At 43.9% G+C, this 142,960-nt stretch overlaps 7 protein-coding genes, 2 long non-coding RNA genes and 1 other non-coding gene across 15 annotated transcripts; 4 read left to right on the top strand and 6 right to left on the bottom strand.

Moving 5' to 3' along the window:
* The first annotated feature begins 25,293 nt into the window (after window positions 1–25,293).
* LOC100144352 (nanos homolog 1) lies at window positions 25,294–26,335 on the top strand. The gene is made up of 2 exons (NM_001122908.1): window positions 25,294–25,937; window positions 26,187–26,335. Exon 1 carries the CDS (start codon window positions 25,383–25,385, stop codon window positions 25,935–25,937), a length of 555 nt encoding a protein of 184 aa, NP_001116380.1. The 5' UTR covers window positions 25,294–25,382; the 3' UTR covers window positions 26,187–26,335.
* A 6,891-nt stretch (window positions 26,336–33,226) lies between these two features.
* Window positions 33,227–37,550, top strand: neff2 (neuronal intermediate filament family member 2). Its single transcript, XM_004082789.5, has 3 exons — window positions 33,227–34,363; window positions 36,673–36,797; window positions 36,868–37,550. The coding sequence occupies exons 1-3, from the start codon at window positions 33,359–33,361 to the stop codon at window positions 36,926–36,928; spliced, it is 1,191 nt and encodes a 396-aa protein (XP_004082837.3). The 5' UTR covers window positions 33,227–33,358; the 3' UTR covers window positions 36,929–37,550.
* Window positions 37,551–39,472: 1,922 nt separating this feature from the next.
* mrps26 (mitochondrial ribosomal protein S26) lies at window positions 39,473–42,432 on the top strand. Its single transcript, XM_004082791.4, has 4 exons — window positions 39,473–39,868; window positions 41,332–41,478; window positions 41,557–41,680; window positions 41,760–42,432. Exons 1-4 carry the CDS (start codon window positions 39,645–39,647, stop codon window positions 41,889–41,891), a joined length of 627 nt encoding a protein of 208 aa, XP_004082839.1. The 5' UTR covers window positions 39,473–39,644; the 3' UTR covers window positions 41,892–42,432.
* Window positions 42,433–42,650: 218 nt separating this feature from the next.
* On the bottom strand, window positions 42,651–72,079 carry loxl3b (lysyl oxidase-like 3b). 4 transcript variants are annotated; one of them, XM_011490790.4, is made up of 16 exons: window positions 71,703–72,079; window positions 66,250–66,578; window positions 64,373–64,536; window positions 60,051–60,268; window positions 57,892–57,957; window positions 55,216–55,266; window positions 52,726–52,933; window positions 52,463–52,643; window positions 51,372–51,526; window positions 50,848–51,018; window positions 48,531–48,690; window positions 46,867–47,110; window positions 46,579–46,694; window positions 46,368–46,504; window positions 43,208–43,319; window positions 42,651–43,139 (listed from the first exon to the last, which is right to left on the bottom strand). In XM_011490790.4, exons 2-16 carry the CDS (start codon window positions 66,569–66,571, stop codon window positions 43,066–43,068), a joined length of 2,379 nt encoding a protein of 792 aa, XP_011489092.1. In that variant the 5' UTR covers window positions 66,572–66,578; window positions 71,703–72,079; the 3' UTR covers window positions 42,651–43,065. The 4 variants fall into 4 exon arrangements, with proteins under 4 accessions (XP_011489092.1, XP_011489093.1, XP_011489094.1 ...); XM_011490791.4 differs by lacking the exon at window positions 50,848–51,018 and adding an exon at window positions 50,215–50,370; XM_011490792.4 differs by lacking the exon at window positions 57,892–57,957.
* A 303-nt stretch (window positions 72,080–72,382) lies between these two features.
* Window positions 72,383–79,356, bottom strand: pank2 (pantothenate kinase 2). Of its 2 annotated transcripts, none has more exons than XM_004082792.5 (7): window positions 79,035–79,356; window positions 78,264–78,616; window positions 76,510–76,763; window positions 75,004–75,180; window positions 74,713–74,836; window positions 73,143–73,268; window positions 72,383–73,062 (listed from the first exon to the last, which is right to left on the bottom strand). In XM_004082792.5, exons 1-7 carry the CDS (start codon window positions 79,231–79,233, stop codon window positions 73,012–73,014), a joined length of 1,284 nt encoding a protein of 427 aa, XP_004082840.1. In that variant the 5' UTR covers window positions 79,234–79,356; the 3' UTR covers window positions 72,383–73,011. The 2 variants fall into 2 exon arrangements, with proteins under 2 accessions (XP_004082840.1, XP_011489091.1); XM_011490789.4 differs by having other exon boundaries at window positions 75,037–75,180.
* On the bottom strand, window positions 74,546–74,646 carry mir103-2 (microRNA mir-103-2). Its single transcript, NR_107208.1, has one exon. It is a non-coding gene; the product is annotated as a microRNA mir-103-2 (primary transcript).
* Window positions 79,357–79,567: 211 nt separating the features above from the next.
* mavs (mitochondrial antiviral signaling protein) lies at window positions 79,568–89,005 on the bottom strand. The gene is made up of 5 exons (XM_004082817.4): window positions 88,903–89,005; window positions 87,840–87,962; window positions 86,871–87,051; window positions 82,774–83,345; window positions 79,568–81,702 (listed from the first exon to the last, which is right to left on the bottom strand). Exons 2-5 carry the CDS (start codon window positions 87,960–87,962, stop codon window positions 81,067–81,069), a joined length of 1,512 nt encoding a protein of 503 aa, XP_004082865.1. The 5' UTR covers window positions 88,903–89,005; the 3' UTR covers window positions 79,568–81,066.
* On the top strand, window positions 81,591–86,734 carry LOC144988996 (uncharacterized). The gene is made up of 4 exons (XR_013653116.1): window positions 81,591–81,725; window positions 83,718–83,811; window positions 85,522–85,641; window positions 86,599–86,734. It is a non-coding gene; the product is annotated as an uncharacterized LOC144988996 (long non-coding RNA).
* A 20,909-nt stretch (window positions 89,006–109,914) lies between the features above and the next one.
* Window positions 109,915–110,952, bottom strand: LOC110017553 (G-protein coupled receptor 151). The gene has a single exon (XM_020713857.1). It carries the CDS (start codon window positions 110,950–110,952, stop codon window positions 109,915–109,917), a length of 1,038 nt encoding a protein of 345 aa, XP_020569516.1.
* Window positions 110,953–113,240: 2,288 nt separating this feature from the next.
* On the bottom strand, window positions 113,241–114,797 carry LOC144989062 (uncharacterized). Of its 2 annotated transcripts, XR_013653210.1 has the most exons (4): window positions 114,567–114,797; window positions 113,913–114,011; window positions 113,687–113,783; window positions 113,241–113,559 (listed from the first exon to the last, which is right to left on the bottom strand). It is a non-coding gene; the product is annotated as an uncharacterized LOC144989062 (long non-coding RNA). The 2 variants fall into 2 exon arrangements; XR_013653209.1 differs by having other exon boundaries at window positions 113,913–114,797.
* Window positions 114,798–142,960: the final 28,163 nt, after the last annotated feature.

Genomic DNA, 142,960 nt, shown 5'->3' with positions numbered 1-142,960 from the left:
GGCTAACTAGAAGCAAAATGAGGTTTACAGAGGACAAAAGTGTATTGAAATCACTTCTGTGAAAGAAGAATTTCTTATCCTGGTTTATCATCTGCTTTCCTGGTTTTCCTCTGTAGTCGGGTTGCCAAAGCTACCAAAGCCTAGGCACTAGTTTGGCAGTCTTCACGGCATCGAGTACAGGGACAGTTGGTGGTATCGTAGTGATCGCCTCAGCTCGGTTAGGTGTGAGGAGAGATGTTTTCAACATGCTTCCTAATATTAGTCCAAACCCATTGTCTGTATTGGGGAAACTTCCATTGATTTGGATTTTTTGTGACCTCATCTTGTGCAGAACTCATGTTGTGCTTGTGAAACAGACAAATGTTCCCCCATCAGCTATACAGCCTTGTTGCCTTTATAGGATTATAGCGGGATAAACTGTGTACTTCCTGCACCTTTACCAATGAAGACGATCCCACCCCAACGCATTTACCTATACCCTCTACCACCACAGTGGCGCCTCCAGAAATTTTTCATGGGGGTGGCCACTTTAAATGTTGGGGTGGCTCACAAAAATCATGAGCTGTATTTATAAAATTCATTCTACTAAACATAGTAAAACAGCCTTTAGAAAACGAACTGAAAGTTGAATGCCTGCTGATATATTTTGATTTATTGTGTTTATATTTCATGCTTAGGTGTATCTGCTTGGGGTTTTCAGTTCTTGACTGGGAGAAATCTACAATGAACAAAAAGTCCCTTGTTCTGAAATAAAAATACCCTTCCATGGTAATTATTAATTATTTCTGTGGACATTTCTATTCAGGCTAATAAACATGAAACAGTTTTATTATTAGCGCAACATAATTCTAACTTCACCTGTTGGTCCAGGAACAGGTCGAGCCGCTTGCTTCTCTGACCAATGATGCTGACTGTCCCTCGTCTGATGCCGTCTCATCTTTGTCTTCCTCATTCTCTTCTGTCATTCGTGCTGGCTGTGGATCATGCTGCTCTGTCTATTCCCCCCCCCCCCCCCCCCCACTACTCCTCCATTACATATTCATAAAGAAGACTCAACAAGTTGCTTCTGCAGGTATTTCTGGGGTTTATGTCTGTTTCTGCTGCTCATCCAGGTGGCTACCTTTCCTTCCATGCTGCTTTGATCTTCCAGTGTCCTTTTCCATGTGGGATGATGCGTCTTTCTGCTCATCACGCTGCATCATTTTTCTACCAAGTCTCCCTAGAATCACATCTGCTTTGGTTTACATCAGTATATTGGTCTCTGTGATGTCCTAACAGGAATAACATTTCACTTTTTATACCTAAGATAACAAATATTTTTACATATATTTTTACAGCTAAAAAGTTGGGGTGTGTATGGTAACCCAGTGAATCAGATTATCCCATACCTGCCCCTACTGGTTGAGGACAGGTCTTTCCAGGGTTTTGACTGACAGGAGGACAGAGCTGCATTCACACTGGATGCGATTCGGGTTTCAATACTAAGTCAATGTACAGACGAGATCTGAGGTCCTGCGGCACGATTTGGGCATCTGGTGAGGTCGACGTGGCGCATCACCCAGTCAAATACACAGCTTTCGGCACGTGACGTTTTCTGTGACTGGATCAGCAGGTATTTCTAGTGAACTTCCATCCATTTCCTTAACCCACTGAGGCCACAAGGTTGCCGGAGGCTGTCCAGGCCACTGTTGGGTGAAGGCGGGGTCCACCCTGGACAGGTCGTCAGCCTGTCACAGACCCAATGGAGCTGGAACAATCGCACCTGCAATCGATGGAGGTAAACAGCGGCCACAGCGGCTGAGCTAACTTTGCCGGAGCCCGGCGGCAGAGCTCACTACCCTGGGGGACTGGTTGGCCAGCAGACACAGGAGCCAATGTGGGATAGGGAGCCCGTCTGCTCGGGCCTCCTGAACCTTATATTTTTCTCATGTTCATCGAGACAGTAATAAAGGGATCCTCCAGTTTGATTCTTGTTTTTATTTTTGACCTCTCAAACTAATGTAGAACAGAAAATCATCAAACTGATTTTGGATGAAAGTAGTGGCAGACAGCTGCCGTCATTCAGACCCAGCTCCAGCCGATGGAGTGAAGCTCACCATTTTGGGAGAGACTGAATGATGCCGTGAACCCCGACATGGAAACAAGATTACCGATGGTTTTGCAGAGCTTTTTAAAATAAACAAATCCGTCTTCCAAATGTCTTCCATAGATATACACGGAGCAAGTAGCAAAAATATTTGGTGGTAGCTCCTCCCACAGGCGTCTGGGGCATCGAGGACACAAGCACATTTTTGGACAAACGTTGATCAGCAAATTTGACATGCGTGAAAAGAGAGGCAATTTAGCTTTTTGGGATTGCATTATACAACTGAGATAGTTCAACTGTCATGTAGTAAACAACATTGACCTAGAAGAGTGTGTTGATTTTGCTTGTGGAGGAGAAGGTTGGACAGGCTCGTTGGGCCCAACAGAATGGCCCACCTATTTCTGTTGCGTCACAAAAGAGAGAATTTTTAAATGTGCTCCTTATTCACCATGATTTAATGAAAAGAAACACTAAAAAATGCAGTTTTAAGCCAAAATTAATTTACATATGTCCTCCATCATAAGAAAAATGCTAATAGAACATGTTAAAAAGTCTAAAATGACAATTGTCATTGGAGTGGGTCTTCAAGGGAGACCATGGAAAGGGACAATTGTTGAACCTCAAAGAAATTCTTTTTCTAGTGCCAGTCCCAGGATGGTGGTCACTCTTTTCAACAAGGGGGACCACAAGATGTGCTCCTGCTGAAGAAAGACCACAGTCCTCAGCCTGGTAAAGACCACTAGACTACAGGGAGGAGAATAGTGCCAACAGTTGATCCTCTGTTCAGAACGGTTTTCATCCCAATTATAAAACAACATAATGGCTTAAAACATAAGGTCTTCAATGCTGCCGTAGTAAACAAGCAGACCTTGTGATCACAGCCCTGGGCCCCGCCCACTTTAGGCGTTACCCATGTGGTAGGTGAAGCTCCGCCCACACTGCTTTTAATTTGCACAGAAGCATGTTCCAGTCCTCCCTGAGTGATCCAGGCCTCTTTCATTCATGTGACCCTGGAAAGACCTGTCTCCACCCCCCACCCCCCCTCAAGAGTAAGGTGGCCGTTAATTTACTGGTTAGATCTGAGACTGTGATTTACAACAGGAGACACAAGTAATAAAATTGAGCCTGCAGGTTTTAACAAACTGAAGAGCTGCTTCCTTTAATGCAGATATATGGGGTCAGCTCCATAAGGAGTTATATTAATAGGACCATAATTCAGCGCTGAGTTTTATTGTTATTTTTGTTCATTCTTCCTCTAAAACACCTATTTTCTATGTTTGAATGCTCCGTATTGAAGAAGTGTTGAAGACCCCCCCACACAGAAGCAGGCTCCTTATCTCTGTTCTGGACATGAAACAGGAACCACGATGTCTGTGAGGATTTAAGACTTCTTCCTGCTCGCCTCACAATGCCGCTATGACCCCCCCCCCCCCTCCCTCGGGGGCCCTGCTCTCCCGGAGAAGGCTTTGTGACAGAGCAGTTCATTACCTGGGAAATTGGAGCTTTCTTCCCTTTTCAGTCTCGTTAATCTTGGCTGCCTCTTGACATGATTACAGTTAATCATCTTTCAAACGACCCCTACCAACGTCAGTGCTGGAATCCCCCCCCCCCCACACTGTTTTTGTAGCACCCCTTATCGACTCTGTCCCCACTTACTGACACGTCTAATGGTTTTCAGAGCTGCTGTTTTTACCTGTTCAGGTCAAAAAACAAAACAGAAAGTGAGGGACGAGCTCATCAGCCATCAGAGAGGCGCTTATCCAGCAAAAAGATGAAGAAATGCTGAGAAAACAGAAAACCCTGCAAATATGTTTACACAAACACTGAATGCCACGGATGGAGAGATTTGATGGGAACATAGAAGATCATGGAGAAACTCCACCAATGACTACAAAGGCTCTGAAATGTCTAGCAGCTCCATCAGAGAGCAGGGCAGTACCTGCTCTTCAAATGCTAAAACCTTTAGCCTTAAATTACAACCAAGATAAATGTGGACCACTTCTGGCCAAATTGCAGCGGAGCTGGGATGGACCGGGTCAGATAAAGTAGAGGTCAACCTCAAGTGCCCCAAACTCATTATGAAATACGTGGGCCAGTTACCTGAAAGATGATCTGGGCCAGTTTTAGCAAATCTGGGGCAAAGCTTCTTGAAAAACATAGAAAGCAAACAGGAGTGGCCAACTAGGTTAAAAAAAAGTCTAGGTCACAATCATTATTCAAATGTAGGCTACTTTTGGCAAAAATGCGGTCTTTATATTCTGTGATATGGAAATGACCCATCCAAAAACATGCTTCATAGGTCAATTGGCAACTCTAAATTGTCCCTAGGTGTGACAGTGAATGGATGTGTGATTGTGGCCCTGCGACAGGCTGGCGAACAGCCCAGGGTGTACCCTGCCTTCGCCCACAGGTGGCCAGGACAGGCTCTGGCAGTCCCAAGACCCCAAATGGGAAAAAACGATAGAAAATGAATGAATGAATGGAAATGACCCTAAGGCAAAGATGTCAGAATCCCGGCCTCGAGGGCCAGTGTCCTTATTGGCTAAACACTTCTGATCCAGGTATCAGCAACAGATAAGACATGATTTCTAGGAAATCAGCAGGAGGCCGGCCCTCAAGGTCTGGAATTGAAAACCCCTGCCTTAAGGTAGTTCACTAGGTAAAAAAAACAGGAATAGGCCACAGTCATCAATCAAATTTGCTCACTAACGGGTGAGTAACCTATAAGTGGCCCACTTGTTAAAATAAAAGTATGGGCCACAGTACTGTTTCAAATGTGGGCAAACATCCCACTTTTCAAACTTCCCAGCATGCCTTCATCTCCAACATCAGAAGATCAGACCTTTATGTTCTTCCTGCTCAGACTCTTGTCCTCTCTGTGATTCCTGCTGTTAATTTCTAACCGGTTCTAAACTGATGTTCAGTGACTTAGTAACTTCATCACTAAGATCCTTAACTGTTGCAAAGACTAACATCTGTCCTTTGTCCCACAATGGATGTTCAAATTTTTTTGTGTTTGTTCGTTTGGTTCCTCTTTTCTCATCACGACAGTTACTGAACTTCTTGTTTGTCTCATTACAGATGTTCCAGTCTTTTTTTATCTGTGTCTTTTTTGTCCCGTCAAATTCCAGCCAGATGCCCCCTCCTTACCAATTCAGGTTCTACTTGAGGTTTTCTCACTTCTTCCATTTAAATGGAATCTTCTTCTCCACTGTCGCCTTTTGCTGACTCAGCAGCACACTGAAAATCCTACATTCAATCCCTTGTTCACTTATTTGATCGTCATCACATAAATATGATAATCTGTCCTTTTTGGATATATCTAGACTGAATTGGATTATACGATGTTTGTTAATAGCTAAAGATCGATGTTGGTGGATTCTTTGTGTAGCGCTTTGGGACCAAAACATAATTGACCACCAGCTGCAGAATAAAGTATTTGTAGATGAGCCATTGTGTCTACACAGATGATTTCCTATGAACTCTCAAGGTCCTTGGTTAGAGAGCTGGTCTACGACCAGACTGAAAATCTTTTCTCCTGGATCTGACATCTGTCTATCAGCTGGATAGGAACAGGAACCATTACCACCGACTGTTTGGTCATAAATACGTATCAGCCATGACAAACCCCGCAGTGGCGTGGTGAAGTCTGACCTCATTGTTCCAACTCCCCAAACATACTTTACCACTGAGTTGCTTGTAGAGAAAATCTTCAGCTTGGGTAAAGAAACGGTCCACCTGTGAATCCTCAGATTGTTTTTCCTCAACAGTAGGTGTGGCAGTACAATTTAGGATGTTCTTGTTTCTTCTTCCTATCAACAACATCCTCAGTCCCAGTCAACAGTTCTTCCTTTTGGCAAAGCTTTCGTAAAGACACCAGAGGTCTTGGCAGTATTTCTTCACAGCTGATTGATGGACTTCTTGTGGAGAAACGGTCTCTGGACTCCAAGAGGCCTCAGTCGGCTCAACATAGAAAGCCTGAATCTGTTTTAAATGTGTCTAAACTTTCCTAATCTAGTTTGAAACAGGCTCAACCCGTCTTGATGTTTAAACTGCTCTAAACCTGTTACTTGTACAAACCTGTCTAAACTTCTTCAAAATCATTTAAGTCTCTCCAATCCAGTTTCTCCTGTTCGAATCTTGTTTTATACCTGTTTTACAATAGTTCAAATCAGCTTAGTCCTGCTCCAGATGGTCAGGACCTGTTAGAGCTTTTTTTAAATCTACCCAAACCTGTCTAAATATATTTAAAATTATTTTAACTTCCTGATCTGTTGTAAGCATGTTCAAACTTCTTTAAGCTTGTTTCATCCCTGTGGAAACCTGTCCATATTAGTCCTGGCCTGTTCAAGATGATCAAGATCTGGCTATGCTTTAGGGTGTCTTCAAACTGGAACGTTTGATGGTCATTCAACTCAGAGCGAACAGAAGCTCAGTCCGATTGGAAACCAAACAAGACCACCTGGAAAGATGGGTCAGAGAGCGGTTCCTGGTCCCGGACCGCTTGGATGTATTCAGAATGAAGATTTGTTCCGAATCATCAGGGAAAACGAACTCTGGTTCACTAAGAGTTCAACCATTAGACTTTCCAAACCAGTTTGTCCTCCTGTTTGGTTTGTTTCTAAGGAACAGCATTGATGTTTGTTTCTATTTAACTTACAAATAGAGTAACTGAGCATTTCCCATCTAATTTAAATCTGTCCAAACCCATCGTCAACCTATTTAGTCAGATCAGATTCTGATGCAGACAGAATTACGCTAATTGTGCAAACAGTTTGAGAGTTATGGAAACTTTAGCACATTATGGTAGGTAGAAATAATTTAAACACTGGAGTTAAAACTCTGACATTAAAGGGTTAACCTGAGTCCACACAAACCTGAAACCTTCAAAGCTTTTAAACTTGGCTAAATTTTAATGTGGAAATAAACAAGATCAACTTAGGTGACTGAAGCGAGGGGCAGGGGGGTGGGGAAGGGGCAGTGGAAGAACTCTAAGCTCCACCCCCCACAGAGAGAGGCCTCATTGTAGACCATTTTTCTCCAAAGACCATACCACCCAGATCCACCCCTTTGAACCCCCCCGATACTTCCCCTCTCAAGTCCAGCCAGATATTCTCTGAGAGCTAGAATGTGCCTGCTGTTGTTCTGAATGAACGGGGGGGGGTGGGGGGGGCGGTTGCTGAGAAAGCAGCGCCTTCAGTAGGAAATACAGGATTCTGTGGGGCGGCTGATGGGTTCTGTAAAAAAGGGAGGGGGCAGCAGATTAAACATTTTTCTTTTAGCTCTGCTCCTGAAGCAGCTTTATGTTTAGTGGACCCGTTGGTGGCAAAAGGACTTCTGGCTCTAGAAGGACCACTCCAGAACTGTAGTTTAAAATGGACACACAGAAGCTAGCCCCCACCAGGAAAAATAAAGGGGTGAGGGGGTTCATCTGATTTTGATGTGGGTGAAGCCTGCCAGCCATCCCTGCTGGCCCTCTTGTTCTTCATCACACTGCCTCACTTTCATCTGTCTATCAACTCGGAGAGCAATAAATGTTAAGCGCCCCCCGAGCTGGGTGATGCAAGGGAGGGGGTGGGTGTTATCAACTGCTTTAGCATGGGCCAATCGGGAAGGACTTTTATTGGAGGGATCCTGAGCCTGACCTACCCTGTAGTAAAGATAACCTGGTGACCTTTCCCCACTCGGGTACAGTCCCTTTACTCTGGAGACCCCCCCCACCCCCAGCCCCCACACCCTTTTACTACTCTGATTCGGCCCCAGGTCTTGGCTGTTATGGGGTGTGTGGGGGGAGTTCCATTTACGTAATTTCATACATTATTCAGAGCTTTCTGATTCATTTGCTGCCCCCCCCCCCCCCCCCCCCTCACAGGGGGCTCAGGGGATAACTGTCCCAACTGAACCCCCTCCTCCAAAACTGTTTCAAGGTGTTCAGGATATTGAGCGAAGAAACAAGATGATAAAGATGTTTTTCTGCTCTGGGCAGTTTTTCAAAAAGGAGGTTAACTAGTCCCCACCCCCACCCCCACCCCCCCGAAAAAGAGGGGACTGTAGAAGCACACAGAGACGGGACTTGTTCCTGCCAACAGTATCCGTGAATGTGCTGTAGACAGTTGGGGGGGTTTCATTAAGCATTCCATTTCCATGGGTAATGAGGGATATTTAGATGAGAATGTCGTCATGGTAACCTGGATCACAGCAAACGAAAGAGTTGGAGGCGTAAACGTCCGCTAAAGGTGGAACGAAAAGGAAAAGGGGCGGAGCTGGCAGTGCAGACCTTTCCTGAAAGGGGCGGTTCTCACTTATCTGCGTCACATTGTGAGAAGCCGCTTGTTTTTGTGGGTTGGGAGGGGCTGGTGCTCAGAGTGCAGGTTTTAGAGGAATACTGAGAAATGGATCAAAATACGGCTTTAGGGTTGTTTTTGTGAGTGATTAACATTCTAATGCACTTAAAAGCTCCAAAAGTGGATTTTTCATGACATAAGCCCTTTTAAATATTCATCTAAAACAACAGTAGAGATAGGGGTGGTATCAGGGGTGATACCAGTTCTTGCAGAGATTCGTGTATTGCTAGAGCAGAGCGTGCATGTTTGACTGACCTGGACAATTTGCTGTCACAGATACCAATCATGGTCTGGAAATCTGGGAAAGGGTTGTCTTGTTGCACACCAGAGAAATGTGTTTTTCATGCAGCAGTTGTTGCAGCTAAACTGGCTTCTTCTGGACTCCAGTTCAGAAGTCACAGGGTTGCTGGAGCCAACCCAGCTACTGTTGGGTGAACGCAGGGTCCTCTCTGAATAGGTCACCAGTCTGTTGGAGGACCACTCACGTTCCGTTCACACCTGGGGGTAATTAATTTAGACATTAATTAACCGATGAAGGTTAATTAACCTATAAAGCTTTAATGAACCCATAAAACCTATAAAGGACACGCACCAGGAGAAAAAAAGGACCCAGATGGGATTTGAACCAGGATCTTCTTGTGAGGTAAGAGTTTTACCACCACACCTCCGTGCAGCCGGAGGACTTTTGCTGAGTACCAGTAAATATCTTTGCTCGGATCAAAGATCGGATTTAAATTAAACTGTGTACATGGGCCCAGAAAAACCTTGTCTGATTATAACAAAGGTTTCCATACGCCACACTTTCAGCATATGAAATCATTTGGACATGCGCAGAACTTTGAAAATACCGCAAACGACCCTTGAAGAACAATTTTTTTTCTGTTGTACACAAACAAACCTGCAGCATAGAGCGAGAGGATCTTCTAAACGTGATTTTATTATTGTTAGGATTATTAGGAAGTGCTTGTTCGCTCATATTTTTTTCAAATCAGTGCTTTTTTCCTTGGTGGAACAGAGCCAGAAGAAGGATTGAGGTTAGGCTAATACGTGGCAACAGCAACATTAAGTCGTGGATGCAGTAAAATCCATGTGGGCAATGCCGCAATGTGCATCTTGCCTGAACGTAAATATGTGGGAATAACATCAGCCTTTATTTTGTCTGGACACAAATGGAAACATTCATTCACGTGATTGTTTACACGGGTTCTCAGGACTGCATAGCATTCCCCCAACAGTCGCCTCCGCCAGCTCACACGCCGTCTTAAAGCCGCTCCACTGCTCGGAGACACGGTTCTTCTGAGTTTGGCAGCTCACTCACGCAGAGCTGCGGGACGGACTGCGGTCCGAAGCATCCTTTGGAGCACACACCATAACAAAGCACCCTCCCCTGCCCGCAAACACACTCTGCTCAGACACATGCTTCGCATGGGTGGAGCAGGCGACCCGCAGTGTTTGCGCTCCAAAGCCACACAGACTATGCATGACGCAAGACCAGAGCAGTAGTGACCCACGATCGGAATGAACCGTTTACATGCAACACGATCGGATCAACAATCGGTATAACCCACCTATCTCGATCGGAAAGAAATTTTGATCCGAATGATTCTGATCGGGGTAGAGTATTCCGAACGCTGTGTTAACACATTTGTATTCTGATCAGTCGTTCATTCCGATTACTTTTGTCCATGTGAACGCAGCTAATGACCTGAACCACCAGTTCATCCGTTCACTCTCAGGTTTGGCAGCAAACACGAGCTTTGGAAATATATGTTTTTGCTCTCCCAGGACCAGATTTGGGCCGTTTAAATCTGTTCTTCACAAGAGCCCCCACCACACGGTGCAGTTTTTTTTTTTTTTTTTTTTGCATATCCTGCAAATAAACGCTTTCTCCAACATTGTAATAGGCAAGCAGCAATTTTGAGAGTTGTATGCATGAAGTTTTAGCTTTTAAGAGTGTGTTTTTAGAGGGGAGCTCAAGCAGCATCACTGTCCTTTGGGGTTGTGGGGGCTGCACTAATGCACCAACATCCCCAACCCCACCTCGCTTAAATACAATCTGCTGAGATGTTATTAGTTGAATTTGTTTATCCATATTATCAAAAAACACTAGCTATTTCAATGTGTAGTTTGATTCATATTATTTTAGTTTATATTGAATAGAAATGCTAAACTGTGTGTGGTCCGTTTTTTTAAGCTCTTTTTCTGCACTCAAGCTGCACACAGTTTCTCACAGAATGGATCTGAACGCAGCTCCACACCCACACAAGGAGTTGAAACTACAGATAACGCTCAAGGACATGACTGTACACAAACCTGAAGAAAAAGAATGAGTCTTGTGTAACTATTGTAGTATTTGAACGTGTGGGTGTGCCGCCAAATCTGTATTTATATTTGCAGGATTGCAGCTGCAGCTCAGCGTGCAGATGCAAATGTAGCATCTCTCCCCGCTTGCAAATAAACTCTTTGAGTCTCACTGAAATCTATTTTGGGTCTGAAACTGGGAATGAACTAACAGCAATTCTCTTGGTTCTCTTTTCAGGAAAAGGTTCCTGACACGATCACAATTTGTTACATCTTCGATCCAAAAGGGCAAATTACAACAACTCAGCAGTTCAGGCAGTGCTTTGCTGGAGCCCAGGATGCCCTTACACACTGTTTTTTAAACAGATGGGGGTGGTGGGACGTGTGACAGACAGTTTGAACCTCTCCATGGACATCGTGCTTTCTGTCAGGTTTAGTGCTTTGCCAGGAACAACCCCTGATTAACTAGTGAGGTCAGAGCTGATATCAAAAAGAGCAAGTGAGAATGTAGATGGCTGCTGTGATGACAGACGTGCAGAGAGAACTCTGCCCCCCAAGAAGGAATACAGCAGGAATTTGGAGAGGAAACTTGGGGTTTGAGGGGGTCTGGAACGGTCTGGGAACCCCAACTGGCTGCACCACAAGTGTCAGTGGTGTGGCTGATGGGGATCAAGTTGAATACTTTACAAACATCCTCTGCCTATCTTCTTGTTTTTTCATCAGTCTCTCCCCCGCTCCTGGACTTTCTGCATTTATCTCACTCCCATCCTTTTCATCACACGTGACATAAACGCCACAGCTGGTCAGAATCTGGCATCTGCTGAGCTTCAGAGGGCTAGTACAGCCAAACTGGGTGACCCTCTGCTGCACAGAGATGAGCTCGTCACCTGGTTACAGACCCACTCCAGTGAAAACAATGTTTTTGGTGTTTTAACTTGTTCTTGTCGCATTTTTCTGATTATAGAGGACATATATTAAGAAAACGAAACTTAAAATGTAATTTCTGAGTATTTCTTCATTCAATGTTTCTGTATTTGTGCTGAATGGAGGAGGGGGAGGGGGGGTCAAGCTGAAAAAGCAGCGCCTTATACAGGATTCTGTGGGACGGCTGATGGGGAGGGGGCAACAAATTAAACCTGATTCTTTCATCCCTTCCATATAACCAAATGGAAGAGACGAAAGAATAATCTCCAAATCACTGGGAATCAGGAGCAGATGAAAAAAATGCTGTTTTTAAAATGATTGTATTTGTGATACAGATACTACGCTGGGCGGCTCACAAGCTCCCGCTCTGCTCCATTCTGATGCATCCACTTGCAGACAATTAGATCTATGTTGGTCTTTGTTTTCCTCGTCTTAGCTGGCATCAAACTGTACGGCTGGATAGCTCTGATATTGCTCGAGCATGTACACAGAAGGATGTTGAGAAGCAGAGGCGGGCTCACTCAGTGCCAACGGTCCCATCCAGATGTGAGTTTTTTAATGAAATCCTGCTGCTCTGCTGAAACTCTTTAGAAAACCATAAAGCTCTTCTTGATTTAGGCTAAAAACAGCCTAATCATAATACAGTTTTTCTCAGTGGCTTTAGTACAAATTCTCAGATCAGAATTGAAGTTTGCAAATATGTGTGTGCATTTCTCAAAACAATTTGTACAAACAGCAAAACACTATGGATTTCTTGCAAAAGCCTGTAACTTACTCAAAATCTTTAGTTCATCTCTCAAAACTAAGTCTTTATATCATTGAACATGTCAGTGCCATCAGAATGTCAAGTCCTTGTGTCATTGTCTACGAACAAGACAGTCAAATTACTTAGTCATGTTGTCAATTTAACTGTGTACTTTAGAGAGGTTCTGATGTAAACTATGGCTAAAGTTTGGATGACAATTATTGTAAAATGTTAGTTACACCTTTTCTGTTTGATTGCAAGAGACTGGACAAGATTCACATTTACACTTTTATTGTTCATATTGTAATTTGTTGACAGACCATGTCATACCAACATTGAAAAAACACACTGCAAACAGTAACACAAAGGGAAAAAAAACATAGGACAATATTCTGTCCAACAGTACAGGCAGTGCAGTAGGAATTGGTGTGGTCTTCCTACACCTCTAGTCGTTCCTGTATGTTAGGCCACAAATTCTCATCCACATCACAGCGAATATCCTCTCTTGCAATGCAGCGAAATATGTTTGTCACATTATGACAACTTGTTCAACCATTTTGCAGTTAGTGACTTATACGATGAACTAATGACTAGGTGTTTTGAGGAGTAAGACTATTGCACAGTGAACTATATGATACATTTTGATCAACATGACATAAACAATTGATAATGTAGCAAAGAGCAGAGAATTGTACATAATCATTTGCATGGATGTACCAAAGCAATTGCAACTTGTTCAAAGAAGTGAGAAACTGCTTATATGATGTGCACAAGTGACATCATGATGTGAAGATTGAACAAATAGTTTTGGGAATTTCATTCTGATCTGAGAATTGTACTTAAGCGACTGAGAAAAACTGTAAATGGATCTCTGGGAACGCTTCTACAATCGGATAATGGGAGTGAGACTTTAAGGTCCTTTTACTGTAGAAAACATCCTGATTGTTGCTTTATGGGGTCATCCCAGTCGGCTTAATGAGTTAAGGCTTCCTATTTTTACTATTCATTTAATGAAAACCTCATTAAAAAACTAGCCTTTTTTCTAGTCTAGATGTACCTCATGTAAAACGTGGAGAAATGCTGCGTTCATGTTGTGTTTGAATGATCGGAAAAATGAAAAACAACAAATCTTCCAACACCACATGGATGCTAGAGCAGGGGCCCCAAACTTTTCTTGAGGGCCACAATAACACTTTTTCTTTAAAACTTTCAATGTCTTCTTTCTTTCTTTTATTGTGAAGCCTTTTGGTACCTTAAAGGAGTTGTAAAGTGCTGTATGAATAAAGTTATATTCATTCACGATTCTTTTAAAAAAAAAAGAAAACTATTTATCAAATAAGAGGATGACCGGAAAACACTACCCATGATTTTCAAAGACAAAAAATCAGGAAAAACATACTGATATATTAAAAAAATAACAATAAATAGTCGATCCTCGAGACTTTGAGGGCTGCAGCTCCTCACACGTCTCACAGTTTGAGCTCAAACTGAGCAGCTGTGTTTCACGTCTGTTTCTCATCCAGTAAAAAGCAAGTTTCCATGTCTTCTGCTTCAGCTACGCATATACTGCGTTACCCTTTCACGAGTACAGCCTTCCTCGTTTATTGAGTTACGTTCTAAAAATAACCGTGATCGGTGAAATCCATGGAGTCTGATTGCAGACGTTCATGGCAGTAAAACTCCTCACTGTTCACTTCCTACACTTTTCTCACACAGACATTAATATTTTCACACTTTTCTCTCTTGTTTAAATTCTCGAACCTTCATAGAAATTAGGTCCAGGATCTTTGAATGAAAACAAAGATCTGATCATCGATCACAGATTTCTGTAGATCTGAAGAGCTCTGCGTTTCTCTACAGGAGACACACCTGTAGTTTGCCCATGGGTTAGGGTTTCTCTGCATCCCCCTCTGTACTTGAAGACCCACTCTGATCATCTTTTGATCTGTTGTAAAGCGTTCCCAGTGGTCTTTTACTTATGATCACACTGTTTTTAGCCCAAATCAAAGAACCTGTGTCGTTCTCTAGAACAGAGTTTCTGCAGAGCGGCAGGAGTTCATTAGAAATTCCCCAGAACTGCTGGCATGGAGTAAACTTGTGCTCATTTCCCATCATCCCTTTGTTTAGACTCCCTCACACCCCCAACCTACAGTAGCAGCTGTACAGCTGCTACTGTAAGTAAGCTTTCCTGTGAAATGTCTTAGCTCAGGCTCAAATGACTGATTTAAACAAATGGAGCCCTCCATGTTGTTGTTTCTCTTTCGGCTTTTCCCATCAGGGGTCGCCACAGCAAACGAGCCGCATGGTAAACTTGGCAATGTTTTGTGCCGGATGCCCTTCCTGACGCAACCCTCTCAAAGCAAACAGGCTTGGGACCGGCACAGAAGTAGAGAAGGGAACAGGGAGCAGCCCGGAGTCGAACCCTGGTTTCACGGACGGAAGGCGCCGCGAACCAGCACGAGCTAAACCGGCTCCCAAAGAGAGCCCTCCATGTTTGTAATAATTAGAGAATCAAGCGATACATGCCAAAAATGCGACACTCTGTTCTCTCACTGTATCGCGGTTCATCTTTTGTGCACTCACTGTTTCATGTTTTTTTTTAGTGCAGTTTTGCACGTTTTGTTGTTGTTGTTTTGTTTTACAGCGCACTGGGTTCTGTGTCCTGGTTGGCTGTTGACCTTGTCAATCAATCTCCTCTGTGCAGTGCCTCCTGTACAGAATGTGTTCTGTTTACCAATGATCAGATATTTGTTTTCATTCATGATTCATTTTTCTATGAAGGTTTGAACTTTGAGAGTTTAAACAAGAGAGAAAATGGTGAAAATGTTCATGTCTGTCTGAGTGTGTAAAGTGTGTAGTGAGGACTTTTACAGCCTTTAAACGTCTTCAATCCTACTTTGCTGATTCACCCTTTTGTAGGTTATTTTTAGAACGCAACTTCTGCCATAAACAAGGGAACACTATCTACTTTGAAGTCCGGCTGTAAACAGTTTAGCTTTTGTTGTACAATCTAACTTTTTACTAATTTTTATTGCTTTTGACGCAGACTCTGCTCTGCTGATGTGTTTTAATGTTTTGCTTTGTTTTTATTAGCTGTTTTTACATTTTTATGTCACTTATTTATACTTTTTATCTTTGTTGTTTTGCCATTTTAAATGTCTTTTGTGCTTTCAATGTACGGCTCCTTGTTTGACTCAGGTAGTTTTAAGGCGTCATATGAATTGATAAACTAAAACTGAAATAAACCATTTTTACCCAACATTCAGCGGGAAATGGATCATTCCAGAAACCTCCAGTGGCCGTTTTAGGAACTGCAATGCTTGGTATTTCAGATTTAAGTCAGATTCAGGTGCAGTAGGGGGGACTTTGCACCAAACAGAACTCTTCAAACTTGTCCTCTGGATTTTTTCTGCCTTATATTTCTGGTACAAGAACTCTGGGAATGTGTAATTCAAAGTTTCTGCTGTTTCCTCATGGATGCTGAGTATCAGCCTGAACCAAATCCAACGTGCCGAGCTGCCGGCGTGACTGGAGCACCACAGGAGGTGGTGCAGAACATGAAACCGCAGGACCCTCATGTAGCCGAGCCATTATGTGAAAACAGATAGGACTCCATCTGGACTGAAACATGCCAGGACAGGAATGCAAGCACTGCAGTGACACACTGGATTAAAAACAGGACCGCCTCTCTGAACCTGCAGAACTCAGCCATGTTTATTCAATAACAGGATAAACATGGAGGTTTTATTCAGCAGCAGGTTCTTCACTTCTGCTGCCAGACACCAAAACTGTCCTGTAAGGCAGGCTCCACGCCTCCTCAATGATCCAGAAGAAGATGAACCAGGACAAAAATACAGCTGTTTGTAATCCTTAATGACTGTGGAATAAATCTGACACAGCACGGGCTTGATAACAGACTCCTGTCTTCATCCCAAGTAATAAGATCAGCTTGACTTTGAAGAACTGAACCTCTCACAGGGTGGCCCATCTGGCCTGAACCAGCAGCAGCTCCTGGCTTCATGGACCCATCTGCGGTGTCCTCTAGCATTATCCAGCCCCCCTCCATCAGGACCATCTTCATCTGGGTCCAAAGATGCTTTGCTAGTTTGTTGATCCGACCTGCAAGACATGACTTTGACAAATATTACGTAAGATGTGTGATTTTTCTGCAGATAACCTTGATAGTGATCTGGATGCATCAGAATGGAATTGGAGCTTGTGGCCAGCCGGCTGCAGCACCTATGCATTATCTCTATAGGCTTTTTACAGGCCTTACTGATTCACGACAATTGAAATAGTCACAAACACCGTTTTGATCTGAATTTTCTTTATATATGTCCTCCATCATCAGAAGAATGCAACAACATGTTAAAATCCCCCAAAACACCATCTACATCAGAGTGGGGATCTCTGAATAAAAGTTTAAAAGCTCCGGTGTTGCGTTGCTTCACCCTCAGGATTTTTCTGTCAAACTTGTGTAGCCGTTGTCTCACACCCGCACACACACACACTGTTTGTAAGTTCAGTCCACTTTGAGAATAGGAACCAAATTAAATGGAGAAAAAAACCCCACCTGAGCCTAATATAGACCAAAGAAGAGGACCGACAGACCTTCCTGCAGTGAGTATGACCTGAGATCATGCTGAGGCTCACACTTGTGCCACCACACCATCCATCCATCCTCAGAATCTCTTTTGGGGTCACTGCAGCTAACCCAGCTACTGGGAAGGTGGGGTACACACTGAACGGGGTGCAGACATTTGCACCTCAAGGCCTTTTATAATCAACTATTAACCTATGCAGCATGTTTTTGGACATTGGACAGAAGAAAACCCACACATGCACTAGGAGGACATCAAAACTCCACACAGAACGGTCCCAGCTGGAATTTGAACCAGGACCTTCTCACTGTGAAGCGAGAGCGCTAACCACCGTGCAGCCTATGCAGCCACACAACAAGCTGAATTCTACATTACTGCATTTATTTTAGGCATGGGTGGCTTTGAAGGTAGCTAAAGCCCTGTGAGGGCTCCTGTTAGCTTTACCCTCAGCTTTATCCTCAAACCCCACTCTCTTTAAGTCCAGAGTGTTTCTGTCAGGACAAAACACTTCAAGCGCTCAGATTTCTTGCCCGACTGCACACTGGAAAAACCTGACATGGTGTTTGGGACAAAGCGGCTCTCAAAGGACCGTGGTAAATTATCAGGGCCAAAGGAATTCTCCCTGCATCATTAAAAAGGGATTGGTGTGTTCGCCGCGCTCACGGGAAGTGCCGTTAGCCGACCCAACAAGGGTGCCCCAGCTGTGGCCCCCCAGAGATGAAGAGCACGACAGGAGTTCACTGAATCAGCCGCTAATCCTCTCGGGCCCTTTGTGGCCGAACACTTTGAGCCTCCTGAAGACTTCCAGCGCTAATCTCAGCAGAGTTAAACAAGTTTCTGATCTGGGGGCCAATGAGGGCCCCCCTCCTTTCTCTGCTCTTTTTTACGAAAAGGTTGAGCTCCTAAATTGCCCTCAGATGAACTTTTTGCTCAAACCAACAATACAAACATTCACTAAAGCTGGTCATTCCACTTCTTTGTGTTCTCAAGCAAAGATGTTTGTTTTTGCTCAAATACAAAATGCATAAAAATGTAAAAAAGCTGGAAAAAAAGAGAGCAACGAATCAAGTTTCATCAAGCTCAAGTGGTTTGTGTTTTCTGCTCTGGTTTATTATTTTATATTTTTATTTACATAACTGACATCAGCACTTGAGCTGAAAAAGTCTATTGTTCCTAAAAATGAACGATTTAACCAACAAAGACAAGAAGAAGTTCCGTTTAGACCAAATCTGATTTGAGATCTTTTACACTTTTGTTTCAGTTCATCCATCTTCATCTTTCCCTTCAGCTTCATTTTGTTCTTCCTCAGCTTTATCTGAAGCTTCGCTTTCATGCGCATCTTCAGAATCTTGTTCGCTTTCTGCTTTGGGTTCACCTTTGGCTCTGAGTTCATGCAAATGTGCGGCTTCCTGTCCATTTGCATCTTTAGCTTCAGGTTTGTTCTCACCTTGTGGTTTCTCTTCAGCTCCATGTTTACTCCTAGCTTCAGGTTTATCCATTTAGATTCATGTTCATGTGCATCTTTGGCTTTAGATTCATTCAGCTTCAGCTTCATCCTCAACTTCATCTGTAGTTTTAGAATAATCTAGCTCTATTTGCCATCCTTAACTTCATTATCTGCTTTCTGTTCACCTTCATGTTCGTCTCTGTCTTCAGTTTCAGATTGATTTGATTTTTCAAGCATTGTAGTCAAAGCAATAAAGAATGTTCACAGATTTATCAAATTTATAACAGAAATGGGCTGCACGGTGGCGCAGTGTTTAGTGCTCTTGCCTCACAGCAAGTAGGCCCCTGGTTCAAGTCCCAGCTTGGGGACCTGAACAAGAACATCAACGGGGGACCTTTCTGTGTGGAGTTTGCATGTTCTCCCTGTGCATGTGTGGGTTTTCTCCAGGATCTCCAGCTTCCTCCCAGGTCAATTGGTTAATCTGAATTGTCCATAGGTGTGAATGTGAATGGGTGTGTGATTGTGTCCCTGCAACAGACGGGCGAAATGTCCACTGCCTTCACCCGCAAGTGGCCGGGATAGGCTCAGAGCTAACAGCCGAAGATGAATGAATAACAGAAATGATAAAATGCATAGATTAAAAAAAGCATAAAACAAAAAAGTAATTTAAACCACATTTGCTTAATTAAATATAGTAATCATTTACTAAAGTCATACAGAGTTTGATTTATTGCTTGAAAAGGAGCGGGAAGAAGCGAGTTTGCATAATCCCACCCCTTCTAAGTTAATTAATTAGATAGTTTTACATAGTTTTTGTAATCCTCACAATTAGTTTTTGCTTTACGTCTCTTTGTTTTACTCTTTTTCTTCAGCTTCCTCTTTGTTTTCAGTGCTACTATCTTCCTCTTCCTCACAGCAGGGCCGTGCTGTGCCAGTCCACAACAGAAACCCTTCAGCAGTCTGACTGTCACTCTTCCCACCTTGACCTTGTCAATATGACATTGAGTGCATGTTTTGTGAGTGTGTGGCCCCTCAGTGTAGGGGGTTGGGGTGGCTGCATTCATCAGGCCGGGGGTCGGGACAAAGCTCTCGACCTGCAGAAGGACCTCCCCCTGTTTACCATCGACCTTGGCTTGTTTGGCGTCTCCATTGTTGTTGGTGACGGTGACACGTGTCTGGGATTGGGTTGATTCCTGGGTCGGGAGGGAGCTGAAGGGGTGTGCAGATGGACGACCGTTAGGAAACATTCATTTATTCTTAAGGGAGGGAACAGAGGTCATGGGTCACCCCCCACCCCCAACCCATAGAGCTGTAAGGTGATCCAGAATGAGTTGAAGCTTATTATGCAGCAGCCTGTTCATGCAGTCAGGAGTGGGATGGAGGGGAGGTCTGTTTGTTTGTCGTCTTAGCTCTTTGCGTGTGGTGCATCTGTGTCGTGTAACACAAACAGACACCATGTTCACGTGTGTGTTGGTGGGGTGGTTTCATTTTGTTATCAATTATTCTTTTGTGTGTGTTTCACAAGAAAATATTTAAAAAAATGAATACAATAAAATATAATCATGAAGATGCAACTACTACTAATAATAAATAGTAATTATAAAAATAAATAAAAATTAAAATAATAATAAATAAAAAATCAATGAAAACAAATATGAAAAAATAATAAATACAAAAACTCTATCATGACTTTTTAGAGCCATGTGAGGAGAATGTGAAAAAGTTTTGGGGTGGGAGGAGTGGTTTGCATTGTCAGTCTAATCTTGTTAATCTATCCATTCATCCATCCATCCATTCATCCATTCATCCATCCATTTATCCATCCATTCATCCATACATACATTCATCCATCCATCCATCCATTTATCCGTCCATTCATCCATCCATCTATCCATCCATCCATTGATCCATCCATCCATCCATCCATCCATCCATCCATCCATTCATCCATCCATCCATCCATTTATCCGTCCATTCATCCATCCATCTATCCATCCATTCATCCATCCATTTATCCATCCATTCATCCATACATACATTCATCCATCCATCCATCCATTCATCCATCCATCCATCCATTTATCCGTCCATTCATCCATCCATCTATCCATTCATCCATTGATCCATCCATCCATCCATCCATCCATCCATCCATCCATCCATCCATCCATCCATTGATCCATCCATTCATCCATCCATACATTCATCCATCCATCCATCCATTCATCCATCCATCCATCCATTTATCCGTCCATTCATCCATCCATCTATCCATCCATCCATTGATCCATCCATCCATCCATCCATCCATCCATCCATCCATTCATCCATCCATCCATCCATTTATCCGTCCATTCATCCATCCATCTATCCATCCATTCATCCATCCATTTATCCATCCATTCATCCATACATACATTCATCCATCCATCCATCCATTCATCCATCCATCCATCCATTTATCCGTCCATTCATCCATCCATCTATCCATCCATCCATTGATCCATCCATCCATCCATCCATCCATCCATCCATCCATCCATCCATCCATCTATCCATCCATCCATTGATCCATCCATTCATCCATCCATACATTCATCCATCCATCCATCCATCCATTTATCCATCCATTCATCCATCCATACATTCATCCATTCATCCATCCATCCATCCATTTATCCATCCATTCATCCATCCATCCATCCATTTATCCATCCATCTATCCATCCATCCATTGATCCATCCATCCGTCCATCCATCCATCCATCCATCCATCCATCCATCCATCCATCCATCCATCCATCCATCCATCTATCCATCCATCCATTGATCCATCCATTTATCCATCCATCGATCCATCCATCCATTTATCCGTCCATCCATCCATCCATCCATCCATCCATCCATCCATCCATCCATCCATCCGTCCATCCATCAATCCGTCCATCCATACATTCATCCATTCATCCATCCATCCATCTATCCATCCATCCATTAATCCATCCATCCATCTATCCATCCATCCATCCATCCATCCATTGATCCATCCATCCGTCCATCCATCCATCCATCCATCCATCCATCCATCTATCCATCCATCCATTGATCCATCCATTTATCCATCCATCGATCCATCCATCCATTTATCCATCCATCCATTCATCCATCTGTCCATCCATCCATCCATCCATCCATCCATCCGTCCATCCATCAATCCGTCCATCCATACATTCATCCATTCATCCATCCATCCATCTGTCCATCCATCCATTTATCCATCCGTCCATCCATCCATCCATTTATCCATCCATCCATCCATTTATCCATCCATCCATCCATTTATCCATCCATCCATCCATCCATCCATCCATCCATCCATCCATCTATCCATCCATCCATTGATCCATCCATTTATCCATCCATCGATCCATCCATCCATTTATCCGTCCATCCATCCATCCATCCATCCATCCATCCATCCATCCGTCCATCCATCAATCCGTCCATCCATACATTCATCCATTCATCCATCCATCCATCTATCCATCCATCCATTAATCCATCCATCCATCTATCCATCCATCCATCCATCCATCCATTGATCCATCCATCCGTCCATCCATCCATCCATCCATCCATCCATCCATCTATCCATCCATCCATTGATCCATCCATTTATCCATCCATCGATCCATCCATCCATTTATCCATCCATCCATTCATCCATCTGTCCATCCATCCATCCATCCATCCATCCATCCGTCCATCCATCAATCCGTCCATCCATACATTCATCCATTCATCCATCCATCCATCTGTCCATCCATCCATTTATCCATCCGTCCATCCATCCATCCATTTATCCATCCATCCATCCATTTATCCATCCATCCATCCATTTATCCATCCATCCATCCAAATCATCCATCCATCCATCCATCTATCCATCCATCCATTTATCCATCCATCCATCTGTCCATCCATCCATTTATCCATCCGTCCATCCATCCATCCATTTATCCATCCATCCATCCATTTATCCATCCATCCATCCATTTATCCATCCATCCACCCATCCATCCATTCATCCATCCGTCCATCAATCCATCCATCCATCCATCCATCCATCTGTCCATCCATCTGTCCATCCATCCATTTATCCATCCGTCCATCCATCCATTTATCCATCCGTCCATCCATCCATCCATCCATCCGTCCATCAATCCATCCATCCATCCATTTATCCATCCGTCCATCCATCCATTTATCCATCCGTCCATCCATCCATCTGTCCATCCATCCATTTATCCATCCATTCATCCTTTTGGGGTTAATGGCTGCTGGAGCCTATCCCAGCTACTGCTGGGCGAAGGCAGGGACCCTGAACAGCTCACCAGTCTGTCACACAACCAAACTCACATTCATATGATCTAGGGACAATTTTGATGTGTTAATGAACCTATGAAGTCATTGGACTGTGGGACAAAGTTGGAGTGCCCAGAGAAAACCCCTGAACCCACAATAAGAACATGCAAACTCCACACAGAGAGATCCCAGGTGGGATTTAAAGCAGTGCCTTGTCATTGAGAAACTGGGTTTAAAAAAAGAATGAACTGATGTTGAACCAATCTTTACTCAGGGATCAATATCCATGCATGAATGAGTTAGTGTTTTATAGTTTTTCTCAGTCGCTTTAGTACAATTCTCAGATCAGAATGAAATTCCCAGAACTATTTGTTCAATCTTCACATCATGATGTCACTTGTGCACATCATATAAGCAGTTTCTCACTTCTTTGAACAAGTTGCAATTGCTTTGGTACATCCATGCAAATGATTATGTACAATTCCAAGCCCCTGCCTTATGGAATAAACTCCCAGCTCATGTAAGAGAGGCCGACTCAGTTTCTACATTCAAAGTTAGACTGAAAACATTCCTCTTTGGACAGGCTTATTGTCAGACTAGTTAGTATTCAGAGATTATTTAACTTAATGTTAGTTTGTTTAAATTAAACTTAATAATAACTATTTCTTTTAAAAGGCTGCTAGAAGTTGAAGCTGGGGTAACTATGGTACACTGGGGTTCTGTCCTCTTTCCTTTTTTACTTCTACCCTTCCTCTCCTCTATTCTTGATCATCATTTATCATTTAGTTCTCCATGCCTCTGTTTGGTGCAGTGATTCATGTATTGTCCCTCTTTTCCTCTCCCCTCCTGGGGAGTGGGAGTGCTTCCAGACTCCAGTTGGCTCATCCGTGCTCCAGTTCCTGACTGTTTACCTCGCCTTTGCTCCTGCTCCTACACCTGGCTGTGGATCCTGCCTCTGGCTCATCTCTGCTCTGTACCTGACCGAGTACCTCGTCTCTGCTCCTGCTCCTACACCTGGCTGTGGTTCCTGTCTCCGGCTTGACTCGCGCCTTTGACTGTCCCCACAACCACGGCTGGATGAAGCTCGTCTGCTGGACTTTTATATATGTAGTTGTAGATTTAGATAAGTTAATTCTTCTCTAAGAGTTCTGGTAAATCGCCTGTCCGTCCTGGGGGAGGATCCCTCCTTCATGTGGGCACCCCTGAGGTTTCTTCGTTTTTTCCGGAATCCGTTTTTTTTGGGAGTTTTTCCTTACTGCGAAGGGGGGTCTAAGGGCAGGGATGCCAGTATAGCTTAGTCTGTTTGTTAGTTCATTTTAGTATTTTTCTATTGAACTCTTTGTATTCGTGATCCTTTTGATTTCATGTTTTACTTCGAAGCCCATCGAGACGACTGTTGTTGTGATTTTGGGCTATACAAATAAAATTGAATTGAATTGAATTCTCTGCTCTTTGCTACATTATCAATTGTTTATGTCATGTTGATCAAAATGTATCATATAGTTCACTGTGTAATAGTCTTACTCCTCAAAACTCCTAGTCATTAGTTCATCGTATGAGTCATTAACTGCAAAATGGTTGAACAAGTTGTCATAATGTGACAAACATATTTCGCTGCATTGCAGGAGAGGATATTCACTGTGATGTGGATGAGAATTTGTGGCCTAACATACAGGAACGACAAGAGGTGTAGGAAGACCACACCAATTCCTACTGCACTGCCTGTACTGTTGTACAGAATGTTGTCCTATCTTTTTTTCCCTTTGTGTTACTCTTTGCAGTGGGTTTTTTCTATGTTGGTATGACATGGTCTGTCAACAAATTACAATATGAACAATAAAAGTGTAAATGTGAATCTTGTCCAGTCTCTTGCAATCAAACAAAAAAGGTGTAACTTACATTTTACAATAATTGTCATCAAAACTTTAGCCATAGTTTACATCAGAACCTCTCTAAAGTACACAGTTAAATTGACAACATGACTGAGTAATTTGACTGTCTTGTTCGTAAACAATGACACAAGGACTTGACATTCTGATGGCACTGACATGTTCAATGATATAAAGACTTAGTTTTGAGAGATGAACTAAAGATTTTGAGCAAGTTACAGGCTTTTGCAAGAAATCCATAGTGTTTTGCTGTTTGTACAAATTGTTTTGAGAAATGTACACACGTATTTGCAAACTTCAATTCTGATCTGAGAATTTGTACTAAAGCCACTGAGAAAAACTGTAAATCCTCCAGGTGCAGGTGGATCCTTTCAGGTAGATCCTCTGTGTGCCAGACGCAAATGCAAACCCTCAAAGGAACTTTCTTTCTTTCTTCCTTTTCATCCATTTTTTTTCTTTTCATTTTTCCTCCTGTAGAGCCGTTCTGACACGGTGCCACGCCCCTAAACCCGCCCAGCATTAGAAAACAAACCACTCCCACATCTGTCGCTCAGGGGAGTTTATATGCCCTCCCCTCTTGATGGAGGCTGTGCAAACAGGACAGCAGAGAGGAGCAGTGCGTATGTCCCCCACTCACCCCATGCTGACAGACCCGCAGCCCTGACAACCCTGCGCGCATCATGGATCTGTGGGCGCGTGTGCAAGCTCCTTGCGATTACACCTTTGACTTTTGGAACGACTACCTGGGTCTGTCCTCTTTGGTGTCCAGGAACAGACTCCACATCCCGGCCTCCGGTCCCAACTCCATCACGGAGTCCATCAAAGCGAGCCTGGGCCTGCAGGACGGGCCCCCCGACTGCTGCTGCGCGGCTCCCGGCATCTCCCACCTCTCTGACGATCTGCTTCTGGGGAGCAGGGACTCTCACCTTTACGGGGGGAGCACGGGGGGGCAGCAGGACCTCCTGTCCACGGAGGGCCGGCGCAAGCAGAGGGACAAGCCGGAGCCGCGGGTGTGCGTGTTCTGCAGGAACAACGGCGCGCCAGAGGAGGTCTACGGGACGCACATCCTGAAGACGGGGGAGGGCAGGGTGCTGTGCCCCATCCTGCGCGCGTACACGTGCCCTTTGTGCAGCGCTAACGGGGACAACGCGCACACCATCAAGTACTGCCCGCTGTCCAGGGACCAGAGACCGAGGGGGGGCAGAGTGACGGGCAAGCGGCTGAAGATCTTTTGAGGAGGCAAAAAGACCCCCCCCCCAACCCGCGTGCGTGCTTCCACGAACTCACTGACAGAAAACCAAAGTAGTCCAGACCGACCCATGAACCCCCCCCCCACCCCCCCTACACCTGTGCGCCCTTATAGGGTCGATTAGCTGCCCCTCCCTGAGTGAAACTCAGGCTTCCTACCAAAGGACTGTAGTGCATGAAGGTAATCCTGTTTACTTGTTGGTCTAATTTCTTAAGATGAATGTAAACAATGGGGGGGGGGGTCTGCTGCTCTTGTAAATATTTGGAGGGTTTACAGCAGAGCGTTTCCATGACAACATAAAGGTTCTTATTATGGTCTATTTTTTACTGGAAAATATTTTCACTGTAAACGGTTTGTGAAATAAATGCTTTTTGTGATCATCTGCAGTGAGGAGGACTCTCTGCATCTTTGTTGTCATGACAAAAAGCTTTATTTACGAAGGGCGCCACCTTGTGGTCAACGTGCTCCGTTGCAGTTTCTGATTGTGATGAATTTCATCAGAAAAATGGTCTAAAGGTCATGAAATCAGAATTTCCCACTTTTGGAAGCCCAGGAACAGAAGAACCCTTTTTGAAGCTGAAACAAATATGATCATCCTGAATCTCCCTTTCATCAGAGCAGAGGACGGCAGGGTGAATATCTGATGAAGCCCCCCATACCCCTTGTGCTATCCTAGGAACTTTAACGTTGGGAGTTGGGTCATCTAGACCCACTGGACAGTGCTCTGAACCTTTTTTCTTCAATGATTTGTGATCTTCACTGGTGTCCATGGATTACATGAAATCTTTCCACCTTTATCCACCTTTGTCATGGTAGGGAGAACACGTCAATGGAAGGGGGGGTCATCTAAGATAGCACAAGGGTTACACAGCCAATTTCATGCATGCAAACCACCCCCAACGTCTCTGTTTAATTCAGTTTTATTAACTGTGTGCACAAAAAATTAATCATGTTTATTGTCTGTTTATCAGCAGAGTTTGCATATTTCTACACTGAAATCAGTTTAATTGAGCCCAACTCCAGATTTTTGCAGTTGGTGGGCTTTTCTGTGCGTCATAATTCTTTATTTCAGTATCACATTTTTGGAAAGGATTGAGGCAGCTAACACAGTTGGCTGTGTGTAGGACTACTAGCCCAAGGTTGGCTCAACCGAGGTCTGATCTGGATCATCAAGTATAGGGTTTGGGAAGGTCGGGAGGGGAAGGGAATCTGGCATGCCAAACCACCTGTGGTGACCCTTGACCCTATGCATAATGTGAGCAAAAACGTATTGGACAAGGTTTTCTGTTTCTGCTTCCATAAATGTTCCAGTAAATGATGGTGCCTTGAAAGGGGAGGGGGGAGGGGGGGCAGAGTGACAGGCAAGGCAAAAAGCACCCCCCCACCCACGTGCTCCCACTAACTCACTGACAGAAAACCAAAGTAGTCCAGACTGACCCATGAATGCCCCCACACCTGTACATACCTGTAGGGTCCATTTTTAGAGTGATCTGGATTCAGACTTCACCCCACTTCTGGTGACAGGAATTCAGTGATGTGCTGTCAGGTGAGGCAAGTGAGCCACGGCCTCACCTCTCATTGTGATAACATAGAGAAAAGATACATTTTCAGTTGACTCGACACGTTTTCCAAAGTTTCTGAGGTCAAAATCGCTGAATTTGAGTGTTGCACGATCACAGACGGAGCGGAAACTCCCGGTGAGGCTCCGGAGCGCTTTGCCTCATGTCTAATGGCAGGACTCAATTTACAGTGACGTGCAGTCAGAGCGCTGCTGTAAGTGCAGAGAAAAGGCTGCTGGTTAGGCGAGCCTCACCAAGGGGCAGATGTGAGCTGACAGCTGCTTTGTAGCAATACTGGTGCATTACCAGAAGTAGTTCAAGCTCCTGGAAGCTTCCAGAGGCAACAAAGGTACCCCAGCCGGCTCTCACTCTACCACCTACAACAGCATCAGTGGAGAGGTCATTCTCTGCATCAAACAGACTAAAACCATAAAGTAGAAACAGAACAGACCAAGGACGTCTTTCTTCATTGGCCATAATCTCCATTGAGAGGGAGAGACTCATTTAACTAATGAAAACTTTTTCAACAGGGTCATAGAGCTTTTCGTGGAGAAGGATCGGCGCATGGACTTCATCTACAAGTAAAAATAAGGTCAAACATGGTTTACAATTTTAAAAAATAACATCGGGGTAAGTGGGAAAAAAATGTAAGTGTTTGAAAAATACATTTTAGGCCCAAAAGAATTATATTCATGATCATTTTCACAGACAACATTTGATAACACTGATTAAAGATCCAGAAGTTGAAGTTGGAAAAACTTCCTAAGGGTCAAAATGAAAAGTGTGCTGAACACATCTGTATACTTTCATTTGTTTACAGTACATATGAATAATCTATACACAAGAAGAGTGTTCTATCCATGTCTATAAAAGAAATATTCTCTGTAGGACAAATATTTTCTTGTGTGTATTTTATAAGCTGCTTGGTGCTGTTGGATGAATGGTGAAATATTTAGTTCTTGCAATTGTAAAACTGAATCCAGAAGAGTCACTTGTCAAAGTTTGACAGGTGACGTCACACACCACCACCTGATGACGACCCTGATGAAGGTGGAAGGCATTCCACCGAAACATGTCGGTACGTTTTACATTACAAAACAAACCAGTGTCTGATAAAAAATAATTTAAATTAAAGCCGCAAGCGGCGTTGTATGGCCCGCAGACGCAACCCGCCTTCCACGCCTTCCACGCCCAACTCTACGCACCACCGCCCTCACCGCCTTCACCGCCCTCACCGCCCACTTTTGATGAAGGCTAGTCAAAACTGCATATGCTAATTATGCTAACTATGTTAGCTATGCTAATGTGGCTAATAGTGCTAGCATAGCGATCAGCATCATCAACTGACTCAGAAAAACACATTACCTAAAATGCTAATTATGTTAACTATGCTAGCTATGCTTATGTAGCTAAAAGTGCTAACATTGTGTTCAGCATCATCAACTGACTCAGGAAAAAACATTTTCTAAAATGCTTATTATGCTAACTATGCTAGCTATGCTAATGTGGCTAAAATTGCTAGCATACCGATCAGCATCATCAACTGACTCAGAAAAACACATTTCCTAAAATGCTAATTATGCTAACTATGCTAGCTATGCTAATGTGGCTAAAATTGCTAGCATAGCGATCAGCATGCCAGCCGCTCATACTGCATGACTCAGAAAAACACATTCCTCCATTGGTGAGAGCTATATGTCATAAGTTGATAAAAAAATAACTTTTTCCAAAATGGCGGCTTTTCTGTTGATTTTATCTCCATAGTAACCATTTTATGTTTTGGTCCCCTCGGGAGGACGAACATATTGACGTCAGTTTCGGACAAATCGGTAAAAGTAAATTTTTTGTTGTCCTTAGCAACAGGGGTTTATGTGAACCACGCCCACATTCCTTATATGTCCATATCCAGTGTTTTTCAATGTATTCAGTTTCAGGCATTAATGCATGCATTCAATGTTCACTGTATTGTATTGAAATGCATGGGAGTTATAACAGTGCGCCACTTTGCTAGCTTGCCACGCGCACGCCGTTCAAAATCTACAAAACGACACTTTTAAACAAAAGTGTCGTTTTCCCATATTGTCAAAAAACACGAAAATCGCCATTTCTCTGAGTTCGCCACAAAATGGCCGCCAAGCCGTAGGTCGTGTGGCCATCCCATAATGATTTCAAAACTTCTTTGGGATATCTCCAACACGCGTGTTTTGGTTTCGTTGCTCTATTTCGAAATATTTTTTTTTGGCCCCATAAAGAGATTTCGGCCCATTCATTTTTTTTACGGGAACGCTCGCTGTGATGTCATCGATTTCGGGGGGGTGACGTTCTCTTTGCCGAAAATTCATTTTCAATTTATCCCAGGTGTGTGCCAATTTTGGTGAGTTTTCGGGTATGTGGCGGGGGTCAAATTTGAGCTCAACGGATCCGTTAGAAACGGGAATAATAATAATAATAAACATTCGAAAAACAATATAGAAGTTTTTGCGGTTAGGATTTCCTATGTATTTCAATGCCGCCTGTCTTTTACTATAGGCTGGGCATGTCTTTTTGGCTTTAAACCTGTCTTTTGAGGGCTTTTTGGGGATTTTTTGTGTTTTTGTCGTCATTTTTGCGACTACAATTTTTACGTTTTTGCGTTGGTGTTGTGCGCGTGTGTGTGTATTTTTGTTGCGTTACACAATTGTCGTGTTGTTTTGTGCTTTGGGCGACTTTTGACCCCATTTTTTGGCGTTTTGACGCGTTTTTTTGACGTTTTGGACCTTTTTGAGTGTTCGACCCTCGTACCAGTTACAATATGGTCCTTGCACTCTGTGAGTGCTGCGGGCCATAATAATAAACATTCGAAAAACAATATAGAAGTTTTTGCAGTCAGGTGGCCTATGTATTTCAATGCGGCTTGTCTTTTACTATAGGCTGGGCATGTCTTTTTGGCTTTAAACCCGTCGTTTGAGGGCTTTTTGAGGCGTTTTCGTGTTTTTGTCGTCATTTTTGCGACTACAATTTTGTCATTTGTGCGGTGGTGTTGTGCGTGTGTGTGTGTATTTTTGTTGCGTTACACAATTGTCGTGTCGTTTTGTGCTTTGGGCGACTTTTGACCCCATTTTTTGGCGTTTTGACGCGTTTTTTTGACGTTTTGGACTTTTTGAGTGTTCGACCCTCGTAACAGTTACAATATGGTCCTTGCACTCTGTGAGTGCTGCGGGCCATAATAATAATAATAATAATGAAACGAAGCAGAAACAATATAGAAGTTTTTGCAGTCAGGTGGCCTATGTATTTCAATGCGGCCTGTCTTTTACTATAGGCTGGGCATGTCTTTTTGGCTTTAAACCCGTTCTTTGAGGGCCTTTTGGGGCTTTTTTGGTTTTTTGTCGTCATTTTTGCGACTACAATTTTGACGTTTGTGCGTTGGTGTTGTGCGTGTGTGTGTGTATTTTTGTTGTGTTACACAATTGTCGTGTCGTTTTGTGCTTTGGGCGACTTTTGACCCCATTTTTTGGCGTTTTGACGCGTTTTTTTGACGTTTTGGACTTTTTGAGTGTTCGACCCTCGTACCAGTTACAATATGGTCCTTGCAGTCTATGACTGCTGCGGGCCATAATAATGAAACGAAGCAGAAACAATATAGAAGTTTTTGCAGTCAGGTGGCCTATGTATTTCAATGCGGCCTGTCTTTTACTATAGGCTGGGCATTTCTTTTTGGCTTTAAACCCGTCTTTTAAGGGCTTTTTGGGCATTTTTGTGTTTTTGTCGTCATTTTTGCGACTACAATTTTTACGTTTTTGCGTTGGTGTTGTGCGTGTGTGTGTGTATTTTTGTTGCGTTACACAATTGTCGTGTTGTTTTGTGCTTTGGGCGACTTTTGACCCCATTTTTTGGCGTTTTGACGCGTTTTTTGACGTTTTGGACTTTTTGAGTGTTCGACCCTCGTACCAGTTACAATATGGTCCTTGCAGTCTATGACTGCTGCGGGCCATAATAATAATGAAACGAAGCAGAAACAATATAGAAGTTTTTGCGGTTAGGATTTCCCATGTATTTCAATGCGGCCTGTCTTTTACTATAGGCTGGGCATGTCTTTTTGGCTTTAAACCCGTCTTTTGAGGGCTTTTTTGGGCATTTTTGTGTTTTTGTCGTCATTTTTGCGACTACAATTTTTACGTTTTTGCGTTGGTGTTGTGCGTGTGTGTGTGTATTTTTGTTGCGTTACACAATTGTCGTGTCGTTGTGTGCTTTGGGCGACTTTTGACCCCATTTTTTGGCGTTTTGACGCGTTTTTTTGACGTTTTGGACCTTTTTGAGTGTTCGACCCTCGTACCAGTTACAATATGGTCCTTGCACTCTGTGAGTGCTGCGGGCCATAATAAGCTGACTCCGGAAGAGTCTGTGCCTCACCAGCCATCAACCTCACTGCAAGTCACTGCAGGAATCGTTCACAGTCTGCAGAAATGTCACTCTTGCTTTTGGACAGAAGATTCATTTGAATTCAATCAGTTTATTTATAAAGCAGCAGTTCCCAACCCAGGCTGTCTGAATCCCAGAGAGCTTTATTAGTTATGATTGTTACAATCAAGAATAAACTCAGATTATCTAAGGGCAGGGATGCCCAGTTTAGTTTAGTCTGTTTAGTTAGTTCAGTTTAGAATTTTCATTATTGAATTCTTTATATTTATGATCCTTTTGAATTTATGTTTACTTTGCAATTACCAGAAGGGAGCCCATTGAGACGGCTGTTCTTATGATTTTGGGCAATATAAATAACATGGAATAGAATTGAATTATCCTTAACTGTATTACAAACAGTCAGTATAAGTGACCAACAGGTTACAAGGAAAAAAAATTCAGTGTCATCCTCGAACTGAGAAAACAAAAGGCAACAGTGGAGATAAACTCTCTGTTATAATAGAAAATTAGAAACCTCCAGTAGAACAAGATTCATTCAATGGAGGGGATTCAGTAAGGGGGGTGGGACTAGATAAAGGCTAAGAGGACATGGTAGCAGTTTGCAGAAAAATCAAATCTGGATGTTAAGTCCAGTAACCTTAAGTAGTTTTTCCACAAGAAATAAATAAATAAATAAATAACGTCCACAGTGCAGTGTGATTGTGTCATGGTGAGTCATACGTGTTTGTAATATTGAATTATGCTTGTTTGTCATTTTAAGTAATGCATAAATGAAAGGATGGGTCATTCATGTATTAAACACCAAATCATGCTTGTTTGGGATGCTGAGTCATGATTGTTTGGGGTCCTTTTCATGCATGTGGGCTGCATGGTAAAAACATCTCTGTGTCTTTGTTACTGAGTCATACATGAATGAAGCACTTACTCCTGCACTTTTGGGATGCTGAGTCATGCATGTTTGGGATGCTGAGTCATGCATGTTTGCGATGCTAAATCACAGTTTTTTGGGATGCTGAGTCATGCATGTTTCTGATACTAAATGATGCTTGTTTAGGATGCACATATGTACTACTGAGTCATGCATGTATGTGGTTGTGGATTTGCCCCAGAGTCTGCAGGTGTATACATTACATTCCTCTCAGAGTCATTTGATGGATGCTGTGCTGCACTGCACTGACTGTGGCAGCTGAGAGAGTCTTAGCACCCCACCCCCTCCTCCCTGAATCAGCGCTGCAGAGGTTTGCTATTGGCCAGACAAATGCTGACAGACTCAATGTCCCTGTGAAGGGGAGCAGCCTGCTCTATAAAAGCTGCAGATCTGCAGCATTGCTGAACTGGTGCAGTGCAAAAGCACTCGTCATCCTCACCGATGGTGTGCAGAACAAGGGGGACATAAAAAAAAATACAACATTCTTTCTTGAAAATCATCCACCACAAAAAATTCATCATGAGCTTCGATTCCTTTTACTCCTACCGACGCCCCTGGAATGGCTACAAGAGCTCATGGACATCAAAGACCTCCATATCTTCACCTCTGCTCTCCTCATATCGAGCTCCTCCAGCTGGGAAGAAGATCTTGAGGTTGGTCTCCTCCCCCCTCCCAGATGCCTCCCAGAGGATAGACCTGGCTCAGGCCAGCTCTCTTAACACAGAGCTGCTGGGCTTGCGCTCCCAGGAGAGAGAGCAGCTGGTGGACCTAAATGACCGCTTTGCCTCCTACATTGAAAAGGTTAGGAACCTGGAGCTGCAGAACCGAGCCCTGCTGGCAGAACTGGAGGCTCTGAGGAAGCAGAAGAACGACCCATCCCGCCTGCAGCTGCTTTACGAAGGGGAGGTACGAAGTCTGAGAGCCATGATTGACTCAGAGAACGGGGAGAAAATGAGGATGGAGGAGGAGAGGGACTACCTGCAGAATGTGTACGAGCAGATGAAAGAGCGACACGAGGAGGAGGTGCAACGCCGGCTGGAGGCGGAGGAGGCCCTGGAGAGGGCCAAGGAAGAGGCGGGCCGGGTTGCTGTCTCTGCCTGTGACACAGAGGCCACTGTGGCCTCTCTATGCAACGAGGTGGTTTTTCTGAAGAGGGTCTTTGCTGAGGAGCAGGCGGAGCTGGAGGCCCAGGTGCAGGTTGCCAGTATCAGCGTGGACGTGGAGGTGTCCAGGCCAGACCTCTCCTCCGCCCTGCGAGACATACGGGTGCAGTATGAGCGGCTGGCAAACAAGAACATGCAGGCTGCTGAAGAGTGGTACCACAGCAAATTTGCAAGCGTGGCAGAGATGGCCAGCAAAAACAACGAGGCAGTGCACGCCATCCGGGAGGAGACCATGGAGTACCGGAAACAGCTGCAGTCCCGTTCCTGTGAGATCCAGGCTCTCCGCAATGTCATCCACTCCTTGAATAAGCAGCTGGAGGATCTGGGGGAGATGCAAGCCAAAGAAGTGGATAAGTATCAGGTGAGAGGTGGAGAAGAACTTGTTTACGGGTGAAGAGGTAAAAAACACAAGATGGAGATTTTTAAAGTTGAGAAGTGAAAGTTGTAAAAATTCCAGGTTAAAAGTGCAAAGGTTTCAGACAAGAAGGGAAAAGAGGAGAAGTACACGGTGACGGGAAGAAAAATGCAGAAGCAGATGAACTGTCCATTTGTCTTTGTCACAAGAACAGGCAGATGGCTGGATCCAAAGGCAGCAGGTTTATTAGCTCAGCTAAAAGTCCACAAAGCTAAATCAGGGTCAGGCATCAGATTATCCGAGGAGTGACAGGGATCCAGGCGAGAGTCAGGGCAGGCGGCAGTCAAACTGAGACAGAAACAGGGTCAGGAGACAGAAGATCAGGTCCAAATATAAGGCTCAGTAATGAAGGCAGAGTGACACAAACAATACTTCACACTAAGCTTCACTCAGTGCAGTGTTTAAGTAAGCTGTAGTTGAGTGAATGAATGAGTCAGGTGTGCGGCATCCAGGAAGTGTGCGCTGGGGGTGGTGGGAGTTGTAGTTTGGCTAGAATTCTGGGGACGGCTCCCACCGGTGACCAGAGGGGGAGACAGAGCTCTGACTTCTGACAGTCTCTCTTTTTGCCTTAGTCACAACTGCCCTTACGGGTGGATACGGTCTGTCTCCAGATAACAATGGGTAAACCTGTACAGGGCACGCAGGTGGACCAAATGAAATATTAAGGTTGTAGACCACTCAGTGAGCCTGCAGAGCGAAAATGTTCATGCACGTATGAGTCCTTGTAGTGAACACTTATACGACATGCACGAATAAGTGAGGTGGAAGCAGGTGAGAGGTGTGAATCGAGCAGTTCACATGATAAGTGTGTGAGCCTCGCGTGCAGCCTGACTGTTAGAATTTAGACGATCAGAGTGTAGTTTGTGTGGGTATACTACATGCGTCTTGCTGACACCTACGCATCACCTGTACACCTTGTGCGTGCAGCATTTGTCAGTAAGGAGGCACATCACCAACGACTAGATTGTGGCGTAAGGGCAGCGCATGACAACATCACCCGTTGGTCACAAGTGCGTGTAACTTCCATTACCTTATAAATACTTCACGATGCATTCTCATGCATGACAATTGTACATTCTATTTTAATGCTGTCCCTTAAGGTGACCACACAAACCTCAAGGAAACTGGAAGACACATCTGTGCTCCCCTTAAGATGCAGCCGTTCTTTTCTACGAACCACAACAGGCCTGGACAACCCAAAAACCTCCAGCACCCATATGGGACCAACCCCCAATAGGAGTGCATGTGACTAGTGCTTTACAACAAACTGTCAGAGTATAACACAATGGGAAAAGAGAGGTGAAAAGACATCACATCACAAGACATGCCCTTTGGTCAGGTGTGTTCATATGTGTTTAAGTGCTGTGGCGTGAGTGGGTTGGGGGTCCTTGAATGACAGACGGGGCTATTTTTACCACTTCAGGGAAATATTCTGGAATTTCAGGTGTACTCAGGGGTGTTCAGGTGGATTCAAATACATTTGTTGCATTAAAGCGAGATCAGACGTGTTCAGGTGGTTCTTGTGTGTTCAGGTGCATTCAAATGTTTTAGGTGAGTTGAAGTGTGTTCAGGGGCTTTCAGTTACATTCACATGTGGGTAAATACATTCAGATAAATGTTCAGGTCCCAAAGATGGGTACTTGGACTTGAGACAAGGACTTGAGTTACACCCAAGTATCACATGCAGAGACCTGACCTCAAAGACTTGGGACTACAGGTTTGGGATTTGGGAAGAATCCCAATATTTTTGACTATTGGTTGCAGAAGCACCATCTGCCTGTTTCTGTGTCCCTATAAGCTAAAGTACCTTAACGATTTTTGACAGTAAAATGTTATGTTTGTCTGTACATTTTTAAAACTTGAGACTTGACTCTGGCTGGCTGTCAGACAGGTTCAGGAGTGTTTAGGTCCCTTAAGATGGATTCAGATGCGTTTAGTTGTATTGACTTTCCCACCAATGTGCATTCAGGAGTGTTCAGGTGTTTTCAGTAGCCTTCAGGTGCATCTAGGTTTGTCATGGTGTAGAAACCTTTATCTGGGTTTAGATGTGTTCGGTTGTGTTTAAATGTGCACTCGGGTTGGTTTATCTGTGTCTTGGGGCATCCAAGGGTGTTTAGGTTTGTTCTGCTCCTCTTAGATGTGTTCAGGTCTCATCAGAAAGTGACTGAGGGATCAGAGTTTTGTGAAATCTGCAGGTTTTCAGCATAAGAGAAGACAAATGTATTTTGTACCAATACAGATATTTTTATTTTCAGATTAGGATTGGTGAGCTGGAGCGGGACATCACCAAAGCGAAACAGGAGATGGCCTCCTATCTAAAGGAGTACCAGGACCTGCTGAACGTGAAGATGGCCCTGGACATAGAAATCACTGCATATAGGTAGGCAGAAATAAAGAATTTCTATGAACTGCCTAGAAGGTCTGACCGATTCATTTGCCCTTCTTCTCAGGAAACTTCTGGAGGGGGAAGAGATTCGGCTGACCTACCCCTCCATTCCTGCTCTGGCCTAAAACTTGCTGGAATAAACCTGTATTTTTCATAAACGCTCATCCCCCTCCCATTCACCCCTAAGGAGAATCAGATTAAACATGAACTCATCTTCAACAAGACACCAGCGCCCTTGTTCCCAACAAGAGGTCCACCAGAAGTCCCCCTTATTCTACACACGCTCCCGTCACTCAGAAATCTGCGGCCTGCACTGCATTAGTTACCCAGAGGAGTGGCGGGGAACGCTGTGGTTTGCCTGTGGTGCAGGTTAAGGTCCATGCAGCAGAGGAGGCCGTCCCACGCAAACATTTAAGCAAGTGTTTGTGAAGGACTGAAACGATTTGCTTTCTCTCAGTATGTGGACTTCATCTGCACCACCTTAGAATCTCTTTCTTATGTAACCTCTCCTTTCTTGCTTCTGCAGAGCAGTTAAGTGAACCAGCAACCCTAAACTTTCAGTTTTTCTTCTCTTAAACTTCCTCTTCCACAGAATTTCACGTCCAAAACACAGAGCTGTGATTCAAAAGAGTCTCAGATCTGCGTGAATGTGCGCATCCTAAACCTGCTCATCTCCTAGCTGTGGAAGATTTACTGTTGCTGGTTCCTCTTCTGTCTCCAGTCCTAATAAAGATAAACCTGAAACTATTTCTGCTGTTGGTTTTTCTGTTGAAGAAGCTTCAAAGACAAACTGTTCCAAACTCAAGTGAGATGCTGAGCCGTGATGACCTGAACCTGCCGAGGATTGATCTGTTTAATTATCTGATTCATGCTTTTTAGATGTTTCTGAGAAAAGTACAATTCTCCAGATAAAATAGTCATGTGATATAATACCAAACATATAAAACAAATCACATAACACATAGTTACAGAAAATGTGTCTATCGTTTAAGGGGAGAAAACAACAACAGAGTGAAAGTCATCCATTTTTATAAAATCCCTGTACCCCTCTAGGGAAAAACCGCGTCCTGGCTACTGTTGGGCCACACAAGCACACTTTAGATCAGGGGGTCTTCAGCTGAATATGGTCCAGTTAGAAAAAATGTCTTTAAGTTAAAAAATGATGTCTAAATATTTAGTGTAATATATTTTTAAGTCTTTGGTGTTGGTGGCACATCTGCATGTAATTAATATCTAACTCTCACTTCAAATGAATTCAGCACATTTTAAAACTTTTTGACAGTATTTAATGTCGCATAACATAAAACACAAGGAACTGTGCGCCACACACAGACACGCACACACACACAGACACGCACACACACACATACACACACACGCACACACACACACACACACACACCCCCACACACACACACACACATACACACACACACACACAACAGGAGCACTACCAGGACAACTGCCAACATCACCAAGTAAACTAGATAAAGGAGGATCCACTAGCCCTCATTGGTTTCTTCCACAAACCAAACACCTCCTTGGAAGAATATACATTTGAACAAATGTTTGAAGGTTTTCGGTCTATCAGGGCTGCATTTCAAAACTGGAAAGTTCCTGCTTAATTCTGCCTTTCTGCACGGAAAATTCATAAATGTCCCTTTTACAAGTTTCCTCAGTTCAGAAATATCTTCAGCAGGTCGGCAACTTTATTTGACTGAATCTTCATTCTCTGTAAAATGTTTGCGCCTGGTTTAAACTTAGACTTTGTGATGAAGATTTTCCCTTAATGAGACTAATAGGACGCTAACTTCAGCCGCGTCCAACTTTTAAGGTGTGACAGATAAATAAAACGACACAACCATCAGAAAACCGGTCTTTTCTAAATATAATATAAACATGAATTCATAGTGTCTGCATCTTTATTATTGTGAGATTATGTGAAACATTCGAGAGTCTGTCGCCACATTTTATGCAGGGTGACTTGGTACGTGGAAACAACTGTGTCCATCCATCCATACGTTGAGTAAAACTCCTGGTTTAGTCTGTAAATAGTAGCTTTATGTTTCTTTGAAGTTAAAGATTTTTCTTCAGTTTCCTCACTCTGCCTAAAAACTGGTAACTGCCTAAAACACAGCAGCACTCCCTGTGCTGGTTCCCAGCCCAGATAAAATACAGGGTTGTATCAGGATGGGTATCCGAAGTAAGACTCCACCTGATTTGCCATGGCGATCCCATGAGGGGAGAACTAAATGCATGGATTTAAATCTTTCATTTAAAGAAGCTGGCTTCTCCAAAATCCCAGTATGTAAGTAAATAGTGTAACACTTTTCTGAAGCAGAAGACAGGAAAGAGTGGTGAGAGGAAATGACTGTCAGGAAGAAGATTCTGGAAAAACTTCAGGAGTTCATTCACTCCTATTATCACCTCAATGACCATGAGAGACAGGACTGCAGACAGAATGAGATGAGGGACAGATTCTGCAGACTCTAGGGAGGAGCCTGAACTGGGTTCGGAGTTTTGGCAGGCAACCCTCATTTGCATCACTAGGTTACCATGACAACAAACTCCTGCTAACAACTATTGAGCATTGTGAATTTGGCCAGGATTCACGCTCAGCCGGGTTCTTCAAACTGACCCCAGTTCACCTGTGAATTCAATTTTTTACCGACAGGGGGCGGTGACAATTCCTGACTGTCGTACGTCACTTCCGCAGGTCAGAGGTCACCCATGTTACAGATGGTGAAACGGTGAGCGCGTAAGGGTTCACTACGTCCTGACCAGTCGTTTACTGGACTTTCTGATACCCCATAAGCTTCAACCGATTCATCTGGACCGGAAATGTTCCACGTCATCGCCCGCAGGAGCGCGCCGGTGACTCGGCTGCTCCTCGCGCCGCGCGGCGCCGTGCTCGTGGAGAGTGTCCGCGGCCGGAAGTCCCGCGGTGACCCGGTGGCCAAATCCAAAGAGGGGCGAATAAAGGTGCCTCCTCCGGTTGACCCGAAGGAGATGGTGGTCCTGAAGGAGAGATTCACGGAGTACCAGCTGATCCTGAGGGCGTTACGGTATGTGCAGGACCGGTTCTGGGAGTCCTGTGGTCCAGATCCTGGGTCAACAATGTTCTCTGTTGTTGATTGAAGTTTTAATCCGGCTGTTATGAAAACGGGCTTTTATTGTGAAAACAAGACAAGAGGCTTGTGTGGACTTCCGCTTTTTTATTCTGATGGAAAGACACAAGTTTAATTGATCCAACCACTTGGAAATGATTACGTCAATTGGTGTGATTGTTCACGTTAGGCTCACTAAACACTAAATTTATTTAAAAAAAACTGATATAGAGGAGCTGATGGGGACTATAATCAGAGAAAACGTGATTTTTCAGGAATTTTCTCTTTGAACCATTACTTTCCACTAAAGATCATTATGACCAAACACAATGTAAGCCTCATCTGTGATTGTAAATGTATACGATACATTAAATATCATTTATAGATACATTTATACAATTCTTAGATGCATAAGCAGATGAGCCCATTTGGTTTCCACGGTAACATGTTCTTCTGGTCCACAGCAGGTTTATGTTGGTGAATCCTGCTGCACGGTTTAAATGCTTGATTCCTGCACCACTGATTGAGCCTTCAGAAATTTTAGACTGAGTCATGTAAACCCTTGTGCTATCCTAGGCACTTTAACGTTGGGAGTTGGGTCATCTAGACCCACTAGACAGTGCTCTGAACCTTTTTCTTCAATGATTTGTGATCTTCACTGGTGTCCATGGATTACAGGAAATCTTTCCACCTTTATCCACCTTTGTCATGGTAGGGAGAACACGTCAATGCAAGGGGGGGGGGGGGGGGGGGTCATCTGGACCCCATAGGATAGCACAAGGGTTACATGTATGTAACTTTACTGTTTCTGCAGACTCATCCTCAGCAGAACCCCCCCCCCTCCCCATTTGAAAACTGTATATTTGTGTACTTTAATACACAGTTATTACGACAAGCAGGCTTTAAAGTGAATCAGAGGATTATTTTGAATTAAATGCCTACATTTAGAGGAGATGTGAAGTTACGTTAGTTCCTCTGTCATTTTTCCTTGAACAGGTTCTTGAATTGGGCCCGTTTGTTGGTAGTTGTCATGCCAACGGTGCCGCAGCGTACAGTGGACCATCAACAGAAACGTTCTGTGTGCGTTTTGTTCAAGGTTCTTTGTGAGTGACTGACCTCAGGCCAGTCCAGAAAAATAAGGTACATTAGACACTGAACAGTCCCACATTTTTAAAAAGTATATAGATTTTAACTGCCTGGGATCGACCCAATCCATGTGTTGGGCCACCCCTGCTCTAGATTGAACATTGATCATCTGGATCCTATATGAAGCAGTGTTACAGCAGCAAGACTTTTTGATTGACAAACTACAAGCTCCTGGACCTTCTGACTGAAAGGTCTTCATAGGGTTGTGATGACAACAGGAGTGACAGACAGGCTGCAGGTGAGGATGTGTGACTGAACCTGAATGTCTCCATCAGGCTGGAGTTTAAGGAGGAGGTTCTGCGGAAGAAGTTTGAGGAGGAAACGGGCTCGCTGGCAGAGGAGAGGGCAAGGCAGGACGCAGAGGAGCACCGCACTCTGATGCTCTGGAACCAGGAGGAGAATCTGCGCCTCCTGAAGGCCAGGTGAGTCCAAACGTTTCCCCTAGGAGGGACAACCGCCTCCCAGGCCTCCGTTTCAAACCCTGGCCTCCCTGCTTCCAGGGTGCTGAGGATCCAGAAAGAGGAGGAGGAGGCTCAGCGCACCAAGATGGAGGCTGTGATGAAGCTGGAACTGCAGCAGGATGAGTTCATCAAACAGAAGGAGCAGCAGGTTTTACAGCTGCAGGTATGAAGCTCTCCAAGGTCTTTGTTGTGTGGGGAAAATCTGCGATTTTCACGCTGACCGTTGGTTTCATGTCTACCAGGAGGAGGCGAAAAACTTCATCACCATGGAGAACCTGGACCAGCGGATCGAGGAGGCCCTGGACCATCCGAAGAACTACAACTTTGCCGTGGACAGAGAAGGACGGGTGGTCCGGCAAACTGTGGTGCAGTGATGCGTCCCCAAGGAGGAGCAGGACTTCACACCTGAGGGGGGCGGGGCTTCTGAAAGTTTTACTCTGATCCCCTGAGGGACCCGATGGATGATCTGTGAGGGGGGGGGGACCTGCCCCCAAGGACGCCCCCGCCCTTCTTCAGAGCTGTCTTCACCAGTTTGACAGAAAAGACTGCAAAGATTAGATCAATAAAGTTTTGACTTTTTGTAAAACCCGGATGTGTGTTGAGAGACCGGATCGGCCCAAAGCTTTGGAGCTGAGCTTGTTGTGGGGTGGGGGTCACAGTGACCCACTCCTGTCCTGCAGGTTCCTCCTCTGATGGGGTGGGAAGGTGCAACAAGTTGTTGGGATTAAGAGGATTGCTTTCATTTCATGGAGAGCTGGGATTATCATCAGATTATCCCGCCTCTGCAGGATTCAAACCCATCATAACCCTGCTTGGGGACGGCCTTGTGGACACACCGTCCAGCAGAACCTGGTCCGGCTCAGGGCCCGCTGTGATCACATGATCAACCATTAAAAACCTATTTATAACCAAAAAGTGTGGATTTAAGACTTTTTTTTTAACACAGGACTTGGTTTGGAATTAAACTTGAAATCTTTTCCTCAGAAATCCTCTTAAAGCGTGATTGTCGTGAGGAGAAATGCAGACAGGCGTGAGCTTGGATCTGCAGCGGTTAAGGTGGGGGGGTTCAGGTCAGGGAGGGGGTAAAAGCAGCTTCTTGAGGATCTGGAAAAACAAACTCTGAGACACAAAGAGAGAGTTCAGCCTCTCCGATGCTGAGTCGTCCCCCCACCCTCAGAGGTTTATTTGTGATTACATCCGCACACACAAGCTTCATGAGTGAGCTGCAGCCCCCCCCCCCATGCCCCTCGACATGGAAAATAAATACTTCAGAAAAATGCTGCTGTTTGTTCATCCAACATTTTCAGAAACTCTGAGGAGCAGATGATGAGGGGGGGTTTCCATGATGGGGGGGGGTTCCTGTGCAGATCTGCCCCAGACCTGCTCAGCACCGGAGTGCAGTTCTACAGAAAAGCGAGCCAGGCTTCCTCTGACGGTTACTGAAAGCAGATGTGGTTATAAAAGCTGGATAGGGAAGCGAGGCTTTTAACCGGAAAGACCAGCGCTCGGCGTGGAGCGGCACGTTCGGGCAAATGCGCCGTCAGATGGTTAGGAAACCTTGTTGTTGAGCTGTCCGGGGTATTTCTCAAATAACCTCTCTGCCTCCTCGCTGAGAGCCCCACCTGCAGAAAAGGACAGACGTCAGAGCAGGCTCCTCCCCTTCCCACAGACACCCCAGACTACTGCTCACCCAGGTGGCAGTTATGGAGCCAGATCCGGTGGCCGTCGTACTTGCAGTTGCATTTCATGGCGTTGTTGGAGAAGTCGCTCTCGGCCACCTCGTAGTTGGGATTAATGACCACCTGAGGGGCACAGAGGTTCAGTTCAGGAGCAGAAACCCAGAGTTGGGAGAAGGAGCTGGTCGAAAAGCAACTGCTGAGGCGCGATTCAAACAGTCCCATCGACACGACTGAAGGTCAGAGCCCAGAGGAGTCAGACCTGAACACCCCCACACCACCACCTTTCCACCCAACACAAATCGCCTTAGGTTCAGTTCTTTTCAGTGATAGGGGGGCGGCCTTCCAACAAGCTTACTCCTGATTAACCCTTGTGCTATCTCAGATGACCCCCCCCCCCCCTTACATTGACGTGTTCTCCCTACCATGACAAAGGTGGATAAAGGTGGAAAGATTTCATGTAATCCATGGACACCAGTGAAGATCACAAATCATTGAAGAAAAAAGGTTCAGAGCACTGTCTAGTGGGTCTAGATGACCCAACTCCCAACGTTAAAGTGCCTAAGATAGCACAAGGGTTAAAAAGCAAGGGGTTACCATAGAAACAGTGACTCAGACGGCCTTGCACCAATCACTGCTCATTAACGTTGCCCGGATCCAACATGGCGGCCTCTGTGTTGCAGGAAATGGCGACTGAATTGATTTCATTGTGTTGGTGCTGGACGCTGGTCATTTTCTATGGATGACATCACACTCGCTCGGTCCAGTTCTCACATACAGTCAATGTTCTGCTTGGATTTGACTGACTCTTATTATCAAGACCAGAAAACAATGGCTTATGACCCAAATGTCCTAAAATTTCAGAGGAAACCCCCAGTGACAGAAACCAGAGAAGAATTAAACAAAAGAGAATTAGAGGATCGATTTCCTTTAAGGAAATGTCTGTTTTTTAAGAGAAAATTTTGTTTCTGTTCTGTTTAAAATTAAAATTAAAATGTAAAAAACAACATTCAGTTTTAGTCTGTCATATTTGGTGATAAAAAAAAACGTTTTTCATCACCAAACAAATCTGATTGAAATGTGAGAAATCAATGAGAAATCTGATCCTTTGGCAGTGATACTCCGTCCTGACAGGAACGGCTCTTCTCAAAGTAGTAGAAAAAAAAAGAAAAGAAAAAAACAATGTGGTTACTATGGAAACATGAAACTATGCTTTGATATACAGGCGGCAATGAGCATGTAAACATTCAACTGAATTCAGAGTTCATGCAACCTCCAATGCCCCCACCTGTCCTAAAAATAATACAGGAAGCATTCAGAAAAGAGATTTGAAGGCAAAAGTGTGCACTTCACCATGTCACCACCAGGGGGTCCGATTCACTGAAGCGTAGAAAGGTCTACCTTTCCTCAAAAATAATATTAATAAACACAAATGCACTGTGGCTCAACGTCTTTTCTCATTTCTTTGGGTAGACTTCGAAGAATTGGGGAGATTTTTCGTTCATTTAAGGCATAGATTTAAACTGTGGGTGTTTGTTTGTTCCATCTGTTTCTCCTCAAGAAACAAAAGGAGAACCGTTGGGGTTTCAATTCGCCTGCGTGTGGATAAACAGCATTAACCCTTGTGCTATCCTAGGAACTTTAACATTGGGAGTTGGGTCATCTAGACCCACTAGACAGTGCTCTGAACCTTTTTTCTTCAATGATTTGTGATCTTCACAGGTGTCCATGGATTACATGAAATCTTTCCACCTTTATCCACCTTTGTCATGGTAGGGAGAACACGTCAATGTAAGGGGGGGTCATCTAAGATAGCACAAGGGTTATCCATTCACTGCAGACAGACGTGAGAGTGGACCAGCATACATCTACAGCCCACAGTCTCAGCACCGTTTACCCACAGGGCTGCGTGCTGAGCCCCCTGCTTAACACTCTCAACCCCCACACCTTTGGGCAGTGTTTCTGGACCCTGGTCCTCGAGGCACACTGTCCTGCATGTTTTCCATGTTGCTCTGCTTGTGCACACCCGATTCATCTCATCATCAGGCCTCCTCTTCAGAAGCCTGACAATGACAGTCATCAAAGGCAGCTGTGTTTGAGCAGGACCCGGCCTGGGGGGGGCTTGGGTGATGGTCCCTGGCTTCACATCTCTGGGGTTGGGATAAAGGAGGACCTGACCTGAAGCATAAGGTGATGAAGAATAAGTTATCTTCTACCGGTTCTCCATAGAGGTGGGGTGGTGGTGGGGCGGTCGACCTCTGATGGGAAGATTGCAGGTTCGGTTCCCAACTTTCCCCCCCATATGTCAAAGTGCCCTTTGACAGCACTTTGCTGCTGTTTGCATTGAGCAGATGATGGTGGCTGTAAGACATTCAACCCACCGTGCCTCTGATGGAAGGTTGGCGCCAGTGTTCGGCAGTGTGTCTGAATGGGACTGTGACTATAAAGCTTTGGGCCGTCGAGGAAGGTAGAAGAGCACTATCTGTGTATACGCCATCAGGAGAGCCTCCTAACACGCTGCATTAGTGTGTGGTTCACCAGCTGCACAGGGGCACAGAGGAACGAGCTCTATAGAGACAAAAACGACCCAGAGAGTTGTATTCCAATGTATCTCCCTACACTGGAAGAGTTACAGTTACAACTGCATCAAAAAGCCCCAAAAACATCATTTAGAAGTGCTGCTGTCAGGTTGACACTACAAACAAATCAAATCACAGACTAACAGACTTAAAAACAAACCTCTTATTTTAGCTTAGTTTTAATTTACTTAAATTTTTGTATTTTTTTTTTTTATCGTATAAAGACTGCACTGGCAGATTGACACTTGAAGTGTTTTGTTGTACATGTAACGTGTTCCAGTGAGAATAAAGGTCTTCTCCTATCCTATGGGGCCATGGCCACAGATTGATCATGAGCTCAGTTAGGATGTCCCAACAACTGGATGATGTATTTGTTGCGTCTCCTCATCTATTCTTGGAAGGAGGTGGTAACAATGAACCAAGAACTGAGGAGGAAATCGTCACTTTCCGGGCTCTCTTTGTGGGTTTAGCTGAACCCAGCCAGCTTTCAGGGCTGTTCTGTAGAGTCTGCCTTTATGAGCCCTCAGTCCTTTAAGAGGTTTGTGGGCGATGCATAAGAAAATCTGAAGTCCTGACAATAACTCCCCCACCTCACCTGAAAGATGTAGTTTCCAGGCTTGACGTCTGTGATGTCAATCCACTGGCAGTCGATGTCGTGACGATACAAATCCCAGCAGCCCACAGTGATGCCCTGTTCTCCAAAGTTGGCACACTCATACCGTTTGGAGACGCCTGGACCAACGAGACCGTCATGAAAATAAGGCACCCCCCACCCCCCCGCCTCACTGAACTGAAGCGTCACTCACCCTCCTGACAGTCAGTGTCCTCCAGGCAGAAACTTGCCTTGTGGCCCTCGGCCACTTTGGTGCCGTTTGCGTTGAGCAGGTCGTAGTGCGTGAAGATGTCCATGCTGTGGTAGTGTCTGCAGAAACAGAAACTGCACATGATTCTTCTCCACCAGCAAGGTCAAATAAGTGAACTGCAGCTCTGATGTTTCTTTGGCGTGAGCCATTTGGTCAGAAACAGGTTGGAAACCTGTTTGGGTTACGGTCATTTTGAGGACGTATTCTGTAAGGCAGCAGGCTCCAGCGTACCCGTGACAGGCGTGCCACACCCACGAGTGCCGGCCAGCCTTTGGCTTGAAGTCTGCCCGGCCGATGTTACGGATCTCTGAGGAGAAGCGCAGCAGGCGCCGGTGTCCATACGGCCAGTTGGCCTTGGCAGCAGATTTGGACAGGCAGTCCTCCTCAGCGGCGCAGTAGAGCATGTGTAGAGGACGGTCCTCAATGTAGACCGTCTGCTGGACCAGGGGTGCGTTCAGGACCAGGTCAGAGGCCGCTGCACAGAGGAGAAGAGAGTTCTTGCTGGCATTCGAACGTGGTTTAAGCCCCACTCCGATCATATTTTAATCTATTTTATAACCATTTTTAGTGATCTTCCAATTATGATTAGCCATTTTAAGTCAAATAAAAAAAAAACTGTGTAGTTTTCTAGGACATAGATTCTGCAGAGCAGCAGTAGTTCATCAGAATTATGGGCGGGACCATTGAGGCATAGCAACTTTGCCCCACCTTTCCCTCCATGTTGCGAAGAGCTCAGAGCAGGTAGCTTGTGGCTCCGCCCAGAATGTTTTCTATATCACAAATAAGGTCTGTTTCAAATGGCCTTTTTCACTTGCGCCTGATTCAAAAGGATTTGAATAAAGATAAACTTAGAAATGCAAATTTGAACTTATTTTTCTTTGTATATGTCCGTCATCCTCAAACAAAATGCCGGAAGACTATGTTAAAAACATCAAACACACCGCTTTCTTCATCATGGGTCTTTAAGCTGCAAAGGAATGAATGACTCATTTGTCAGACTGCTCTGCTCCAAGTGTGGTTTTTATCTTATTATGATTCCAGAAATTTTGAAAAGCTCGTTAGAGCGGAGAAATTCCTCTGTTTGACTTATTGTTTTCACAGAATATTCTGATCATAACTGTCTATAGCTTAACCCTTGTGCTATCTTAGATGACCCCACCCTTACATTGACGTGTTCTCCCTACCCTGACAAAGGTGGAAAGATTTCATGTAATCCATGGACACCAGTGAAGATCACAAATCATTGAAGAAAAAAGGTTCAGAGCACTGTCTAGTGGGTCTAGATGACCCAACTCCCAACGTTAAAGTGCCTAGGATAGAACAAGGGTTACACAAAAACCTACACTGATGGAAAATTGACTTTCTTATCTTGTATCGGCGCCTGTGTTTGGCGGCGGCCACCAGTGTGTGAATGTGTGTGTGACTGGGTGAATGGGTCTGTGACTGTAAAGCGCTTTGTCCTTGTAGGAAGAAAGGCGCTATATAAGTATACGCCATTTACCATTTAGAACGTTTGTAAAATATTCTATATCAAACACCTCTGTTTACTTGAAAACAAACTGTTTCATGTTGGTGGTTTTGTTGAAAACTTGCTGGTTTTTTTTTGGACGTATGTTTTATGCCTGAACCCTGGAGGAGCTGGAAGTGTCTGGAACATCATATTGGAGCTACAGCGGCACCATGACCCCCTTTAGGATTTAAAAAAAGAATTCAACAGTAATGTGATAAAGTAAAGGCAGGCATCCTCTGTCTGTGTTCCTGCTGTGGACCGGTGCACTGTCAGCTGTGCCTGACCCACGTCAGGTGTACTGTGTGTGGGAGGATTTATGAGACGGGCTGGTCCGACATTGCGGAGACAGCCTGTGCATCCTCTGGTTTCCATGGTGATGACTCACTCTCAGAGCAGATGACTCCGGCTGCAAACTTTGCCGCAGATTTCTGGCAGCTGACAGTTTTGTGGTGCTGGCAGTGGCTCAGAGACATCTCCTCCCCTGTGCACCTCACCCCGCTCAGCACCATCTGGGTCACATTGCTGCTGTCCCAGTACCAGGTTTCCTTGGAGAGGCGGGACAGAACCAGAAGAGAGAAGCAAACGTGGGTCAGGCGCTATCTCAGTTGCAGTTCACACAAATCTAACTCTCAGATCCTGCATCATCAGCCCCCAGGCACTGCAGGATAAACAGTCAAAACACTCACTGGCCAATCTATTAGGCACACCTATCCGAGTGCTTGTTAATATATTTTTCTTATCAGCCACTCCCATGGCACCAACTGAATGCATTTAAGGATGTAGACTTGGAGAAGACGACCTGCTGCAGTTCAAACCGAGCATCAGAATGAGGAAGAAAGGTGATTGAAGTGACTTTGAGCGTGGCATAGTGGTTGGTGGCAGACCACAACCATCTCTAGGGATTACAGAGAATGGTCCAAAATAGAGAAAATATCCAGTGAGCAGCAGTTCTGTGGGCAGAAATGCTTTGTTGATGTCAGAGGTCAGAGGAGAATGACCAGACAACAGGAACTGAAAGAAGGTCTGCAGAAGAGCATCTCTGAAAGCATAATACATCCAACCTTAAGGCAGACGGACTACAGCAGCAGAAGACCACACTGGGGCCACTCCTGTCAGCTGAGAACAGGAAACTGAGGCTCCAGTTCACACAGACTCACCAAAACTGGACAGTAGAAGATGGAAAAACTTTGTCTGGTCTGATGAGTCTCCATTTCTGCTGCTACATTCGGATGGTCGGGTCAGAATTTGGAGTCAACAACATGAAAGCATGGATCCATCCTGCCTTGTATCAATGGTTCAGGCTGGTGGTGGTTTAATGCCGTTGGGGACATTTTCTGGACACACTTCAGTACCAACCGAGCATAGTTACAACACCAAAGCCTACCTGGGTATTGTTGCTGACCATGTCCACCCCTTTATGACCACAGTGTCCATCTTCTGATGGTACACTTCTTCTTTCTTGAACATGACGATGAGTTCTCTGGACTCAAACGACCTCCAGTCACCAGATATAGACTCATTAGATCACCTTTGGGATTTTGCAGAACGGGAAATTGGCATCATGGATGTACAGCCGACAAACCTGCAGCAACTGTGATGCTGTCATGTCAACCTGGACCAAACTCTCTGAGGAATGTTTCCAGAACCTCGTTGAATCTCTGCCACCAAGGATTAGGGCAGATCTGGAGGCAAAAGTGGGTTCAACCTGGTAATAGCAAGGTGGACCTAATAAAGTGGCCGGTGAGTGTATTATGGTCTGTTCAAACACTGTAGGACAGCTGTTTTCTGCCACTGTAGAGGAATCACACTTCAGCATTCTTTACTCCAGAAGCACAAACCACAGATGTTTTCTGTTACATTCCAGCCGCCTGCAGGCCGTGACACACCGCTGCTCTTTTACTCGGATGGAAACCTGACATGAACTGAAACACAGGAGCTCAGAAAAACAAGGACTCCGTTTCCACTTCGTGCCAGAGCTCCAGGCTCTCACTGTGCACAGTGCACGTGCTCAACACATGAACTATGCACACTTCAGTGATGTAACAGTTTCATCCCAGGCTCCTACTCACATTGATGGCGTGCATGGAGTAGCCCAGCCCCAGCTGTCTGCACACCACCATGGCCTCCTTGGTGGTCCAACCTGAGCTGCATACTGTGCCCCACTTGGACCCCACCTGAACTTCCACTCGGCCCTCATAACTGCTCCGGCCACCCACAATCCGGATCTGTAGAGAGGTCCTGCTGGGAGTCAGTGTCCCGTCTGCATGGTCTGAGCTACATGTTAGGCTGCAGTCCTGAGGACTGCTAAAGCAGCACTTTGGTTAAGAGGTTTTAGGGGCTCTAAGATTGTTAGAAGGAGAGGTGGTCTGCTCAAATGGAAAAGCGTGAACAGGAAATGTTTCCTGCATGTGGAAATGATCATTTTCTGTCATGAAGGGACTCGTGTTCAGTTGCTTTCACCCTCACAGCTTTGAGAGATTTACAGAGAAATCTTCAAAGTATGGCAGGGCGGTCTGTCTGAACAAGGAAGCAGAACTTGGAGCTGCTGCCATCAGAAAAAGACAAGAAGTCCAGAGTCTAGGCAACATCCAGAGACCAGCTGTGATGGGGCGGAGCCAGCAGCACGTTACAATTAAATAAAAGAGAGAAACATCAGCGCGTTCTGTTGCGCGGGTGGTTGCTCGGTCGGGTCAGTGACCTACTTGCAAGCCCTGGTTAGCGTAACCCAGGCCCAGCTGTCTGCAGGCCACCGTGGCCTCCTTGGTGGTCCAGGTCTCACCACAGATCAGACCCCACCTCTGAGTCCCGTTAGAGTCCGGGATCAGTAGTTCCACTCGGCCCTCATAGTGGGTCCGCCCTCCGGTTATTCGGATCTGTGTGAGAGCAGTAGGTTAGGCGGCAGAGCAGAGGGAAACTCCAGCTGAGCTGAGGCTGGAGTTTCACAGGAAAAAGCCACCATGAAGGAGGGGGTCAGACTCCTCATGGGTCAGGCCCAGGAGGACAGACAGAGGGACAGAGTCTGAAGCCTGATCCATGAGTCCATGCAAGCAAAAAGCCACAGAAGCAAAGTCATAAAAATAGGAGGAATAGGATTCTAAAAAGAAGCTTCTCCGTTGAAAATCATCTCTCCATCTTCCTGTCTTCAGATCTGACACGAAGAAGGGTTTTCACCCGTAAACGAATGCAGAAGAAGCACAAACACAAACAGAGGCGTGGCAGATCTGACCGAGTTCTCCAAGCCCATGTAGGGCACGTTGCAGCGAACAGCAGCGTCCTCCGTGTGCTGGCAGTCCTCGGCCGTGATGTTCTTGTAGGGGCACATCCAGATGGAGCGCTCATGACCCACGCATTTCACCTCGTTCATGTGGATGGGACCGATTCCTGAACAGAGGTGCAGCTCAGCTTCACGTCTTTACAGAACAAATGTTTGAAAGAATCCTCTGACTAGATCAGGTCAAGATGGAACAGGTTTGTACCGACCTCTTTTGAGGCTACTAATATTTAACTGCCTCTTCACACACTTCAGGCTAAAGCAAACTTTGTTACTTCTAGTTCTGCAGTCTAGCTACGTTAGTGCCGGCATGAAACGGCAGTAGCTAACCTACATTATCCTTAAAAATACTTCCTGATTCACAACAATGAATTCCATTTTCCTACATATGTTTTTAGGTGGCCTTAAGAGCCTTAAGGAAGCTGTAAGAAACACCTGAACACCGATTAGGATGGCGGCACTCCTCTCTATGACCCTCAATCTAAACCAGCAGCACCCCTATGGGCCAACCCCCCCGTATTGGCACATGCCACTAAGGCTGGAAGTTCTCCATCCAACAGGTCACATCCAAATTAGTCAAGTGGGTCAATTCTTAGAGCATTGACGAGCACACCACCATCACATTTTTTCAACTTTTAAGTGTATTATAATGTTTATTTATTTATTTATTTTTTACTTGTCCTGTCCAACAGCTGGGCAGGCAGATGAGAGCTGACAGCCTCTTGTGTTGGACATATTTTACTTTAGTGTATTATAATGTTAATTCCTTACAAAAACAACCCCAGAGCCTCAGAGATCAAGTCGTCTTACTTCTGGGTAGGTAAGTTAACTGCAAAAATGATTTAAAAAATGTTTTTCTTTAGCAAATGTACTTTCACTGAAAATGGAAATAAACAGGTTGCCAAAAGGTGAAGAAATCAGCGCCAAGAAGTACGACAGACAAACCCTGTCTACAGAACCACAAGCTTTTTTGTGATTTGTTGAAACAGTGATTTGGACAAAGAAAGAAATGGAACAAGCATATCTGATCTGGTGTCACAGCTCACCCTGTCCAATGCGGGCCCCCGTCAGAGCCTCCTTGGCGGTGCCAAAGCCCAGTTCCCTGCAGACCACGCTGGCCGACTGCAGGTTCCAACGGTCGTCACACACGGTACCCCAGTCACGGTCTTTCAGCACTTCCACTCGGCCTTCCCCCACCTTGGATCCTCCCTTCAGCCTAACGTTGGTCTAAAAACATTCAGACCGTCAGGAACAATGACTTGAAACACTCATCTGTTGAAAAACATCTGCTGGAAGTCTGTTATTTTACCGAAACTTTAACTTTCTTTTTTATGCTGCTGTTTTGCAGAAACAGCGGCCCCGGCATGCAGCTGACCACAGCCGGCATGCCCCCTAAGCAGAAGGATGTGCTGTTGGGTTTGGAATACTCCAGGGGGCAGGCGGCCAGGTGGACCTCTGTGCCAGTACAAGACACAGAGTGGACGAGGATTTGGTTCTTCTGACGCTCCAAGTACAGCCTGGGGGTAGACGGATGGAATGATCAATGGATGAAGGGATGGATAAACTGATGTAGACCTGAATGGATAAATGCTTTGATGAATTGATCAAGAAATGGAGTGATGATTGGAAGACAGATGTTTGTGGTTTGTTTGTGTGGATGAAGGAATTAAAGGGTAGAAGAATGATGGATATATTGATAGAATAGATAAACAGATGGATGAATAAATGAATGAATGTATGTAGCAAATGAAGGATTGGTGGAGGAATAGTTTGACAAATGATAGACATAAAGTATTCCCCCTATATTCACGCAGGTTAGGGACCAGAGACACCCTTGAATATGAAGACAAAGCCAACCGTCACTGTCACTTCGTTAGTTAAGTGCGAGAGGTCAACATCTTCCAGAAGAGGCCTGTTTTATCCATCATTCATTCATCCGGATAATTATTTTCTGCGATTATCTTCCTCAACATTTCAGAATTTTTTCCAGCCACTTCTGAGTCAGCTGATGCCATTTCACCGTGCAGGGGCACAAACTTTGGTTGGTAGCGATTCAGGAACTGCTGGAAATAGCTGTGAAATATTCCTTAGCAGGCAGCAAGGAAGCCGACGGGCCGATGCTCTTCATCTCCGCTCCCCTCTTCCCCTGCAGCATCTCCTTCGGACGCAAAAGTCTCATACAAGCGTCTTGAGCTGTGTTTTTGTGATGAACCGGACGGGTCACATGTCAGAAAAATCTGCGGATACGTGAAACTGTGAATTTTGAAACACGAATAACCGGGGGAACACTGTTTGGATAAGCGGATGAATGATAGATGAATGGATGGATGGATACATAAATGGAAAGGTGTAGATTTGGAAATGGATCATTGTTGTAGGGATAGATTGATTGCTGTAGGGGTGGAGGAACAATGGATATGTATATGTGTAATGTCTGTATTTTTATATTTATGGATGGATTGGTGGAAGAATAAATGGATGGGAGATGAATGGGTTGTTGAAGGGATATATTGAATAATGTACACATAAACGGATAAGTCAATGGATGGATGACTGGATGTATGAATAGATTGATGGATGTATGTATGGATGATCCAACAGATGATTAAATGGATGAATATAGTTCTTATTGGAATAATAAGGAATAGATTAATTGATGTAAACATTGTTGTTCATAGGGGTGGATGGATGGTCAAATGAAAGGTTTGAGAAATGAATGAATGAAGGGGATAGATGGATTTAAGTAGGACCTGTTGGATTCATGATGGAATAAATTAGTAGGTGTAGGTATGGATGGATGGATGGATGAAAGGGTGAATGGATAAATGGAGTGATGAGTGATGATGGACGGATCAACTGATGGATGGAAGGATGAGTGTGGTGTGAAGTACTGAACAAATGTAACAGTCATTGATCAAAGAGCCAACTCTCTCTGAAAGTCACACATTATTTCACCTACATGTGGTGTGAATATTAATAACAAGGTATTGGTACACTGTTTAAAAAATAAGACTATAGACTATTTCTAGTAATAGACCTACATTTCCTTTTCTGACCCTCCACTTCTTACACAATTTTACATTCTCCAAGCATTTGAAAAGCTTCTCCCTGACAAACTGAAATATCCGAAGGGTCTAAACAAAAAAACTCTTTATCTGCATTTCAGAGCCATCAGCTACCAATAAAGAAAACTGCTGAGAACCTTTCAGGAGCAAACAACCTAAAAAAACGACGTCCAGGAAGTATTTAGAGAAGCAGATAAGGCATAAAGGTGAAGACTCAGATCAGGTCAGATAACAGAGAGACTTCCATACTTCCAAAAAGAGTGAGAGGTGAACGAAGGAGATGACGTGTGATGATGGAGGGGCTCAATGTGTTCCATCAATTCACAAAAATGTTGGCAGAATAAAGATCCGAGCAGCAGGTTCACCTTGGAATGGCCTAGATAAAGGTTTTGGCTTAAGTCTGGACCAAGTCTTTTTTTTCTTGTCTAAGCCAACATTTATCCCTGGAGGATGTGTCTGGTTAAAATCATTCCTCATATTGTCTTATGATATCTTTGAGAAACATTTGATTGACACCCACATAATGAAAACAAAGCAAAGAATTGCGTGGTGATGATTAGGGGAACCGTTCGCTGGACTGGTTTTTCCAGACAGGAAGCGACATGTGATAGCAGTCATTCTACACATGTGCGGGGCAGATGTATGTGTACGTGGCTCCAAAATCTTAAACTGATGGCTATGTTTGTGTGAATGTGGCACTCATCCATGCAGCTTCAAAAGCCCTCCCAGATTACCTTTGTCCAGGACGACTCTGCACAGAATTAGCTTTAGCTTTAGATCTCTGCCTGCAAGGTAAATACAGGTTAGTCTTCAGAGTTGGGGAGAGAGCACAGCAGAAAGCGGTTGAAATGTGGTGACAAAGGTCATGTAAAGACCATTCGAGCTGGCACCATTTAATGCAGCGGAGATCTGGAGGGCACTTGTCCTCTCAGCCTATGATTGGCTGGACACACCTGGTCCAAAGAGAAGCAGCAGGAAGGACAGGTGTACTGTACCTGCGGGACAGTGGCCCTCATGGGGCGAAGTGGACCCTCCCCACTTTACAAAGGCATCATGTTCATCTCAGCATTTGTTGTTTATGTTAAATTTTGCTGTTATTTTAAAAAGGGAAGATGTAATTAGACGTTTGTTCGTCTATTAGCGGTTTCTGTAATCGTTCACATTTTTGCCTCAAAAATGTGCAGAGGGGGGTAAATGAGAGGCACTTAGGGATCGAAGAATGAGCTACAGCACAGTTCAATAATCATGCTGAACACCATGCTGATTGTAGGCTGTGCCAGCTCAACATCCTGGTGGGGGTGGTAGGGGTCTTCTGTACAAGTGGAAAGCAAACCCAATTGGTCCATGCTTGACTCTCAGTACACAAGGTTGGATTGAAGCATTGAGCATCGACTGTATGAGTGAACTGGACTGGGTGACCCCTCCCCCCTGGCATTTCAAACAGGAAGTACAAACTGGTACTAAGAAGCCAAAATCCCATAGATTTCTATAGAGAAATAAACAGCTATTATTGTTAGGAGTGATTAGAAACAGAATAGTTAGAAACTCCCTTTTACACTAACTTTTACTTTTTTTTACACTGATGGTTTAAACTTGATTCACTATGTATTATCATCTCAAAATTATATTACAGAGCACAACCAAGACTATTGTCTTGTAACATTCCTTCAGCATCCTCCCCGTTCATCTTTGTGTGTTCTGCTGTATGCGCTCTGGCAAATGTCTGTGGTAGCCTCAGAGAGATCTGACACTTTAGGTTCTCTGACCTTCGAACATCTAGCCTGCAACAGTCTGTGGGTGTGTTTTTCACACCATGACCCATCGGATGAGGTTCTGAATATGCAAATGCAAGGTATATATACCAAGCCTATTTCTGAGTTCCTTTGTTCGGACTCTGATGCAACAACTCTGTTCATCTGTCTGTAACCCTGCCTTCAAATTTGTGCTCTTTGTACGGAGTACATCTACAAAAGCTAAGTTACTGTCTCTGAGTCATTATTCATTTAATTTCTGTGTGCAAGAAACTGACGGGGTACGAACTAATATTTAACACAGTCCTTTCTAGAGAATCCAGTTTCTTCACAGCTCTGATGCCTTTTAAAAAAAAATGTCATTATTAATCTTCTTCTTCTTCTTCTTTTCAAGATAAATTTTCTGTATTGCAAGTTATTAAGTTTTTAAATCAACCAATCAGATGCTTCAATAAAGGACGTGGTCTCACATGGAATGTTCAAAACATTTGATTGACAGATTCAGACTGACTCAGACCAATCACTGCCTACCATCTGTTGTCTGGTCTCAACATGGTGACGTTCGTTTCGTGAAAAAATGACGATTGGTTGTGAGCCATTTTCCATGGGTGATGTCACACTCACTCCATCCATTTCTCTCACATACAGTCAATGGTCAATGTTCACTGAATGGGCGAATACAGACCACAATGCATTGCACAATTTTTCATTTGAAAAAATGTATGTATATTTATCTTTTATAAATCATCCAAGTTTGCATCATAAGTGGATTCATAATTAAGTATTCGTAAAAGGTTCATATTAATGAGAATTTAAATTCAGCAGGCGGGGTGACATCATATTTGATGTTTAATAAAAGTAGCGAGCATGTCACGATTAGCTCCATGTAAGTCGTTGTTTTCCTCGTCTGAGCTGGCATCTGAATCAAAACTGTACGTCTGGATAGCTCCGAAGTTGCTTGCCATTTTGTTGCATTGCTAATGTTAGGTTGGGGGAGTGAAGGGCTGTAAGCTAGCAGGAAAGTGCATAATTACGGTACAGAGTTTAATGTCCCGCCCACAACTCAGAAGAGAATTTCTGATGAACTACTGCCGCTCTGCAAAAATTATGTCCCAGGAAACAACATTGGGTTTTTATTTGGCTATTTTTGATTGAATAATCATAAGCAAACGAGCACTGGTAAGACTTTAACAATAGATCAAAATACGATCGAAGTGGGGCTATAACCCTATCCTAGGCACTTTAACATTGGGAGTCGGCTCATCTAGACCCACCAGACAGAGCTCTGAACCTTTTTTCTTCAATGATTTGTGATCTTCACTGGTGTCCATGGATTACATGAAATCTTTCCACCTTTATCCACCTTTGTCATGGTAGGGAGAACACGTCAATGTAAGGGGGGGGTCATAGGATAGCACAAGGGTTAATGTAAAGAAGGACATGGGAGTCAAGCATTGTCCAATGTAATGATCATTAATGATCAAAGGAAAATGTAAATAGTCCTTCAGGCTGCGTTTCAGTCAGTGTCATGAAGGTAAAAAAGCTAAAAGAACAGAGGAAAACCTAAAGGGAGGGGTTCATCCAGCCACAGCAGGAACTTCAGCCTCAGGAAACCCACTGTGACAACAGCAGCAGTGGGTTGTCCCATTACCCGGGTACCTTCCGTGGGCTGAGGTGAACCTCTTTGGACCAGAGACCGTCTCCGCTGCTGGCCCCTTCATCAGTCTGCAACAGTGAGATCCGTCACATAGACAGGAGCAAACATCGCAGCACAGTTCTGAAATTCCCCCCGTTTCACAGAACCATCCAGACCCATCCAGGTCATTCCTGGAGCCTCACACATGCCTGAGAGGACCCCCCCCCCCCCCCCCCCCCCCCAGTGCTGCTGAAACCCTCTGCAGCAGAAAAAACTGCAGCTGACTTGTTAAAGAACGGGAGAAAAATGCTTTGCTCGAGCAAACGCTCCAGACAGAAGAAAAGGGCCACGGAGCAGGCATGGAGCCGCAGCCGTGTACGCCTCACTCGTGCACGCCTCGCTTGTTCCCATCCCGTTAGTGAATGCTGTTGTGTAAATCTAACTGTTGGCAGGAACATTTCCATCATAACCCATGAAACATTCCTTTTCCAGACTGAACAAAGGCTAACATCCGCACAAGCCCACAGTTGTTTATTATCTTCTTGGAAGTTCTATCAGCGTCAGTTAAAGCACAAAGGCAGAAGAGTAAAAATGGAAAGGTATTAAAAATGAGTAATTATTTACAGCTGCTGATATTTACAGCTGCTGATAATCAGCTGAAGCTAACATAGGCAATGCTTCCCCACAAGTCATGCGTCCATCTGTGTTGAAGTTACTTTTGAGAGGGCAGCACCGTGGAATGAAATACTTCATCCTCAAAACTTCTGAACATGTAGATACAATTTTAACACTAAGCTTTAAAGATCCACTATGATGGAAATTGTGTTTTTGGTGTTTGTAACATGTTCTTGCAACTTTCTCACATGCTAGAGGACAAAAATAAAGAACATTAAGCTTAAAACAGCATTTCTGAATATTTTTTTATTTAAATCGTGAATCAGAAGCAGACGCAAGAAATGTAGTTGGAAAAAGATCGTATTTGTGATGCAGAAACTATGCTCTGCTCCATTCTGATGCATCAAACTTACAGACAAAAAGATCCGTGCCCGTCTTTGTTTTCCTCGTCTGAGCGCACATCTTGCTCTTAACTGTACTGCTGGATCGCTCCGATATTGCTCTTCTTTTTGTTGCATGGCTAATGTTAAATTGGGGTTGTGAGGGGCTGTAAGCTAGTTGGAGAATGTGTAAACAGGTAATGGGAAAGGGGGAGTGGTATTGCTCAATGCCAACACTCCTGCCCACAGCTCAGAGGTGAATTTCTAATAAACTTGTGCTGTACTATTGGCTCATGGCGGAGTACACCCTGAACAGGTCATCAATCACACTCAGAGTCATACCTAAGGACCACTTCAATGCATTATTTAACCTGTGAAGCATGTTTTTGGACTGTGGGAGGAAAATGGAGTGCCTGGAAAAACCCACACATCCATGAGGAGAACATGTAGACTCCACACAGAAAGAACCCAGCAGAGATTTGAACCAGCGCCTTCCCCCCTGTGAGGTGGGAGCACTAACAGTGGCATACTAATTAGCACAGTGGTTAACCATTGGTATAGGTGTTTCAATTACATAAGACTGGATGATGTCCCCCACTAAATGCTGTCAGCTCCTGGAGCATGTCTTTATAATGCTTGCTTTACTGAGCTTTCACTGCTCCTCCTCACCACCCGGTTCTGGTTTTCAAGTCGTCTCGGTTCTGAAACTTGGTTTGGTTGAATGTTTGTTACAACCCTTACCATATTTATTGGACCTGGATTTGGACATTGATTCTGCCCTCCGGTTCAGACCTAAGTTCCACCTCTTTATACCACCAGCTTCTCGTTTGGACGTCAACCTCATGCTCGTTGGATTCACCTCTGTCCAGTGTCCCCTCAATAGACTGCTGTTCCAACTGGTGTGGCCATTCCCAGCTGTTCTAAGAAGTTCACCTGAGTCCTCAAGCTCTTTGTTTTCCACTTAGCTTGTGTTGTTTGAGGTCAAGCACCTGGCAAGGTTTCCAATTAACCAAACCCATAAAGAATCAATGAAAAACCACCATCACCCTCGCTAGCATCATCATTCTTCTGTCTCAGAAGGATGTTTTCATAAACCAAATGTCCTTCGGGATAACTTAATCGGCTTTCACCTCGTGTTTTTTTCAATGATTTTATGTCTGAAGATCAAACTTGGGTCAGAAACTCACTTGTAAAAGTTTTTGTTGACCTTCCGCTCATGTGGGAACCCAAGCATGCCGCAGATGACTCTGGTGTTTTGGACGGTCCAGCCCAGGTCGCAGACATGAGCCCAGCCATTCCTGTGCTTCACCTCCACCACGCCCTCAGTAATGGGCATCTTCTTGCGGGCTGTGGCAACCACTGGCCAGAGTCGTACCTCCTCCACTTTAAACTCATCCACCTGTGCCTGCAGGACGGGTTGGCAAACAGTAGCATTTGGATTTGATGAACTTCTCTGCACATTTATCAAACATTTCCCAGGAGTTATTATCTGCTTGTATACAGAAAAGAGATGCCCAGATTTCAGATCTGATCTTACTGACTTGCTTTATCCATGTTTAATGTTCTTCATTGAACTATAATTAGCATCTAGAGCAGGGGTGTCCAACTCATTTTCACTGAGGGCCACATCAGCATAGTGTCTGTCCTCAAAGGGCCAGATATAACTTATACATGTAACTAAATGTAATGAAAATAAATGTAACTACTCCTTAATGTTAAATAACTCATTATTTATTTACAATAACCTTTTAAAGTGACAATTACAGTTGCATAGAAAACATATGCATCGTGTTCCTCTAACACAGGGGTCGGGAACCTATGGCTCGCGAGCCATATATGGCTCTTTTGATGGTCACATGTGGCTCGCAGACAAATCTTTTTTATTATACTTTTTTTTTCATTAGACCAGTCCTTCTCGGGCGCGATGCGATGTCAGAGGCGCGGAGTAGTATAGGTGTATGTAGAGAAAAATCAGCGCCAGCATTATCAGTTTACTATTATCTATTATTTCACAGAGTTTGTACCACCTGGAAACCTGTGAATTGACGTGCCTAAAACTGCGCGCTCCCGTCTCTGAGAAAGAGCGCGTAGATGCGGGGACGGGATGTGTGAGGAAGAAAGCAGAGGGTGGGGCTGAGGTGTTGTGTGGACAGGCAGCAGGTGAATCGCGCAGGGAATGTAAATACGTAAAACCCGCTGCCCGTCACTCACTGCAGCGAGTGAGTGTGTGTCTGGCTCCCCGTCTGCATGTGATCAGTCTGTCTCACATCTAAAGAACATTCAGACCTACGATCACGTTTAAAGTCTCAACGCCTGCATGAAGCAGAAACTCCACGTAAACCAGGCTAGACCATCAGCAAAACTACCACGAGAAATACTCATCATTTATTAGCAACAACATAACAATGTTATTAAAAATAATCCACAGACTTATTGTACTTTAAAAATGTTGAAATTAAATCAAATGCACACATTCACTGGTATATTTAGTTTTAAACATATTGTCGCGGACTGAGTTGGATGGCTGTTGGGCCGCGTTAAAAGTTCTGGAGTTCATGAACGCATCATGCAGAGATCTGATTGGCCCTCAGTTCTGTCGCTCAGCCTGTTGTTAGGTAGTTTGGACCAATGGGGTTCAGCTATGGGCCGAATAAGGGAAATGGGAGGGCTGGAGCGGGAGCAGGGGAATAAAGTTGGGAGAAGTGCTCTCGTCTCAGCGGGAGAGATTCAGGAGTTGCTGAATTAATTGTATAGCGTTTGTTGTGGTCTGCAGTCACCAGAATAAAGAACCTTAAAAGAGGTTACGTCTCCGTGCCTCAGTGTGGAAAAGGGACACTACATTTTTGTATGGCTCTTTCGAAATTACATTTAAAAATATGTGACATTTATGGCTCTCTCGGCAAAAAAGGTTCCCGACCCCTGCTCTAACATAAATCCTTTTAAATTTGATTCTGTCAGGTTAGGTTATATGAACAGTGTTTAAGTCCTCATCTATAGTTGCCCAATCCGATATTTCAAGTCAGATCCCCCCTAGATATGAATAAATACACACCAATTTTAATTTTTTATTTTAAGAAATTAAAAACTTTTATGCTCTTGAGGGCCACATAAAATGACATGGGGGCCACATTTGACATGGCGGGCCTTGAGTTTGACACATGTGATCTAGAGCTTCAATCAAAGCAGGATAGAAGCTGTGGAGATAAAAAAGGTAAGAAAACACACAACAGCGCACCCGCGCAAACAGATGAACTTCTGTAATACTGGTCCGAGGAGCAACATCTACAACAGCAAAAGCCTTAAGTCACAACTGCCCTTACGGGTGGACACGGGCTGTCTGCGGGTGGAAAATCACCAAATCTGTAGTGGCCATGCAGGTGGCTCGCACAAAATGTCGAGGTCAAGGACCGCTCGATGAATCCATAGAGAAAAAATGCTCATTTATTCATTTTTTATACAGCCATGCTGCGGGTGACAAACAGACAACATGAAGAGGTCGAAACCCAGGCGTGTCGTACGGATTTTCTGTTTTTTGACCCCCCAAATCCTCTGCACTGCGCAAGGAGCCTGTTAGCTTTGTTAGTGTGATGAGTGAGAGTTTCTTGGGTGCAGCCTGACTATTAGAAATTAGGCAATCATAGCATATTTTGTATTGGCATCCTACGAGCTCTTAGAAATGACTTGCACACCCCTTGCGTACAGCACACGTGCTCTATTCGTAAGGAGCCAGTGCTAGCACCATAATAATGACTGCAGTGTGGTGTAAGGGTATGAAAGCGGAGAGGTCTCACTGGAATTGTGTGTAACTCATACAATACATTATGTATCTGGTAACTGCGTGTGTTGCAATAGTGTAAAATAGTTTTACAGTTTATGCAAGCGTATGTTAAAATTATAGCAGCTTTAAACTAACTACGAGTTCATAACGTCTTCCACTCATACAAATCTTTACAAAGTATGCACCATTTGCCTGATACACACACACACAAAACCGCATGTACGCACTGATCAAAGTTACAAGTGCACAAGGACTTATGAGACTCCTTCAACGCCTCCAGAATTGTGTGTCGATGATGTGTTTAAATGCTACTAGAATGCTGGGCCATCAAAGTTTTCCTATCAGCCGCTTTGATTGTGACTAATATCTAGTAAAAACGTGACATTTTTCTACTTTTTTAAACAGATATGATTCGATACTTTTTTCAAAAGTCTTCCAGAACTCATCACTCCGTTGCGGCAGCGCTGCCTCTCACAGTGCTGAACAGAGCTCTTCAACAAGCTCTGGTCCCCAATCATTGACTGCATAAGAGGCGCCGTCAGGGAAGGCGTCGCCAAGTGAGCACCCGTACGGGTCAAACCCCCCTCCCGGGAGCATATGACAAAGGCTTCATATTTAACGGTTCCAGTAACCCTTAGTGCACAAACTCCCCATCACAACATTGTCTACATTGGTTTTACATTTTTTTAAGAGAACCTAGCTCTGGCCTTAAGGCAGTGCGTCTCAATACATTTTTGCCAGGCCCCCCCTAGGAAAAAGAAAATGTTTTGCGCCCCCCACCCCCACCCCACACACACTCGCGCAGTCATACTATACCTGAAATTGTATTTTTTAACATTAACAAAAGAAAGAAGCAAAAAAAATCTACTTTCAACAAATATTAACTTTATTTAGCCACAGAAACCCTGTTCTAGTCTAAAACAGAAAAGAAGCTTAAAGTGCCTGAAATAAAAAATCTGTCAGTCCTTATTTAAACTAGAAACATTTTGACCAACTGAACCATTTGATCCTGAGAAAAATAATTCAATCAATACATAATATTAAATCTAAATTGATCTGAAACAGTAACAGCACCAATATATTTAACGTTTTCAGTCTGAAGAAATAGGTTAAAAACATTGTGCTGTTTTTTTTCTACATGATGGATTACTTATTTATGATGTCATAAAGTGCAGCTGTTTTCCTGCATTACCTGCTGTCTTTATGTCAAATACTGACACCAACTAAACCACAGGCAGATCCAACGAATACATTTATGGAAAATAAAGACACGTCATCAAAATGTCTACAATAGTTAATACAGAATGACATTATTAGCATGATCTGAGGAATCTAGAGGCACGTGGTGATCCTGGCGTTGAGCAATCTAGCCAGCGCTCAGCGTGTGCACGTTCCACCCGGCAGCCTGAGCCCACTACCCCTCCCCTCTCTTTCTCACACACGCATGTGGCAGGAGACAGGAGCAGCTCCAGGGACAGCAGTTCACAGTTTCAGGCTGTTATAAACTCTGTCATATAACAGATAATGGGAAACCAATAGCGGTGCAGATTGTTTTCCAAGCACTGAGCCGCTGTCACCCCCCCCCCCCCCCCCCGTTAAATGTGCGCACCTGTGCCTAAAACCACTTCTACTGCGCGCCCCCCCTGGCATCGCATTGCGCCCCCCACTATTTGAGAAGCACTGCCTTAAGGTAACCTGCAGAAATCTGTTCCATGTACTTTAGTGACTTACATCGATAATATTGGAATCCACAAAGCCGGGGATCCTCTCATCTTTGCAGATGATGCCAGCATCTTCATCGTGAGTGCAGTCGCTGTTGCCCCACCCGCGGGACTTGCAGGAGTCAATGCTCTTTTCGCCTCCATTACAAAGAACATTGTCCAGCCAGATTTTACCTGCAGATAAGCAGACATTAATGTGTGCGTGTACGTGTGTGTGTATCATCCATCCATCTATTTTCCAAATGGGTCAAGGAAAGCTAGAGCTGTAGTGAGGACTTTTACAGCCTTAAAATATCTATAATCCCAATGAGATATATAGGCTAGAGGTGCTACACTAGCTTGTTGCATCCGCTAAGTAAACGCCATATTGGACATGTCGAGATACCTGTGTACTGCTGTGCTATTATTGTACAAACAGGGCTGGAAAGACAAAAATATGACTTTTCACAAGTAAATGATTACCATCAACTCATAAAGGGGAACTCCTTGAAAACATTTGAGGAAGATCTGAGTGAGTTTACTCTCAGAATAGTGAGTGTTTAGGCGGATCTTGTAGTCTATTCAAAGTAATTGGTAGCTTTAGACTTTACACTAGTATTTGTGTGTGTGTTCAACCTCAGATCAGACCAGATGACGTGCTGGTAAACTGATTACGACGCAGATTAAAAGACACTAACCAGGATTTCCTCAGTAGTGGCAAGCAAAGGGGGAATTCCCATTCGGCGGGCAGACTGGGACATGTGGCGTTTGGAAAACTGCCTGCCGGTGTCACGTTGGTGCCTGAGTCCTGCTGGGTGGAATCCACCCGCGCATTTGTGGGGACCGGCCCATAAACAACGGGCGCTAGCAGTTTGCAGCGATGTCAGATCCAAGCCCGACCCATTTTTAAACACTTTCAGAGGAGTCTAACCTTTTGTGTAAGTCTTAGTATGTCTGTAAATTTGAATATAATCACAACCATCCATCAGGAATGCATTGCGTTTCCTACATAATGACAGAAAAGTTTGAAATATTGTTCATCAGTTGCACTTTGTAGACAAATATCAAAAGTGCAGCCTGGGTCTCACTTTTGTGATGATTGGAGCAACTTTACTTTTAAAATTGGACCAAAATTCATCATTATATGGTCACTTTAATGTATTTGCTAATCAATGTCTAATTGTTTACTGACACGTCCAATATGGAGTCGCTCTTTAAGTATCTGAACAATGATAACAGGATAGTGTAGTGTCTCTAGCTATATCACTCCTTGTATAATCCTACTTTGTGGATTTCATCTACTAAAGGTTATTTTTAGAACATAACCTCAAAACTGATGGGGAAACACTGTAATCTGTTTCTCACTTCTAGGGCAGTTCAAACTAATCAGTTTGAGTTCATTTTATACATTTTCTTCTGTGTGTAGCAGTTTGGGATGAATTCTGTTGTTAATTGGATTTTTTAAATAAATTGAACTTAATTGTCTTCCAGCTGCAGTTGTGTTTAAATATTAGAGTAAAAACACCATCTCTGATATTTGTTTGGGCTTTTTTGGAGTGAATTGGCTCCAAAAACTGGAGTACAGCTTTTCCCTCTGATGCTCTGACGTAGTTTATGAGTCTGTTTATTTTAGAGACAAACCTTACAAGAGTATTTTCAAAGGTCCAGAGCAATCTTAATTTTTTTCTTCACAGCTCAATGTGACAAAGCTCAAATCATGGCTAAAGACAGACGATTCCTCTATGAGTGACTCATGGTGAGCTCAGAATGATGCTGCATGAGTCTCCTGCTGTGAGAAACTTTCAAAGAACAGATCCATTTTGATGTCGGTTCCCAGCTGGTAGAAGGTGGAACTGCGTGAATTCCACCTTAAACAGGGCACAGACTGTTTCCGGTGGCATCCCTTACCCTGGCCTTTTCCGTACTTGGCGCTGTGGGTCCATCCTGTGGCAGAGACGAAGCCCAGCTGGCGGCAGAGCACGTTGGCGTTTGCCAAAGAGAAGTCATCGTCACAGATGGTTCCCCACTCTCCTCTGTAGAAGAGCTCAACGCGCCCCTCGTTGTGTTTACGCGGGTAACCAGCCAGTCTGACCTTGACCCTGGCCTGAGAGGATGGTGTGGAGGTGTCTCTGGCTGGGCTTGATGTTGTCGTCTGAGCCAAACAACAAGGAAACCACAACCCAAAGAGCAAGCTGAATGCCAGCTGCTTCCTGCGCTCTGATGTCTCCATGGTTTTCCTGCAGAGGCAAAAAAGACAAAACGGACAAAAGCGCTTAACGTTGAAATCCCTTTGTCTGTCACACACCTGGGTGGGAACATTTGTTCTTTGCATGTGACCCCTTCCCTGGGTGAAAAATGGGTTGCAGTCTGGAAAAATTGGAGGTTTATGCCCCCCCCAGCCCAACACTTAATGGTGGGAATCAAGCAGGGGGACACAGTCGTAGGTAAGACCAGTGGACTAAAACCCAGCATCCATACCAGCATTTCACTGGGATCTGTGTGGGTTTGTCTGTAGGTTCCTTGGCAGCCCCATTTGTAAAAGTCATAGTCAGTCCTGCCTCAGTCCAGCTTTATACAAATTTATGGAGTGATCACTAGGGAGCATATTCTGCAGTGGCTTCTCTATTTGGTGCTTCCTAATCTACGATTTCAATCAAGTGAAGTTGGGGTAGATACAATTAAGAGACACAGGCGGGGGATAAACATTCTTGACAATCCTTATTTTTTTACAATATTCTTGCTGTAGTACAATTATTTTGTTACAAACTGACCAAGATGCCTCTATTTAAGTACGTTAGAAACGTTTAAATGACAGATTTCATGTAGTCTGCTTTCAAGTGGTAGGGATGTGGACTTCCAACACTCCTGATTGGCAAGAGTGATGGCCACCAAACGTTGACCCGGACCACTAACTATGCACTTCCATCACATGGCTCTAATATGGGACCGGTTTTATTGTTTGGAGCCAGAATTTAGACGTCACACTTGCTCAGTCCAGCTCTCATACACAGTCAATAATATGCATTTGCATCTTGATTGCTTTACTATACCAAGCTTGGACACATCGAGGTGATCCTAAAATGTAACTAAAAAATACATGGCACCATAATAATCAACGAATACTATATTTAGTGTCTATTGGACTTTAGTGGGTTTAAGCTGGACTTGAAGCAGAGCCCAGCTAAGTCCAATTAGCCATCCATATGTCTAATAAGTCCCATATTATTGTACCTCATAGGGTGCCCGTGTTACTAAATTCACGTGGAGTATACTTGTATGACGCTTTGAAAACTTCTTAGAAGATTTAGAGTCACATTTCCATTCACCCATTTACACACAGATTTACACATTGATCCACTGCCGAACACCGGTGCCAACCTATAACCACTAGGAGCAAGGTGGGGTTCAGTGACTTGCCCAAAGACACTTCGACATATGGGCAGGAATCAAACTTGTGATATTCCAATCAGGGCTCAACCGCTCTACCACTGTTCTAACTCTGTACCATGCATCCCCCATGAGATCTTGATTTCTGTTCATCAGATGACTTTAAAGATTGATCTAGAATCAGAATGTTTGCTAATGTCCTGTTACTTGGGGCACTAAACAGGGTTTATTTCTAAGTAGTACTTCGATGGTGTGGAACAGGTGTGAATGGGAATCAAGTCTGCTGGGCAAAGATGTCTGTGGCTCCTTATCCTCTGTTGGGCTCAGTCCTACTAGTTTTGCTTTCTTGGCTTTCACTACAGTCCAGTGAGGACTGTAGTAAATAGTCAATCACATATCTAAACCAATGTATGCGTGCTGTTCCAGGGAAGGACAAAAGTACTGTCATGTCTTTGCATGTGCAAATTGTCTTCAAAAATGTAAATAAGTGGTGTTCAAGCAGATGTCCAACACATCAAAAAACCATCCTTGAGTCAGCTTGATTCTTTTCTAGGTCAGGAATGGGTCTTGTCCCAATTTGGGTGATGAAATGGGATCTACACGGATAGCCGCAGTTACAATAGCCGCGGTTATATGCACAAAATGTCTTGATCGGCTCAATGGTCGGATTAAAATCCAACCGTGTACATGGGATCAGAAAAACTTTTTCCGATTAGAACAAACGTTCACATGGTCTCACTTTCAGTCAGAATAAATCATTTGGGCATGCGCAGTAGTGTTGAAAATACCGGAAGAGGAAATGAGTCCCACTGTAAACAAAGTGGGCTGCCATATACATTTATGCAGCAGCTCTGTAATATTTGAGACGATCTTCTAAACGTACTTTTATAAATGTTGTGAATATTATGAAGCGCCTGTTCGCTCATCATTTTATCTATAACGCAGCTGGAAGGAGCCAGGGTTAGGAGAGAACTAACACGCGCTAACAACTTTAGCCTTGGATGGACATAAATCCATGATGGAAACCCTGCAATCTGCATCCTGGCTGCACGTAAATATGTGGAATAAAATCAGCCTTTATTTAGTCGGGACACGACTGGAAACACAAATCCACGTGATTGTTTGAACAGTTTCTAAGGACTGAGCGACATTTCTGCGTTGAAAAGCTCACACACCGCCCCAAAGCCGCTGTGTGAGCTGGAAGTCCAAGCTCTGCTCGGACACACAGTTCTCCTGAGTCCGGCAGCCGCTAACCCAGAGCGGCGGGACGGATCGCAGTCCGAACTCTACCCACACGTAACAAAACGCACACATAACAAAGCATCCTCCCCTTCCCTCAAACACTAAGTTATAAGTCCGGCTGCTCTGCTCAGAGACACTGTTCACTCAGTCCACCGGCACCCGAGCCCGGACTGCGCAGGGTCCAGACGTCACGGGGCACGAAGCCGCACCCCCCTCATGAGGGGTGTAACTGAAGGGAGAGGCGAAGAGCCCGCTGGGCGAGGGCGGCGCTTCGCGCCGGGCGTCCGCGGAGCAGCTGGTCGGCCCTGTTTGAGCTCCAAAGTCTTCTCTGGAGAAGCACCGACCATGCATGACGTTAAACCGGAGCAGTAGTGACACACGATCGGAATGAACCGTTTACATGAACAACGATCGGATCAACAATCGGCATAACCCACCGATCTCGATTGGGAAAGAAATTTTGATCCTTTTTTTGAAAAAAATGTACACGTTTCTGTGCCCATTTTTCCAGACAGTCAATGTCTGTTTTTTTATTTTTCTTTGAATCTCCGTCTCTCTCTCCACCATCCGTTACGTTAGCCTTCCTCTCCTCTGTTATGCCCCCTGGAAGGCCTCATTGGTTCCACAACCATCATCAAGACTGTGGGATCTTCCCCTAATGTTCTGAGCCCAATCCTGAGCCAAGCTGTGTTCCAGAGTCTAACCGCCAAAGAACGTTTACAGCCAGATACATTCATAATTCAATTCCCTGACATCTCATATGTTTAGAACTACTTTTTCTTTAAAAAAGGTGATTATTCTGTTTTTATCTGTATTTACATCCCTTTAGGTCCTCAGATTTGAACTGTTCACTTTTTAATGTTGGTTTATTTCTCTGAACAGTGTCTACGAGTGTTTATAAGTACAAACTGTTGCAAAGACGCTCGGTTTGAATGAATGAGCAGTTGTGATGTCACAACGGCCCAGCAGCGCATTGCACAAGCTCCCAAAAGAAAAAAAAAGCATTGCACAAGCTCCCTCATCTGCCCCGTCCAGCCTGCACATGCTCAGGGGCAGGAGAAGAGAAGGTGGCACATTGCTGCATTTTAAGTGCGTCCACGGCTGAATTTTGTTGTTGCCTGCACGTATTTATAATTAAACTCAAAGTTAAAGTCCCAAATGTGTTCTCCGCATGTGTTCTCTCTCTGACAGAGTTTGGCTTGCTGTCATGCATTAAAAAAAATAAAAGGATAAAGATAAAAACAAGTACGCAAATAAGAAAAATATCATAAAGTTCAAAAGGCCCGAGCAGGCTGGCTCCTTATCCAGCAGCGAAAATGACTCATATTTCATGAAAAAAAATGTTCTTTAGTGTACCAAAGGTGATATTTTATCATATATAGATATATATTTATTACGAAAGACTTACAAATATAAGATATAGGCCTTTTAATTGATCTACCTATAAGGAACGTGGATCATGTACATCATCATTGAAGATAAATACGTCACCATTGACTGTGAGAGTGGTTACCATAGAAACAATTACTCCGACCACATCCGAATCGCAAAAAAATGGCAACTGAAATGTCTTGATGTTGTTGGAGCTGGAAGTAAATCCTTTATTTTTAGTAATTGATCCTAACTGTAGCCATGGTGACAGAAACCATGACAGCATATTTCACAGATGGGCTGGTGTGTTTGGGCTGATGAGCAGATCATTTCAGTTATTCTGCTACTTTGGTATAAGTTTATCTTTGACTTGTTGCTCAATAAAACCCAACTTTTAAAGTCCTGTACTTTAAAAAAAGAAACAAATTCTTTTTTGTCTTGCTGATGAGTGGTTCCACGTAAAGCACTGTCCAATGATGACAACAGGAAACGTGCATGAAGGCAGGAGACCTCTGACTGACCTGCTGGTTTCAGAAACAGATCAGAGGCAACTATCCAGACAGAGCTGAACCCCAAATTCAGACTTCTCCCTCTGTCAGCCTGGACATGATGGACCAGGATCTCAGTAAGCCCCCCTCTCACACACACACACACACACACACACGTGCGGTGGGAAGCATGGGCTCACATTCCTTCCTGCTCACATGCTCTCTCGCAGAAATCACTTCCAGAGGTCTGCACTTTCAAGCAGTCGCAGGAATCTGGGGTGACTGCTCCTCTGCCTTAAAGAAACACTACGGAATTGCCGCCTCAGACATTTTAGCAGACAAACTAAACACCTGTTGGCACTGTGACTTTAGAAACGGGTGCAGATGTGGATCCAGGGTTCTGGTCCTCATGTCCTGTGAAACTGCTTTTCCCTCATTGTATCCGCTAAAGGATCAGCAGAGCTGGTTCTGTCCGGACTGGGAGCCTGATGGCTGTGCGGAGCAGATGTTTCAGCCTCCAACAAAGGAGTCAATGCAGAGGTCATAGTGTCCACCAACACAGATGCAGTGTTTTTAGAAGGTCTCTCCTGGAAGAGGCTCAAGGGAGGCTCCTCCTTCACAGTTGGACTTTTCTGTTTGATTAATGATGAATTCTCTCATCTGATTTATCTTCAGTCAGGATTTAGTTTGCACACCATCTTCCACACCAAAGCCTCAAAGGCTGTTTTTCTGCCCCTGCTTCATCAATATTACAATCCGATTTGTAGTGTTCATACTTACTCCTGTTTGATCCAGATCAAGCCCCTCCCCTCACCTGGAATGTTAGGTAACTTTTGTCCTGATTCCGGTTCAGTAGGAGAATTAAAGTCTTACCTTCTGATGCCTGAAGGAGCTGGTTTAGTGGATGGATGGATGGGGGGGGGGGTCCAAACTTCGATGATCCGAGAATTATAAAGTGCCCCCCCTCTCACAGAAAAGGAGGAAATGTCCACTGATCCGCTTTAACTGGCGTCTTCCATCAAACAGAGCTCTCACTGCGCGTGGATACCCCCCCGTTCCACCCCCAGCTCCAGCTCATCGCGCGCGGCTGCCAGCTGTGCAGCTTTCGCTGAGGGGGGAGGAGGAAGGGGCTGGGTCAGGCCCGGCGCGGACACTGACCCTTTTCACGGCGGGTTCCGGCTCTCCCGCCGCTTTTGCGCCTGAAACCAATGAATGTCGCTCCTTCTGCTGGCCTCATCCTGGGCATCTACTGTCTGCACGCACGCGCGTGCACAACGTGCCCTCCCCCCTCCCCCGTCGAGTAAAGTCAGCTCTCCTCATTCAGACTGAAGACTTTCCTATCAGCTGTTCAGGGCCTGGCTGGATCGTTGCCATGGAAACTACCTCCACATCAACAGAGGAGCTGCTGTCAGTGAACATTGAGGAGGAGCTAACCTAGGCGACCGGGGCCCTGCGGAGAGCCGGGCCCCTCCATGCGTTCGCCCGAGGCCCCTCCTCAGTCGGACATCTACAAAAAAAGTCACTTTCCCGGTTCTTCAATGATGCTTTCAGAGTCAGAGCAGAACTTTACAAACTTTATTTTTTAACGGTGCCAAACTTTACAGCTCAAACAACAGTAGAACATTTGAGAACACTGAAAAGCCCCACGTCTGAAGCGGGAGGCACTTCTGGAACGGGTGGTGCCTCCTGGTGGTCCCTCTGAACGCTGCCGGACCAACTGAGGCAAACTGTGAAGACCCCCCCTTTGGAAAAGACCGAGGACCTCAGGAACAGATCACTACAGGTGAGTCTCCCCTGAAAGGGTGGGGGCTCACGTGAACATCCAGCTCTTCAGAAGTCCAAACCTGAACTACAGCCCTTTAGGGTCCCTCCCCCAGCCGAACCCAAGAACATCCTGAGAACAGAATGCCCCCCAGCATTGGGTAGATCAGGCTCAGGAGGTCTTCATGGAATCAGGACAGAACTTTGTGGTTTATGGTAAAACATCAAGGACCGGTCCGAAAGACCAGGCCCAGAACCCTCCAAGCTGCAGAACGGAAGGTTCCCCTGAGGAACGTCGTCAGGCCACCTCCATGTCCTCCACAGGAACCGCTGGAAGGAGGGGGACGGCCCCCGCAGGGGGGGGGGGGGGGGTCTAAAGTGCAGCAGATCAAGTCTTCTCTTTGGACGATGGTGGGACGGACTAGGTCCGATGCAGCAACTCAAGCAAGGCCCCCACCGCACCAAAGTAACCCTAAAATCAAGGAGAACCACAGGAAGCTTCAGGAGAGGTCACCCCCCCCCCAGGCCACGCCCTCAAAGTATCTCAGCTACCTCATGGCGCAGGAAGAGCGCCTTCAGCTGGCCTTTGGACCAGTAGTCCATGGCGTAGGCCAACAGCTTCATGGAGAGGGTGTTGACCCGGAGGAAGTTCCCCACAAACACCACCCTCTCTATGCTCTGGGAAGAAAAGACCAACAGATTCAGCAGAAAACTCCAAAGCAGAACTCTCCAACCTTCGTCAGGCTCGGCCCACCTTTAAGGAGCCACGGATAAAAAACAACATTTTTATAATTGAATGTAAACCATGAATCAGCTGTTTCAGAAACTTTATTAGCAGCATCCTCAGAATGCTGCAAACACAACTGGAAAATGGTGCGTTCAAGTACCTGATATTGGCGCAGGTAATCTGAATTCTTCCCCAACATTTAGCCCTCCAAAGGGAGAGTTATTGAAAAAGAAGGTCTTCTCATTTGGAAGTCACTCAAAAAAAACAACCCTTTCCCTCAAAATACCCCCACAACTGATCCAACTGAAGGGATGGGGGGAAGCGGGGGTGGGGGCAGAATTCAGATTGGGCCGGACTCACAGTTAGAAGAGAGTTGGCACTAAATGTTAAAACTGGCTCCAGGCTTTTTCCTTCTCAGATCTATTCCGATACATGAGAGACTTTGTGTCATAGAAATCCATCCGGGCACAAATGATTCCTTTATCCTCTATGATCTATTTTTAAACTGTTGGCACTTCCGTCAATTAGAAGGGAGGCCATCCATGTGACACTACTAGTCCCTGATGGGTCAAAGGTCAACAGGTCTAGTTTTCAACATGCATTTTTTTGGCTGTGTGTTTTGTACGTAGAGCCTGAAAACAGACTAAATAACCTGCATAGCGACATCCGAACGCACGACTTCTGAACGCAGAAGTCTGGAAGACACATGAGAGTCGTTTAAATAGACTTTTCTTTGAATGTGGCTACAGGAAGCAGCATTGCCGTAGCAAAACAGACAGCCGATTGATGAATATTATATATATAATATTATATATTATAATATTCATTATATTATTATTATAATGGGTGGGAGCAACTGGAGCAATAAATCCATGTGTGGAGTAAAGACTTTTGTCTGCTAAATGCAGTTAAAGCTCTTCTTCTTTTTCCTCTCTGGATCTTTTATGCAGAAACGTTCCAGATACATGTTTTTTTGCTAACTTTGCTAGCTTGGAGTTTTTAGCAGCCACTTTAAGAAAGCAGCGGACGTATTTTCAACATGTGACTGAGTTACTTGACATGCCTCAAGATTGAGAATCCACAGATTTTCCAGAATAAAACTTCCTTCAAACCCAGATTGTAAATAAAAACAGAACAAATGTAGGTTGTGTCTTTTGTTTTTGTCTCTGGGGACCATTGCTATTAAGGACAGGGATCCAGTCATAAAACTCCGCCCACTGTGGGCGTAGAGAAGCTCCTCCACGCCTTCATAGCCCTGTACAATGCTGCTTGATCAAGACGCCACAAGGCAGCATCATAAAGAGGCTGAAGGCAGAGAGGGAACACGGCGGCGGCGGCATGGTCCACTGGCGGGTACGGGGAGGACAGCAGCCCCGTCTGCACACGTGCACTCACCTCGTTCAGAGCGCACATTCTGGTGATGGAGCCAATGTTGTTGGTGATGGTGACCAGGGTGGCCCTGGCCAGGTCCTCTTTAGACACCGACTCCCTCTTTTCTTTGGACATCATATTGCCAAAACTACCAAAGGAGAGGAGGTTTATTCTTGGGAGGGGCGTCCACTGCACACGTTTGGAGGATTGTGACAATCTGATTACTGTGACTGCTTCACAGGACGACAGACAAAGCTATCTAGTTCTCTGGCAGACTGTCCAACAGTAACGGGAGGAAGCAGCTGGGAACCGCACCTTGACGCCACAGCCCAGCCCGGCAGTCCAAACCTCTCATAGTCTCCTCCGTAGATGTCCCGGACCAGCTTGTCCACGCGGGTGCTCTCCCCCTCAGAGGCCATCTGCAGGGCCTCCTCAAACGTGGAGCAGCCTGTCAGCAGGCAGCAAAGGCCGAGGAAGGTCCCGCCGCCGAGGCTGCCAGAGCAGAGAGCCGGCAAACGTTCAGTTCATCCTCCCGCCGGGAGAGCGGGAAGTCCTGACCCCCCCACCCCCACGTCTGCTTTAAACCGGAATGCTGCGGCTGACACCAGGTGCTGGCACTAGCTCTTCCTGCGTCTCCCTCCCCCCTGAAGGAAAGCGCGGCGGCAGACGCCATCAGACTTCCAGCGTGGGCGTGCAAAGCAACGCGCCGGACAGATTGAAACAAACGAGCCCCCCCTGACTGAAGGACCCGCTCCAATCGCCTCTGGATCCATTGTAAAAGTGTTCCCAGTGGTCTTTTAATTACAATTATGCCGTTTTTAGCCCAAATCAAAAACGTCTGCAGAGTTTAGCTCAGGACACATCGGACATGTGATGTGTTCGATCAAAAACCCCCATTTAGCGTGTTCCTGAACGTGCATTCAGCCCGTGGTGTTAACACAGGACACACAGGGGGGGGGCGTCCTCTTCTCTTTACATGTCTAACACCTACAGCCGGAAGAGGTTTGGTGAAATGTTGAAGCGGGTAAATCTTGTGAGTGTAGCTCCAGGCTTTTTCTTTCTCTGCTCTATTCCGATAAATGAAGGACTTGGAGTCTAATTGAATTTCTTCATGATCAAACAGTTGGCACTTCCGTGAATTAAAAAAGGACACCATTTGTAGGTCACTACCAAACCCGAGCCCCTGATTGGCCAAAATTTGACCTGGTTTAACTTTTTTAATGGCTGCACATTTTCTACATGGACCCGGCAAATGGTTGCAGAAACTTGCGTAGAATACAAGAACGCAGAAATGTGCATTTACTCCCTCCTTTATGTGAACATCCCTGAGGTTCTTCTTTTTTCCCTCAGAATCAGTTTTTCCTCACGGAGAAGGAGGGTCAAAGGGCAGAGATGCCCGTTTAGCTCAGCATGTTTAGTTTAGCAACCAGCTACTGTATTGTATGACTGATATCATGTCCTGTATGACGCTCGTGAGGGGCTGTGACGCTAACTTAACTCTGGAAATTCACCTGAGTCTTGGGCGGGGCCGTTAGTGCAGAGCAACCCCGCCCCCTTCACAACAATTTGAATACAGAAATCCTCAGAAATGCAGTTATAAGCTTAATTTTCCTTTTAAATGTCCTCCATCGTGAGAAAATCCAACAAGAACGAGCTAAAAACACAGAAATGACCATTTTCAGTGGAGCGGGTCTTTAAAGCTGACCTCAAAGCAGAGTTTGGTTTGTGCTGCTGGAATACTACCCTCTAGGTGAGTAACGGAAGCCCCTCGTACCCTTGTGATAAGCTGCATGGGGGGGGGGGGGGGGGGGGGGTCCTCACCTGGTCCCAGTGACGCGTTTGTAGTTGTTCTCAGAGTACACAGCGAGGATGCTGACCCCGGAGCCGATGTTGACCAGCAGCAGAGGATAGGGGTTCTCCAGATTGTAGGGCTTCTGCACGCACTGCTCCGGGTCTGTGGGGTTCTCAAAGTAGTAGCACTCCGACGCCCCCCAGGACACCACCGAGTCAATGTACAGCACCCCCCGCACCAGGCAGTCCAGCTCGTCCAGCTTGTGAAGCTCCAGGTCGGCCATCTTTGTTTGAGAGACAAACAGCAGGGGGTCAAACTGGTACCAAGGGGGTGTGGTCAAGGGGACAACTGGAGCTGGATTGGGGGGTTGCTTTCAGACATAAATTCCAGCTTTATTTTAGTATAATAAAGCAGATAAAACAAATATAGAATTCAGATCCACAGTAAAGTTTGTGCTGGTTTTTCGGTCATCTGTCTGAAAAATACTGTCAGGTTGAAACCATTGACCGCTTAAAGCTACGTTCACATCGCCCTCGGCAACGAATGACAACCAAAGACGTGGATGTAAACACGCCTCCCGGGCTTCTGCGTTCAAAGCCTTGGCTTTCACGCGTAGCCACACAGGTTTCCACGAGCGTTTTGGGGCTCTACACACTAAACGTGAGTCTGCTGAAAGGTCAAACTTTGACCAATCAGGAAGTGCCAACCATTTGAAAATAGACAAGGAAGGAGAAATCGTATACTGCGTATACTTATATGGCGCTTTCTACCTTCTTACGAAGGCCCAAAGCGCTTTACAGTCACAGACCCATTCATCCATGAACACACACATTCACACACTGGTGGCGGCTCCGCTGCCAAACACTGGCGCCAACCTCCCACCAGAGGCAAAGCGGGGTTCAGTGTCTTGCCCAAGGACACTTCGACACATGGGTGTGCAAGGCGGGAATCAAACCTGCAATATTACGATCATGGGTCGACCGCCCTACCGCTGCACCACGGCCGCCCACGGCCAACAATACTGTTGGTCAGAATGATGACACATATCGGAATGGAGCTGTGCTTGTCCAGGATGAACACCCCACGCCGAGGCCACTCGTCTGACATGATGGTGATCCATGTCCGCCGTTTTAAGGACGCCAGCTGTCAACCCAACCATTTCGTGCCAGAATCGCCAGATCCGACATTCTGCACTAAAACCCGAGTTGGCGATGTGAACGTAGCATAAAAGAATTGGACTGAGTGAGTGTGATGTCACTCATAGGGAATGAGCACCAACCTAATGAAGTCACTTAAGTTGACATTTTTTCACGATGCACCATGTTGGAACCAAAAATGTGTCAGTAAGCAATCGTTGGCCTAGTCGGTCTGTCAATGTTTCTATGGCAACCACTCTTGTCAACCCGGAGTGAGCTTGTGATAGTCCACACCCCCTACCACTGAATGTGGGCTCAGGAGAATCTGTCCAACGTTTTAGACGTTGGACGTGAGAGCACATACTGTCATCCTATTGGTCAGATTATCACTTGAATAACCTGGACTACAGAAAAAAATAGGATTAGCAAGAACCTGTCCAAATGACTGAGTAACTGTCGTGTATTTCTCCATAGAAGTCAATGGGACTTTGGCTTCTTGGAACCAGTGGGTGCTTCCTGTTTGGAACGGCAGGGGGGGGTCACTCAGTCCAGTTCTCTTTACAGTCAACGGACCAAACTGGAACATTAAAGATACAGGAAAGCAGATCTGCACTGTTCCTTCACACCCCATCCCTGTGGACACCCACCCTGCGGAAATCCGACTCAAACTTGTAGGCGCCCCCCCCTGTGGCGCACAGGGTGGTGTGGAGGCTGGAGAAGTGCTTGTCTCTGCCCATCTGCAGGAAGGCGGGGAGGTCGTGGGTGGGGAAGCGGATGAAGTGCAGGTTTCCCGTCCTGCCGTCCAGCGTCAGCTCCTGCAGCTCCAGGTGGACGTCCCGGATGCCGCTCTTCCCGTAGGCGGTGTTGGAGGTCAGGTAGCGGCGGATGCTCTTCAGGTTCTCCACCTCCTCCTGCTCCTCCTCTGCTGTGATGTCTTTGGGCTCAAAGTACACCAGCTTCACCAGAGTCCCTCCAATGTCCATCCCGAACCAGGGAAACGCTGTGGGGGGGGGGGGGGGGGTGTCAGAGACAGAATAATGACCTGACATGCAAACACGCATTTGTCATTAGGCGCGCGCGCGGGGGTCCGCGGCTCCTTTTCTCTCCGGCAGAACACAGTGTACCGCGAACGCCATCTTGTGAAAACGTTCTTCATATTCTCTCAGTTCTGCCATCACGTCACCGGAGGAACGCTGACTGTGACACCGCCTCATTTATCCCGCGCAGCCCCGATACTGCAGCTTCCTGCGGGGAAACACGCAGCTTTTTCCATAAGGAGCCGCAATTTATGCCGTACGAACACTGACATGTTTGTGTGGATGCGTGTGTGTGTGTGTAGGGGAGGGGGCTCTGTGTATGTACAGCTGGCTCTTCCCCGGTAAATAAACGGAGCCCGCGGCGCAAACGGGAACACATACGCGGCCTCGTCTTCTTCATCGAGTTTTTCCGGTGCCTCGTCGTCGAGTTAGACGTCCGCCGCTCTGTGGTCGCTCTTCCTGCGGGCGCGGCGGCTTCATTCTGGGGCTCCTGGCTGAAGGAGCAGCCGGACCTCGGCTGCTTCGAGGGCGTCTCGTCTTCGTCCGCGGTGTCATCGAGCTGGTGGCCGTTAGACGCCATGGAATTCACCACACGGCCACATAAATGTTCAATGCCTGACAGAATGAAGATTTCCGGAGGAGTTTTCGAGCTCAGACCCGGACTCAATCTAGAGCTGCACGTCCTGTGGGCGGGGCTCTCGCGTGATTGAAGGAAGAGAGAACCAATCAGCGCTTGATCTCGCCAGTCCGCGCTTGATCCCGCCAATCAGCGAGCTTGTGCGAAGAAAGACAGAATCTGTCATGTTTCCACTCTAAACACACTTTTAGCTCCATAAATGTGCAAATATTAAAGTTTAAAAATATATTTGTGTATTTGTTTTGTGATAGGTGTTAATTAAAAAAATAAACATCGATTTATTTTTTAAAATTTATTTGATTAACAATTGATTGATTCAGCCCAAGGCTACAAGTGCCAAAGATTTGAACAAGTTTCACACAAAAATATGACTGACAATATCCCCCACCCCCCAGGAATACAAAATTTTAAAGTGTGCAAATTCATTCAGATCAGTCGAGTTCTCTACACAAAGCTGTTTATGAAATGTCAACCTTAACACCCATTTGTAGATGAAAACTGGACTTAGAAACCCCATCCAACTACTTCTGGCTCCAAAAGCCAAAATCCCATAGACTTCTATGGAGAAATAAACACCTATTACTCAGTTATTCTATTGGTCAGAATAAACATTCTTGCTCCCATACATTTTGAACACGTTCTTGATGTTCGTGGTGTCCGCTGGCCCCTACGGCCAACGGTTGAAACGTTTGACCGACCGTTTTCTGTGGCCTGTAGGGGTGTGGACGTCCAACAAGCTCTCCCCCGGTGGAAGAGCGGTTGCCACAAAACGTGGACTCAGACTAATCACTGCTTACTGACGATTTCTGGTTCCAACATGGCAACACACACAGAAAAAAGGCAAACAAATCGACTTCATTTTGTTGGAAGTCATTTTCTACAGATGATGCCACACCGACTCAGTCCAAAGAATTAAATTCAGAACAGCAGGACCCTTTAAACACGTCTATCTAAAAGCTCCCACGTGAAATTCTGTTGGTCAGCAGAAACCTACACGACAGACGCATACAAGAACAGCCAGCCCTCATTTAAGACGTTGCTGTGCACTTAGAGGAAAGTGAATGCCTATTTACAAATAAATATAGCAGCCCCCAAAGACACCGATTACCTCCACAGTTACAGTGGAAACCCCACAGTTACAGGAAGGGTCCACATAGCCCCCCTCCCCTACAAAATGAAGGCAGAGCTTGGTTTAAGGACTTTAAGAGCGAAGGACTAAGGGGTGACCCCCCCAGCACAGGTGTGCAGCTTAAGATTCCACCCTGAAGCTACGCACACACCGGGTTTTTGATGCACGACCTTGAATGCTTAAGCCCATGGTGTTCACACTGGACAAGCAGGGAGGGGCTTCTTCTTTTTTTCTTTTTCTAGAAGCACGAAGAGACGTGAAGCTATCTGACATCCTCACCATGATGGACATGGATTACCGTCAGGCCAGGCGACTTGGTTTATCTTCGTACTGACGTTGTCATGGTTGTTGTCATGTCTGGGTTCATAAACCAAATCCATACGCCACTACCAAATCCAAGTCCCTGATTGGTCAAAGTTCAACCTGGTTTAACTCTCCACTCAATGGCCACGCGCTTTGTACTTAGCCTGAAAATGCTCGTTAAGAACATGCATAGATATGTGTGAAGCGCATGTATATGAAGATTTATCATTGACAACGGACGCTTGGACGTGAGTTGCTGGGGGCGGTGTGAACGTAGCTTTACAGGTTAGTGCTAACATTAGACCCCCCCATCCCTCACTCAAACTCCAGTTGACTTCTGCTTTTCACATTTTCTTGAACCTCCAGGCCAACAGCAGAGCGCATGAACACACGGCTGCAGCAGTCAGCGCGTACCACCCAGGAGCTGCCCAGGTGGTGGGGGCCTGAGGGGCCCCTGCTGTCTGGAGATCAGGAGAAACTTTAGCCTTGGCAGGGTCTGAAAGAGCCTCGTCAGCTGCAGAGGTGACTCCTTTTCCCGCTTCTTTCCTTTGCGGGGGGGAGCAGGAGGTCTGCCCGCTCAGATTAGGGAGGGAGGGCTCTTGGGACACATGCACCACGTTCTCCAGCACCCCCATGCTGGAACACAGCGACTCGTAATGATTCTCTTCAGGTTCGTGCAGGTCAAGAGCAACGCCGTTCTCTTGGCATGGAAGTTCCACTACTGACCCCCCAGCAGCAGGCGCCTGAGAGGGGGCCACAGCGTCTGGGGCAGCCTCGCTGATTTCCAGACGGTCGCTGCCGCCGCTGAAGGGTTCATCCGGGCTGCTGGGGAGGACGGCAGGCCCGGCACTGCTTTGTGGTGCGACGCTGACCAGTTGACCTGGTTTACTGAGACACACATCATCATCAAGAGGGGGGGGCGTCCCAACAGGAGGACCAAACGAAGCTGCAGGTTCTGTCTGAGGGCTGCTGTCGACAGCCTGCCGGAAAAAGTGATGAGAAGGTTCAATTGTTATTATTATTGATCTGACAGCTCTTCTTTCACTGCTGCTCCCATGCTTTTATTTTGAAAGACCAGATTTCAGCGCACATGGTTACTCGGTGGTGAGGGGGGGGGCTACACTAACCTGTTTGTAGGTATAGTTTACTGCCAGTGATTTTGTTAGTCATATATTGAATGTGTTCTGTTCACGTGTCTGTAAGTCGGCTGTACACATGTGCAGCGTTTCACAGGCAGGAAAGCACAGCAGGAAAAATTCAATTTTACTGCTTTTTCCACAAAATGTTCTTTACATTTAAATTGGAGCATGGCACTTTTGTTATAAGGTTTGCTTAAAATTTTGAGTTTTTCGATCCATTTTGAGTTCAAATGTAGCTTTAATATTTAGTGTTTTGCGTTAGCGTTTACCATTAAGTTTGCATCAAAGTTCACTGTTAGGTTTCGTGTTACCGTTAGCAAAAAAGTTTAAATTTTGTGTTCAAATTTAGAGTTAAAGTTTACTGTAAAGTTCTGCTTTACCGTTTAAAATGTAAACTTTATTAAAGTTTACCGTTAACGTTAGGTCTTGCATTATTTTTCTTTTTTTTTGCATTTAAGTTCTGCCTAAAAATTTGCATCACATTTTGAGTCAAGGTTTAGCATTAAGTTTTGCGTTAAATTTTAGCGTAGAAACCAAGGTTCTGACCCGGCTCAGAACCTGTGCTGAACCTCAGATCCAGCCACATTCTGGGTCATATTTTTTAAGAAAAGTCTCTCAGAGGTCTGGAGGTACATTTGCAGATTTTTGGCTACATAAGAACCCGTGTCAGAGTTAACTTTAAGATTAAACCTTAAAGATCAAAGGCTTTTGAACCACAGCCTCCGCCATGCACGGCGTGAAGCAGCTCACTATCCGCCTCTGGGTGACTGAAGCTGCTAAACTAGGTTCAAACCACCAACCAGATTAGGCAGCATAATCAGTTGTGGGACTTCTGCTCGGCCAGAGCACCAGTGGGGTGGGGGCAGAAGCCCCTGCAGAGCATCATCTCAGGTGGTGACTGCAGACACTCACCTGTACAGCTTGGAAAACCTTAGCCGAGGGTGCTGGGATGGCTGGGGGGGAGGAGTCCTGGACCGGGGACTTCTCTGGAGTCAGTGGGGGAACACAGGATCCCTGTCTGGCTCCCAGCTGTACTCGGGTGGTGGTGGGACTCATGGTGGGGTCGTCATTCCTGCTGCCTGGGGGTTGAGGTGTGGCTCCCTCTTTGTTTTGCGGGTTGGCATCGTCACCCACCTCATCCAGGCTCTCCGAGTTCTCCTCTGGCACTCGTTGCATGTCCTCCTGTGGCACAGCAGCAGCCTGCAGAGCATGGGGGGTCTCAGGAGAAGGTGGAGGGGTTACAGTAGGTGGAACTACAGTTGGAGTTGACAGATGAGCTTCAGGAGGGTGGGGTTCTGCAGTGTTCTGCAGCGGGGATGGACACTGGATGGCTGGCTCTGCAGGGACTGGAGGAACCCCAGGAGGCGGAGCAACTGCAGCGGGGTGGCTCGCTCCGCTGTCCGGGACGGCGGGTGGACCGGCAGCCGGTACCGGATGGACGTGCGCTCTGACAACCGTTGTTGGAGGGCAGACGGCGCTGGAGTCTGAAAGGAAGCAAAGATATGTGGTGAACACGCCTGACCCCAGCCTGGAGGAACCCTGAGGGACCAACCCTGACTCAGCACGGATCCCTGACTCCAAATTAACCCACATAACTGGCATGGTGGCAATTCATGCAGGCCGAAGCAGTCTAAAGCAGGCGTCACCAACCTTTTTGAGACTGAGGGCTATTTCATGGGCACTAAGTGGTCTAAGGGGGGCCACAGGACCTGTTTGCTAAAATCTTCCTAGCCCCCCCCCAGCACCACCACCACCACACACACAAACACAATTTGACGACATCCTTTTGTGTGCCCTATTTTTATCTGCTCATTTTACACACAAAAATGCATGAATTTTCTACACTCGTATTACAGGGGGGTCAAACTCAGCTGCAGAGGGGGCATCGCAGAATCGTAACCGAAAGTAAAGTCAAGGCTGTTTTGGGCGCTCGCTGCAACTCGAGAAGAGGTAAAATACTATTTCATTGCTCATATTGATCATAATATCATTAGAATTAATCAGAAATAACTCAACAGTGATAAGAAAGTAGAAAAGTACCAACAGGAATTCAGAAACAGAGGCTGTTGCAAATTTAGGAAATGAACTGTAAGCAGACCATGTGTCGAAGTGCCTGTAGTCTTTTCACATATCCAGAAAGGTCCAGATATCCTTCTATTAGTGATGAGTTGCAACTTTGGGACAGGAAACATTATTTTATGCCTTTTGAGAAATGGGAAATCATAAAAATTTAACCTTTTACCCCCTTTGAAAAACATTTTCTTGTAATAAAACATTAAATTGTGTGGCCATCATTCTGCAAATGTAGCTTTTTGTTTTTACCTTCAGGCTTGCATTTACTTATTTTATCAATTATATATACATTTAATCTTTGTACTGTAGAGAAAACAAGCCAAATTTGTGTGTTCAGGGTTATTTAGACCTAAAGTACATTTTTACATGAAGTGTTATTATTAATAATAGGCCTGACGGAATCCTATTGCCGTACACCCGAGATTAGTGCATTTTATCTGTTACAGCTTTTCTCTAGTGAGCTTGTTGGAGGACTAGATATTATTAATATTTATCATATACATGATGTCGTGATTCTTTTGACACAGAAATGGATAAACAGTTGTCAATTTTTCAAAGCTTTGGAAAGCAACCCACAAAGGCGTCTCCCAGCACATCCTTGAAGAGATCATTGAGCCAAGAATCGTATGACCAAACTAGAAGAAAAGGGGCATTTCAACAAAGCTGGACAGTCGGCAGGCCATGGCTGGAATAGGATGAAAGCAGACTGAGTCGGACGTTGATGATGATGACATGTCCCTAGAGGAACTTGTCTGAAATGACTTGTCAAAATGACAACATTGCACCTGCATGTCTTGTTTAAAAGATCAGGGATATTAGTCTTTACTGCTACTGCAGCACAATGGAAACATGGTATCTTTTACACATGTGTTTATTTGAAATAGATGTTATATCAGATTATAACTTTTCATCACATATAAATATTACTTTATATTTGGAATGCTGTACTAGTGCCAGTCCATACAAGTGTTCTAAATTTTAAAAATACTCATTAGGTTACAGTGTTGGTTAATGTAATCAATTTTCTGATATATTATAGGGTAAGATAAAGTATTTTCATTTGACCGTAACAGTATTTGATTTACATGGCAATACTTTGTGTAACCAGATGCTTCAATATTAAGTAAAATGTTTGTTTTTAATATTTAAAGAGTTTTTTAAATGTCCATCATAAGAGGCAGTTGATATTAGACGTATAGAAGAAATAAAGATGTAAGTACTGACATCTGAGTAGGTTTAGTTGCTGTTGATTATTGGTATCCAAGGACAACCAAACATTGGGTAGGACAACCAAATATTACTTGCCAGGTTGATCAGAGGACAACCATTTTTTCCCCCCTTATTTCTAACACTGCAAAGGTAATATATCCTATCATATATATGGATTAGTGTGAAAGACATAAGAAAAGCATGATATAGGCCCTTTAGGGGGAGTGTTGGTGTGTCTCTCAGGTCATGAAAATGGAATGTACCATTGTTGTGCACATGATAAGTGTATCGTGAAGCATTTGTATTTTTGCTCTACATGCTCAACAAGTGGTTTATGACCTTGACATTTTTTGCATGTCCCCTGTGTGCCCTGTACAGGTTTGCCCATTATTCAACAGCCTGTCTCCACCTGTGAGGGCAGTTGTGAGTAAGGCATAAGCCAGGACTCCTGAAGTTTCCCGTCTCCGTACATGAACTGCTCTGAAGGAGCCTCTGAAGGTCAGACAGTCTGTCTGATCCTGTCCTAAGAACTCAGCTGAGCTGAAAGCAAACACTCAAAGTCACTTCACTCTACAGCGGCGACGGCTTCTGCTACACATTTATGGAGATCTACGTTACTCATGGTCCTTTGGCTGACATTCATATGTGGCCAACCACGGGAATATTTTGAGTAATTCTCATTTAATAATAATAATAATAATAATAATGGATTAGATTTATCTACACTTACAATGTGTCCATTATTCATTCATACTTGGTGATGGTAGCCACAGCTGCCCTGGGGCAGACTGACAGAGGCGTGGCTGCTAATGTGCGCCTACGGCCCCTCTAACCATGACTGGGACATTTCTATGCAATCACACACATGAGGCATGGAGGGTGAAATGCCTTGCCCAAGGACACAGCGACAGTTGACTGGGGGGAGCGGGGATCAAACTACCGACCCTTTGATCATTGGCCGACCTGCTCAACCGCCTGAGCCACTGCCGCCCATTTTATAGTGTTATAACCAAGTTTTTACATCTGTTAGACTCAACAAAGAGTTGTTCCTCTTTTAAACATATCAGTTTTCTAAACTTAATTTTTAGTATTTTCACAATACAAACCATTGGAAAGTCTTTTTGAGTTTGTTATGTGGTCAAATCCTCCACTACTGCGGTTGATATGAACTGGACCCTGAACCATAGTACCTGTCAGTTGGAATTTGCAGATAACTCAGAGACGAAATGCAAAAAAAAATAAAAAAACTTATTTGAAGATTAAAAAAAATGGAGGCAAAAAAACCTACGTGACTTAAAGATGTTAGAAATGTTGATGCATTTGCATGAAATGGTAAAAGGTGTGTACTTATTTGCTGCTTTACTACCTTTGTTTGAAGGCCAAAGCACTTCACAGTTATACTTCCATTCACTCACGCACAAACACATTCACATTCGCTGTCATGTCTGCCCACAGATGAAGCGGGAAGGCGTGAAAGTCATAACCTTCATTACTGAGGAGGTGATAAGCCATGAAGAAAGTTCTGTGGTTTGTTCCGGTCAGGAGAAGCAGCAGATTCTACATCTTTATCCGCCATCTGTGTGTGCCTGTGTGTGTGTGCATGGGTGAATGGGACTCTGACCCTATCCAAGTTTACACCGTTTACCATTCATCCAGCTGCTCTTTCACAACGGAATAACTGGAACCTGCTGCAGAAACACACATGCTCAAACACAGAGACGACTCACAGTTGACTCCAGTCAGGGCGCCGTACGCCGCCCTGACCTCTGCTGCCAAGCTGACGTGCTCACACGCTTCCAGAGCCTGGATGAGCTGCTCCGGCCAGTTCTCCCGTCTCTTCAGGCATTCCATCAGAAGCACCATGGCATCGTGATTCCCGTTGTTGTCCCGCTTGGCTTCTATGTTTTCCTGCAGTGAGGACAAAGCAAAGCCGTGCGTCCCTTTATGAGAACGAGACGAGTGCGGCTTTAACTACAGACGGTTGCAGGACATGACACATTTATGACCATAGTTTCTTTGAGACCCACTCCAATGACAATGCTGTTTTGAACATGTTCTTGGAGCATTTTTCTCATGATAGAGGACATTTCTAAAGAAAATTAAGATTAAAACTACGTCTCTGAGTATTTTGTTTAATTCAAATTGTTGTGAATCAGGAGCAGACAAATAAAGTTGTTTGAAAAAGCTTGTAGTTGTGACGTAGACACAACTGCACCAAGCCACAAGCTCCCCGCTGTATTCTGATCATCCATTTACAGACGAATAGATCCGTGTACGTCTTTGTTTTCCTCGTCTGAGCTGGAGTCTGGATCTAAACTGTACGGCTGGATAGCTCCGATATTCCCCCCCGTTTTTTGTTGCTACGCTAATGTTAGCTTGGATGTAAGCTAGTGGGAGAACAGATGGATGTTGGGAAGCAGCGGCAGGCTAACTTCGCGCCAATGGTTCCGCCCACAACTGAGAGGTTACTTTCTAATGACTTACTACCGCTCTGCAGATACTATGTCCTACAAAACAACACAGATTTTTTTTCATTTTGGCTAAAAATCATTAAAAGACCACTGGGAACCATTTTACAATAGATCAAAAGATGATCAGAAAACTGTAATCCCATTACTATTTCTTCTTCAATGTCATGGTCGTAATAACCCAAAAGCAGCGAGGGGGAAGGCCCTGACCGCCTCCGGGGTACCCACCCGGTCGTGGGACGTCAGGCAGGGCAGATGGACAATCACTTCTCGCACTTTCACCGTGGTGGCGATAGTAGGCAGGTTCCTCCTGATGTACGTGTTGTAGAGTCGGTCGCTGGCAAACGACATCTGCAAGGTCAAAGAGGACAAAGGGGTGGAGCTGGATGAGAGGATGGACCACAGGGTTCTGTTCTTCAGGATCAGCAAATGGACTTTAATCTAGAAAAAAATCAAGTAGCAGAAGCTGAGCTTCTGCAGATCTCTCTGCTGATGGACGACCTGGATTAGCAAAAAACTGGAGTGAGGATAAAGACACAACTTTCCTACAACGGAAAGTTAAGAACATCTCAGAATAAACAGCTTCTGTCAAATGAATCTGAAAGTGAAAGTGAAACTAGAGAGTCAGCAGTTCGAAACAAGAACATGTCAGAAATGCAGGAAGAAGAAAAGCGATTATTCTCAAGGTCGCGGCTGTGAGGCCTATAGGAGCCAAGCAGGCCTCAACTAGTCACTGATTAATCATCTTCAGCTGTGGTTCAGCGTCTGCGCTCCTGTAGAAGGTCACACCTCTGAGGGTCAGACAAAGAGCACAGGCTGGACCCTCTGGATCCTCTGCTTGTTTGCACACAAACAACAGCTTTTACAGCCGGGCAAACGACCACTGTCTGCCCCCCTCACACACAAACACACACCTGTTTGACCTTGTGTGAGCCTGCACTTGTGAGGGAGGGGGGGACCTCTGGGAAGTCCAGTTTACAGCAGAAACGCTGCACTCAAACGCACCATCACAGAGAGGAGCACAAGGCGCATTCACGCGCACTCAAAGTAGACCTGACGTCAGCAAATGAAGACAGCGGCATAAAGTTAGCATAAACTGTTTCAGAACATGGTGGGGTAGCTTCAAAGTAAGGGAATCAAAATAAAGTGAAACTAAGATCAAAGTAAGACAAGAGGGGAAAAAAACTATCAACCTTAATTATTAAAAGTTTTAGCGATAAAAACGCACTAAAGTCATCCGTGTGAATACAAACTAGCATAAATTCTGTTATCGATCAGATCCGACAATCACCTTTCGTCTTGATCAATCCAGAGGTCGAGTCTGTGCGGCGGATCCTTTCTCTGCCCAGCCTCACAGCTGCGCAGATGCACCTTCCCCGCCCGCGCCCTCCACTGGACAACGCACACGTCAATCACATGCTCGACCAATAGGAGCAGGTCACTGCGGCCTGGAGGCGGGTCTGACCCTGACAGTTACTTTGGCTGCGCTCGCGCTTAGTCCCCTGTTCCCGCCTCGTTTCTGCCTCTTTTCTCAATCATAACTTTTTAAAAACAGTTTATTTAATCTCTATTCTCCACGGAAGACGGATTGAAGTAAGAATTATGAGATTCAAGTCAAAATTCTGGGATTCAAGTCAGATTTCCAAGAGAACCATTAAAGTCAGAATTCAGAGAAAAAAAGTCTGAATTCTGGGATTAACGTCAGATTTTTCTATGTTATTTCTCCATAATCCTCTACCAAAAATCACACACATAGACATGAATGAAATCATAAAGTTAGATGATTATGTCCAGATATAAATGTTTATTGTTTAAATTTTTATCACAAATTTAACAATGACATCAATTCATTGAATTCAGAAGTTTTCCATGTTTCTTTTTCTTTCAAGTGTATTCTTTTAGGTTTTGTTGGGCACGGAAATTACATTTTTTTAATAAAATGAATGTGGTTTTTATTTACTACTAAGATGTCCATTTATTATCGCTGATTATTGACAGACTGTCTATGTTGTGTTTATACTCTGCGGCTCTATTTTCCTGATGTTTCTCTTTTTACTTTCTTAGCCTCTGTGTTTGATTCTGTTATGTAATTTTTGCTTAAACACCTCCTCACAACCGTTGACTGATTGATCAATAGACAATAAACAGCCCAAAAAAATCTGGACAAAGTTCCCTTTTTGACCAGTAGATGTTGCCAATGGATCACAAAAATGTTTGTAAATGACGCGGAAAGGACAAGATTTCCTCTGATCTGAAGGAACAGGGCTCAGTTGAAAAATGCTCCTAATGACAAAGGCTGTTGCACTGCATCGCTCACAAAAATGTGCAGTTTACAGAAATAAAAATAATAAAAGCATCCTGAAAAGATGCTGACATCTTTCTGGTTGGTGACTTTTTTGTGCTGAGTTTGTTCACTGTAAAAAAATGAATGTTAAGAAAGTAAAAAGACCTTTGCTTTAAGATAAAAACATCTAAGAAAGTTATTCAATACAATACACTCATTGGCCACTTTATAAGGTACACCTTCCTAGTACCAGGCTGGGCACACCTTTGCCTTCAGAACTGCATTAATCCTCGGTGGCAGAGATCCAACAAGGTTCAAGAAACATTGGGAGCAAGTGGCTCAGGCGGTAGAGCAGGTCGTCCAAAAACCAAAGGAGGGCTGCTCTATTCCTCAGAGAGTTTGCTCCATATTGACGTGACAGCATCACACAGTTGCTGCAGATTTGTCGGCTGTACATCCATGATGTTGATTTCCCATTCCACCACATCCTAGAAGTGATCTACTGGGTTTAGATCTGGTGACTGTCGAGGCCGTTTGAGTCCAGTGAACTCATTGTCATGTTCAAGAAACCAGTCTGAGAAGATTCCAGCTTTAGGACATGGTGCCTTATCCTGCAGGAAATAGCCATCAGAAGGCCAAGGCGCTCTTCTCGATGGATATGGATACTGTTGTGTTGCTCAGTTGCTACTAAGGGGCCCACAGTGTGCCAAGAAAACATTCCCCACAGCATTATACCACCACCACCAGCCTTAACCGTTGAGACAAGTCTGGATGGATCCATTACATTCTTTCACATTTTGTCTTTCCCTACCATCTGAATGTCGCAGCAGAAATACAGACTCATCAGACCAGAAACAGTTTTTCCAATCTTCAATTGTCCAGTTTGGGTGAGTCTGTGTGAATTGTAGACTCAGTTTCCTGTTCTTAGCTGACAAGAGTGGCACACGGTGTGGTTTTCTGCTGCTGTAGTACATCTGTCTCAAGGTTGGACGTGTTGTGTGTTTAGAGATGCCCCCCTGCAGACCTCGGTTGGAACCAGTGGTTCTTTCAGTTCCTGTTGTCTTTCTATCAGCTGGAACCAGTCTGGCCATTCTCCTCTGACCTCTGGCATCAACAAAGCATTTCTGCCCACAGAACTAGGGCTGGGTTAATAAAATCAATTAATTGATCTGAATCAATATAAGCTAAATAAATCAATAATTGATCCGTAAAAGTAGAGATAAATCTTTTATGCCTTTCCTTTTCCAGTGATCTAACACACTGTCCCGCAGGAGACATTTATGTCATTACAATCGTAAAATACATTAAATACTATTAAATTATATAAGGAAATTTGATAAAGAAATCTAGAACTTATAGAAAACTTTTTGATAAAGCATTGCATTGGCAGCATGCACTGAGTTATCAAAAAGTCCCCAGTTGGAATGCCTAATCTAACATGAGGCAGAGATCAGGGCTGCCTCACCCCGCTGCCTATTCTGTAAATAAACAGGAAGTATGCAAAACACAGAGATTTTGATTATAAAAATCATTTAAATTGTTTAAATCACAGAGAAATTTTGTTTACAGCACAGAGTAGAGGGCACATATTTATTTCATCAATATTGTATCATTAGTTTGTCATGTTATGATGACAGGTGAATGTGATGGCAGGTGAAGCAGGACCCCACCTGTCTCACCCGACTCCATGTCCCTGACCTACAGCACATCTCATCACTGTCTTACATCTCTCTTATACACTACTCACAATATGTTAGAGATATTGTTATTTACAGTGTCGGTGGTAACAGCATTTAAGTATAACAGCATTACTAAAGGTGTTAGAAGTTATGTAATGGGATAATCTAACTAACTACAGTCCAATAAAATGCAAAATCTTCAGTCTGGAAATATCAACACTATTTTACTTTAATAGTACCAAAAGAAATGCATGTTTATTTACATCGTGTCTTGGTACAAAGACATTACCAACGTCTGTCTGGAGCCGTTCAATGCTACAGAAGTATGGAGCCCAGAAAAGGAGCCCTGGCGTGTGCTCCAGTGACAAAGCAGAACCATTACAACTAGACAGACTGGATATTCAGCCCAGTAACTCACGCAGAATGCACATCATTATTGCAATATCTGTTGTAGAAGTAATGCTCTGGCTGACTAATTTAATTCCAAATCATTCAAAGATCCATCAGATCTGCCCCCCCCCCCCCCCCCGTGCTGTTAAGCTTTTATAAGGTACTTTGATGATAATAACAGAAAAATTAATTTGCAGCTAAAAATGTTGAAATACATGTTGATACTAGAAACCTTTATTTTTATGGAAAGCTTCTTTTTCTTTGATATAAAGTTAATATAATCTATATTTATATTTTTCTTCTTGCAGTTTTTTAGTTTGATAATTCTCAATGACAATGTTAAAGTTCCAGTTAAAGTGCAATAGGATACAGAATTACTTTTTTCCCCCTCAACCACTATGATTGAAACTATTTTGTTTATTTAAACAGAAATTAGGAAAGAAGTTGACACTTAAAACCTTCACAGTCAGTCTATCGGAAGTTAATATAATTGTTTATATATTGCTTGTTGCTGTATTGTTGTTTGATATTTCTGATAAATGTATATTTAAATGCCTACACTTCAACCCTCTCTCTCTGTTTTGTCACTAAACATTGTAATTTCATGGGTAGAACTATGCCAGGATACTAGAATTGTGACTTTCATTGAATTATTGCGTCTTATTGCTTTATTATGTTTGCAGGCAGCTGATGTAAAAAGTTAAATCTATTGTCGTATTTTAACTGGCAAAGTAACTGTAGTAGTTACTTTTCTGAGTAACTAATTACTTTTAAGATGCAGTCCTAAAAATTTCGAAATTGATAAAGATAGCCCCAAATAATTAATATTGACCATGTCAATAGCTCTGTGGGGTCCAAGTCAGAGGTCATTGCTAACCCAATCATGTGAGGCACATCCTCTTCCTGAAGTCCGGCTGTGATCATTCTGGAATGATGTGGTGGAGCATTATCATCCATGAACAGAAAGTTGGGGGTGTTCTGGTGGAACTGGTGGATGATGATGGTTCTATGGTGTCTCTTAGGTAAGAACGTGCAGTGATTGGATCATCTTAAATAACCAGATCAGATTTGCTCTGACTGGTGATTTCTGTCCAGACTGTTGCACCACCTCCACCAAAACCAACCCTGGGGACCTTGTGGACCTCAGCGTATCGCTCACCGTGCCTTCTTCCTCATTGCTGGCGACCATCATTTTGGTGCAAGGTGACCCGACAACCATCAGTGATCAGGGCAGTCGAGCATTTCTGCATTGTTCAGGTCACATGGTCTTGTACTGCAAACATTCACTGAGGTGTCTTGGTGTCAGTGGGGTCACCTGTCATCGGTCATTCAGGTCAAAGCGGTGGAGTCGGTTGTGGATGGTTTGTCTGGAAACCCCAGTTTCCCTCACATCTGGTAAACGGGCCTGCAGCTGTGTGCCGTTTGCTAAACCATGTCTGAGGTCAGAGGTACTTCGGTACTGGTCATGGTTGTGGGGGTCTGACAGGAGTTCTCTGTATTAATGCAAGTCTGCTGATGACTCTTTGAGAATCACCTGCAACATTTGACAGCCTACTACCAACCTGAAGGCGTGTCATTTGTGAGTAGTGTGTTTAGTGTTCATGTTATGGTGAGAGTTATTTTTTTCCAATGTGTCAGAACTATGACAATTTAACGTCTAAATCTCTTAGGGTGCCTCTGACTTCATCACCTCTTCTGTCTAAATGTAGGTGGCGCTGTCTTCCTGTCCGGCACAGATCCAAGTGTTGGTTTTGAAGACGTGGAGTGTGAATGAAAAACCAGGTCAGAGACGACACTTTTCTGCTCCCTGGAGGAAGAGGGGAAAACTGGAAGTAGGTTGAAACACAGCTGTGTTTAATCGGCTGTGTCAGTGACAAACGGATGTGTGTTTGTGTGCAAATGTTACAGGTTTTTATTGCATCCAAACTCTGTATGTGAGCATTTCTGACAAATGAGTGTGAAACTCAGTCTGAATTTTTACACTGACAACAAAATCCTGAAATATTGTTAAACGTCCTTATTTTGAGGAAGAAAGTTGGCCTCAGGAAGTGGACAAACACAGTAAAGTTCTGAGTGTTGACATTTCAGTTTGGGCTTCTCAGGAGCCTTCCATCATCACAGCTTTTGCAGAGGCTGGCAGGTCCTTTTTGACTGTGTGTTGATCCTTGCTCTGCAGGAAGAGTGCAGAGCGCAACAAAGCCGACAGAGCCGGGGGCAGCATCACCAATGCATCATGGCTGAATGGAACTCAGCACATCCCAGAGAAAAAGCATGGCTGTTATTTATTTTTTTATTTTTGCAGCTTTAATTTACAACAACATAAATACTCCCATGGAATCTAGCCACAGGGGTTGCAAGCCAGTTGCCTCTGTGCCGGTCCCAAGCCCGGATAAATAGAGAGGGTTGCGTCAGGAAGGGCATCCGGCGTAAAAATTGCCAAAATAACCATGCGAATCATCCACAACACTTTAGACATACCGGATCGGTCGAGGCCCGGGTTAACAACGACCGCCACCGATGCTGTTAACCTACAGGGTGTCGGTGGAAATTTGACTACTGTTGGTCGAAGAAAGAGGGGAGGCAGAAGGGCCCGTGGCCAGAGAGAGAAGGGAAAAGGCAGGAACATAGGTTTGAGAATAGGGACTCTTAACGTTGGCACAATGACAGGGAAAGGCAGAGAGCTGGCAGACATGATGGAGAGAAGGAAGGTAGATGTACTGTGTGTGCAGGAGACAAGGTGGAAGGGCAGCAAGGCACGTAGTATTGGAGGAGGATACAAACTGTTCTATCATGGTGTTGATAGGAAGAGAAACGGGGTAGGTGTGATTCTGAAGGGGGAGTTTGTAAACAGTGTTCTAGAGGTGAAAAGAGTCTCAGACAGGATGATGAGCTTAAAGTTAGAAATTGAAGGGGTGATGGTGAATGTAGTCAGTGGGTATGCGCCACAGGTTGGCTGTGAGTTAGAAGTGAAGGAGAGATTCTGGAGTGAGTTGGATGAGGTCATAGAGAGTATCCCCAGAGGAGAGAGAGTTGTTATTGGAGCAGACTTTAATGGACATGTTGGTGAGGGCAACAGAGGTGATGAGGAGGTGATGGGCAGGTTTGGTGTGAAGGAAAGGAATCTGGAGGGACAGATGGTGGTGGACTTTGCGAAGAGGATGGAAATGGCTGTAGTTAACACTTACTTCCAGAAGAGAGAGGAACATAGAGTGACATACAGAAGTGGAGGTAGGAGTACTCAGGTGGACTACATCCTATGTAGACGAGGTCATTTGAGAGAGGTTAATGACTGCAAAGTGGTGGTAGGAGAGAGTGTAGCCAGACAGCACCGCATGGTGGTGTGTAAGATGACTCTGGAGGTCAGGAAGAAGAAGAGAGGGAAAACAGAAAAGAAGACCAAGTGGTGGAAGCTACAGAATGAAGAAACTTGTGAGGAATTTAGGCAGAAGTTGAGACAGGGTCTGGGTGGTCAGGATGAGCTTCCAGATGACTGGGAAACTACAGCAGAAATTATCAGGGAAACAGGTAGGAAGGTGCTAGGTGTGTCATCTGGAAAGAGGAAAGACGGTAAAGACACTTGGTGGTGGAATGAGGAAGTACAGGAATGCGTCCAGAGGAAGAGGTTGGCTAAAAAGAAGTGGGATGTAGAAAGGACTGAGGAAGGTAGACAGGAGTACAAGGAAGCGCAGCGTAGAGTGAAGAGAGAGGTGGCAAAGGCCAAACAGAAGGCTTACGATGAGCTATATGACAGGTTAGACACAAAGGAAGGAGAGAAGGACTTGTACAGGCTAGCCAGACAGAGAGACAGAGATGGGAAGGACGTGCAACAGATAAGGGTGATTAAGGACAGAGATGGAAAGGTGCTAACAACCCAGGAGAGTGTACAGAAAAGATGGAAGGAGTATTTTGAGGAGCTGATGAACGTGGAAAATGACAGGGAAAGAAGGGAGGAAGATGTGGTTGTTGTGGAGCAGGAAGTAGCAGAGATTGGAAAGGATGAGGTTAGGAAGGCTCTGAAAAGGATGAAGAGCGGAAAGGCCGTTGGTCCTGATGACCTACCTGTGGAGGTATGGAAGTGCCTAGGAGAGACAGCAGTGGAATTTCTAACAAGGTTGTTCAATAGGATTTTAGAGAGTGAGAAGATGCCTGAGGAATGGAGGAGAAGCGTTCTGGTTCCGATCTTTAAGAACAAGGGTGACACGCAGAACTGCAGCAACTATAGAGGAATAAAGTTGATGAGCCACACAATGAAGCTGTGGGAAAGAGTAGTGGAAGCCAGGCTTAGGAAGAAGGTGGAGATTTGTGAGCAGCAGTATGGTTTCATGCCCCGTAAGAGCACCACTGATGCCATTTTTGCTTTGAGAATGTTGATGGAAAAGTACAGAGATGGTCAGAAGGAGCTGCATTGTGTGTTCGTAGATTTAGAGAAGGCGTATGACAGGGTGCCGAGGGAGGAGCTGTGGTACTGTATGAGGTCGTCTGGAGTGGCAGAGAAGTATGTCAGAGTAGTTCAGGACATGTATGAGAGAAGTATGACGGTGGTGAGATGTGCTGTAGGTCAGACAGAGGAGTTCAAGGTGGAGGTGGGACTACACCAAGGATCAGCTTTGAGTCCTTTTTTGTTTGCTATGCTGATGGACAGGCTGACAGACGAGGTAAGACAGGAATCTCCCTGGACAATGATGTTTGCGGATGACATTGTAATTTGCAGTGAGAGTAGAGAGCAGGTGGAGGAACAGCTAGAGAGGTGGAGGTTTGCTCTGGAAAGAAGAGGCATGAAGGTCAGTCGTAGTAAGACAGAATACATGTGTCTGAACGAGAGGGATCAAGGTAGAAGCGTTAGGTTACAGGGGGCTGAGGTGAAGAAGGTGCAGGAGTTTAAGTACTTGGGGTCAACAGTTCAGTGTGATGGGGAGTGTGGAAAAGAGGTGAAGAGGCGAGTGCAGGCAGGTTGGAGCGGGTGGAGGAAAGTGACAGGAGTGTTGTGTGACAGAAGAGTGCCAGCAAGACTCAAAGGAAAGGTGTACAAGACAGTGGTGAGACCAGCTCTGCTCTATGGGTTAGAGACGGTAGCAGTGAGACAGAGACAAGAGGCTGAGATGGAGGTAGCAGAGATGAAGATGTTGAGGTTCTCCTTAGGAGTGACCAGGTTAGACAGGATAAGGAACGAGTACATCAGAGGGACGGCTCATGTTGCCTGTGTTAGCGACAAAGTCAGAGAAGCCAGACTGAGATGGTTTGGACATGTTCAGAGGAGGGATAGTGGATATATTGGTAGAAGGATGTTGGAGATGGAGCTGCCTGGCCGGAGGGCAAGAGGACGGCCAAAGAGGAGATATATGGATGTCTTAACAGAGGACATGAAGTTGGCTAATGTTAGGGTAGAAGATGTTCATGATAGAGTGAGGTGGAAAAGGATGATTCGCTGTGGCGACCCCTGATGGGAAAAGCCGAAAGAGAAAGAAGAAGATAAATACTCCCATGGAAACAGATTTTTTTTAGACCAGGTTCATCTTTGGACTTTGTGAGTGTTTCTGTGACTCTTCAGTGTGCTCCTGGTAGATTTTCAGGAGTTATGCAAGTGGAAAAAGGGAGCCTTTGACAGAGGACTGTTACATACGAACTAAAGGAGTCAAACATGACAAAATGCACACAAACCCCCCAGGCATAAGTCTTCATCAGTCCATGTTTTGGCTCTGCAATAACAGACGCTGCACTCACAGAGCATGTGTGGGTGGGATTGCCTGAAAAGTTACTTGGTTGGAAATAAAGAGAGATGTGCAGAACTCGAGCTGAAAGTCTCCATCAAAAGATCCTCCTGGATCCTGCAGGGCTCAAGGACTGAAAGAACCAAGACAATGCCAGCTCGAAATAAAGACTTGTAACAGTTATCTTAAGAATCTTTATAAACTTTTCAAATTAGCAATAATATAACATTCTGGTTTGTTTATGTAGTGACATTTGCACCAAAGGTCATGTAAGAAGCTGTGCAGAAAAAAATCCCAAATCTGATCACGTCAGATTGTCCTAGCTTGTTTAAAGCAGGTGCCATGATGATCAGGTTCGATCAGAAACAGGTTTTTAGTGTAGTTCATAAACATTTAGTAGGATTTAGAAGTACTTCTCTAATTAAAATTAATCTGAAGAGGCTCGAGCTCTGAGCCCTGTGGTACACCAAGGAAAAACGAGGAAGTCTCCGTGTGCACAAGAGAAAGAATTAAACAAGAAGCACACATTGTCTGTATTTGAGAACTGGACTGAGTGACCCCCCCCCCAACAGGAAGTACCTGCTGGTTCCAAAAACAGTCATTCCATTTGTCAGAATAACCGTTCTTGCTTTGATATACAGTATTTATTAAAAATCTTCTTGCTAATCTTAATTTTTTCATGTCCAATCTGACCAATCAGATGCCTCAATAAAAGTATGTGGTCTCAGGTCCAATGATCGAAACATTTGGTTGACAGATCTTGTGTAGCACGCTTTCATGTGATAGGGGTGTGGATACCACAAAGAAATGACGACTTGGACCATCCCCGCTTACTGATGATTTCTGGCTTCATCATGGTGACATCCATGCCGCCAAAAAAATGACAACAGAATTGATTTCATTTTGGTGGAGTATGAAATAAGCCATTTTTGTTTTCATTTGACCAATAACACCAAGCCTGCCAGAGTCAGATCAAACACCAGCATCCATGCGGCTCCAGTTGTCAAACTCCTTCCATCTTAAATGTAGAGATCCTGATCGCCTCTAAAACCAAACACAAAATATTAGGGGTGTAACAACTAATCAATTTATTTACTTGATGATACTATTTATAGTCCTACAATACAACTTGATCAATCAGTCTGAGGCAAGTTGTTAATCGTATCGACTCATACAATTATAAAGTTGTCTCAAAATGGCATAAATAAGTTATAATCAATAGTGAAAAATATTATTTGGATTGAGCCACGGTAGGTTTATTTTATTATAATGTCAAAACGACCAAGTGCACAGCACAGCGGTCAACACACATGTGGTTCCAGCAAAAACTGATCAGTCCATCATTCCAGTCCAAAGTGTGGAAACGCTTTGAGTTTAGAAAGTCATGTGACCATAGAGTGTAGTAAAATGTCCTCAGAAAGTTCCCTTTGGATTATTCTTGATGTGGAAAAACAACAGTGGGCTGAACTTTAGGAACCAAAATGTGAATGGATCTAACATTCATTCTGGTTTACTTGTTTCTTTGTACACATATTTAATTTACACTTAATAATAATAATAATAATAATGGATTGGATTTATCTGCCCTTTTCAAGACACTCAAAGCGCTTACATTGTGTCCATTATTCATTCACTCCTCATTCATACTTGGTGATGGTAGCTACAGTTGTAGCCACAGCTGCCCTGGGGCAGACTGACAGAGGCGTGGCTGCCAGTTCGCGCCTACGGCCCCTCTGACCTTCACCAGGATCATTCATGCACATTCAAGCACCAGTGGAGCCACACTGGAGGCAAGGAGGGTAAAGTATCTTGCCCAAGGACACAACGACATTTTGGCTGGTGGGAGCGGGGATCGAACCGCCAACCCTTCGGTCATTGGACGACCCGCTCATCCACCTGAGCCACTGTCGCTCGATTGTCTTAAAGAAATCCGAGGAATCTGGAAAACGTCACCTTCTGTTACAGGTGGTCAGATAGAATAAACCCAGAAGCAGGAAGACTCAAACAAATCCAATGAGTTTTAAACATTTACTTGAACCAAACAGGATCCAAACAGAGAAGACGCTTCAACACAAAACACAGAGAGAACAGAACTTAAATAGGAAGCAACAGGCAGCTGTGATCAATTAGTGAGGGACCACAGAAAACCTGCCAGAGAAGTAACAAAAAGAAACACCACCAGAGGGCAACCATAACATAACCCCCCTCACTAAGTCCGGCTCCAAGACGGACGACAAGGCTGGTCAGGATGGTCCCAGTGAAAGCGATCGATGAGATCCGGGTCCAGAATATGACGCCCTGGAACCCACTGTCGATCGGCAGGACCGTATCCCTCCCAATCTACGAGGTATTGGACTCCTCGCCCAACCCTTCTGGAAGCGAGAAGACTGCTGATAGTATAGACTGGTCCCCCATCCACAAAACAGGGGGCTGGAGGAGATGGGACAGTGGAGTGGAGGGGACTGTCTTTCACAGGTTTTAGCTTGCTCACGTGGAAGACTGGGTGGATCTGCAAGCTGCTCAGAAGGTCCAGTTTGACTGTCACAGGGTTGATGATCCGGGTGATAGTGAAAGGACCAATATACCGGGGATGCAATTTCCGAGCTCCCCCTTTCAGAGGCACATCGGATGAAGAAAGCAACACTCTGTCCCCCACCTTGCATTCAGGAGCAGCCGATCTGTGACGGTTAGCCACTGCAGTGAACCGTTCCTGATTATGCAGAAGTTGGTGACGGTATCTGCTCCATGTACGTCGCCGACGACTCACAAAAGCAGCGGGACCAGAGGTTGAAGCTGATTGTTCCTGGTGGGGGAAAAGAGGTGGCTGATAACCGTAGGCTGCTTGAAAAGGGGAAAAACCAGAGGAATTTTGGAGGGTGTTGTGGGAATACTCAGCCCAGGGCAGCTGAGAAGACCAAGTGCTTTGGTTCTTGGCACACATGGCTCATAAAGTTTTTTCCAAGTCCTGGTTGTAACGCTCTACCTGGCCATTGGTTTGGGGGTGGAAACCTGAACTTAGGCTGATCTTGATACCTAGGAGCTTGCATAATTCTCTCCAGAAGGCTGCAACAAACAGTGGTCCTCAATCAGAAGTAATGTTCTGCGGAAGGCCATGTAAACAAAAAACATGCTTGGAGACAATAACCGGGGGCTTCAGAGAGTCCACCACGTAAAACCACATTAGTTCATTGTGGTTACCAGAGAAAGTCACATTTATATTTACAGCGCGTGCTGAAACTCTATGCCTGATAGAGCCACCTAAGTAATGAATTAGTGATACAGAATACAGAGGTTCGACAGGGATGGACAGTTTGTTCACCACGTCTACTGAGATCAAATTACCATCAGAACCGGAGTCAATCAGAGTCTCGAACACCTCCCTCGCTTCTGCGTGTACCACCAGGACCTTTACTGATGGCCGTGATGGAGGGGCGAAGGAGGAAACACGACTCACCAGGTCCCTCCTATACTCGAGACGTCCCAAACAGTTTTGGAGGAAATGACCGGACTGTCCACAGTACAAACAAAATCCCTCACTCATGCGGCGCTGTCGCTCTGCAGGGGTGAGGCGGCCAGTCCCCAGCTGTATGGGTTCCGAGGAGGGAGAGAAGGCTAGTTGTGGAGTGCTGGAAGGGGGTTGGGAAACCAACTCAGGAAGCGGTGGGCAGAACCGAGTGTTGCTGCGCTGTTCACGACCCCAAAAAGAAACACCACTAGAGGGCAACCATAACACCTTCATGTTAAGTACCAGGTGTTTATCTATGAGTCACACTGGTTGGAGTTTTGGCTAAAAATGTCCTGGATCCATTTTAAGACAGTGAATCAAATCTTTCCAAATGAACCGATATTGACGATGAATATCGTCAAAGACAAATTAAGATATGAAGCAAATTGTTGTTAAAATGATGTTACACCCCTTCCAGATAAGGTAACTGACGCTAAGAAAGATTTTTTTCTGTGTTAACTTGCAGCTCTGTGGTATTAAAGATGACGCATTAAAGAGAAGTTAAACCCTAAAGCTATGTTCACACCGTCCTCTGCAACTTTAGATGACCACTTCCAAAAAAATGTCTTTGTAATTGCACTTATATGCACATTTTGGGCTTCCGCGTTCAATACCTTCGTGTTTACACGTTGCAACTCAAGTTTTTGTTCTCACAAAATATGCTGCCATTGAACGCGTGTTGAAAGAAACCAGTTAAACTTTGAGCAATCAGTGCCAACTGTTTGAACATTGATCATGAAGGAAAAATGAATAAATGCAGTTTGTGTCTGCCCGGAATTATATGATACTTTCTTCTTTCGGAATAAAGCTGAAAACGAAAAAGCCTGGAGCAAGATTCACAAGATATGCACTGCTTCGACATTTTGCACCAAGCCTCTTCCAATTATAGATGGGCGACATACGTTCCCATTGAGTAGAGACAATACAGTGTGAAAGCCGTGCACTAAAAGCGTGTTCAAACATATGCTTTTAGCGTGTTCTTCAACATGTCAAATGGGTAACATGTCCATTATGAACGCAGCATCGGGGTGAATTTACAAACCTGTCCCACCATTTTGGTTTTTAACCTGCTGGAACCACTATTCAACCAACAGGCCCAAAAATGACATCTGCCATTAAACAAATGCAGCCGAGAACAAATCTTAATACGATTTAATGGACCCAAGTCAACCCAATGTCTTTATCAACTCACCAAACTAAAACAGACTTTTATCTAAACACTTACTTTGATATGTTTACCATAAGGATTTATAAAATGTAAAATTAAGGAATTTTGTTTTGCTTTACTGCTCTATTGTCTTGTTTTGATAGTATTAAATATCTTGTTCTTTTATCTGGGAGTGGTCTTTTTAACAGCCATTAGGTTTCTTCCATTTCCCAGCACATTAGCATGTTTTTCTACGTATACACGTGTATAATTTGATGCTCTGTTTTCCGAATATACAATGTCATTACTGGCAAATATGTTCCTTTTATTTGTCCAAAAAAAACAGAAAAAGATGTTTATTTACCTGGTGGGGCAAAAGCCTTTCCTCACACAGGGCTCTTCACACCGACAGGATGCCAGCACCGTAACTCATTTGTTTTCTACAGCATTTTTATTTATTCTGCAGAGCACTTGTGCACTTTGCAAAAGTTGCTAAATACAAAGGTTGTGTTAACCTGTATCATGCCACCCTCACCCGCCAACATTTGTCCATCAGCACAGAGCATGCGCTCGGTCTGACAAACTCAATAATGTGCTGTTACAAACGGAGAACCATCAGACTGTGAAGGCTTCACAGTGTTCATGTTTACAAAGCTATTTATGGCCGGCTTGTTTTTCACAAGTTTGCTGGATTCAGACACCCATCAACAACAGCAAATGCCCCCCTCCTTTTTTCGATGAGTCTGGTTCTGCTGGAGGTTTCTTCCTAATCTTCCATTTAAAGAGAGTTTTCCTCCGCTGTTGCCTTTTGGGGGCTGAGTACAGGGATTACATCAAAAATCCTCCCATGTAATCTGTCAGTCACTCGAAATGGCTGTTATGGTACAATTAAGATAATCTGGTGTTATTGGAATGATCTGGACTGAGCTGCATCCTAACAATCATCCTTCATAAAGCTCTCTCTGATGTTTCGGGCTTTTGTTGTGTGGCGCCTCCAGACAACCTTGGTTGCTTCACAAAAAAACTGACCTGAATTAAACATGACATGAGATAATGTCATCATATGTTATTACAAACTCCTGACATAAAGGGGTGGGTTCAAGCAGCAATGCTGAGAAGAAAATCTGTGTCAGAAGCATGCTCAAAATGAAGCTGCCTCTCTGAAGTTCAAAAATTCACTAAAATGGATTGATGCAGCCACTGCAATGCTGCAGCTGCTGCACTTAGTTATGCTACGGAAAACGGCATTCAAGTAACCACTTTCAATGAAAAGCCTATGTAAACGTGCATATAAACGTGCTTCGGCTTCTGCATTCAATACTCTCCCATTACCCCTTGTGCTATCTTAGATGACCCCCCCTTACATTGACGTGTTCTCCCTACCATGACAAAGGTGGATAAAGGTGGAAAGATTTCATGTAATCCATGGACACCAGTGAAGATCACAAATCATTGAAGAAAATAGGTTCAGAGCACTGTCTAGTGGGTCTAGATGACCCACCTAGGATAGCACAAGGGTTAACATGAAAGTTAAGCCTAATATTGTGTTCGGGTCAAAATTTTTAACGGAACAGAATATGAAGGTTAAACCAGGTTGAACCTTGACCAATCTGGGAGTCGGATTTGATTTGGTGGTGACATTTGGGTGGCGTCCTCTTCAAAACAAGGAAGTACCAACCATTTAAAAATTGATCTTGGAGGAAAAATGTATAATTGCTCCTGGCCGGAATTATTTGACATCAAGTCTTTCATAAATTGAAATAGAACTTTGAAAGAAAAAGCATGGAGTAAGATTTAAAAAAATTGTACTGCTTTGATATTTTGCACCAAGCCTCTTCCAACTGTGAATACAAGTGCTAGTATCAGGTGGCGACAGTCCAGTGTGAACACTGAATGGTAGAAACAAACTCAAGAATGCCAGTTTAGCTGATTCTGCCGTGGAGAAAAGCATCTTTGTTCTGTCATAAAACACTTTACTAACATAAAGTAAAGTGTTGGAGATCAGTGCAAGTTCAATATAATAATAATAATATTTACCGTATTTTCCGGACTATAAGTCGCAGCGGAGTATAAGTCGCACCAGCCCAAAAATGCATTAGAAAGTAGAAAAAAACAAAGATGAGTCGCACTGGACTATAAGTCGCATTTTGACGGGAAATTTATTTGACAAAATCTGAGACCAAGAACTAATAACTTTCACAACCTCATATGACACAATCATAGCAGACTGTTTATCTCATAATTTCACAGTAATTCTTTCTCAAACTTATTTATTTATTACTTTCATGAAGCATCATTGTCCAACTAATACTCTGTTTTCATCCTGTATTTGTAGAAACAGTTGTCATTTTTATTGCATTTCTGAATCTATGAAATCATTGGAAAATAGAATATTATGTTGTTAGCCTTCAAGATCTTACTGTAAAAAAAAGTTTGCTGATTCTCTGAGTCACTTAACATACTCTTAACACTTAACATACCTCATACATCAAATTGACCCAGGAACATCATCTCTGTTCCTCACAAATGAACACAACAGGAGGGTTAACAATGTATTTATTTCAATTTATTTCTAATATAAGTCGCTGCGGAGTATAAGTCGCACCCCTTGCCAAACTATGAAAAAAAGGGCGACTTATAGTCCAGAAATTATGGTATATACTTTATTTATCCCACAATGGGGAAATTCTGCTCCGCACTTTGACCCATCCCTAGGGGGGAGCGGTGAACTGGCTGCCCTCAGGAGGCAAAGGCTGGCTGGGGAGAGCGGGAATCACTCTGCCAACCCTTCGGTTGTTGGACGACCTGCTCTACTGAGCTAAACTGCCGCCCAAATGCAAAGCCGCTCATCTCTGGATGAGAATGAACTGATTTGCGTAGATTGTGTAGCATTGACTTGACAGTACAAGAGTGTGTGTTATTTATTGCAGGTGTCACCAGTGTTTTATCTGGTATCTTAAGGTTAAATTCCTCCTTGCAAGAGCAGTCTCCCTCTCTCTCTGTCTCTTTTGGCTTTTCCCATCAGGGGTCGCCACAGCGAAACAACCTCTCCTTCAAGTATGAGTCGCATGGGTAACTTGGCAATGTTTTGAGCCGGATGCCCTTCCTGACGCAACCCTCTCAATTTATCCGGGCTTGGGACCGGCACAGAAGCAGAGAAGGGAACAGGGAGCAGCCCGGATTTGAACCCTGGTGTCGGACGGAAGGCGCCGCAAACCAGCATGAGCTAAACTGGCTCCCCAAGAGCAGTCTCCCTATAGGGTAAATTCATATCCCAGTTAAAGTTTGCCTTTGATAATTTTTTATCTATTTTCAAAGCATTCCAAGTGGTTTTTAAAGTATATTTATGTCATTTTTAGTCAAAATGAAAAAAAAAGCAGCTGTGTCCTTTTCCAGGACATCGTTTCTGCAGAGCGGCAGGAGTTCATTAAAAATTGTGGTGGGCGGGAATTGTTGGCGTGGACTAATCCTGCCCTCATTTCCCATCATTCCTTTGTTTACACTCTACAGCTGCTCACATTCCCAATGTAACATTAGCAGTTCAACAAAAATGGTGAAGAATATTGAAGCTATCCAGTTAGACCCAGATTCCAGCTCAGACGAGGAAAACGAAGAGGTATCTAGATCTATATGTCTGTAAGTGGATGCATCCAAATGGAGCGGAGCAGGGAGCTTATGGCGTGCCGACTGTATCACAGCTACAGGCTTTTTCCAACTGCATTTTTGTATCTGCTCCTGATTCATCAATTTTTTAACGAAGAAACACTCATAAACTCCGTTTTATTCTTCGTTTTCTTTATATGTCCTCCATCATCAGAAAAATGCCACCAAAAGCATAATTTTCATGTGGAGTGTTTCGTTAAGAACTGAGGCCTCCGACTTGGAGGTGCTGATTCTCATTCCAGTTGCTTCACACTCAACAGCGAACCAACCACCACAATTCACATTAAAGCTTGTGGTTTAATAAAGCCGACCGAATAACAACATCTGCAACAAGGAAAGTTGGAATCTTGCAGTCCCTAAACAAAACCTTTGACTGCACCTGCAAATTCTGTCTATAGAAATGATCAGCAGAACTGGTAACAAAAGGCATCACTGCTGGAGTCCATCATGCGCTGACTGCAGGTTTGACTTCCTGCCAGCAGCATAAACCAAGTTCCTGATCTGATTATGCAGAGAGCTCTCCAGGCCCCACCTACAGCACAAAGGACAAGGCTGAAGTCTTTCTAAAAATCCACAAAGTACATCTGAAGTGGATTTGCATTCTCCAGTGGATCCTCAAGCACTGTGTTAAGTGTAGAACTGATCGGCTCTTTCATGATCCAACAGATGTTGTTGTTCACCTTTTGGCTTTTCCCTTCAGGGGCGCCACAGTGAACATACGTTCCCCGATTCGCACAGGTGGTTTGGCAGAGAGTTTTTCTCCAGCCGGATGCCCCTCCTGATTGTTCCGGCTGTGGCCATATTGAGTTGAGTTTTTCCTTTTTATTCTGTGTTTATTTTCTTTCTGTATCAGAGTGGGACTTTGTTGTGTTTGTGGATCTTTGTGTGTCTGTCTATCTGATTGTTTGCAGGTGTGGTGCTGGAAAGGGCGTGGTTTCCATTGCACCCAAGCTGGTGGAGGCAGCCTTTAACAGCACCATGTGGACCTCTGGCCTGTGGGAAGGGAGCTCTGCTGCAGCCCGGCTCCACTGAAGAATGGTGCGCTTCTCCCATTTGTGTTGCACTCAGTGGTTTTGTGTTCATGCCCACTCTGAGTCGTCTTTTGTTTGTGGTCATGTTTAAGTGAAGCTGTAGGGGTGAACTGCCATTTTCTTTTACATCCATTGCTTTCCTGTTCATGTTAGTCTGGGGAGGTTAGTGTTTTGTCATTGAATTCCCTTTTTTTTCATTCACAGGTTAGATTTCGTATTTCAGTTAGGTGGGGTTTTATTTAGGCCTTGGTTCACCATGAAGCCTTTTTGCTACACCTTTAAGTTATTGTTGGTTTGGTATTTATTAATTTGTAAATATAATTTGTTGTTTTGTATGGAGTTAATCTTTTGGTGTTTTGTTATTAATTTTAAAGTTGGTGAAAAAACGTTACTTTGATGATATGCTCCACTAGGTCCCCCCCTTCAGACATAAGAAAGGGCGTAACATAGATAAAACTTTTTTTATTTTTAAATACAGGCTGGGGAGTGGAACGGGGAGAAACCACAGACTTGGGTGTCCTTGTGGCCACATTGTTAGGCAGCAGCGGGAAAGGTCTTGCCCAAGGACCCACACTGGATGACGGTTATCGCGCCCCCTGGTTTCCCATGAACCACTCCTACACGCAGCCAACTGAGCCATCCAGTCAAATGTGATCTAATAGGATAATGACTGAAAACATGCAACCGAAGAAGGGCTGAGGACGAAGCATATCAGGGTCATGGAGTGGTCTAAACGGTCCCTGGATTTTAAACCTACACAAAACCTATGAAGAAACATGAAGCTCAGAGTTGCCAAGCAACAGCCCCAAAAAATGTAAATGATTTAGTCATCTGCTAAAACGAAGAAAATGAACATGGATCAAATACTTATTTCCTCCAGACTGCACCTCTGCTGAATTTGGCTTTTGGAGACGGACGGCCAAAACGGCATTTTCACTCTAACGTCGTTACTTTCAAAAAGTCACGGACCTTTTTAAAGATGTCCGCCACGCTTTTTCTTCTGAATGAGTAAATGATTGCGGGTTGGGGCTCGCCCCTCCCACCATTCACACATGCGTCTCTGTCAATCACGCCACCTTTTTATTGCTCGTCAAGTGAAGCTGCCCTCAGTCTGGGTTTGTTTATGAGCAAAGCGGCAGCCACCCGTTGATCCGACACCCCTGCAGATTTGACATTTTACTCTGCCTTGGTAAAAGGAAAAGGTTACAAGATTGGGGGTGGGGGGGACGCCTGGTAATATCTCCAGCCTGACCCCCGCACATAAGTAATTCATTGAGGAAAAATAAACACATTTGTCCTGGGCATAGGCTTTCTTGAATTGGTCTTCTCTATTCATATGATTATTTATTTATTACTTATTTATTTCATCATAACGTAAAAACAACTAAGTGCATCACAGCGGCCAACACACGTGTGATGACAGTAAGAAATGATCAACCATCATCCCAGTTCAATGTGTGGGAACACTTTGAATTTAGCAATGTGACCATACAGTGTGCTAGAATGTTCTAAGAATGTTCCCTTTGGATTATTTAGGAAACTAAAACATGAATGGATTTACTATTCATTCCTGTTTACTTGTTTATTTGTACACATACTTAATTAGATCGATTTTAGGTCAGTTGAATGATTGAATCGGTTAGTTCAAAAGGAGCCCAAGTCCAAGAGGCTGGATTTTCCTGGAAATGATTTTAATTGCATATCTTAAAGGGAGGCTACACCAAATGATTCATACTTTACCCAGATTTAGCACCAAATCATAGCTTACAAATGCTATAATATGAAGCACCTTGCTTTTATCATTTCAGAGGACTAGCAAACTAAAGTCTCTGGACTTGGGCCCTTCTTGAATTAAACAGGGGCGCTGCCATATTGGATAACTAGTGCTGCCATCTATGGGATGAAGCTAAACCCATGCAAGAGAGGCCCGAGTCCAGGAATTTTGCACTTAATGCACTTTAAATGTCAAGCATAGTCAATAAATTACAACGGACTTTGGACTTTTTTGCACATAATCAGATAGCTTTTCCCTTGAAGACCATAGAACATAGAATATCTCTATTTTGAAAAAAAAATGTGGACTTGGGCCCCTTTTGAACTAACTGATTTATATGTATTGTTACACCAAAAGTTGTAATGCATCTCAAGCATATGGAGTTAAAATTAACTCCATAAAAGCAGGTTATTAGTTACAAAAGGTTGTGAATAAAAAGTGAACTTTGGTGGAATTATCAATAAAGAGGAGGCCAGGACCTAGAAAATAAGACGTGTTTTAATAAGAGGCATGAAAGAAAAAATAAAAAAACGTTTTTCTGCTCTTCAGAGGTCTGTGAGGGTTCTGTGAAGTTTAGATCCTGTGTGTCTGTGGACATCAAAAGGCTGCCTCCACCTTCCTGAAGATTTCAGAAGGAAGCGTACCTTTGAGGAATTACTGTCCAGAACATGTCTGACCTGGTCAGAGGCATGGAGGAAAAGCATCACCATGTATTATCTATACACAGAAGCTTTAAAAACACGCAGCTTTCTCTAAAACTCTATGCTGACCTAAATGATGTGGATTATGTTGTAATATTGAGAAATGATCTGTGATTTGATGGACGTGTGTTTAATCTGTAATTACATTTGTGGAGTTGGGGTCTGCGTCATTTTTAGTGGGGAACAAAGACTCCAGGTTTGTTTGAATAGAACGGTTTTATCACAGAAACGATCACTGCCTCCTATTTACAGCTTCTTAGAAAGACATTTGCAGAACAACCGCAGGAAAAAGAGAGAAACTCAGAAACACGGTTGACATCAAAACATGACTCTACACGTTTCCTTTAAAATAAGCACGCGCGCCTCTACAGCCACAAAAACCATCTTTTTCTGTTTGGAAACGGATTTGACGTCTCGCTCATCACAGCATTTTCTCCTCTTTCTCCCACGGAACTGGATCGTGCTCGTCGTCGACGTGCGTGTTCCTGCGCCCCGTCCAGAAGTGCTCCACGTCCGGGAAGGTCTTGTCCTGCTGCGACAGCGCGTTGGTGACGGCGTTTGCTGTGACCTCCGACCCGTTCCCCTCCTTCTTGGGGCACTTGCTGGGGGGTTTCCTGCTCCTGCAGGTGGCGGTGAACCAAAGACTGACCAGGCCCTGACGCACGTCGTCGTACATGGTCATCAGGATGACCGGCGAGAGGGAGCTGCACGCGTACAGGAGGGCTTGTGCAAACATCATCAGACCCACGGGGGGGTGGTTGTACCCGAGTCTGATCCAGGTGAACGTCCCCCACTCCGGCAGCAGCATTAGCCCGAGTGCGCCGCTCAGACACAGCAGGACCAGGATGACCTTGCTCTGGTGGTGCGCGCTGGGCGCGTGGTTCACCGCGGTGTACAGCGTCTTGATGTAGTAGGCGAGCGTAAAGGTGACCGGAAGAAGGAACGCGGCGGTGGGGTAGAACTTGTAGAACAAGCTCATGAAGTCGGAGGCGCACACCGGCATTTCAGAGACGCAGATTGCGCCGCGGCCGTGCGGCAACAACGCGGCAAACAGCAGCTGGGGGGTCGGAATCATCATGGACACCCCACCAATGAACGCCAGGGCTCCGTGGATCCACGTGGGGTTGTAAAAAGACCCCGATGCCGTGCGTGGAACCACCGTGTGCTTAGCTCTGGTAGTCACAGCCATGATTAAAGTTTTTGCAACAATGCAGGAGTGTTGGAACCAGTCCGTGGTGCGGCACACAAAACTCCCCAGAACCCAGGACTGCTTGTAGTAGGTGATTGCGCGCACGGGCACGCACAGCAGCAGAATCACCAAGTCCGTGGAAGCCAAAGAGGCGAGCAGCGCCTTCACCTCAGAGCCCTTCCCGCTCCTGAAATCACGCACGAAAATCAGCAGAACGAGCAAGTTCCCCACAGCTCCCGAAACGCAGATTGCAATCAGGATAACGGGCATGACTGTCCTAGAGTCCTCCCCCCGGAGAAGCTGAATCCCCCCCACGAAATCAAAGAAGGAAACATTTGCAGGTCGGTCAGCATCCATTACCTCCCCTTAAGTTTCAGCAAAGAAGAGTCGCTGTAGAAGGAGCTGTCCAGCGCGCCGCGGTGCTGAAGCGCTTCTGCTTGGGCTCTGAGGGGGGGGGCAGGTACAGGCTATTTCAGGAGCTGCTATGGGGCTTCGTCAACAACTCACGTCATTTCATCAGCGCGGCAACTGTGAGCGCAGAGAGCTCAGAGCGCGCGTGTCACTGTCAAACTGTGTAGCATCCACGCACGTCCGCACACACAGTCAGAAAGATGGGCACACACGCGCACACGGAGGCGCGCACGTGCAGAAAAAGAAGGAACAGAAACTGAGCGGAGTCCTACGACGGAGTATTAGGGCCACCAAAAAAAAAAAAAATTATAGCCACCAAAAAAAAAAAAAGTAAAATTACGAGATTTTATCTCGTAAATTTAGGAGATAAAAACTCGTAAATTTACGACTTAAAATCTCATAAATTTACGAGAAAAAAGTCGTAGATTAAAGAAAAAACACTGAAGTTGTCCGTTTATGGAACCTAGCTTGAAGATGAAGTATGTGGAGCCTTTTGTGAAGCTTCATTTCCGGATTATTATAGGTTTAAAACAAAGAGATTCTGAACCTTTTGGCGACTCAAAATCAGATTATTTTCCGTGTAGCAGTCTTTCCGGGGTTCAGTGTCAGTAAAGCGGAGTTTAATATGTAAAATAAGGAGCTCAGAGACACGTTTGGGTGTAGACAATCGCTGCAGCCTTTATTCTCCTTTTCATTCACATTTTCTGAAGTTCATTTGTCTCATTACGTCATGAACCTGTCATCCCAACACCAATGCGGAAGTAAACAGTGTTACAAACGCCCCCTCCTGCAGATGAAATGTCCCGTTTCAGCATAAAACAATAGACCTTTTTCACACTTCCGCATTTTTTGACCGGAAATACGTCAATGACGTGTAAAACAACTTCCTGTTAGCATAGCGGCACATATGAAGAATGGCAGAGTCGAAGAGTTGCAGTTTCTGTTGTGTTCCAGGCTGTTCGTCTTCCAACCAAAAACAGCCTGGCCTCTCATATCATTATTTTCCTGTGGATCCAAACCTGAAACCCAAATGGATACAGGTGATCCGAAGAGACGAAGGGCATAGTTTTAATGTAAACACAGGTAGCACCCTCTGCTGCCGGCATTTCGCTCCGGATTGTGGTGCGGCTGCGTCGTTCGTCGCCTGAAGAGTGGTTTTGTCCCGCGCCTTTTCCCTTGGAACAACTTTACTGCTCCTTTGAGAAGGGAGTCAGTATATGACAGAACCTCAAACGTCAGTCTATGCAGCTATGCTGTGAAGATAGCAACATGGTGGCTAAGCTAAGGCAGTAGAGATGGATCACGACTACGTGACACACCCACCTGCAGGTAAGGTTGTTCATGATGTGTTTGGTTAACGTTAGTCAACTATGTGTACCGTTATTGGATACATGCATTTCTACCTGAACAAATTAATATTTATAATAAAAGATGTTCATGCTCTCACCTATTTTAATTACATGTATTTAATTAATTTTGGGTATTTTGTCATTAACAAAAATGAATGAAATGTATTTGTAATTAAATACTTAACATACTTTTCAAAACATGATTACTGTGTTGTGTTGAAAGGTAGAATAAATATATCAAGACTGATTTTTAATTTCTTTATCTTCACAGGTGCTGTGGATGAGGCTTTGGATACATCCATGACTTAGAAGCCAAGTTCCCTTGCTGGAGCCAGGAGACGATGTCATGGCAGACAAAGAGTTCCTCGTTCAAGACCTCCTTACTGACATTGGATCTAAGATCATGATTCCACCTTTTAAGCTTTCAGCTCCATCAGCAAGGAGGAAATAGAACAAACCCAAGCCATTACCCGCCTCAGAATTATAGTGGAAAGAGTGATCAGTAGGATAAAGTCCTTTCACATCAGGGACTCTCTGTGCCGCTCACACTGATGGGCAGTGTGAATCAGATCTGGCTTAAATGCCGTGTTTTGGCAAATTGTCAAGGACTTTTTTGTGTTGAAGAGTGAATTAATGTTTGGTATGTAAATAATGAATAATGTGCAAATAGTATGGAAAAATTTAGTGTTTCCACATATTCTTAAAATCTAGTTAAATATAATTGTTATATTCCTAATATTTTCCTGTTGAAATGTGACTTTGACTTCACAAAAATAATTAGATGAACAAATAAAACAATTTTGGTCAAAATTGTGCCTCATTTAATATTTTTAGGTATGCGTAACAACAACTGATTAATAACAACACAAATAACATCAAAGATTTAGAATAAAAAAGAACATTACAGATCATCAACAGTAAGACAGAAGGCTGAACTGATTTTTAAAGACAAGATAAGTGTAATTTAAGGTATGCATTCATGCATTTGCTATAATATCTATCCAAGTTCTCTTTCATTCCATCTCAGAAACCCCATCCAACACAGCCATGAGAGGTTGGGGCTGCACCTGGCATAATCTGCTTCCAGATGCCATCATATATGGATCTGGCTGTGGTCCTACACAAGAGAAACACAACACACAAAAGTTAGACATAAGTGCATAACTACATTTAAATTTAATGTAATTTTTTTACATTTAAACTTAACTTGCTCTCACAAAGCAACAAAAAGTTAAATTATTCACCTGTATATGCCTTGTACAGTGTGGACCTCAGACCGTCTTAGCCAACTGTTTTGGGCTTTTGCACCACCAGCTCACTAACCGGTTCAGGATGGATTCCCTTATAAATAAAAGGCAAAAAGAAATTACAGTCTGTAATAACTACTGGGGGTGTTTTTATAATAATCTACAGTTGTTATGGATACACATCCGTTCTTAAATCATAATGATAATTTGATCACAAACCCACCTGTGTTCTTGGTCTGTGCCATCTTTGCAAGCCACTCGTGCAGGCCAGGGGGGGGGGGGGTGGATCAGCCTGCTGACCCAGCTGTGAATAATGTGCGGTCTGGAAATTAAATAGGTTAAAATTAAGACATACTTATGTTGCTACATCAATGTAACATGAAACTATAACTGTCAGTAGGGTGACCAGATTTGAGTTTGTAAAAAAGAGGAGTGAAGTGAGTTTGTGAGATATTTCATCGAGAGTAATTGGTGTGCAGAGCTGCATACATGAAGCAAATATGATTACATTTCATCTATGTTCAATGTTATTTTATCATATAAGTATCGAAAAATAGGACATGTCCAGGAAAAGAGGACGTGTGGTCACCCTACTTTCAGAAAAATAATACTAATAGTAAGTGAAGAAAGTGCCGCAACTGTCTGCAGCAAGAAGAATGAAGACGCAAACGGGCACCTTAACATTTCTTATTTACAGCTTCACCAAATTTTTGGGTGTTATGTTAATCTCATGCCTTTTCACTTAAACACACACACAACATATTAACTGCGATGTGTTATACCTTATATTACAAATAACACCAGGATTTACAGTTGACGTAAACAAACACACAGAGTTACCGGTGATGCGGCTATGGCTAAGCTAGCTGAAGCTTACCTTGGTAATGGTGGATAAACTCTTCGTGGAAGAATTTATATCCCTTGTCCAATTTGTTTCCTTTAGTGGACGAATGCATCTTCACACTCTTCATCGCATCGGCGCTGATGAACTTCGGAACACAACTCAGGCTCTTCGAAAACACTCTAGGCTCTGCCATTCTCCGCCAGCGAAGCACAAACCGGAACTAAGTTTACACGTTGCTGACGTGTTTCCGGTTTTTGCGAAAAAGGTCTATAAAGAGGAATGAAAATAGTGTTTTATATTAGCTTTGGAACGTTGAAAATGCCAAAAAAAAAAGTGCTCCTCCTTTTGTGTGACGGAAGCGTCACACAGACGTAGAGTCTTGTCTTTGGTGAAGAAAGGATTCAAGCAAACAGCTGCAGGGACACCGACGACGGCTTCATCGGGCTTGAGAGATCCTGCAAACCAACCATCAATAAATAAAACTTTAATAAATCGTAAATCAAACAAATGACCTTCCAGACATTTGGAACGTTATCAATAAACATTCAGCTCACCTGTTCAACTAAGTTTAGTCGGTCTTCTCTGCGGCTGCACGGCGTTCACCTGCTGCTCTGCATGCTAACTTCTATCTTTAACTTCTATCTCTACTTCTAATCTCCTAAATTTACGAGTTTTTATCTCCTAAATTTACGAGTTTTTATCTCCTAAATTTACAAGTTTTTATCTCCTAAATTTACGAGTTTTTATCTCCTAAATTTACGAGTTTTTATCTCCTAAATTTACGAGTTTTTATCTCCTAAATTTACGAGTTTTTATCTCCTAAATTTACGAGTTTTTATCTCCTAAAATTACGAGATAAAATCTCGTAATTTTACTTTTTTTTTTTTGGTGGCTCTAATTTTTTTTTTTGTGGCCCTAATACTCCGTCGTAGAGTCCAGATGTTAAGTTCAGAATGAAGATTTTTACTTTTAAAGTTTTGTTAAATGCAAAAAAAAGGAGCAAAAGTCACAACATTTTTAGACCAAAGAAATGAATTCTGTAATCTTTTAGTTTATTGATTGATTGATTTCGTTTATATTAAGCAAGTTCAGCAATAAAAAAGAACCCCCCACATATATTAAATCACAAGGTATTAATTTCTTGCTCAGAAAGAAAATAAAAGAAATTGATGCCATTGACATTATAATTGCTTCTAATCCCAAACAGACATATCTGCACATATACATAAATACACACGACAGATTAAATCCATCCATCGATCCTGAATCCCTTTTGGGGTCTTGAGGCTGCTGGAGCCCTAAACAGGCCACCAGTCTATGGCAGGGCCACTCACACACAACTTAGAATAACAATTTTATCAATGACGTATGTTTTTTAGAGTCGGAGGGAATCATAGTGATTGGAGAAAACCCACACATTAGGGGTGTAATGATTAATCAGCCTAATTGATGAATACATTTATATTCCTTTATCCCAAACAGATTGATCCGTCTGAGGCAAGTTGTTAATCCAATCGATCCATACCATTATGGAATAGCTTAAAAATGAAAAAAATGATTGGGATTGAAACACGGTACAGGGTTATTATAATATAAAAACGACCAAGTGCCTTTACAGCGGCCAACACACATGTGATGGCAGCCAAAAATGATCAACCATCATTCCAGTCCAATGTTTATAAACATTTGAATTTAGCAAAGACATGTGACCATCCAGAATGTTCTAAGAATGTTACCTTCGGATTATTTTGATGGAAAAACAACAGTGGGCTGAGCTTTAGGAAACTGAATCATGAATGGATTTACCATTGTTCTTGTTTGTTTGGACACACATTTCATTTACACTTGATTATCTTGCAGGAAATACAAGGAATCTGGAAAACTTCACCTGTTCATCTCTGACTCACACTGGTTGAATTTGGATTAAAGACGTCCTGGATCGAGTTGAGGTCAGTGAATCGGATTATTCAAAATGAACCAATGTTGACTTTGAATCGTATGATAAACCACAAATTATGCTATGAATCACATCGTTGTTAAAATAAATTGTTGCAGTACTGCCACACATTATAAAATATGTGCAAGGTCCCAGCTGGGATTAGAACCAACACATTCTGAGTCAAAGGTGAGAGCACTAACCACTGTGCCGCTGTGCAACACACACATTGAAACCACTACACACAATCAATGTCCACTAGAGTTTAATGAATTGCTTGACAGGAAGTGGGAGGAAGCAGATTTAAATATTCTCACCCCTAATATGTTGTACTAAACTCTTTTTTTTACAGAGATACCATAAGCCGGTTCTTAACATCTATTTACAGTTATTAATACGTTTTTAGTCCAATAGCAGATTCTTCCTTAAGCAACATTTCTTTATATTTATATTTCTTTATATGTATTCATTTTTTTGTGAGAGCTCAGTAATGTTCTTCTGGGTTCTATAGTGACGAGAGAAAAACTTCCAGTTTCATAATTTTAGTTTTAATAATTAAAAGCTAAACCTCAACATAACAAAGCTGATCACATTAAGGTGGACATATTCAGTCCACCTTAAAGAGGTTGTGTGCTCATGAGTCTGACTCAATGACCAAAACAGAAACTACAGCAAAACAAGTCATTGTCAGTTTGTTGGAGGGGCAGCTGAGTCTGACAGGCGGGCTCAGCTGCCCCCCCCCCCCCCCCCCCCCCCACACACACACACACTCTCTGAGGTGGATGCTGTGACCCAGAGGCTCCTCTGACCTGCAGAGATTTGAAAACAACAAACTCCAGGACACACACACATACAGACACCCCCCAGCATGAAAATTAAACTATAAATTTCATCAAGACTGAGGTTTGCATTTCCGTCTGTGGATACACCTTTCTTCTGTGATCCTTTTAATAAAAGTTAAATTATTTTGTCTTGCAAAATACTGATTTGGTTTCCTGTCATCTTTCAGTCCTCAGAGGTCCTGTCAGGTAGAGAAATAACTTTAATTATTTTGTAAATTCTTCCCTGTCCTGCAGCTAAACAGATTGAAGCTAAAAAAATCTTGTTTGCCCAAAATATTTGACACCAGAGGTTATGTGATCTATAAACACACCAGGTGAATATTTGTATTTCAGCTAAATTCATTTTTATCATTGATTTGATATTTCAATTTAATGTCTCAGTCCAGCTCTCATACAGTCGATGGTGAGCATCCCCCCCTATCACTGACCCCACACACCAACTAGGGCCCCCCAGAAGGTATCTGTGTGGTCCTCCAGGCAGGAACCAGCCAGTTTTGTAAAAGTTGCAGGTCCATCCTTTACAGCAAGAGGTGGTGAGACAGAACCAACTAGCTGCCACGGTAAAGATGGAAAACGTAGAGTGGCTTACCACCCATAGGTGATGGCCACAACCAGCCAGACAGAGACATGGATCACTCCTAGCTCAGATGTGATGTCATTCCTGTAAACCAGCATTTCAGAATAAATAGGGACCCCTTCTCTGTGTGGGGTGACGGCCACCAAGCTAGGGCATCAACCCCCAAGAAAGAAAACTTCCACCATTAACGTCAGAGATGTTGCTGGCGACCCCTAACAAGCAAACACCCTGTGACATCCCATAACTCTCCAACTGTTTACTCCACTGATGTGACTCATCTGATGCGAGGAATGGAGTAGCACACAGAGGATGAGTGCGTATATGAGTGTGTATCATGTTTTGAAAAAGGTGTTGACTGTACCTGTATGTAGTGAAAGGAGTAATTAACATTTGGTGGGTGTGTCACCCCCTGTTTTTGGGCGTAGTATCCTCCCATCAGATGACCCAACATCCCCCAAAAACCAAGACATAGACAAATCATGCACAAAATCATAGAGCAGCTGTGTGGGGAGGTTCCCCCATCTCGCGGATCGGCAACCCGCGGCTCAGGAGCCGCATGCAGCTCTTTAGCGCTGCCCTAGTGGCTCCCTGGAGCATTTTCAAAAGTGTTTGAAAATGAAAAATAGATGGGGGAGAGAAATATATTTTATGCTTTAATATGGTTTCTGTAGGAGGAAAAACAAGACAAACATTAACGTTTTCCAATGCTGTAAGAATGTGTAGAAAAAACTTTGTAACGCCATGCAGGTACTTCACTTGCAGAGTGCAAAACCGGAGCCCAGCTGTCTTGAAGTTGAGCTGTCAATCAATTGGCTGCGCTGGAGTAATGTCCGTGTCTCATACAAGGCACGTCTCCTAACAGTTTCAGAGAGGAGCAGGCAGCAAGCTTAGCTGAGAACATTGTCTCCCTTCTGGCATTACAGGCCTGTTCACTTAATACACACACCACATTGAACATTGCACAGGAGTCATCAACCTCTCCCCCTCCCACACTTATGGTGCAACATAAAGAAACAACATAAGAGGAAGAATAAACTAAGGTGGAACAACAAAACTGCCATATGAAAAGAAACGTGGGCAAACAGAAACCCTCATGCTGAGCCCTAATTACCGTAGATCAAGAGACCGCATCCCACAATCCCCTGCTGCTAACAGACCTAAAATGCACATGACTTTTTTTTTTTACTTTATTGCACAAAATGAAAGTACAATACAAAACACAAATTTACAAATTAAACTTCAGATATGCCAGGGGAGCATTCTTTAGTTCGAATCCCCAAAATTAAAATGACATCAAAAATCCGCTTTTCCACAGCAATGCAATTACTCTTCTGGCTTGTTGTTGCAACTTTTAAACCAAAGCTTGTTAGACAAAAACGAGTAGCACCGTGGTTTAACGCTGAAACACGTTCTCTTAAACAAGAAACCCGTAAGTTGGAAAGAGAATGGCGCCGCTCCGGTTCAGAGCAGTCTCTGAATACCTGGAAACATAGCCTATTAAATTATAAAAAAGCTCTGTGTAGAGCTATAAGCCAGAACTATTCAACCTCAATATCAGAGACTGGTAATAATCCAAGATTTCTTTTGAGTACGATAGCCAGACTAACCAGCAGTCACTGCTCAGTATACCACATATCCCTATTACTCTCAGCTCTGATGATTTCCATAGTTTTTTAAAAGTAAATCTCAAATATGAGACATAAGTTGAACCAAGTTATTCCTACTATCAGCCCAGAGCAGACAGAAGCCGCAGAAATGAAACCTCTGTAACTTTAGACTGCTTTTCTGCTGGGGATCAAGCGGAAATAGCATCAGTTATATCACATTCTTCAAAACACTGTGTGCTTCTGGGTTGGAAAATGAGCAGTGGAAAGAACTGTGCCAAAGGTAATAGATTATCATATACATGGATATAGTTTAATCTGAAGGCTTTACGGAAAGCATGGTATCGGATTTTTAAAGGACAGGATTAGATAAATGAAAATGATCCTAAAATGATCATTGATTCATATTTTCATCATTTGTAATTTTGTCCACTATAGCTTTATTCTACTGTCTAAAATGAACATTTCTGTTGCTACAACAATAATAAGCTTTCATGTAGTTGACTGTGCCAGATAAACAGAGATTAATCAGGAATCTTTAAAGGGAGAAGAGAGGAAAAGCTTGAATCCATGAAAAGTTTCTCCCTGCATAACATTTGCTCTTTGCAAGAGCATCCGGATGGGGGGGAGGGGGGGTTTGAATGTGCAGAAGTGAGGAAGTGAGGGTGGCCACTTGATTGCTGTCACCCCCTCAAGAGAGCTGGTTGCCAGGAGACGGGGAGCTCTGTCGCAGCATGGGGGTCAGAATGCGTGAGGTGTAATGAGTACTGAGGCACGGGGGGGGGGGGGGGGGGGGGGCTTTAAAGGGACTCAAATATGCTTTAAATGTGCCAATAAACAAAGTTCAATGATGGGGCGGAGCAGGACGAGGTGGTGCTGGGAGTGATGGGACGACTGTTCTCACCCTCAGATCACCACAGAATTCCCCAATTCAAAGCAAATCCATGATTTTTTCTCCTGTGAGCAACTCCCCCCTATATAACCCCAACTGTGGTCCTCTGACGCCTGTAATTGTAGCTGATATTTAGAACAGGGAGATCAAACGCCTCTTCTTTTCCCTCACCTGAACCTGACAATCCTACATTTTTTACCCAGGGTCCAGCTTCACATTTTAAAGGCTCTCATTAGTGTTTTTGGTGTTCTTGTGGTGATATTCTGACAATGGAGACGGATATAAAAAAAAAGTCAAACTAAAATGATATTTTAAGTCTTTCATCTTTATTCATGAAAAAATGCAGTTTAAAAAAGATTTTATTTGTCACGTAGAAAATACACTGGGCGGGGCTACAATCTCCCTGCTCCGTCGCACAACGGGAGGGGAAAGGGGGGCGGGGTTGCTCTGCACCAACAGTCCCACTCACAACTCAGAGGTGAATTTATAATGAACTCCTGCTGCTCTCCAGAAACTATGTCCTAGCTAGAAAATGACAGATTGTGGATTTAGGCTAAAAACGGCACATTCATAATTAAAATAAAAACTGTTGATGCTCTGCTCCAAACTCTCCTCATCCAAACAGTTGTGTTCTTAGCTTTGTCATCTAAACACCATGGACTTCCCGCTTGCAGCTGGTCTGCAGTGTGTGCTTGCCTCCTTTAATCAGGACATCACCAGCTTTAGAAAACAAATTTATGTCAACAAAGTTTAAAGATTTTGCCACATTTCATCAAAAATCAGAGATCCAGATGATTATCGACGCTGGTCTGATTTCGACACTGATCCCATCTGCAACGCAATCATTTTCAGCAAGCTTCAACTGTTCAGGACGGAATCGGATCTGTGCAATACTGTCCTAAACATAATTGCAAAAACTGTTTTGATGGTTACCATGGTTACAACCTTTCTGTCAGGAACTGGTGTTGTAGGACCCAAAATGCAGCAGACCAGGCTTTGGGTTAGAAACTGAACATTTGTTAAATATACTCAAACATGACAAAACCCATGGAGAAAACAAAAATGTGACAAAGCAGATGACCTGACAATGAAGAACTGGAAACCAGACACTTGAAGTCCCACTCCTCTTTTGATCTATTGTAAAAGAGCTCCCTGTGGTCTTTAATTATGATCATGCTGTTTATAGATAAAGTCAAATAACTTGTCATTTTCTAAAACATATTTTCTATAGAGCGGCAGTTCATAAATTTATTTTTTGCTTTTTCATTTCTAGCTTACAGGCCCCTCCTATCCCCGACGTAACCTCAGCGGTGCAACAAAAATATTGAGCAACATTGGAGTCATCCAGCCGTACAGTTTTGAGCTGGATGCCAGCTCAGATCGCAAAACAAAGACCATCTTGGATCTATTTGTCTTCAGCCCATCTGAATATGTTGTTACTTACTTTAGTTTATTTCATTATTACGCATAACATATGTAAGTCGTAAGAGTGTATAGTGCATATAGTTGTGGATTCTTCTTCTTGTAAAATGTTATTACCTTTGGATTTTTGCACATTTTAAACACCCGTTCATTCTTTTTGCACATTGCTGCTGTTCTTTTTTTTTTGCACTGACCTGCTGTAGCAGTTGAATTTCCCCCAACGTGGGATCAATAAAGAATATCTGATCTGATCTGATCTTATCAGAATGGAGCAGAGCTGGGAGCTTCCAGCCTGCCATTTGTATCTTCTACGTCACAAATAAGATCGTTTTTAAACAGCCATTTTTAATCATTTGAATAAAGAAGTACACAGAAATGCAGATTTAAGCTCACATTTCTTGATAAATGTCCTCAATCACCAGATAAATGCTACATGTTAAAAACACTCAAAACACAGTTTTTTATTGGAGTGGGTCTTAAAATGCACTGAGGATCACTAACACAACTCAAGACACCTGTGGATGATTGACAACCCAAACTTGGTGGAACATGACCACAACCAAGACCAAACTGAAGATCAAACTAAAACACTCAATGCTCACATTTTCACCAGAGAAAAACTTCAGAAACGTCTTTAAAGCTGCTAAACACTGTAAATGTGACAACCACGATTGTTTCATGTGACGAGGTAAAGTCTAGACTTCATAAATGGGCTAAAAATGTTTTGATTGCTGATGCGAGGTTTTTAGGAACCTTTTCTGAGTGTGGAATGTGAACATTTTTTTTATCCCCAGTAAATAGTCAAAAAGGAGCTCATGACATGTTTTCCTGCTGTCTTCGAGCGGCCCTCCCACTGCCTCTGAGGCTTTCACTGAACCAGAGAAGAACAGCATAATGGCTAAGGAGAGGGGAGGGGGGGGCACATGCACAAAAGGCAGCACCAGCTCCAAGTCTAAAGGAACTTCAGTAATGTTGCCCTAAGAGATTTTCCAAAAGTGACACAAAGGCGAAGCACTTTCCTGTCCTGAGAGCACTGGAGCGTTCGTCCTCTCATGCGTGAAGCTTTCAGAGTCAGAGCAGTGGAGAGGCTGTTCATTGAGATCATTGCTGTTTTTGCTCATGAGTCATCTGCAGTTTGGTTTGATCGTCTTTTACAAATACATTTAGCCCTCACTCCCGTGATCCATCATGTTTGTTAAGTAACAATGAAGTGGCTGCCATTGATCACCCTATAACCATTCATATCATATTTTATACACACAGTTCTGAGGCCCCGATCTCACTAGCATGATCCAGATTCTGTAAAAATTACAGTTAAGAGTGGTCGAGCGTTCATAATGGCGGTTACTTCTGCCATAAATGTGCAATGCACTTCATGAGTTAGATGACTCTTTTGCTGTAGTAACATAGAGTCAAGAATCTTCCTGGCGACACCAATCATGCGCTTCTGCATAGTTTTGTCCATGCCAAGCTCTTTACATGCTCCAATGAAGTTTGTACCACAATCGGACTGGAGTTGCTTTGCAGGGCCTCTGAGTGCAAAGAAGCGTCTAAGAGCATTTATACAGCTGGAGGAGTCAATTGACTCAATCATTTCAATATGAACAGCTCTCGAACAAAGACAGCTGAACATAATAGCCCATCGCTTACTCTCCGCTTGCCCGCCTCTGGTTCGTCTAGCTGTGACAGACCAGGGCCCAAAGACGTCAAGTCCCACATATGTAAATGGCGGACAAACTTCAAGGCACTCTGAAGGTAGGTCAGCCATGCATTGTTCCTCTGGTTTCCTTCGCAGCCTGCGACAGGTCATGCACCTGTGGATAATTGAATTAATTAGTGTTTTCCCTCCCAGAATACATAGGCCTGCAGCTCTGATTGCTCCTTCTGTGAGATGACGGCCTTGATGTTTCACCTGAACATGGTAATGCCGTGTGAGTAGCAGAGAGACGTAGCTGTCCTTAGGAAGGATTATTGGGTTCTTTTCCACAGATATCAGTTCAGAATTATTGAACTCCAACACATAACAATCCGCCATCCAGGGTTGGACTTAGTTTTTGTAAGCGGCTGTTTTTAGCCACTGCTTGGTTGGATTGCAGCGCTGACAACTCCTTTAAGAAGGCTGTCTTCTAAAACCGCTTTCAATACATCTCTTGCTTGAGCCATTTCATCAGCAGTGCAAGGTAGATGGCATTTGTGCCATCCCCTGCACTTAGTTTTTGGGTTTGACTGTTTGTGAGGAAGGTAAGTCCTCTAACAATGGAAGCAAAGGTGGAGAAGCGGTTGAAACGATCAACATTAAGCATTGCTTCTTCAATGCAAGTGGCACATGTTTGCACTTGTTGACGGATCTCAGAGTCTTTCTCAGGTTCAATAAGCTGAAACCTTTCAATAGGTTTTGTTGTTGCTGTTGATGTCTTATGCAGGAAGGAGGGACCAGTGATCCAAGATGTTTGTGAAAGGCGAGATGCTGGTAAGGTAATGCGTGGTCTGCAGGGTTCTCTTCTGTGCAAACGCAATTCCACTGCTCTGGAGTTGAAGACTGGCATAAACGTTGGACTCTATTATGGACATATGTATAGAAACGCTTTGTCTCATTACAAATATACCCTAGACGACTTTGCTGTCTGTATAGAACTGAACAGCATCAAACTTCAGATCAAGCTCATCCTGGATAAGATCTGCCATTTCAAATGCGAGAACAGAACCACAGAGCTCAAGCCTAGGGATGACTGAGTTGCTAGCTTAGCCTTGCCCATTACAAATCCCACCCCAGCTTTCCCACCTTCCTGAACAGTCTTTAGGTAAGCCACGGCACCAATAGCTTTGTTTGAGGCGTCTGAAAAGACATGCAATTCTGTGCGCACTGCTCCCATTAAGGAAGATGTATATGGCCGTGGAATATGAACCTCTCTTAAATCTTGAAGGGAGTCTCTCCAAGTCTCCCAGATCTTGAACTTGTCGTCTAAGACTGGTGTATCCCAATCTGACAGCTGCATTGTAAGTTCTCTGAGAAGAGCTCTTCCCTGGATGGGAGCCAACAAATCCCAGGGGGTCAAAGACACTGTTCACAGTGGAAAGAATTCCACGGCGAGTGTATGGTTTTCTCATGTTTGATACAGCGTAGGTGAAAGTGTCTGTTTGATACATAAAACTAGGATTATTTCTATTTTTTCCTTTGTGACAGATGAAGTCACAGAAAAAGACAACGGGGGGAAAGCGACTGTTGTTCTCTGCTTTGTACGATGAACCTGAAGACATCCATTTTTCCTGCAGTCCATATGGAAGTTTATCCACAATTGGTGCAATTCCAGGCGATGTGTCCAAATCTGACAAGCCAGTCAGGTATCCATCCTCTTTAGCTCCTTGGATTTCCATGAGAAGGTCTCCCAGTTCACGTAATTTAGTGTTGGCTGAGATCTTGGGAAAACTGTCCAGTCATTGAAAGAGCGACTTTTCGATTATTTCCGGAGTGGCGTAGCAGTGGCATAATCTTTCCCATGCCTTTTTCAGGGCCAGATCAATATTGTTTATGTAGACGGAGCGGACACGCCTGACCTGTTCACCAGATTATTTTCCAAGCCACTTAATCATGAGGTCTAGCTCCTGACTAGCTGTAAGATTGACATCAGCAGCTGCGTTATTGAATGATGACTGCCATGCTCAGAAATTTTCTGGTTTGTCGTCAAACTGGTAAAGGCTAGAGGTGACAAGGTCTCGCCGTGCCAAGTATTGTGCCAGCGGCTCAGCTTGGTGCAGCATGATGGCAGAGGTATCGTGTGGGGGTACATATGATGGAGCATGTACATTCATGATGGCATTCGTTTTTTCCGCTTTAAATTGTCCTTCTGATTTGATTTGCTTACTTACATTTGGTGTTTGCCAGCCAACATTATCGTCTCTTCTTGAGCTTAGTCTTTCACCAACAGGTTGTACACACTGAAGGGTTTGGTGGAGGGTCCCATGTTACAAAGCTATTTTGTGACTCTGCCTGTCTGGCTGGTTTTGTGGTATTGTGGATCTTTTGAAGAGGAACTTGAAGATGATTACTGGAACTCAATCTGCGACTGAACATAGTCCTTTGTTCGCTGAATTTTTATATTTTCTGATTTATCCTTTTCATCATCAACCACAAACTCCATTGCTGCAGCTTCCTCTAAAACCTGAGCCTCCATAATAACTGCCTCTGCTTCTATTTTTAGTGTTAATACTTCTAATTCGGTGTTGATTTTGTGCTTCTCTTATTTTTCTTTCTGCTTCTTTTGCAGCCTTTTCCATATTAAGTTTTGCTTCATCACCAGCATATGATGCTCTTACTTTTGCAGCTTAAACTTTGGCTCTGGCATGCGCCACACTTGCTGATGACGTTGAGGTTTTGGTGCTCCTAACACTGCCTGCTGATGATCTGTGACTTGATGCCATGGTGCTCACTCTCAAGCATCAAATAATGCTTTTTCACTGTAATATTCTCGTTCAGCGTGTCAAACTGCTGACTAAACATCCAGCTAAACGGCGCGTATTTTAGTAAGTATCTCTTTAAAGACTAAAATATAACTTTAAATATAAAAACTTCTCCGAATGATCTAACACTAACAACAAAACACATTATATAATTCTTTAACATTCTTAAATTCAACTGGATAAACTTCCAGCATTGCCTCTATGATGATGACAGTGGATGATCGTGGATTAAGCTCAACATTCTCACCAGGGTCTGTCATGCTTGCAGGAAGAGCCAAGAAGAGACCGCAAGATTTTAACAGGAAGTGATGTAAACTAAAGGCTCTTTCAAAATAAACTTCTTGTCTAGAAAACTTCAGTTAAAAATAAACTCTTTGCTTAAATGCTTTAAAACTTTACATTATTTATTCAAGCAAAGGACTGCTGGCTGTGTTGAAAGAATGCAAAATTGGTCAAAAATGAATTATCTATGAAACATTTACACTGTGTTAAAATGTGTGCATCCCATTTGAGAAAGTGGATAAATAGGAGGATTTTCTTCCTGAACACTCGTGTCCATATTTTTGCATCTTAAATCAGCATTGTTATGAACAAAAATGTACCAAATCACCCAATGCATCATATTCAATAATATCCATACCTCATAATTTTTTTTTTTTTCTAAAGTACTTTAAATCCAAAAGTGGAGGAAGATGGATGGACTTTAAATCCAAAGAATTAGAATATTCTGTCCATTCTTCAGTGCAGTGGGATTTACAGAGTAAACGATGGATCTGGCGTGAAATTTGTGTTTGTGATTCACATGTTAGATTTGGTTCAGTTTCATGTTGGATGACCGTCGCTCTGCATTTACCTGCACAAGAACATCAAAGCTCCTTGCATTTGTACTATTGGTTTATATATGCAAATGAGGACATTTACATTTTTGTCACTCTTTTATCTTTTATCACCAATGTTCAGACACTTTTTAAAAGATTTTAAATAAACAGGATCATCTGTTTTAGTACGCTAATGTACAGAGTTGTGGTTATAATCAGCTACGCCGACATTTTGCACACTTTTCCTCTGTGGGTTCAAAGGTGCTCAGAGCTGCAGGAACCTTCATCAGCGTTTGGTTCATTTAAAGTCAGGCATCATGCAAAGACATAAATGGCTTCCTTTAGCAAAAGGGCAGACTCCCGCCTGCAAAACAGCAAATAATTAATGTCAGGCTTTTTTATAGTGCGAGCGTGGGAGGGGGGAGCGGATGGGGATGTAGGCTTTAATCATAAATGCATAAAACCACAGCTTCATCCAAGTCCCTGCTTGTGCACGTTGCATTGGCCGGCTCTTTGTGCATCATAGTGTTGATTGATTTGGAGGCTCGAGGCGTCACCCAAAACCTTTACATTCATTCTCTGGAAATGTTTTGAAAATAGAAACGTGAATTTGAAAGTTCTCTTCCCCACACATGGCAGTACTTTATCTTTGCTTTGACAGTTTCCAGTTGGCACACTGAAATGTTTGCACACGGTCTGCAAGCTGGGAGGTTTGCGAGAGAGCAAGACTTACGGAAGAGCGCCACGGAGTGGCAGAAAAGGAGAACATCTCAGGGAACGTCCGTCCCTCCATCTTTAGATCCAGAGGCGACATTTGCAGGTAAAACATTCTGAAAGCCATGTACTGGATTACTTACTTTAAGTACTCATTGGATTTATTTTTATTGAAACATTCTACAGTCTTTTTTGGCATAATTGAAAAATGTTCTTATTGCAAAAAGCATAATTATGAGACCTGATGAAAGTCCAGCACATTCACATTTTGATGCATCGATTTTGGTTTATTTATTTTAAGAAATTTTCATTAATAAAAACAAAGGAAAAAGGCAATAAAATAAAAAATACATAGATATGTCAAATCTATTTACACTGTGTTTTTTTCTCTCTACATATTTTCAGAATATTGAGGCAATTGTGTGAGAGACACAAGTGTTTCCCACACAGTTTCACTTATTGGGGCTAAAACAAAAAAATGATAATAGAAAACCTTTTCAGTGTGACATCACTTTCATCAATCTGTAGCTATAAAAAGCTGATTTTTGACAGTAAGTCATTCCAAGTTCAGCATTCAAACAGCCAAGAACACACGACGTGGCTTAACGGACGAGCAGAAGCACCCGGCCATAGCGCCTTCAGGTTGCTAGTAGACAGTCTCAGTGACATCAGCAAAATTGCATCAAAACACAGAACTACTGTACATAGAACCTGTCATCATCATCATCTTCCCCCAATTCCACCAGAACCCTCCCAACTTTCTGTTCATGGATGATAATGGTATCAGAATGATCACAGCTGGACTTCAGGAAGTAGGAGTGTGTCAATGACCTCTGACCTGAACCCCACAGAGCATGTCTGGGACCAACTGGAGCAGAGACTGGAGTATTGTAGTCCACCCCCAAGTAACCTGGCAGAACAGCATGGAGCACTTGTGGAAAAGTGGAACGTTGCCTCCAAACATCACGAGTCTGGTGAAGAGCAGGAGACGTCGCGGTCAAGCAAATGGTGGATTCCTGCTGTTGGCATTGGCGATTTCTGTTTTATATGGGGAAATCTTTATTACTGCCTTCATTTTTTGGACAATAAATATTAAATGTATGAAAATGGTGTTTCTTCTCACTTATTATTAGTAATATCGAAGGGAACTTTCATGTGTGTTTAGAGGTCCTGCTTCCTGCAGTGTCTCACCACAGGGTTCAAGGAGGAGAGCCAGACAGCCCTGCAGCAACCACTGGCCTGTCCAGTGCTGGTAATTCAAAGGGGGGGGGGGGGTGGTTCCCTTCAGTACTGTGTTCTACGGGTAGAGAGACATTTCTGTTTTATTTCTCTACCCTCCAGACTACCAACAACGCAAATGTGTCCTCTTTGTAAACCTGAGCATCTCCCCACCTCTGCACACTGCTGAACAAACTCTGGTAGGTATCTACAGAGCACAGTTGGGGCTTTTCAATCATACCAAATATGAAGAGGTGGGGGCTGTGGGAGTTGTAGTTTTTGTGCATTTAGGACAATTTTTAGTACTATCTTTCTCTGGTAGTGAGGAAGACATTTAGTCAACAGCAGAGCTTGGACTGCAGCCCAAACAGATCAACAGTACTATTGTTGGGGGGGCTGAAGGTCAGAGTTTCTCACTGCCTGGGATGAACAGCAGGTGGCAGCAGAGGACAGTTAAAAGAAAACCCTGCCTGTCTTTTTTTTTGGGGGGGGGGGGGCGCCCTCCGACTCTTGATAGCAGCCAGAAGACAGACACCCGGGAAACGGTGAAGCTTAGGCTTCACACCCCAGCAAGGGTGAGGATTTAAAAGGTTTTAGCGGGAAAAGTTAGGCTAATTTTCCAATCTCATAACTAATTTTGACTGGCTTTACTTGCTGTATAAAAAAATAAAGCAACATTTTCAAAATATTGTTATAATACTGTAACACCGTGTTAAAAATGTGTGGATCAGGTTTGAGAGGGTGGGTCAGTGAAGTGCTTTTCCCTTAACTTTCATCTTAACATTTGTGCATCTCAACCCTTCACCTACCGGCTCAACCAGACGGTCGAACACATTTAGAAAACATATTTACAAAAATAGTGATTGTCTGTTTTTCTCCCCAAAGGCAACAAGCAGCAGAGAAAACAAACACATTTTAATCGAGTTTATCTTAGTTGGGTAACTAACACTGTTGTGAGAAAAAGCTTACCAAATCGCCCAACAGATCATAATTAATACCATCTTTGTCTCATAAAATATTGACATTGCAAAACAATAGTTGGTGGATTTCCTCAAAGGGTTTGAAAAACATCTTAACTATAAAAAAATGGGAATCTTCTGTCAGTTGTTTGATGCAGAGGCCTTTACAGGGTTAAAAGATTCAAACAGAAAAACGTGACGTTTGAAAAAAGTTATGCTTCTAAATGACTCAAAAGTTTGTGATTTGAAGTCATTTTCTTTCTAAACCGAGGCCTTGAGGGAGGGGGGGTGTGCTGCAGCTTTTATACACTAACTGCTTTAAAGTTCAGGTTTTGCTGCAGAACAAAAAGTGTTTTTGTTTGCGGCTTTTGCTGCGTTTATTTAATCTGGATCCGTGCGCAGCCCTCGTGCACGCGGCCCCCAATCTTGTCCTCCATCGGCCCCCGTGCATAATGAAAAGGGCTTATCGTGATGCTGGCCCCGGGGTGACGTGGACTTTGTGGGTTCGCGGCCGGATAAGGTGAGCGGCACTCAAAGCAGGTGAGGCGGACGACAGGAAGGAGGAGTGAGGAGAAAATGAAGCTGTGAGCAGATAAGACACACACAGCCCTTCCTCATCTATTTAACATTCATTGAATTGAATAATCCCTTCTTATTATCGTAAAGAGTCTGCATATTTACCCTGAATATGCTAATTTATGTTTGCTGCCAGCGCTCTGCGCCTTCATAATTTTTTCATCAGCATTTGCGTATCTCTGTCTTTGTCCTGCACATATTTTCTATTTCTGCGAGGCTGGAAGCAGCCGGGCTGCAGGAACGCCAAGCTGCTCGCCGCCTCCATAACTTTTTCTCCTTCCTATTTGCCCCGAGGGTGGCAGTTACATTTCAATCAAGAGGATTCATTGTAAAGTCATTATCCCAAACAGGCTCTGATAATTGGCTGTCATTTTGCATAGTGGGGGCTCCCTGCCTGCAGGCCGAACGACTGCAGCCTTATCTTTCACTTTTAAGGAAAAATAATAGACAATTTATCATTAATCTTTTCCAGGAAATAATAACAAGTTAAATGTCATTCCCTTACAAATAAAAGGATGTTGCTCTGGGGGAAAGTTGATCACTGACTGACCTTCCCTCTTCATGGCTGCGGCCGGGAGGAGGCAGGAGCGCGTTTGCAGGCCCTAAATGTGCACACGGCCTGACTTTCAACCCACCGTCATGGGTAGTTGTTACATGCAGGGGCTTTTCATTGTCTTTCTTTTGTTTCCTTCCTCTGCATGTTCTTCAAGTGCTGAGTGAAGACACCTGGTGGAGACCTGACGAGCTGTGCAATCAGGCGCCAGAGTCAGCCACCAGGCCTGCATATAAGCTCCTGGGAATCACTCGAGGACAGAGCTCCTTCTGGATCACAAACAGATGAATGTGAACAGCTCTTTGTGTTGGAGATTGTGGGAGGTTTGTGGACAGGTCAGACAGGGTACCCTGTACACCTCACGTAGCTTGCTTTCTGTTAGACACACTAGGTAAGTTGGTTGGTGCCACCCCTTGTATGTTTTTTCACCTCTTTATAGATAAGTCAGTGAGACTTTTGTTTTCTTTTTTCAGTTTTAGAGCTCTGATAGCCAGGCTGGGTTTTGTTCTATTTATTTGATTCCTTTGGCCCAACCTTAGTCCCTACCTCCCCTCCTCCATGTCCAATCAAATCCTTAAGTCCTATATTGTGTGTGTTTATGTTGCGTACACTCTAGCCCTAGACTTGTACGTTTGTGGACGTGACAGTAGTCATGATCAGGTCTGACGACGCCCGCCCTCCAGCCCCCCTGTGAAGGTCCCAGCTTCTTCTCCAGAGAGTGGAGGGCCACATCTGAACATTTGACTAGAGAAGACTGTCATCAGAGTCTGCAGTTCTTCTAAAACATCCAGTGTGATGCTACGTTCATACCCCCCTCAGTAACCCACGGTCAAGAAACTATTTCCAATGAAAAGTTGACGTAAACGCGCTTAAACTACAGTCTTGGGCTACAGGCTTCCCCGATCAAAACTTTCAGGTTTTAGTTGGCTCTGTGTGCAGCCAATGGATGCGCTTCCAGAGTTAAACCAGTTGGACTTTGACCAATCAGGTAACCTCTATCAACCCAAACAAGCATTACATGTGGTTTTGTGAAGCTGCTGATGAAACAAAAGGTAACGTCAGAGGACCTCCACCAGGAACTGATGTTTGTTTGAAAGCCCTTTAGAAGCAAAAGGCTGACCTGATTAACTGACAGAAGGTAGAGATGTGCTTTAGGATCTTCTCTTTCAGAATCAGTGTCACAAATGTATAATGTAAATATCATACGTATAATAGTATTTTAGTTACCCCTCTAGTGATAAGACTGCATTTTGTGTATTAACAGCCCATATTTTTGAGGCTGGGCAAATACAAACTGAATATTTTTGTAACTATTGAGGGTTTGGCCGCAATCTTTACAAATGGTTGCCATTTTTGATTTTCCTCCTGGCTAATGAGCTTCTCTGAAAAAGGGGACCCTAAGGTACATCCCTGCCAAATTTAGTGCTTGAACCACAACATGAACAATTTGTCTGAAACATCAGCCTAACTGGCTCCGCTGATGGCAATTGGCAGATCCAGTTCCTGAGCTGCAGATGCTGTTTCTCTGTCTTGTGATTGTGTTTTTGTGTGTCTGTATGTTATGCTGTCTGTGTGTTTATCCACTGGGTGCTCAGTTTAGGGCCAATCTAGCCTTGACATCAACAAAACAAGACAGGAGTGACAGTATTAAAATAAATCTGCTCCAGACTGTCATCTGCTCTGAACCGGCCCCTGGAGAGCCCCACAGGGCAACAGAACCAATGAGGAAGCAGCTCTTTTGCACACAGCCCTCAGGTCAGTTACAATTAAAATCAATCAAGAGCAACAATGTCAACATCCCCAAACTGTTATAACCAATAAAACAATGTGTTTTGATCCATAACGTTAAAAGCAGCAAAACGCTGTAGTCTGCTTACGGGTGGATCCGGGCTGTCTGGGGGGGGGGTGGCTGTTCGGAGCACACAGGTGACCTCAGTGATAGTAGATTGACATGCTGCGGGCGACAGGTCGTAGTGAACATTTAAACAACACATGAGGGTAGATTAAGGGGGAGTAGTAAAGACGAATGAGTATCGTAGCGCTTTTTCCTATTTTCACCTCCCCCAAATCCTGCAGACTGTGCAAGGAGCCCATTAATGCGGTTGAAGTGATGAGTGCGTGCCCCTTTGCATGCAGGCTGAGTGTTAGAAATGAGGAAATTAAAGATTGTTGTTTGTGCAGGTGTGCACAAACAACAGGCACTTACATGCACACCTTGTGTGTGCAGTATTTGTGTGTGCGGTCAGTAAGGAGCCAATGACTAGAGTGTGGTGTAATGACACCGAATGACAGCCTCACCTGTACGTCATACGTGTGTGCAACTAACATCCTTACAAATGCTTCAGAAACATTTACCAGATGCCTTGATGTGGCTGCTTGAGCCTTAAGGAACCTGCAAGACACACACACACACACACACACACGCACACACAACGACCCTCCAGATAACCCAACAGTCCACAGGTGCACGAGTCATGAAGCTTCCAGAATCAGTGGTTACACTTTGAAATGTATCTAAAATTTAGCAATATATATATAGGATTATCAAAAACAAAAGTGAAAATATTTTCTCGTCCGCAGAATAAATTTATTACTTTTATCCACTAAAGTGCATTTGTATGTAAAGACAAGATCAAAATAGGTGTTTAACTTTTATTAAAACATAAAAAATTGTGACATTAAAAATGTTTCGCTTGAAAATCAATTGTTCATAGCATCAAAAAAAGATGAGTTTTCAATAAAAAGTAATGCAATGATGTTACTTTTTATCAACAGATGAGTTTTTATGGGATGTTCTTTCTGTCAGACGTCAGAGCTCTGTCTCCCCCTCTGGTCAGCAGCGGGAACCATCTCCAGAGTTCTCCCAGCAACCCCAGTGCACACTTCCTGGATGCTGCACACCTGACTCTCATTTACCCAATCACCCACAGCATACTTAAACATTAACTGAGCCTCACTCAGTGTGAAGTATTGTTTTTGCCACTCTGCTGGCGTTACTGAGTGTTTAATTTGGACCAGAGCTCCTGGTTCTGACTCAGTTTGCCTGCCCTGACTCTCACCTGGATCCTGACTGCCCCTGTTTGTCCTTTTATGCTTCAATGCTCATTATTGACACCTGCCTGCCTGACTCTGATATAGATTAGTGAACCTTTAGATGAGCTAATAAACCTGCTGCATTTGGAACCAGCCTTCTGCCTGTTTTGTGACGCTTTACTTAAGTCAAAAACAAAACAAATAGTGCCTGGCTGGCTACTGAGCTCATGGCTATGTCCGAAATCCCCTAAATACTGATAAATTGTATAGTGCGCCTTGGATTTTAAAAGTAATTTGGACACCATGGTCACCATTTTTTTCACAGTAAATATGACATCACCCATTTTGAAAAAGTAAAACCCTAATGAATATGAGCTGTGTTTTGGTAATGAAAACGTTGATGATTAATTAAAAAATACCTTTACATAATTATTTTTGGCAAAGACTGTTCAAACCCAGTGCACTGTGGCTTACATTCTAGTGAGCATCAATGTACACTGTTTTTTTGCAGTGACCTCTGGGAAACCTCAAGAGCACTCAGTTTTGGAATTGCAGATTAGGACAGCACTAAAAATGAAAAAATGCCCTAAATGGCACACTATATAGTGAGTACTGAACAAATCTGAACACAGCCAGTATTTTAAAACAGTGTGGAATTGTGCGATATGATTTTGTATGTTTGTTGTGTTCCTTAAATACTTAATTTGGTATGACACAACTTACATCCGGTGGGACTTTTGTCCAAAGCCCTTTGACCGTCAACACTGAAAAAGCCCAAATCCTTCCAAACATTAGCTTTAAGCAAAGTCGAGGCTGGTCAGGTGATGCACACCACGGTTTCTAGGACATGTCATATTTGTGTACTCTTCAAAAACCTCAGGGTGAAATATGCGCTGTGGGTTAAAGTTCCGCTTGATACTTTTTCATCGAATCCCAACAGTTTTTTGACTCTCAATTATTCAAATTTTACAAAATGTTTCAAAGTCGATCATTATCCATGGGTCCAATAATCGCTTTTCACACCTGTAGTTTTTTCTGGACTAAACATGTCTAAAATTCTCAGGAAGAGCTTCACAGAACAAGCTGCTGTTTCTAATGTTTCAAATCAGCTGACTCATACAAAAGAAAGACATGGTGAACAAACCCCAGTTGAGCGAGGTCATGTGTGCGCCCAGAGGAAGCTCCTTCTAATCCCACAGAACAACAATTGCCTTCATTGTGAAGCTGCGGTTGTTTCATGCGACAGCAGCTCTGATGAAGGCGTCAGTGTCAAAGCCAAAGGCACGGGTCTGTCTGCATTCATTGAAAGGATCTGAGAGGTTATTCGGCAACACGCCTCCGAGTTTTGTTGATCCGCCTCCCCTTCATAGACTGACGGATCATTGATCCCTGTCCAAACAGCCTCTTTCAGTCACAGTTGCTTTGAATGTCAAATGAGGCATTCTTGTGCATCCCAGCGACCTAATCCCATAAAGGAATGGGAATGAGTGTCATCCTCAACCTTTCTGTCAAACTGTTTACTTAGGCCATGGGGGGGGGGGGGCTCTGCTCCCCCTCCCTCCCCTCCCCTCCCCTCCCTGGACCATTCCTTTGTGGAGACAAACCTCTGAAGAAGAGGAAGCGGGACAACCAATAGCAGCAGGAGTTTATCAAATAACATCTGTGAAGGACCTGCAGGTCAAAGGCTCCGCCCACAGCCTTTTGGATACACACAGACACAATAGGACACACAAACACACACACAGAGACAGACACAATTGAACATGAACACACACAATGAATAACCAAAAATAAAACCACATTCAAGCTGAATCAGAATCACACAGAAATTCAGACACAGACACTAAGACATACACACACAACCTGACACACAAGTTAGAACAGACAACACAAACAAACACACGCCCAACATAGGAATATGACAGAAGCACCAAAAACACAGAAACACACATGATATACTTACATACAGCACAAACACACGCACCTACACAGAAACCACACCCAGACACATAGAAACACAATGCAAAGACAGTTATACCCATTCTTTAACACAGACACACACATAAGCAACCCAACAAACACGCATGTGCACACATACTGCATGGCATGCTGTAACTGCCACAGACTACCCACAGCCGCTCTGACATAACCTGCTTTCTTTTTCATCTATGCATGCAGATGTCTGTGCTGCTGTCACTGACTTGTCTCTTTTCTGGGTCTTTCCTGACCCCCCAGACTTCAACCAAAGCTGGCAGCAAACACCAAGCCTCTATTAAGTCAGATTCTGCTGCAGAGTTTTTCCACTTTAATGTAGCTTTCCTCTCCATTGATGCTCCCCCTGCTTGCTCTGTACAGAGATCACACCAAAGAGTCCTCTATATTATCTGTTAGTCCCTTATATAGCCCATTTTTAAAATACAATAATCTAAATGATTGGTGTAACCGGGATTTTAATAACCTAGAGTGAAGTTGTCTTGATGTCTGATTTGACAGACACTTTGAGGCAGGCATCTGGCTTCAGCTCATTGATGCCGTCTTCATTATCAGCCACATGCGGCTGTTTGCAGATGCTAATGTTCATGTTCCCTCTGCAGGGGGGGGGGGGGGGTGACCTCTTTCATCAGCGGTCACTGTGGGGGAGTGAGGACAGGTTTAAGGTTACTGAGGCTCAAACAGTCTGATGCAATCCTGACCGTGACACTTCCCAGCGACCCTGCCCCCCACCTCCCCCACAGCACACATGCAGAATCATAATAATAATGCAGGCAAAGCTATTCCTGGTCATTTCCCTGGGTCACAGTACTGTTGTTGTTAAAGCACAATTACAATGTCCGGCAGAGCTACAGTGCCCCCCCCCCCCCCCCCCCCCCCCCAACGCCTAATGGAGGTGTGATCCAACAATGGCTATGTCCGAATACCCTAAAAGACTGCATAGTGCTGGACTATCGAGTGCCCTGAACATCATGCTTCTTTATAAATGCCAAATATGACGTCACCCATGTGGCCAGATATCAACATTTTTCAAAAACTAGTTATGAATCCACTGTGTTCTGATGATGAAAACTTGGATGATTAATAAAAAAATTAATTACATTTTTTTTTCATTCAAACACAATGCATTGTGCAGAGACTTCTGGGACATTTCTGGTGGATTTTGGAATTGTAGGCTGTGTCCGAATTCCTTCAGTTCTCAATATTTCGCGCATTTACCATTTTGTAGAGCTGTCTGAATCTACAATTCCAAAATCCAGTAGAAATTTCCCAAAAGTCTCTGTGAAAAACCACTCTGCATTGATGGTCACCAGATTGCAGTGCGTTTGAACCATTTGTCATGTGAACATTTATGTTTTAATCAATTGTTTATAAAACAATCAAGTTCTCATCTAGAGAACACAGAGGATTCATAACTAGTCTTCATAAAATGTTGGTTCTTTTACTTTGGGAAATCATGCTGGCAGCATGCTGTCCGAATTGCTTTTAAAATCAAGACCACTACATCGTTTTTTAGTAGTTAGGGAGCAGGGAGGGAATTCGGACGGAGCTGTAGATTCTTACACTCCGACAAATTGGCAAATGTTACAAATAGTGGATTAAGCAGTGAGGGAATTCGGACATAACCATTGTGTGCCACACCTTTTAGACAAACATGTGCCGCGTCCAACATGCAGCTGAGTCAGAATAGTCCAAACAGACAGAGAAGCTTCTTCATGTCTGCTTCCTTTTGCAGACTCACAGCTGCTGCTCCAAGATGATTGAAAATCAGTCCAGATTATTCAAGGAGAGGGGGGGGTGGTACACAGACCAGAACGCAGGAGGCCCAGCTTGATGTCAGAAACTAACACTCCAACACATAAAACATTGACAGGATTTGAAAAGCACATTGGACTGAGGCATGAAAAAAGTAGGAGAACCTGAAAACCATGTCCGTAACCCTTCCTTCACGAGGTCATACTGGAGCTTCTCACATTTGTAAAGGCCGAATGAATGATATGGCTGTCTCTTTAGTGTTTGGTTGGTTCTTTAGTGATAACGTCAGAAATTCTCCTTTGTGAGTAAACATGTTGGGGGGGGGGGGGGGGGGGTAATGCGGACGCTGAAAAATGTCTAAAAAATGTCTAGAAAAAAAACAAATAACATATGAGAGTAGGGCTTGAAGAGATGGAGAGGACAAACAGAACAAACTCAAATCACCAAAGTGTATCTTAACGAACTGAACGACTACCAGAACCAAACTGATAAATATCCGTGGTCAAAGTGAAACAAGGCAAAGAAGAGTTTTATGAAACATAGAAAAACCTTGACAGAGCAGAAGAAATCCAGATGACCAACGAGTCAACGAGTAAGCAGAGAAATCAGGTGTGATCTACAAACCCAACAGAGAAGCAGAGGAGATGAGAATGACAGGAGAGGGCAGCAGAGAGAGCAAACTGCACCAGAACCTGACCTGAACACTGAACAGTCTGAAAATCAGGGGGAAATGTTTGACAACAATAAACAGAAGACTTGGTCTTTGAAAAGAAAAAAAAGAACACAAATGCAATAATAAACACAGAGACACAAAAACCCAACAGAATCCAAATCAAGTCATTTTTAATAAAGTCCACAACATCAAACAATCAACAGAAAACGTAACATTTTTGGAGTTAAGATGTTTTATAAATACTTCATGAAATCCACAAGGAAAAAGTAGCAAAAATATTTTTTTATGAAAAATTAATCGAATCATTTGTTACACTTTATGCAAAAATGATGCAAAAATATTGACATGACTGTTCTGAAAAAAACACACCTTACACATTTTTAACATCATGTTGCTGTTTTATAAAGAATGTGAAATGTGTGTATTAAATATGATACAAATGGTTAAATAGTTAAATTGGTATATTAATATTCCCCAGAAAAGGGGGGTTGATGATTCTTTCCAATAGCTTTGGCTGATAGTGGTCCCTCATTATATTGCGGTTCATCTTTTGCAGTGTCACAGATTTTTTTCAGAGCAATTTTTCAGGATTTTTTTAAATTAATTTTTAATTCATTTTTATTTTATTTAACAGTACACTGTTCTGCATTCTAGCTGTAGACCTTGTCAATCAAACTCCTCCATACCATGTCTGTTGTCCAAAATGCACTCAATTTCCCAAATTTACATCAATCTTCTATAATAGGTAGATCTTTGTCCTTTCATTCAATATTACTGGACTTACAGTGGTGGACAAAATTGTTGGTACCCCTCAGTTAAAGAAAGAAAGTCCACACTGAAATGACTTGCAACGTTCAAAAGCAACAATAAATTAAGATTCATTGAAAATTAAATCATCAAAAATGCCATTTGGAGAAGACAGCCGTCAAACCTGAGACAACTGCAGCAGTTTGCTCATGAGGAGTGGGCCAAAATACCTGTGGACAGGTGCAGAAGGCTCATTGACAAAAACAGAAACCGTTTCATTGCAGTGATTGCCTGAAAAGGTTGTGCAACAAAATATTAAGTTATGGGTACCATCATTTTTGTCCAGCCCTATTTCATTAGTTTGTTTTTTAAATAATTCTGTTAATCAACAACTCAAAAGTAATGGGTGATTTTGATTATTTAGTTTTCAATAAATTTGAATTTATTGTTACTTTTGAACGTTTCAAGTCATTCCAGTGAGCATTGTGGACTTTCTTTCTCTAACTGAGGGGGACCAACTATTTTGTCCACCACTGTGTTTTTCTATGTTTGAACTTTGATAGAGTTTAAACAAAAGAGAAACGTGAAAAATGCTAATGAGTGTCTGACAAACATGTATAAAGTGTGCAGTGAGGAGTTTTACAGCCTTAAAACATCTAGAATAACTGTAAAAATGTTTGCAAATTATCTATTGAAAATACAGATTTCCCCTATCACAGCTGCAGCAATAAACAAGGGAACCCTGTGGAGGCTTTGCATCCTGGATTGACTCTTTTAGTCAGGCCTCACAGCTCCAGCAGCAGAACCTCAATGAAACCTGCAGCCACCAGCATTCTCCAGCTTAAAACAAGTACAGAATATGAAAATGTTAACATAAATAAGCAATGTAAACTGTACAAATCACTTGTGTGCACGTGTATGTAAACCAAAGGAGGTGTGCCATTTTAAAATGAACTGCAAGAAATTATTATAAAGCTAATTATTAACCTAAACAGAATGTTAATTAAGGTGCAATTAGGGTGTGTAAGAAGGGTCACAACCATTTTCCGATGTGCGAGCCGGTGTAAGCAGTCACAATAGGGGGTCTTTTGTAAATAGTCTAAAGTTGCTCGCTGCATCAGCTGTTTTCATTAAAAAAAAGTATTTTTTAATTAACTTTCACTGCAGTACAGATCATTTTATTGTTGTCATCAATATACATATATATATGTATATTGAGGGGGGGGGGGGGGGGGGGGGGGGCTCTTGCTTTGTTCACCTCCCACAAATCAGTGTCAGCCCTTTCCCATTGTTTAAACATGGCTCTCATGGTGTCTGAGGCAGGGTGTGAGGGTCACACAGCCCCCCCACCACGCATTTCAGAGGTCAACAAGAGCAGATTAAAAAATCTACTTCATGAAAACACGGAAAGTCCTCATGGGAATGACCCCCCCCGCCATCCCCGTCCCTCGTCTCAAAGTACCACAAAGCAAATAGCGGGGGGCTTACATGATTCCTGACCTCCCCTCCCAACAAATATCAGAAAAGGAGCAGCTCCTCCTCATACCTGGGGGGCTCTTTTGTTTCTTTTGCATCCCTCTAGTCTGTTAAAGGACTCTCCAGCTCCCGTTTGGTGCCCCCCTCCCTGCCTTGTTCATGTCAGAACTGCTGTTTTTAATGAGGAGAGATGTTCCACTCTTTAATTCTCCAGATGGATGTGATCATCTGTTCCACCACTTCTTCTTTTCATCCACATCTGAAAACCTCTAAAATAATCCACTACTTCTTTTAGTTTTGCTTTGTCATTTATGTCTTAACATTTAGTTTTTCCACAAATAAAATGTAATCATTCTTATTCTTTTACATTTCAATATATATGTATGAATTTATTCATTTACATTTGACTCTTCCTCACTATTAATGACCATTTTCATATTTTAATCATCACTACTGAAATGGCTGATTTCAATGCTCCACAATGATGAATGTGTTGTGTGAATACAATTTGTATAGATTGCGTTTGGCAATGGTTCTGAGCACAATCCTGTTTGTATGTTTAATTGAAAGTGTCACAATAATCTGTGGAATTCTTTTTAATCCGAGTTTTAATAATTGGTTTCAGTTTGTGTCAACATTTATATTGTGAACATAAAGGAATCGACGTTCTGTTCATTTTTTTATATGTCTGTAAAAAAAACAAGACGAAAACATGGTTTTAACGCCCCCCCCATGCAGTTTAACCGATAATTATGCCCCCCCCCCCTCCCCCCTTAACACACACTCTCCAGCTGTTCAGGGCTCACAAGATGCATTCATGTACAGCTGGGAATTCTAAAGTATCTGGGTTAGAGTTTACTGAGGATCTCAGTTTTAACTCCTTACTTCTCAATCTTCCTGAGGCTCAGAAGAACCAACAAACAATGATGAACTGATGAACTTTCACAGAGGATAGAAAGAAAACTGAAAGATTTGCTTAGAATGTTGAATCTTATTCTCAGAAACATCTGAAGCCATCCGGTTTCTCTGAAGATGATTCATCTGTTTTTTAAGACGTCACACACCACCACCTTATGACGACCCTGACGAAGGCGGAAGGTATTCCAACGAAACATGTCGGTACGTTTTATAAAACAAACCAATGTCGGATAAAAAATAATATAAGTACGCGTTCTTTGAAGATGCTTCAGGCAGACGGTAACTGCATTCAGGCAGGCCTGTCTCTATGGTGATGGATACTCCAAGGGATGTAGATCACCAAATCTTTACGATCTATCAACTTTTGCCAAATGAGATTCTGGAGAGTATTCTGCACAAAGTTCAAATCATCAAAAATGATCCTCAGATTGATTTGTGGATTTTTCTCTGCTCCCATAAAGATGTACAAATTCCATCAGGAGGAAAACATGCCTATGTTTACATTCCAAGGGTGGAACCAGCTCAGACCTTATCCAAAATTTCTTCTTGAAACTCAGGTTATCAAACTATGTCAGAGTAAGTCCATAGACACCAGCACCACAGAAAGACCAGTAAAACATTTGATCGACACCTCCCTAGACTTGGCCCGGTGGAATCTTTTGTCTCTTTTTGTTGGTCCTTGATACACCAGGATCACATCGGACTGGATTGTGGACACACCAGGATAACAGTAAGACTGGGACCATGTTAGACCAGGATTTCACCCAGTGGGACCATGTGAAATCCAGACCACATCATACAAGCCACGGAACCATAGAAAGACCAGGACTATGTACGACCAGGCCCATAAAAAAACTCACCAAAGACGCATCAGGTCCACAGAAAGTTTGGGATTCTAGGCAGACCAGGATCAAATCAGACAGCAATACAGACCAGGACAACAGAAAGACTAAATCAGCAAAATTACAATAGAGAAAGACTCTGGTTGGACTCAGAACATGGGAAGACCAAAATTATGTCAGATTTTGACCAGACCCACATAAGAGCACAATCATGTCCGACCAAGAGTGCACCAGACTAGGATAATGTCAGATCAGGACCGTGGCAAGACCAGCACCACAGAAAGACTGGGACCACATCTTACATGGGCGTCAGTTCATCTCAGGCAATAGAGCAGGTCGTCCAACAACCGAAGGGTTGGCGGATCGATCCCCGCTCTTCCCAGCCAGCTGTCACCCCCCGAGCGCGGCTAATCTGCAGCTCA

Source organism: Oryzias latipes, chromosome 22 (genome assembly GCF_053564925.1).
Source record: "Oryzias latipes strain Hd-rR chromosome 22, Olatipes_Hd-rR_3.1".
Taxonomy (NCBI): domain Eukaryota; kingdom Metazoa; phylum Chordata; class Actinopteri; order Beloniformes; family Adrianichthyidae; genus Oryzias; species Oryzias latipes.
Note: the sequence above shows the minus strand (reverse complement) of the source record. Positions and strands in the feature narration are given on the sequence as shown.

Excerpts from the sequence above, each read along its gene's own strand:
- neff2 (XM_004082789.5), top strand. The coding sequence starts at position 33,359 with ATGAGCTTCGATTCCTTTTACTCCTACCGACGCCCCTGGAATGGCTAC. Across the intron at positions 34,364-36,672 it reads AAGAAGTGGATAAGTATCAG|ATTAGGATTGGTGAGCTGGA; the intron begins GTGAGAGGTGGA and ends TTTTATTTTCAG. Across the intron at positions 36,798-36,867 it reads ATAGAAATCACTGCATATAG|GAAACTTCTGGAGGGGGAAG; the intron begins GTAGGCAGAAAT and ends CCTTCTTCTCAG.
- pank2 (XM_004082792.5), bottom strand. The coding sequence starts at position 79,233 with ATGGCGTCTAACGGCCACCAGCTCGATGACACCGCGGACGAAGACGAG. Across the intron at positions 78,617-79,034 it reads GATGAAGAAGACGAGGCCGC|CGTTTCCCTGGTTCGGGATG; the intron begins GTATGTGTTCCC and ends CCCCCCCCACAG. Across the intron at positions 74,837-75,003 it reads GGCTGGGCTGTGGCGTCAAG|TTTTGGCAATATGATGTCCA; the intron begins GTGCGGTTCCCA and ends CTCCTTTGGTAG.
- LOC110017553 (XM_020713857.1), bottom strand. The coding sequence starts at position 110,952 with ATGCCCGTTATCCTGATTGCAATCTGCGTTTCGGGAGCTGTGGGGAAC.
- mavs (XM_004082817.4), bottom strand. The coding sequence starts at position 87,962 with ATGTCGTTTGCCAGCGACCGACTCTACAACACGTACATCAGGAGGAAC. Across the intron at positions 87,052-87,839 it reads GCCTGACGTCCCACGACCGG|GAAAACATAGAAGCCAAGCG; the intron begins GTGGGTACCCCG and ends TCCTCACTGCAG. Across the intron at positions 81,703-82,773 it reads AGGTTTTCCAAGCTGTACAG|GCTGTCGACAGCAGCCCTCA; the intron begins GTGAGTGTCTGC and ends TTTTTCCGGCAG.
- mrps26 (XM_004082791.4), top strand. The coding sequence starts at position 39,645 with ATGTTCCACGTCATCGCCCGCAGGAGCGCGCCGGTGACTCGGCTGCTC. Across the intron at positions 41,479-41,556 it reads CTGCGCCTCCTGAAGGCCAG|GGTGCTGAGGATCCAGAAAG; the intron begins GTGAGTCCAAAC and ends CCCTGCTTCCAG. Across the intron at positions 41,681-41,759 it reads AGCAGGTTTTACAGCTGCAG|GAGGAGGCGAAAAACTTCAT; the intron begins GTATGAAGCTCT and ends CATGTCTACCAG.
- LOC100144352 (NM_001122908.1), top strand. The coding sequence starts at position 25,383 with ATGGATCTGTGGGCGCGTGTGCAAGCTCCTTGCGATTACACCTTTGAC.
- loxl3b (XM_011490790.4), bottom strand. The coding sequence starts at position 66,571 with ATGGAGACATCAGAGCGCAGGAAGCAGCTGGCATTCAGCTTGCTCTTT. Across the intron at positions 64,537-66,249 it reads CAAGTACGGAAAAGGCCAGG|GTAAAATCTGGCTGGACAAT; the intron begins GTAAGGGATGCC and ends GCTTATCTGCAG. Across the intron at positions 52,644-52,725 it reads AAAAGAAAGTTAAAGTTTCG|ACCAACGTTAGGCTGAAGGG; the intron begins GTAAAATAACAG and ends GAATGTTTTTAG.